Source organism: Enhydra lutris, unplaced genomic scaffold (genome assembly GCF_002288905.1).
Source record: "Enhydra lutris kenyoni isolate GAN:26980312 unplaced genomic scaffold, ASM228890v2 scaffoldscaffold145, whole genome shotgun sequence".
Lineage (NCBI taxonomy): Eukaryota > Metazoa > Chordata > Mammalia > Carnivora > Mustelidae > Enhydra > Enhydra lutris.
The window spans coordinates 127,068-271,246 of NW_019154229.1; the positions used below are offsets into that span (position 1 = coordinate 127,068).

General features: G+C 42.3%; 2 protein-coding genes, 5 pseudogenes and 8 gene segments (V, D, J or C); 4 read left to right on the top strand and 11 right to left on the bottom strand.

Annotated features, from left to right (window-relative positions):
• LOC111140019 overlaps positions 1 to 629 on the top strand; it is a 4,985-nt gene extending 4,356 nt beyond the window's left edge. Inside the window, exons 3-4 of the mRNA XM_022492409.1 lie at positions 38 to 193; positions 439 to 629. Coding sequence (XP_022348117.1) covers positions 38 to 193; positions 439 to 629 — 347 coding nt within the window. The remainder of the gene's footprint in view (positions 1 to 37; positions 194 to 438) is intronic.
• An 8,696-nt stretch (positions 630 to 9,325) lies between these two features.
• LOC111140020 lies at positions 9,326 to 10,081 on the bottom strand. The segment is given in 2 exon segments: positions 9,326 to 9,657; positions 10,024 to 10,081. Coding segments are annotated over 2 exon segments (381 nt in total).
• Positions 10,082 to 38,386: 28,305 nt separating this feature from the next.
• Positions 38,387 to 38,956, bottom strand: LOC111140021. The segment is given in 2 exon segments: positions 38,387 to 38,708; positions 38,907 to 38,956. Coding segments are annotated over 2 exon segments (372 nt in total).
• An 84-nt stretch (positions 38,957 to 39,040) lies between these two features.
• LOC111140022 lies at positions 39,041 to 47,206 on the bottom strand. The segment is given in 3 exon segments: positions 39,041 to 39,046; positions 46,450 to 46,775; positions 47,144 to 47,206. Coding segments are annotated over 3 exon segments (381 nt in total).
• Positions 47,207 to 47,585: 379 nt separating this feature from the next.
• LOC111140023 lies at positions 47,586 to 52,497 on the bottom strand. The segment is given in 3 exon segments: positions 47,586 to 47,663; positions 51,713 to 52,080; positions 52,449 to 52,497. Coding segments are annotated over 3 exon segments (495 nt in total).
• Positions 52,498 to 71,096: 18,599 nt separating this feature from the next.
• Positions 71,097 to 71,695, bottom strand: LOC111140035 (annotated as a pseudogene).
• A 683-nt stretch (positions 71,696 to 72,378) lies between these two features.
• On the top strand, positions 72,379 to 73,738 carry LOC111140033 (annotated as a pseudogene).
• Positions 73,739 to 78,507: 4,769 nt separating this feature from the next.
• LOC111140024 lies at positions 78,508 to 86,456 on the top strand. The gene is made up of 5 exons (XM_022492411.1): positions 78,508 to 78,571; positions 78,778 to 79,174; positions 84,004 to 84,134; positions 84,367 to 84,444; positions 86,002 to 86,456. The coding sequence occupies exons 1-5, from the start codon at positions 78,523 to 78,525 to the stop codon at positions 86,454 to 86,456; spliced, it is 1,110 nt and encodes a 369-aa protein (XP_022348119.1). The 5' UTR covers positions 78,508 to 78,522.
• Positions 86,457 to 90,569: 4,113 nt separating this feature from the next.
• On the bottom strand, positions 90,570 to 91,330 carry LOC111140025 (annotated as a pseudogene).
• A 10,672-nt stretch (positions 91,331 to 102,002) lies between these two features.
• Positions 102,003 to 106,942, bottom strand: LOC111140026 (annotated as a pseudogene).
• A 1,466-nt stretch (positions 106,943 to 108,408) lies between these two features.
• Positions 108,409 to 109,097, top strand: LOC111140027. The segment is given in 2 exon segments: positions 108,409 to 108,472; positions 108,679 to 109,097. Coding segments are annotated over 2 exon segments (468 nt in total).
• A 4,827-nt stretch (positions 109,098 to 113,924) lies between these two features.
• On the bottom strand, positions 113,925 to 114,771 carry LOC111140028. The segment is given in 2 exon segments: positions 113,925 to 114,331; positions 114,701 to 114,771. Coding segments are annotated over 2 exon segments (456 nt in total).
• Positions 114,772 to 119,148: 4,377 nt separating this feature from the next.
• LOC111140029 lies at positions 119,149 to 119,943 on the bottom strand (annotated as a pseudogene).
• Positions 119,944 to 132,627: 12,684 nt separating this feature from the next.
• On the bottom strand, positions 132,628 to 133,322 carry LOC111140013. The segment is given in 2 exon segments: positions 132,628 to 132,890; positions 133,260 to 133,322. Coding segments are annotated over 2 exon segments (312 nt in total).
• Positions 133,323 to 140,085: 6,763 nt separating this feature from the next.
• On the bottom strand, positions 140,086 to 140,394 carry LOC111140030. The segment is given in 1 exon segment: positions 140,086 to 140,394. A coding segment is annotated over 1 exon segment (309 nt).
• Positions 140,395 to 144,179: the final 3,785 nt, after the last annotated feature.

Below are 144,179 nucleotides of genomic sequence, written 5' to 3' on the forward strand. Positions count from 1 at the left end.
TCTGTGAGCAGCTGTCCCCTTTGCGCCCAACCTCAAGCTCTTCTGAGTAGTTTTGCATGTTGTGTCATGAGACAAAACCACAGGCTGCTCTCAGCATCCTTAAAGGCAGCTGGTCCGGGCCCTGGAGTAGCAGCCTCCGGTCCAGCTCTCCGAGATGGTGTCCGGGGCTCCCCTGCTGTGGATCCTGCTCCAGGTGAGAGGAGGGCACTCGGAGAAATGGTGGGTAAACTCACTGTGGCCACGATGATTTTGGTGTCTCTCAGTTCTTGGTGGCTGGAATTCAAGCATTTGGTGTGGCGTTCCATTGCCCAGTTACTTATTGTTTTCTGGTTCCTCATAGTGTTGTCCATGACTTTGACTACAAGGTCATCAGTGCTGTGGGCCTCCACTGGGATACTCTCAGTACGTCTGTCAAATTTGTTGCGTTTCTCATTCCAGGTTGCACTGGGGACATTGTGCTGACCCAGTCTCCAGCCTCTTTGACCGTGTCTCCAGGGCAGAAGGCCACCATCTCTTGCAAGACCAGTCAGAAAGTTGGTGACATTTTGGGCATTACACACTATATTACATGGTATCAACAAAAATCAGGACAGCATCCAAGAATCCTGACTTATAAAGCATCCAGTTGAGTGTCTTGGGTCCCGGCCCAGTTCAGTGGCAGTGGGTCTGGCCCTGAGATCAGTCTTATGATTGATCCCGTGGAGGATGGCGATGCTGCCAGTTATTACTGTCAGCCAGCAGAGCAAGGAGACTCCTCCCATGGTGTTCTGGGTGTAAACAAAACCCTCCCCAGGTGGCTGCTCAGTAAGTCTCCATCCCTCAGTTGTCCCTCCTCATGACCCAGGGTCTCTGGGTGGTTTGGGTAAGAGGGTCAGACTATGAGAGAGGAAGATTTCAGACTGACATGTATCTGTGTGTTTGTGTTTTCCACATAATCTGTTTTATAATTTAATGATCATATGACTATGGAGCTCACATAGTCACCCTCCATGTTGTTCAGAAACTAAGAACTGGATGTAGTTGTCTGTGCTCCTTTGATTCAGGTTTCTCCATCTCTGTGTCTTTCTCAAAAATGACTTCTTCTGTCCTAGATATATTTACTTGTCCTTTTCTCCTTGTCTGATTTTTATGTCCTTTTTCTATGATACCCATCATGTATCTAGCCAAGGTCTTTTCTTGTCTTCTTTTTCTGCTTTCTAGAACATTACAGGTAGAGTGAACTCCAGAAGCCTGAGTGTGCACAGTGACAAAGATTGAACGGTCAGTTTTCATATCTGTCTCCACCCCTACCTTGGCCTCCCTTGGGCTTCTGTATCTTCCCCAGGGGGAGCTGGGGAAACTGAAAAATAGTGCCCTATAACATGTCAGTGTCCTCAGATTCCCATTAGTTTCTAAGCTTGTAACAGTGTGTCACCACATAAAAATTTTACTGTCCTATTCCTTTTATATTGCCCCGCAAAAAGTTAGCACAAACTTAGTGGCTAAAACACACATTGATCATCACATAGTTTCTAGGAGTCAGGCTTCTGGGCAGGGTTTAGCTGGTTCTCTTCTTGGGGTCTTCCAGGATGAAACAATGTGTTGGCTAAACTTTCTTCTCATCCAGAGGCTTGAAGAATCTGTTTCCAAGGTCATTTCAAGGTGTGGGAAGGATTATTTTCTTTGTGACTATCTGACTAAAGGTCCTGAACTTTGGTGGCTGCAGGCCGGTGGTCACATCAATATCCTACAGGCCACTCAACATTCCTGACATGTGAGATCCTTACAAATCATAGCAGCAAGGGGAAATCCATTCTCAAGAGAGAGATCTTAGTTCCTCCCTTCAAGGCTTCATCTTGATTTAGTGAGGTTCACCCAGCATAATCTCCATTTTAATTAACTCAGAATCAACTGATTTGGGATGGTATTTACATCTGCCAATTCTCTTTCCCTCTGCAATATTGCATGGTCTAGGAGGAATTCACAGGCTCTGCCCACACTGAATGGGAGGGCATGTAGTTGTCATGCCCCTTCCTCCCCGGTCTGTCTGCTACAAATGTGGCACTTACATAAGGCTTTTTGTTTGTTTGTTTATTTCCAAATTCTTTTCTCCCAAGAGTCTCTGGTGCCTAGGACATCAAGTACAAAATCTCCCCAGGTAATGGATCATGAATAGCATCAGACCCACCCCTCAGAACCATGTTTCCCTTCTAGCTTCTCATATTTCTCCTGTTGCTTCCCAACTGAAGAAATAGCCAATGTTTCTCACGGCTTTGTGTTAAATTTGTAATAAATTGATAAAGAAATAATATTAGACAACTAATTTGAAAAATGCCTGAATTGGGAAAGAAAGAACCATCTCATAGAAATGGCCTAAGCTCCTTCCCTAGGAACCTAGAAAATAAAGAGCAAACAAAATCCAAGTAGGTAGAATGAAGGAAATATAAAGATTAGAGTGGAAATCAATGGAATATATATTCTAGCCCCTCAAAACTTAGGATCCTTTTAAAACCAGCATGGTGTAGAGACCTAAATGTCTTACTGTGCTAATGAGCCAAGGGCTGTGTATCATTCAGTTTCAGAGGGAAAGTTAAATATTTTGGCTCAGTTTTCTAGGTGGGTGAGGATGGGTTCTCTTCTCTAAAGGGAGACAGGGCCTGTCATTTCTGGAACATCCTTGTATATATCTAGGCTCCAGATCACACACTGGGGTTCTAGTTTCCCTACGCTTTGGAGGTTCAGAGGTCTTTACAAAGACCTTAATGTATGGACAAGGGCTTAGTTCAGCAGTGGCCAGGGAAAGAGGAGGTGCACCTGTGTGGACTGGGATTTGCTGATGGAAATTATGTACAGCAGATTCTTTTTTTTTTAAAATATTTTATTTATTTATTTGACAGAGGGAGACACAGTGAGAGAGGGAACACGAGCACAGGGAGTGGGAGTGTGGGAAGCAGGCTCCCCCATGAGCAGGGAGCCCGATGTGGGGCTTGATCTCAGGACCCTGGGATCATGACCTGAGCTGAAGGCAGAGACTTTAACCCACTGAGCCACCCAGGCACCCCTGTACAGCAGATTCTTACCGCAGAGGAAACTCACCTCCCACAGTGCCCCTTTCTTTGGTAATGGGGTTGAATTAAGCTGTCTGGACAGGGACGTGTAAGTGATGCCCTGGTCCAGAGGTCCACAAGCCTCCCAAAAGCCTTGAGAACCTTCCCTCTCCTCTACCTGCCTAGCTTCTCCAGGTGGAAGGACCACAGGGACTTCTAAGCCAGGACTCCCTCACCCACCCACTGCTGTTTTGCTTCTTCCTCTGCAACCACAAAACCCTGGGAATTGAATGTGGGTGGGAACTCGTAACTGTCTCACCATCAGAGGCTCTGGAGACTTAAGGTGCAGCCCATTACTATTGCCAGCAGGGGGCAACCACCCTCCCACATTGTTGGAGACAGCAACAAAAACTCCAGCTGTGGGCCCAGCATGCTTCCTGGGATACCCTGAAGGTCATGGTCTCTGCTTCTGAGTGTGAGAGACCTCACCGTGGCTGTCTGTAGTGCCTGGGCTTGGTGACTGTAGAAGACGCTTGACCTTCAGAGGGAAGAGGAGGAACAGGGTCTGGGGAATGAATCGGTTCTCAGTGGGCTCCGTTTTGGCAGCAGCTTGGGTAGTGAAGGGAAAGGTGCAGATGTGATGCCATTCCTCCAGAGCATTACTTTTGCTTTGTTTTTGCTTGTTTAAGATTTTTATTTATTTATCTGCCAGAGAGAGAGAGCACAAGTAGGCAGAGGGCAGGCAGAGGGAGAAGCAGGCTTTCTGCTGAGCAGAGAGACAGTCATGGGGCTCGATCCTAGGTCCCTGGGATCATGACCTGAGTTGAGAGTGAACACTTAACTGACTGAACCACCCAGGTGCCCACCCCCCACTTAGGTCATTCTTATAACAAAGTTACTTTTTGCACTGCCGTGTAAGGCTTTCTTTGCTAACGGGATTGAATTACACCTGTCTGGACAGGAACCCATAAATAATGCCCCGGACCAGATGTACACACACCTCACAAAAGCACTGAGAACCTTCCCTCTCCTATGCCCACCTACCTTACACAAATGGAAGGACTGCAGAGACTTATAAGCCAGGACTTCCTCACTCACACCCTGCTGATTTGTATCTTCCTCTGGAATAAATAATCCTAAAATTTAAATGGAACCAGAACAGACCCCCAATAGCCAAAGCAATGTTGTAAAAGAAAAGCAAAGCTGGCAGCATCACAATTCCAGACTTCAAGTTCTATTACAAAGCTGTCATCATCAAGACAGTATGGTATTGGCACAAAAACAGACACATAGACCCATGGAACAGAATAGAGAAAGCAGAAATGGGCCCTCAACTCTATGGTCAAGTAATCTTCGACAAAGCATGAAAGAATACCCAAAGGAAAAAGTGAAAATCTCCCCAACGAATGATGTTAGGAAAATTGGACATCTTCTTGCAGGAGAATGAAACTGGACCAGTTTCTTAGACTGTACACAAAAATAGACTCAAAATGGATGAAAGAACTCAATGTGAGACAGGAATCCACCAAAATCCTAGAGGAGAACACAGGCAGCAACCTCTGAGACCTGGGCCACAGCAACTTCTTGCTAGATGTGTCTCCAAAGGCCAGGGAAACAAAGGCAAAAAAATGAACTATTGGGACTTCATCAGGATTAAAAACCTTTTGGTAGAAATAAAGTGGTGGTATAAATAGAAAAAAGGGAACCATGACAAAACAGTGATAGCCTACATTGCACCATTATTGTGCTAGTCAGTGTTGGATAACCAGCTCTCCAGAAAAATGAAAGTTCAGAAAGAAGAATTATTTATTTATTTATTTATTTATTTATTTATTTATTTATTTCATATTTTCACAGCATAAGGAATCGAGTCAATGGTATTGTAATAGTAGTGTATGGTGACAGATGTGGCTATAGAATAATGTATAAACTTGTTGAATCACTATGTTGTAGAACTGAAAAAGGATAGCCCTATGTGTTAATGATGCTAAAACAAAATAGAGGAAATTTTTTATATCCTTGATCCAAACATATTCCATAAGAATCGAAGGAAAAAGAAGTTCTTGTTCAGCGTCAATGTTCCAGGAGGCTTCTGAATTCACCTCCTCCCATGGACATGTGGAACCTACAGCTACACATGGGACAACTCCCACTGTGAGACACCCAGAAACTAGCCAAGGGACTCCTACACATTGGGTTAAAGAGGTCATACCCACATTGAATCACGTGCACAAAGCTGGGACACATTCTTGCCATGAACTCCACCTCCAACAGAACCATATACCATTGGAAGGGATCTTGTAATTCCCAGCTTCTCCCTGAAGAGCAAAGGGTTTGGACCCAACTTCTTGAGTCCCAACTTGCAAAAATTCCACCTGAGGAACCAGCCCCAAAACGCATAGATCTGGAAGCCTTTGGGGCAGTGCGTGGGGACCCCCCAAGACAACAGTAAACAAAGAAACAGGGAGCAGTCAGAACCGCCCACCTCCCAGTCTTACCCTCAAAGAAGCATATTTTCAGATCTTAAAGGCTGACAGTTAGGCTTCCAATTTAGAACACATCTATGGGCTGACTGCATTCCTCTCTGGAATTCAGGTAAGCTTGTGTTTGTACTCTGCATTTTCTTTCTGCCCAGCTCCAGGTCCCTGGTGTCTCCCTGGAAAGAGCTTGTGCTCTGGTGCCCTGGCACCCCTTGACCACCTGGCTCTGTTGGCCAGCAGGGCTGAAGTTCTCAGACCCACAGGGCTAGAGCAAATAGAGACAAATAAATATTTACAGAAATAATACTTGTGTTAGAACTGGCAAAATTATACTGGCAATAAACTTGCAAATATTACCATAAACTTGCGATAAACTTCCAGACAGATGAACTTGCAAGAATAATATTTGTGTATTATCATTTTAAATAATACAATAAATATGTATAATATATGGTAAGACTTTATTAATTTGATATTTTGACTGAGTATAAGATTTTTCTGGATTGCTTTTCTGCAATTCCATTTATTATGGCATCAAAATTTGTACTTTTAGCAAACTCAGTTTCCATATATAATTGCAAATAACACTGTCTTTTGTCAAATACAAGACCTGAAATATTTTTCAATAATTTTTAATTTTGAAAAGGTTTTTTCTGATGCAAAAGAAAAAAGACCCTGAGTTGTTTGGAATCCTGGAGAAACTGAAGGAATAGAATTTGTACTTCTGTTAGATCTCAGGTATTTCAAATCCAAGGTGATACTGAATTGAAGAGTTACTGAATACAAGCAAGTCCAGGCAAGATTACACAACAAATCTTGGTCTGAATATCTTCTAGGAACTCCACCTAGAGTGCGATTTTGTACCATAGTTGGAAGAATTATTATGTAACAATGGTACTGAAAGTAAACCCTGAACTCTATGGAGGGACTTGGGTGCTGATGACAAGTTGTGATAGAACTAAGAACTAATAGCCCATGTCCTGTATGTTACTAGTTGTCATTTTATTTACTCTTTCATGTATTTTCTCCCTTGATCTTTTCTTAGAGTGCTAGCCAAGCAATCCTGAATCTTATTCTTGAAAATGCTGGCCCTCCTAATGAATCCTGATGGTGAATGATTCAGAAAGTTAAACCACTGGAAGTGAAAGAAATCAGGAAAAAAAAAAAACAAAAAGGAAAATATAAGATAATATTACAAATCTTGAGTTTGAAAACTATTCATTACACATATTAAATTAAGAATCACAATATCTAAAACTGTGTGTCAAATATACCAAAGAAAATCAGAATCACATTACCCATTATCATATGCAAAATCTCAATGTGTGGAAATCTTGTTGAAAATTATTCATCCATCATGTTTATTTACTGTGTATTAGTTTTGAAACTATATTTTATATAATATATACCTAAGAATGTTTGAACTTCAAAAATATTACTATTTCCTACAAAGCTTAACATGAAAACTTTAAAAGTCTCCTTCTGTGTTTGGTTGTTTATCTAATAATTTCTTGCCCTGAAATACCTAAAAAATACAAAACCTTCTAAAAGTTCTTTATTGACAGAGGAGGTTTTGAAATTTTCCTCTGCTGCCTGTAGACTGAAGAAAGACTGTTCCTAAATCCTAAGAGGAGTCTTTATCTCCTGTGTATGTAAGAACTTTGTTGTACCCTGGACTATAAAAGTGACTTCATCACTGTTGGTCACTGCACACCACACAAAAATCATAGGTATCTGTAAGTGGTGTAAGAAGAACCTGCATGAGATCCAGGCGGGGACCAAGACTCTAGGAGTCTCTAATCTTGACTACTGTAACCTCAATGAGCAAGGTCTTACGCAGGTGGGTTTTGTTGCATTTTTTTGTCTCTTTGCCAGGGGATGTCCCTTTGCAATCCATAAAACTGGAAGCCAGTGTGTGATTTGTGTCCCTTGGGGTGATTCTTTTGCTGCTTTGTTTATGTGAGTCCATTATTCTGGGGTCAGGGTGTGTATATGAGGAGTGTGATGCTGTTATACATTCTGTAGGACTTGATCTATACATTTTCTCAAGCCAAACAGCACAAACTTATAATGCTTTGGTGAAGTTGAGGGACAACAGACCTGTGTCCTGACTGAGCCCAAATGGAAGTTCTCTGTCACCCAGCAAAGGGAGCTTCCCCAACAGGAGTCTGTTGAGTAGATTTTTGGGACCTGTAACTGAAATGGGTCACCTTTTCTAAATAACTGCAAATATTTACCTCCAAGAGGATGAACTTAAGGGAATAATTTTGGCTCCCAGTGGCTCGCATATATCTGTAAGTGTGTTGATCTTCTGACTTTTAAGTTATTTCTGAACCATATGAAGCAGGTCATTATGAGATTCAAAGATCTAGATATTTCAAAACCCTGATCTCCATATACATAATCTGAATTCCTTCCCAATATTGTCATTTCTCTTCTTTGCAACTTTTGGAATAAGTAAATAAGTAAATAAATTTTCTAGAGCTGAGATTCATGTGAGTTCTTTGAAGAAGTGGGAGCAATGTCTTAAGTTGGCTGTGAAGGTTATTCCTGCATCGATGCTAATCCTTGGGCAGGGCCCCTAGTCACCCCAGTCTAGTTGAAGTGAGACAACAGTTCCCTTTATCCACAAGCCACCTCATATTCCCTCATTTTAATAAACTTTTAACTCTATGTAGCAATTTGCATCCCCAGACCCAAAGTGTCTCCTGTGACGGATGGAGGATGTCCTGAGGAGTTCTCATGAATTCCTACAGCTTTCTTGTCAGTAAAATATCCTTCCACTGCTTGAATGTGAGATAGCTTGATTGTTTATTTATGTGTTTCTTTTTTCTCTGTGGATGTTTGATACACATGAGAGATGGAGAGGATAGAAGACTAAAGGGGACAGGAATATTGTTGATCCTTATTGAAATGGTCTGTTCTGTACATAAGAGAGGTGTGAGTTGAGTGCACATTCGCACAACGTTAACTAATCATGTCAATGTTCTCTTTATTCATGGGTCAATTTGCGTTTGTGGCTTTTTTATTTTTGTTTGTAGATTCTACATATAAATGAACGCATATGGTATTTGTCTTTCTCAGTCTGAATTGTTTTCCTTAGCTTTATACTTTGTAGGTTCATCCATGTTGTTGCAAATAACAAGATATCATACCTTTGGCTGAGTGGTATTTCAATATATGTATGTATATGCCACCTACTTCTCAACAGGAGGAGGAGCTTATATTTGCTATGAATTTACAACAGTCTATTTGGGTGTTTGACCACCAAACAATTTTTCTAATTTTTCTCATGTGTATTTCCTGTCGGGATAGGGTGTATAGAATGATATCCAGACAACATTGTAACAGAGCCATTATTTAATTGGGAAAGCGGGTGTTCATAATTTGGGAAAACAAAAAGTAATAAATTCCAAATGATAACAAATAGTCTCTTAATGAAAATATAACAAACATGTTTAGCTCCAAGTGAATGTAATTGTGTTTTCATATAAATGGCTCAGGTTTCTGATGCTCAGGCTGAGTCACCATCCCTGACCCATACACAGACTAGGAGAGTCAGGGTGAAGTTCAGGGCGGTTGTCCCTGGCAGCTCACTGCTCAGCCCATAGGTGACCATGTGCCTTCTGGATCTGGCTGTGCCCCGCTGAGGCTGTTGGCACCCAGGGGCCCAGACTCGGTCCAGAGCACTCAGCTGCATGTTACTGCCCTGAGTTGCCCAGCACCTGCCTCTGACACCAGCTCAGAGCCTCTGCTGTGCCGGCTCCCTGCTCAGGCAACACATGTGCCCAGTGGGGACTGCCAAAAAGAGGTTTGTGTTTAGGCCTGAACCACTGTGAGAGGATACTGTATACCTTGCTGACAGTAATAAACTCCCACATCGTCAGCCTCCACCCTGCTGATTGTCAGGGTGAAATCTGTCCCTGACCCGCTGCCATTGAACCTGTCTGGGACCCCAGTGAAATGGCTGGAAACCTTATAGATGAGGAGCTGTGGCGACTGGCCTGGCTTCTGCAGGTACCAACTCAAATAGGTGTTTCCATTACTGTGTACGAGGCTCTGACTGGCCCTACAGGAGATGGAGGCCAGCTCTCCAGGGGTGATGGACAGCAAGGGTGGGGTTTGTGTCATCACGACCTCACCATTTGGTCCTAAAATAATGAGAGATAAGTACAGGTTGTGGAGAAACATTATAAGCCATTTTTATAATTTTAAATTTCATTGATAATAGGCTAAATCATATATTGTGAGTTGATTCCTCCTCTAAATATTTCCAATCTTCATGGATAATCCAAGAATTGCAGGGCACAGAGTGACCTCACTTTTTTTTCAGCATCTCACTGAAGCACTGTTCCTCATTCCCTATAGTTTCCTCATAATTTTCACTGATCTCAAAACCAAATTCCCCTATTTTAAGTCAATCTCACCCCTGGACAAAACACACATAGGGACTAACACACCCAGACAGCTCCCCCTTCTCACTGCAATCTCCTTCTTCATCCTCCCTCTGCTCTTACCTGGGACCCAGAGCATCAGCAGCCCCAGGATCTGAGAAGAGAACCTCATTTTGAGAAGCTGAACTGATGAGTTCTAGTAAGTAAACACAAGGTCAGAGCTGACCTTTATGTCAGACTTCCAAGGCAAGGTCCTTCCCAGGAAAAATATGCAAATCCCATGGTGGGTGTGGCAGAGTAGAAAGAGCCAAAGTCAGGGTACAGGTCCCTCTCCTGGGAGAGCAGTAACTTAAAATGCCTTCTGTGTTTGGAGGAAAACAAACAGAGACAAATTCCTTACTGCCTGTGTGGGAAGCAGGATGTCCCTGTGATAATCAGGATCTGTGGCAGGACACAGTGCTCATAGCCCTGCCTTCTGAGAAAGCTCCAGAGACCCTGAAGATACAGGCACATGTGTCCAGAGTCCATTTCTGGCAGGCGAATGGCCATCCTGCTTGGATTCCTGTCAGCTAATGTCCAGAAGGAAACAGCTTCCACTCCCACTCCCACTCCAGGTGATTGGCCGGCGATCTCCAGATCCCAGGATGAACTGGAGATGGTTCAGGGATCCCTGGGATCTGCTGTTTCCAAGTTAATGGTTTTAGACAATTTATTAATGATTTATTAATGAATTAAACTCACTCAGTGACCTCATGAATTATCTACTCTTGGAGAAGATGCATGTGAGAAGAACGTGACAGGTAGAAAGGAATCTCTCACTTACAGGAGGAGAGCTCATAGTCCTGTAGAAGAGAACAAGAGAGAAGACAGAATTTTATGCCTCAGGCAGTGAGTATGAAGTTTGTGGTAACCATCTGTTACAACCTGGTGTGTATCCTGTCATACTACTCTCTCTCTTCCCAGAGAGACAGATAGATGGATAGATAGACAAGACAGACAGATGGATAGACACATACACACCATATGATTTATATATTAGATAAGGTACGCATGCGTGCATATACACACACACACACACACACCCCAGAACAAAGAGATTTCTTAACTCAGCATTGCCTATGAGGATGGACAGAATGAATAATGTTTCCCATTTCCCAGAAAACAATATTTTCCCTTCCCACACAGAGGCTTCCTCTTCATGTGTAACCAGTTTCTGTCAGGGGTCTGGTTCCTTGTTAGTTCTGTGTGAGAAGTTGTGTCTCTCACTGGCTTTTATGTTCAGCATCCACAGCTCTGAGTCTGTAGTTCACAATGAGATTCTGCAGGTGAGAATGGCAAGGACAGGATAAAACTTCTAATAATTTGAGGTCACCTGTACCTATGACAGACATTTTCTGGTGTCTCGGGTAAATCACAGTCACTGTGGAAGAGGGTGTGGGGTCAGAGCTGCTTGGGGCATCAGTTTACCAACCATCCTTCATTAAAGTTGGGACATAACCTGATGCTTCTCTGTGTATCAGCCTGATGTAGTTGTTAGTCAGGTGTTGGTGAGTGTTGTGTCAACCTCAAATACCTCACAACTCAAGACACTGTCGGGCAAACAAAATCCTGGAGAAACTGAAGGAATAGAATTTGTAATTCTGTTAGATCTCAGGTAATTCAAATCCAAGGTCATACTGAATTGAAGAGTTACTGAACACATGCAAGTCTAGGCAAGGTTACACAACAAATCTCGGTCTGAATATCTTCTAGGAAATCCTCCTAGAGTGCAATTTTGTACCATAGTTGGAAGAATTATTATGTAACAATGGTACTGAAAGTAAACCCTGAACTCTATGGAGGGACTTGGGTGCTGATGATAGGTTGAGATAGAACTAGGACTAATAGCCCATGTCCCGTATGTTACTAGCTGTCATTTTATTTACTCTTTCATGTGTTTTCTTCCTTGATATTTTCTTAGAGTACTAGCCATGCAATCCTGAATCTTACTCTTGAAGATGCCGGCCCTTCTAATGAACCCTGCTGGTGAATGATTCAGAAAGTTAAACCACTGGAAATGAAAAAAATCAGGAAAAAAAACCAAAAAAATAAAATATATGATAATATTATAAATCTTAATATGAGTTTGAAAACTATTCATTGCACATGTTAAATTAAGAATTACATTACCTGGGTGGCTGGGTGGATCAGTCAGTTAGGTGGCTGCCTTTGGCTCAGGTCATGATCACAGGTTCCTGGGATCGAGCCCCACATCAGTCTCCCTAGTCCGGGAGAGCCCACTTCTCCCTCTCCCTCTGCCTACCGCTCCGCCTACTTGTGCTCTCTCTCTCTCTGTCAAATAAATAAATAAAATCTTTTTTAAAAAGTTTAAAAAAATAAAAAAGAATTACATCACCTAACACTGTGTGTCAAATATTCTAAAAAAATAAAAAAATCAGAATGACATTACCCATTATCCTATGTGAAACCTCAATGTGTGGAAATCTGGCTGAAAATTATTCATCTGTTATGTTTATTTACTGTGTATCAGTTTTGAAACTATTTTTTGTAAAACGTATTCCTACGAATCTTTGATTTCAAAAATACTAACATTTCATACAAAACTTAACATGAAAACTTTAAAAGTCTCCTTTTGTGTTTGGTTGTTTATCTCATAATTTCTTGCCCTGAAATACCTAAAAAATACAAAACCTACTAAAAGTTCTTTCTTGACAGAAAAGGCTTTGAAATTTTCCTCTAGTACCTGTAGACTGAAGACTGTTCCTAATTCCTCAGAGGAGTCTTTATCTCCTGTGTATGTAGGAACTTTGATGTACCCTGGACTATAAAAGTGACGTCGTCACCATTGGCCAGTGCACACCACACAGAAATCATCAGCATCTGTAAGGGGTGTAAGAAGAACCTCCATGAGGTCCAAGAGGGGAACAGGACTCTAGGAGTTTTTAATCTTGAGCACCGTCACCTCAATGAGCAAGGACTTACACAGGTGGGTTTCATTGCACTTTTGTCTCTTTGCCAGGGGATGTCCCTTTGGAATCCATAAAAGTGGAAGCCAGTGTGTGATTTGTGTCCCTTGGGTCAGTTCTCTTGCTGCTTTGTTTATGTGAATCCATTTATTCTGGGGTCAGGGTGTATGAGTGGGAATGTGATGCTGTCATACATTCTGTAGAACTTGATCTATACATTTCTCAAGCCAGACAGCACAAACTTACAATGCTTTGGTGAAGTTGAGGGACAACAGACCTGTGTCCTGACTGAGCCAAAATGCAAGTTCTCAGTACCACTTAGCAGAGGGAGGGTCTCCAACAGGAGATGTTGGGTAGATTTTTGGGACCTGTAACTGAAATGGGTCACCTTTTCTAAATAACTGCAAATATTCACCCACTAGAGGATGAACTTGCAGAGAATAGTTTTGGCTCCAGGAGGCTCCCATGTATATGTGAATGTGTTGATCTTCTGACTTTATAAGTTATTTGAAAGCCCTGATCTCTGTATACATAATCTGAATTCCTTCCCAATATTGTCATTTCTTTTCTTTGCACTTTTTGGAATAACTAATAGGGAAATAAATTTTCTAGAGCTGAGATTCATGTGAGTCCTGTGAGGAAATGGGAGCAATATCTGATGTCGGCTGTGAAGGTTATTCCTATATCGATGCTAATCCTTGGGCAGTGCCCAGTCACCACACTCTAATTGGGGAAAGTGAGAGAGAAGTTGCCTTTGACCACAGGCCACCTCATAATCCCTCATTTTAATAAACTCTTAACTCTGTGTAGCAGTTTGCATCCCCAACCCCGAAATATCTCCTGTGAGGGATGGAACTTCTGTCCCGAGGATTCTCAAGAAGTCCTACAGCTTTCTTGTCAGTTAAAAAATATTCTTCCACTGCTTTAATTTGAGATGGGTTGTTTCCATGTTTGTGTGTTTGCTTTTTCTCTGTGGATAGTTTGTTCCTTGTCTCCTCCACTAGAGCACTGCCTTCCCCCATGTGTCCTTCTAACAGAGAGCTTTCTCATTAGGGCAGAGAGGACACATTCAGAGCTCAAGCCTTAAGCCCTGAGTTCCTTAGGGAAAATAAGGAAGCAAGATTTTCTCCATACGTCTATGGCAAAACCTTAAGGTCTTTCCTTTGAGACCTGGCCTTCCCATGAGTCAATGTGCTTGAGATAGGAACTGACTTAGGTCTAGGAACTGAGTCAGAAGCTGTGACTTTAGGCTTCAGCAACCTGAACTAGAGTTTGCCAGTTAGAGAGACAAAATATCTGAGGGTCAGCACATTGGCTTAATTTCTCATAACATGTGCTCAACTGTCTACTGCCACATTCTCTCTTTCTGACATCATTCTGTCCCTGTGCATTTTTGAAAATGGACAGCTTCTGCCTATGTAGGTAATTCTGACCATGTGTTCTGTGCTACTCTCTGATGTTACTGTTCACAAGCATTGTTCCCTGGAAAGCAGACTTACATCGAGTATAGCATGTGCAACACTGGCTGGGGAATGTTCTTGACATCAACATCTGCGGAAGGAGAATGAGGGATTGTGCAGAATGTGAGTGGAGCTGGGATGCAGTAGAACAAAAGCCTAAGCCAGTCCCCCACGGGGTGAAGCCCTGTGGTCACCCTCCAGAGTGGACATGACTGGGGACACACGGGTCAGATCCTTACCTGGATGTCATCGTTTCCTCTCCTGCTGTACCTTCATGCAGGCGTGATGCACCTGCAGAGGTGCAGGCCTTTTCATAGCGGTTTCTCCTTTGTCCTCAGATTCCCTCAATTTCACTTTTATTTTTGTTCTTTAGGGAATGTATGGAGAGTCTATTTTTTTTAGAAGCCTCTTTTTGTTAGAAGAATTTTTTAAGTTTGTGACAGGAAACAAAAAGGACTTTAGCTTTGTTCAGGGAAGACCTCAAATCTGGATCTATATCCATCCCATGTGTATGTTTCTGGAGGAGATTGATGTCCCCGCACATTGTGGAGAAGGTGTTCCCACTGTTACAGACCCTGAGCACAAGGAACCACCTGGGGTTGGAGAAGCTCCAATGCACAGAAGCCAGGTGGCGGTCCCTGACCAGCTGTGTGGAGGACACCAAGCACTTTCAAGAGGGAGTTTCCTCAGGGGCACAGCATCTTGGCTCTGTGTCTTCTCAGTGGATTTATGCCCACACTTCATCCTCCAAAGCAGCTGCCCCGGGCTCTGTAGGGTGGCATGGAGACTCCCACTTGAGAAGGACTAGACCAAAAGGAGTGTCATCATCTAATGGGAGTGAAGAAGGGACCTCTGTCTCTGACCAGCAATAGACTCGGGGTTCCATGATTCCCTCCTCAGGTGTGATTAATTTGCTAGAGCAGCTCACATCACTTCGAGATACACCTACTTATGTTTCCCAGGTTATTAAAAAATATGATAAAGGTTCAGATGAAGAGCTAGATGGAGAGATACACAGTGGGGACTGGGAGGATCCTGAGTGTAGCAGCTTCTGTCCCCATGGCATTGGGATGTGTCACCCTCCATTTGTCAATGTGTTCACCAGCCTGGGAGCTCTCTAAACCCTGCTCTACTGAGATGTTATGGAGGCTGTGCCAAAGAAAGAAGTAGGCTTTGTTTATATTCAAATAATGACCTTCACACTCCTTCACCAGGCTTTACACTCTAATTTCTTTGTGATAAGGAATAACGGCAGGAGATTGAAATCTTATATTTTGGCACCTCTTTAAATACATTTCTGGTTTGCAGTATTCTAGTGTCTCTAGGATTTTCCAGCCTTGCTTCTAGGATGGCCCCAGCTTCATTTGCATCTGCTAGAATGGTGCAGAGAGGGACCACCCTGTCCGTGTCCCAGTCATATTGGCCGAGGTTTCCCTGTACAGGAAATGACTACATGTGTCTTCAAGCATATCCAATTCTGTGGCTTACATGGAAGAAGGAGGAAGAGCACATCTGTTTCCGGACCATGCAGTTTCTTCTCTAAAGTGAATCTGCTTTGGTCCTCACCTTGCTGAGTGGCTCTTCATGCATCCCAGCCAGAGCGGACTGGTGAGGTGGGACAGGTCAGGTCTCAGAGCAAGTTGGGATCTCTGTCTCTACTCTCTGCTTTCTGCTGCTCTGTGCTCCGCCTGAGACGAGGAAGGTGGAAGGGAAATGATTCTCCGAGTGTTCTTGCCATGGAAGCTGGGATTGGGAATCACAGAGGGTCTCATGATGTTAGACATGTGCCTGAGAGAATCTTTCTCCAAGAAACTGATCCTTCATCCCAAAGAACCTCCTCTGAAAATCCCAAATACATACACACATTTGCATGGATTATATTAAGTCCTGTATTTGTGTTGACTTTTGCATAGCTAATGAAATCACAGATTGTCCAAATGGGAAACTGAATTTTAGTAATGGAGACAGACATAAAGCAAACATTTTTTAAGGATAATTTATTGCTTTGGCAATTAATAAATATAAATAAAAAATAAAAATAATAAATGGTAAGCTGAACGTGTGTATGAGAGGACATGTTATTGTTACCTACCAGGGTCCACGCACCATACAGACCCAAAGATAATAACACTTTGCTAAGAGAAAGTAAAGGAGACCTGAATAAATGGAGAAATATTACACTTTCATGCATCTGAAGACTCAATATGTCGATCTCAACATACTGATCCTTAGTTTCACTGTACTTCCAAAAATAACCCAGTTACTTTATTTTGCACATTGTAAAATGTATGGAGAATTCTGAGCTGAAAAGATCCAAGATAATTTTGAAAAGTAACAATGTTGAGGGAATACTCCATTGTCCATTAAGACTTATTTAAATACACATGGGGCTTCTGGGTGGCTCAGTCAGTTAATCATCTGCCTTTTTGCTCATGTCATGATCTCAGGGTCTTGGGAAGGAGACCTGCGTCTGGCTCCCTGCTCAGTGGGGAGTCTGATTCTCCCTCTCCCTCTGCCCCTCCCCCCCACAGCTTGTATTCACTCTCTCTCAAATAAATAAATGAAATCTTTTTTTGAAAAGACTTATTTATAGTCACAGTAATTAGGGTACAATAGTATTGCCATAAAGACATAAGAGAGACCAGGGGAATGAAACATAGTCCGCAAATAGACATATATCTATGGGGATGCTTAATTTGTGACATGTGGCTCCTAAGACAATTAACAAAGGAACATTCTTTTTATTATAGTGGGATGGTTCAAGTGGACATTCCTACTGAAAGAAAAATGAAATCAGATCCCCTACTCTGTATCATGTCCAAGAACCCAATTCAGCTAGATTATAGAACTGAAGTCCAGTGATAAAGCTTACAAAAATAATAAGTAGTAATATATTTATCAATTTGAGGTATGAAATGACTTTTCAGATAAGACACGAAGAGTACTGCATATGAAAGATTGGTAATTTGGGCGACATAGAAATTGTCACTGGTTTCAAAACTATCACTCTAGATCAGTAACTGGTTGTTTCCAGTTTAGGGTTGTCATAAGCAATGTTGTCATGACATTCCTTGAGCATGTACACTCTCAATTCTGTTGGGTATATCAGAGTTAAAAAGTACTGAGTCCCAGGGTGTGCATATATTCCTCATTTGTAGATAATCACAAACAACTTTCCGACATGAATGTGCTAATACACATTTCAGCAGCAGCCCGTGAAATGTCCACTAGCTCTTCAGCCTCACCACAACTGTAGGGTGGCATGGAGACTCCCACTTGAGAAGGACTGAGGACATTGGCAGTTTGCTCAACATTAGCCCATCTGGTTGTGCCATAGCAACAACACAGTGAGATTTTCATGGGCAGTTTCTTCATTAGTGATCAAATTTACTGGCTTTGTATATTATTACTTAACATCTTTGCAGAAGTACATGCTTATTGTGACTCTTTTTTCCCCCCTTACTTGTACTAGTTATTTTTCTAGGCTTATTAGAAGCTATTTGATGATTATATGTGTTGCAGATATCTGGGGCTTCCCTGGTTCAATCTGTGTCCTCACTGAGGCAGATCTCCCCCCAGAGCACTGACCCAGGCATTAACATGGGCTCGGGACAGCAGGGTGGGCTGCAAAGGGCCTTTTGGGCTTCCAGCTCCCAAGACCATTTCCTTCCTCTTCTTTGCCCTTGAGCAACCCATCCCCAGGTGGTGATGGCAGAGGATGCTGAAGGCTCAGTCTGAGGGAAGAATATCTCTCCTGTGTCCTCCTGCCTTACCTATCACTTAAACTCCTCCAGATGGTGTTTGGCACAAGCCCATTGAGAAGAAAACAGAAGACATTCAACTCTCACATTCCCAATCTTTTTGTACATTTCAAGGAAGCAGTTTTATCAATGCTACTCCAACTTCCAAATGAATTGTCATCACAGCAGGAGTTAGAGCTTTCTGACAGTCAGACATTATCCATCCAAATGTCCTGATATTATCAGAGAAGTCCCTGAAGTCACCCCATTTGGTTGGGAACAAAGCCGCATTGCTTATGGAAGTGTGATATTGATCCTGTTCACTTAACTTCCCTTTGTCTCAGTTTCCCTGTCTTTGAAACTCGGATAGCAATGGTTCTGTTTGCAGTTTAAACAAAAGCAAGGTATTTGGCACTCTATCAAACACATAACATATTTTATTTTTTATTTTATTACTATCACTACTGTGTTCAGTGTTCCCAAAATCATGGTCATCATAAGTATACTGAGGAACCTCATAGAGAGACACATGGAAGACAAAAATTAGAACTAATCCAAGTATGTCTCATCCACAACCACATTAGGATCTAAGGCTGTTTTTCAGCAACCAACTCACAATTCCTAAACACAGAATTATTTTGTCTTGATCTATACTAATTGCTTAGGGTTTCAATCAAGCCTACCAGACCTGTTCATTGTGTTTCTTTTTACCACCCAGTATCAAAACCTCACCCAAAATAGGTTAAAACATCATGGGTTGTTCTTCTTTCTTACATAATCCTTATATTGTCTTTTTCTTTTTTTCTCTAGTTCTTTAATACTTGACCCATGACTCACAGGAAGGGAAAATTACCCCCATCACGTTGGGGGACCTGCTGTAGCATACTTTCAGGTTTCTGGGCATCAGGCCTCTATAAAATGTCACACTGAGAAATATCCCCCTGGGCAGTATGTGGAGGTCAAGAAAAACAAGGCTGTACCCACCTTGAGTCTAGCCCAATTTCCAGAGACAAATAACTCAGTTCCTTAAGCCCTAATGTCACCCTCCCCTCCATAAACAAAACTGAAGGAGGCTGAGGTAGAAGGAAATGTAAATAAAGTTAAATTTCTTCTAAACCCAAATCTCACTAACAAGGACGCTTGATAGCAAGAATGTGACATTCCACCAGGAAACTCCCAATTGTCTTCATGCTAGTGCCTCATTAAAGGGAAAAATGGCCTTGGCTTGATAGTAACCAGGCCTTCAATATCCTGACAGTCTTCTTTACCCTGATAGCCCTTCTGAACACCCCTTTTGTCCTCACCCACCGCTGAGTTCACTCCTACTCTGCTTTTAAAAACTTTGACTGTAATATGGCTAGGGGTCCAAGTCCCTACTCCACTGTGTCAGGTATACTTGGGCCCAGGCTTAAGCTTGTCAAGTAAATCCTCATGTGATTGCATTGGTGCTTGGCTCCTTGGTAGTCTCTCAGATGCAAAAACTCAGGCATAACAAGTATTTTATAAAATGAAGGATTTTATCTGTTCATGGGCTAAGAATGAGTGTCATGATCGTATGTTTTAATAATAAAAGCTTGATTAATAGATTAAATCAGAGTATAATATAATAAAATAGAAAACAAAAGTATGTTGTATGGATCTATGGTAAGAATAGCTGCATGGATATTTTCTCTATTAGACAGATGCTGTGTAATGTGTGCAAAGATCATCCAAAAATAAAAGGGACACTGTCTTAAGAAATGCCTGAAATACACGGAGGTCTGACCACTTTTCTAATTATGTCACAAGACTTCTGCACTATTCCTATGAATTAAATTGAGATATATATATATGTAGAGTGAACTATTCAGCAGGAAAAGAATGAATTATGGCCACACCAACAACAGAAACGAAGTTCAAAGAACACATTGATCCAAAGAAGCAAGACATCAGAACAGTATGTACTGTATAATTCCACTTATATGAAGTTCAAAACAGAGAGTATCTGCTTAATGTGGATAGAAAACAGAAGGGAGTGGCCTCTAGTAGTATGTGTGTGGGGGGTGGGCATGGAATTGACAGGGAAGGAGCCTGAGGGAGCTTTTGGGATGCTAGAGACAGTCTCTGCCTTGACCTGTTTTTAGTCATACTAATTTTTTTCTTAATGAATGTAGTTAAATAATGAGTAGAAATTATGGAGTCAAAATAACAGATTCTTTTTCCGTCTTCTTCCTTTACAACCACTGGCATGTTGAGTAATGTATACTCTGAGAATCCCTGACTTCTCAACTCTAGAGGATGATAATGAGATGAATTGTGCTAGATGAATGAGTCCTTTGTACAGTATTTGACACATAGTAAGTCCTCAAGATTTCATTCGATGGCAGTTGACAGTGTAGTTGTTGATGTTTATTAGTTTTATTAGTAGTAGTAGCATTCCAGTAGTGGTGCCAGAAGTATTATTACTAACGTTCGTAGTACTAGTATTTGCGATACTAGTATTAGTCATAGCAGTATTAGTAGTATTAGTAGTGTTTGCTTGGATGTGGATTCCCTTTTTTTGCCTACTTCACAGAGTGTTTATCAGAGATAGGATTCAAGGTCCATTCCATGGATGAATTCTGTCGCAGGCCTGCAAGAGAAATTTCATTTTAGAATTTCTGAGGTTTGGGATTTGTGTCATCAAGAAAGGAAGCTTTTGAAGGACAAAGTCCCTTGATCCTTGAGCCCTGCTAGTCCTTCCCCAAAGCAGCTCCTGCCCAGATGAATAGACCCAGATTAGAACGCAGCTGCTGGAACCACAGTGAGCACAGCCCACTGCTCCCCCTGCGGTCCCCACCCAGCCCATAGATGGTTATTGCTAGAGTCTGTAACACCATGGGAGGAAGGATATACTCCTGCTGGCAGTAATAATTGGCAGCATCCTCAGCCTCTACTGAGCTGATTTTGAGGATGAATTCTCTCTCTGACTAAATGGCAGAGAACTGGTCTGGAACACCAGACTTGAGGTTATCAGCATCATAGATGAGATGCTTAGGAGCCTGGCCTGGTTTCTGCTGATATCAGCTCAAGTAATCCTGACAATCTCCTTGGCCCTGCAGGTGATGGACTCTCCCTCTCTCAGGGACAGGGAGAGAAGGCTGGAGCCTGGGTCAGCCCCGTGTGCCTGCGGGAAGCTGGGTAGGAAGCAAAACACAAAGTCACCATTGTTTACCAAGTCCCACTCCACATTCCTTCCAGAAGATTCTTGCGGCCCTGGTCCCCTAATCTGAGAGCACCGTGGTTTCTGAGAGAAGGGGAGACTCCGGGTCAGGAATCCACAAGGAGGATCCCTGGGGAGATCCCCCAATCAGGAGGAGAGGACTCCCAACATCTCGGGGATGTCCCCTGCACTCCCCTCCTCACCTGGGAGGCAGGCCAGCAGAAGGCAGAGGAGTTGGGTCAGGACTTCCTTGTTCGATCCGAGGTCCAACCTGAGGCTCTTTTTTGCCCCTTGTCTGAGCAGCCTCTTCATGAAGATGCTGAAGAGCGGAAATGGGCTCTGGGGGAAACATGCAAATCACTGAGGGGTTGGGCAGGTCCAAGACATGTGCAGAACCAGTGCCTCTTGGGGGATCACACACATGCAGGGTTCGCATCCTGTCCCAGGGGAGCTTCACCCCGCTGTTTGTCAGGAAAAAAAGTCTCTATATTTTGTGCTCCTTGTTTGTCCTCAGAGTCTAAGAATATGTGATTAGAACAGGGGGTCTTCCTCCTAAGAGTGAGAAATGAAAAGAAGATGACTCTCTATGACCTAACTTTTCCTATGAATACACACTTTTGACTGTGGGTTTTCTGGGACATTATGCTCTAGAAAGGCCTGTAAGGCTCCATCTTCATACCTTACCTCAAATAGATGCCGTGAGCCCCAGCGGAGGAGAGGGAAGGAGCCAATGCCTGGGAAGCAAGCCCCCCAACCCACACGCAGATACAGTGTTATGATTAATACCATTATTTTTTTATTCTCATAAATGACCCTAAGTTTGGGTGAAATGTATTTGGTGCAAATTAGATGCTTACTTCATTCTTAGTCCGTTAACTGTTTTTACTTGAAAATTAGAAATATGTGTAAAAGTGTGTTACGTACCTTTATCTCATCAACCTTTGTGATTGAAAAGGTTTTATTCAGAACCCACTATATTATGATTACATCAGTAGATCATCTGGGCTCCCTGGGGCTCCCAGTATCATCACTCACTTGGTTCAACATAAAATGCCCCAGAGCTGCTCTTCCCAGAAGACTTCTACAGAGTTGCCCAGGTGGGAAGCGGGTTATTGTGAATCACCTTCAATCTTGAGTACCTTGTGATTTTTTTATTTGAGCTTTACATTGCAAGCCTGTGGGATTCTTTGGAGTGAAAGGGGTCTGTTTGTCCTATTTTTTCTTAGATCAAGATCCACAGCATCTCAGATGTCCCCTCTCCCACTGGCAGCCTGTCAGGACCCACAGTTGCTCCCATATTGTTGCTCAGAGGGTGGCTATAAATGTCCCTGTGTCCAGACACAGCCCTGAAGGTGAATTCCCATCATAGCACACAACCAGCACTTGGAGATGAACCTTTACACTCCTGACCTCAGAAGGTCTGGGAAATCTGTTCTCCCCCTCAGTGGCTCTGGGGCTGAGAGAACCAGTGCTCTGTGTTCTGTGGGTGCATTTTGCACATGAGTCAGAGGCTGTATCATGCTCAACCTTCCAAGAATTCCCTGTACAAATGCCAAGCTCTCTTAATTATTTCCACATGATTTAAAATCAGACAAAAAGAAAACCACCATTTTATTCATATAAGCTATCGAATGTTGAAACATTTTTATATTCTTGCTAATTCCTAATATTCTTGAAATTTATTATATCTTGTCACCATATTTTTATAATATAAGGGGAAGAAAATATTAAAATGTTATCTACATTTATGCATTTATGTTTATAGGTGATATTGATCTATTTATTCTTTTTCATGTTATCTTTTTATATCTTCATATCAACATTAACTTTTTATAAAAAATGTTGAAAGATTATTCTCCATATGATCTAATCTAAAAGAAATAGTTTGGGGGATTCAAACATATTTGTAAAGCCAATGTATACCATAACAGAATCATTTTTATTCATCCTGTGATGCACTTACGGGGAAAAAACTGTATCAAAGAATAGGTAATACTTCCAGTTCTAAAATAAATAAGTCATGGGGATGTAAGGTACAGCATAGAGAATATAGCCAATGATATTTAATAACTTTGTATGGTGACAGATGGTAACTCATATCGAGATGAGCATTGCATAAGGTATAGAAATGTTCAATCACTATGTTGTATACCTGAAACTAATGTTGTATGTTAACCATAAATAAATAATAAATATATAAAATAGGTAATAGATTTTTGCTCATTCTGTGGTCTTGTAGTTCTACAACTTTGTTTTTAAATGTTGGTTTTACTTTTATTTGTCCATTAAACTTCCATAAAAGTTTTAAAATCAACTTGTTCCTGATAGGTTAGGAAAATTTAAAAAAATGAATGACCAAATTATGTCTCCATCAAAGACAGTATTTTGTCTTTCTCTTTGTTTTCTATGACACTGAAAACCTATGGAATTGACAGGGCTCTAGGAACCAAGGAGCTAAACCAGGCCCCCTTCCTTAGAGATGTCCTACAATGGTAGCTTCATATTCCTGACCAGGGCCCTAGAGAGGTTGCTTTACTGACTTGTTGACATTAAAAATCAGCAGTGATGGCACACCTGGGTGGCTCGGTCTGTTCATCATCAGACTCTTGATTTCAGCTCAGGTCAAAATTTCAGGGACGTGACATTCAGCTCTGCATCAGGCTCTGCGTGGAGTGAGGAGACTGCTTAAGATTCTGTCTCCTCATCTCCCTCTGTCCTTCTCCCTGCCTCCTTACTAAGAATATTTAATTTTATCATAATTCTGAATTAATAATTCTACTAGTGCACTTGTCAACTTTAAACAAAAAATAGCCAGTTATTTTACGAACAAAATAAGCTTACTTGGGAAAAGGAGAAGAATTGCAATTCAGGACAAAGCAAACTATGGCAAAGCGCCACTGTGTCTGAAGAGGTAAAAGGAATGTCCACTTTTATTATGCATTAGGAGGAGATTGGGGAGGATTTTTTTTTTACGAATGCTCACTGGAGAAGGACAGTTTGAGGTTGTGGTGATTTCTCATTGGCTGCAAGCAGTGGTTGTTGCTTGCAGGGGGAGATCATCCCTCTTTTTCTTACAAGCAGGAAGTGAATTCCTACATGAAAAATGTCCTTCCTTGTCGAGAGAATTCTTACATTTCTTCTTCCTGTTGGTTATGCAGACTCTAACCATAGAATGGTATGTGTAGTAACTTCCCAGCTTAGATGAGGTTTCCTTTACTCTTTTTTATCCAAAAAAGTCAATATTGTTTGTCAAGGAGAATAAGGAGAGGGCAGGTGCATCTTTGAATACCAGTGGTAGCAGCCTCCTGTTAACAAGCATGTAATGGCTGTGTTCTTCTCAATGGCATCAGGGCATTACCGTTGTCATTGCCCTGTCCTTGTTGCCATGTCACCTCTTTACAGAGTCACTTGGAAAACCTGAGTATAGAATATCGTCTTTATCATGATTAGGAGATACCATATTTCTCCCTCCCTTTTTTTGTTTGAAGCTATTCTTCAATGGAGGTCATGAGCAGAGCTCCTATTTGAGGGCTCTGAGCAATAGGGATGAAATCAAGAGATATTTGTTAAGAAGCAGAGGCTGGGGATTCAGGAGTGCTCTGTAGAGTACCACTATTTGTGCACTGCATTAATGTGCCCAGCTATAGGGAATTAATAGGGCTGAAAGGTAGCTTTGCATATTTGTTTGCTGAACCTTGTGAATAGAATTTTGTTGGTAGGATGTGCATCCATATAGTTCATTAGTACATGGACAGTTCTTCTCTTGGTGAGCCTGTGGAATTGGACAGAGGTCATCCTCAAAGCACTGACTCATTCTCTTGTGATAACATATTCACTACAGCTTGGCACCATTCTCCCCTCAGGCTTGTACAACTCAAGACAAGATTTGAGAGGGACGACAGGACAGAAGGAAGTCCCTTAGCCTTCAAACTCAGTCTTTAAAACAGAAAGAACCACTTCATAGTGCTATCACAGCAGCAGGAAACTCAACATTTAGAAGCAGGGCATCTGAATTCTAGCTGGAGAATCATGGACAGCATATTAGATATGAAGCCAGTCCCAGTATTGTGCTTGTTCTGAATCTCTGATTGGCAGATGAAGTCATAATTCCTGCTTAACTCATAGTTGAGACTCTGAATTCAGTCTGTCTAGAAAAGCAAGAGCAGAAGTTGGCAAACTATGGTTCATGGACTCCATCAGGCCCACTGCCCGCTTTTGAGGGATTTGTATGCTAAAAATTGCTTTTTCATTTAATTGGTTGAGAAAAATAAAAAACATTAATTTTATGTGACAGAAGAGAAGTAGGTAAAATTCAAAGTCAGTACCTTATAGGTATATACAGTTATTCTCTTTCACATTAATATTGACTAAGACTACTTTTGTAATGCAAAGGTGCATTGACTTTCAGATACCAGGTTCTAAGGTGTGGAACATACCTTAAGGGGAGGATGGGGATGTAGGCATTGCCATCTAGCTGCTAGTCACATTTGCCAATTCGTCAAAAGTTAAAGCAAGAAGTGAGATCTTATTCTCCCATAAATTGGCAGAACTTGAGGCAAATGAGAACGAACTTGCCATTTTCCAAAAATCTGTGCAATTAAGGAGCTTCCACATAATATTCAACAGAAATGAATTAATTCTCAATGTAATAATAAGCTAAAAGAGTCTTCTTTCGGCTCAATCGTGAACCCAGGGTCCTGGGATAGAGCCCCACATCCGGCTTCCTGCTCAGTGGGGAGCCTACTTCTCCCTCTTTCCCCTGCCCGTGCTCTCCTTTGCTCTTTTTGTCTCTAATAAGTCAATAAAGTCTTTAAAAATATTGAGCTAAAATACACATCTCAACAAGACTTTCCCAAATTCTATATATGAGGCCGGGAGTGGCTTAGTTGGTTAAGCGTCTGCCTTCAGCTCAGATCCCAGGACCCTGGGATCAAGCCCTGCAACAAGCTTCCTGCTTGGTGGAGAGCCTGCTTCTCCTCTCCCTCTGTCTGCCGCTCTACCTGTTTGTGCTCTATTGCTGTCAAATAAATAAAATCTTTAAATAAGATTCTATACATGACTTCCAAGTGATGCATGTGCTCAATCTCTATCATGTGAACTGGTATCAGTATTTGGCAGTAGCAATCTGTGTGCAAGATATTTACAAAGATATTTGAAAGGCAGAGAGAGAGAGCAGAAAAAGAAAATTATTAGCAAAGAATGCATTTTTTTAGGGAAAGTTCCCCTCTGAAAAGGAATGAAAGTGTCAATCAGTGGATTGGCTACTAGTTCTGACAGGGAAATTCCAGTTTGGCTAGTTAAACATCACATTCCTGGAAGCGAAATTGCATTTAGTTGAGGTGTTAAGTCCTGGTTTGCTAACACAGAGCCTTAACATAAGTGACACCATTTTGGTCCTGTGATTTTTTTTCTTCTTCTTTTGTTTTTGTTTTGCTTAACAATTTTTTAAAAAAAGAAAGAGTAGAGAAAGGGAAATTATTCAACAGACATAAATGTATGCCTGACTTGTGTAGTTATTGTGAAAAATCTTACTTAATATTTCTGTCCTCAGGGTTCCCTCAGGTTTTTTTGTGTGGAAGGTTCTGGAAAGCCTAAACCATATTGCCTTGGCACTCTTCGCTGCAGGTGCCATTAAGACTCTGACTACCTGATGCTTTCCTGTGGAGTGTTTCTTGGCACAGAGAGAGGGGAAGAGAAACCTATAGCCAGAGGGGCTCACTTCTCTGGAGTGGGGTCTAGGCAGCACTGTCTGAAGCACATAGCTTTCTGATTTGCCAGATGGCCTTTGCCAGAGCAATAGCTATTCTGATCATAGAAAATACTAGGGTAATTGAGAGACTGAAACAGGGAGTTGCCTGAGCCTGCTCATCTGGTCTTTCTACACATTTTTGATTTACCCATTTCACGGTAATAAATACCTTTCTGCTTGAATTAGCCCTAATGTCTTCTTCTATCAAATGGCTCAATCACAGAACATGTGCTAGTAATCCCGCCACCTTCAGTTAGATGAATCCATATCCTTGAGCCTACACATGGACTTCCATCTCTGATGTCATGATGTTTGTTCTTTAGGCTTCCTGGGAAAGCTGGGAAGGGTGACTGTCCTAGTCTGACTGAGTTATTACACCAGAAAGAACCTTATCCTGGGCAGCTTATAAACAACAGAAATATATTTCTCACAGTTCTGGAGACTATGGAGTCCAAGATCAGGTTGCTGGCCAGTTTAGTATGTGGTGAGGACTCACATTCTGCTTCTGAGATGGTGCCTTCCTGCTGTGTCTGGACATGGTTGAAGAGACCAGGGAGCTCAGTGGGGTCTCTTTTTAAAGCACTAGTCCCATCCTGTGTGCTCCATCCTCACGACCTAATCACCTACCAAAGTCCCAACTGCATAATATGATCACCTTGGAGTTTAAGATTTCAACATATAAATCTGTGGGGAACAGATGATCAGATGATACCAGGAACCAACATCTACCTATAGGATCATGTAATTATTGACAGCCTTCTGTTTGATAATGGCCCTTCGGTCAGCATTCACTGGGAAGTTATTTTTTTTCAATCTTTGCCCATTTTTCAGCTCTTTCCAAAATGACTTTGACTCCAATCTTTTGATCTTATTTTTTTCAGGTCTGATAATTTGTCACAACCAGTAGTCTATGTTAGTGAATTGACTATCTCTGCTATCATCATATATAATCTTTGAATTTTATGTACGGTTGTGATTTCCTTTTCTCAAAATCATCCTTGGGAAGAGCAGCAAAGTGGCATCATACCAGCAAAATTCTCTGACAAAACTTGGGCGCAAATTTGTCCCCAATTCCAGAAATAATTCATAAAAATAAGGAAATATCTGGGTTCATCTGAAACTGAAAGCTCTTGTTTTTGTATCTCTAGGTAACTGACTAGTCACTATGTCACTCCTGGTAATAAATGTTTCATTCTGTTCCATGTTTCTTTCTTTACCTGGGAAAGCGGGAAATGAGGTAGTTCATATGTGCCCCAATGGTCTGTGCACTGGGGTTCCCTGTTAAAAGTTCTTAGGACTTAGGTTGATTGTTTCACCCTTGGTTACTTTAGGCTACAGTACAATGTGTTAAATTGTTCCAATTTCATCCAAGTTTCTTCAGTGTTAATTATGTATAAAATAAGGGGGGATAATTATTAAGGAACAGCCTAAAATATTTGACACATTGACTATGCATCTCTAAATTGTAATTTTATCCTCTAATTCACCAACAAGGCCAAAGAAATCTTTCAATGATATTTTAGAGACATGCCAACTGTTGATAAAACAAATATTAATATTTGTAGGACAGGATTGAGATGTTAGCACATATTGTTAAATGATCAAACTTGATAACTGCCTCTCCCCAAGATTCTTTTTTTCTTTTTTTTTTAATTTTATTTTTTCATTTTTTATAAACATATGATGTAATATTAGCCCCAGGGGTACAGGTCTGTGAATCACCAGGTTTACAAATTTCACAGCACTCACCATAGCACATACCCTCCCCAATGTCCATAACCACACCACCCTCTTCTGACCCCCACTCCCCCAGCAACCCTCAGTTTGTTTTGTGAGATTAAGAGTCTCTTATGGTTTGTCTCCCTCCCAGTCCCATCTTGTTTCATTTATTCTTTTCCTACCCCCAAAACCCCCCACGTTGCATCTCTACTTCCTTATATCAGGGAGATCATATGATAGTTGTCTTTCTCCAATTATTTTGCTAAGCATAATACCCTCTAGTTCCATCCACATCATTGCAAATGGCAAGATTTCATTTCTTTTGATGACTGCATAGTATCCCATTGTGTATATATACCACCTCTTCTTTATCCATTCATCTGTTGATGGACATCTAGGTTCTTTCCATAGTTTGGCTATTGTGGACATTGCTGCTGTAAACATTTAGGTGCACATGCCCCCTCTGATCACTAAGTTTGTATGTTTAGGGTAAATACCCAGTAGTGCAATTGCTGGGTCATATGGTAGCTCTATTTTCAACTTTTTGAGGAACCTCCATGCTGTTTTCCAGAGTGGTTGCACCAGCTTGCATTCCCACCAACAGTGTAGGAGGGTTCCCCTTTCTCTGCATCCTCGCCAGCATCTGTCATTTCCTCACTTGTTAATTTTAGCCATTCTGACTGGTGTGAGATGGTATCTCATTGTGGTTTTGATTTGTATTTCCCTGATGCCGAGTGATATGGAGCACTTTTTCATGTGTCTGTTGGCCTTCTGGATGTCTTCTTTGCAGAAATGTCTGTTATGTCCTTTGCCCATTTCTTGGTTGGATTATTTGTTCCTTGGGTGTTGAGTTTGCTAAGATCTTTATAGATTTTGGATACTAGCCCTTTATCTGATATGTCATTTGCAAATATCTTCTCCCATTCTGTCAGTTGTGTTTTGGTTTTGTTAACTGTTTCCTTTGCTGTGCAAAAGCTTTTGATCTTGATGAAATCCCAATAGGTCATTTTTGCCTTTGCTTCCCTTGCCTTTGGCGATGTTCCCAGGAAAAATTTGCTATGGCTGAGGTCAAAGAGGTTGCTGCCTGTGTTCTTCTCAAGGATTTTGATGGATTCCTTTCTCACATTGAGGTCCTTGATCCATTTTGAGTCTATTTTCATGTGTGGTGTATGGAAATGGTTCAATTTCATTTTTCTGCATGGGGCTGTCCAGTTTTCCCAACACCATTTGTTGAAGAGGCTCTCTTTTTCCCATTGGACATTCTTTCCTGCACTGTCAAAGACTAGTTGACTATAGAGTTGAGGGTCTATTTCTGGGCTCTCTATTCTGTTCCATTGATCTATGTGTCTGTTTTTGTGCCAGTACCATGCTGTCTTGATGATGACAGCTTTGTAATAGAGCTTGAAGTCCGGAATTGTGATGCCACCAACTTTGGCTTTCTTTTTCAATATTCTTTTGGCTATTGGAGGTCTTTTCTGGTTCCATATAAATTTTAGTATTATTTGTTCCATTTCTTTGAAAAAAATGGATGGGATTTTGGTAGGGATTGCATTAAATGTGTAGATTGCTTTAGGTAGTATAGACATTTTCACAATATGTGTTCTTCCAATCCAGGAGCACAGAACATTTTTCCATTTCCTTTTGTCTTCCTCAATTTTTTTCATGAGTACTTTATAGTTTTCTGAGTACAGATTCTTTGCCTCTTTGGTTAGGTTTATTCCTAGGTATCTTATGGTTTTGGGTGCAATTGTAAGTGGGATTGACTCCTTAATTTCTCTTTCTTCTCTCTTGTTGTTGATGGAAATAAATGCAGCTGATTTCTTTGCATTGATTTTATATCCTGAAACTTTACTGAATTCCTGTACAAGTTCTAGCAGTTTTGGAGTGGAGTCTTTTGGGTTTTCCACATGTAGTATCATATCATCTGCAAAGAGTGATAGTTTGACTTCTTCTTTGCCGATTTGGATACCTTTAATTTCTTTTTGTTTGATTGCTGAGGCTAGGACTTCTAGTACTATGTTGAAGAGCAGTGGTGTTAATGGGCATCTCTGCTGTGTTCCTGACCTTATCGGAAAAGCTTTCAGTTTTTCTCCATTGAGAATGATATTTGCGGTGGGTTTTTCATAGATGGCTTTGATAATATTGAGATATGTGCCCTCTATCCCTACACTTTGCAGAGTTTTGTTCAGGAAGGGATGCTGTACTTTGTCAAATGCTTTTTCAGCATCTATGGAGAGTATCATATGGTTCTTGTTCTTTCTTTTATTAATGTGTTGTATCACATTGATTGATTTGTGGATGTTGAACTAACCTTGCAGCCCTGGAATAAATCCCACTTGGTTGTGGTGAATAACCCTTTTAATGTACTATTGGATCCTATTGGCTAGTATTTTGGTGAGAATTTTTGCATCTGTGTTCCTCAAGAATATTGGTCTGTAATTCTATTTTTTGATGGGATCCTTGTCTGGTTTTGGGATCAAGGTGATGCTGGCCTCATAAAATGAGCTTGGAAGTTTTCCTTCCATTTCTATTTTTTGGAACAGTTTCAGGAGAATAGGAATTAATTCTTCTTTAAATGTTTGGTAGAATTACCCTGGGAAGCCATCTGGCCCTGGGCTTTTGTTTGTTTGGAGATTTTTGATGACTGTTTCAATCTCCTTACTGGTTATCGGTCTGTTCAGGTTTTCTATTTCTTCCTGGTTCAGTTGTGGTAGTTTATATGTCTCTAGGAATGCATCCATTTCTTCCAGATTGTCAAATTTGTTGGCATAGAATTGCTCATTGTATGTTCTTATAATTGTTTGTATTTCTTTGGTGTTGGTTGTGATCTCTCCTCTTTCATTCATGATTTTATTTATTTGGGTTCTTTCTCTTTTCTTTTTTGATAAGTCTGGCCAGGGGTTTATCAATCTTATTAATTCTTTCAAAGAACCAGCTCCTGGTTTTGTTGATTTGTTCTATTGTTTTTTTGGTTTCCACTTCATTGATTTCTGCTCTGATCTTCATTATTTCTCTTCTCCTGCTGGGTTTAGGCTTTCTTTGTTGTTCTTTCTCCAGCTCCCTTAGGTGTAGGGTGAGGTTGTGTATTTGAGACCTTTTTTGTTTCTTGAGAAAGGCTTATTTTGCTATATATTTTCCTCTCAGGACTTGCCTTTGCTGTGTCCCACAGATTTTGAACCATTGTGTTTTCATTACCATTTGTTTCCATGAATTTTTTCAATTCTTCTTCAATTTCCTGGATGACCCATTCATTCTTAGAAGGATGCTGTTTAGTCTCCATGTATTTGAGTTTTTTCCAAATTTCCTCTTGTGGTTGAGTTCTAGCTTCAGAGCATTGTGATCTCAAAATATGCAGGGAATGATCCCAATATTTTGATACCGGTTGAGACCTGATTTATGACTCAGGATGTGATGTATTCTGGATAATGTTCCATGTATACTAGAGAAGAATGTGTATTCTGTTGCTTTGGGATGGAATGTTCTGAATATATCTGTGATGTCCGTCTGCTCCAGTGTGTCATTTAAGGCCTTTATTTCCTTGTTGATCTTTTCCTTGGATGATCTGTCCATTTCAGTGAGGGGAGTGTTAAGTCCCCTACTATTATTGTATTGTTGTCGATGTGATTGATTTCGTTATTAATTGGTTTATATAGTTGGCTGCTCCCATGTTAGGGGCATAGATATTTAAAATTGTTAGGTCTTCTTGTTGGACAGACCCTTTGAGTATGATATAGTGTCCTCCCTCATGTCTTATTAGAGTCTTTGGCTTAAAATCTATTTGATCTGATATAAGGATTGCCACTCCTGCTTTCTTCTGATGTCTATTAGCATGGTAAATTGTTTTCCACCTCCTCACTTTAAATCTGGAGGTGTCTTTGGTTCTAAAATTAGTTTCTTGTAGGCAGCATATTGTTGGGTTTTGTTTTTTTATCCATTCTGATACCCTGTTTCTTTTGATTGGGGCATTTAGCCCATTTACATTCAGGGTAACTATTGAGAAATATGAATTTAGTGCCATTATATTGCCTGTAAGGTGACTGTTACTGTATATTGTCTCTGTTCCTTTCTGATCTACTACTTTTAGTGTCTTTCTTTGCTTAGAGGACCCTTTTCAATATTTCTTGTAGAGCTGGTTTGGTGTTTGCAAATTCTTTTAGTTTTTGTTTGTCCTGGAAGCTTTTTATCTCTCCTTCTATTTTCAATGATAGCCTAGCTGGATATAGTATTCTTGGCTGCATGTTTTTCTCATTTAGTGCTCTGAATATATCATACCAGTTCTTTCTGGCCTGCCAGGTCTCTGTGGATAAGTCTGCTGCCGATCTAATGTTTTACCATTGTATGTTACAGACTTCTTGTCCCGGGCTGCTTTCAGAATTTTATCTTTGTCGCTAAGACATGTAAATTTTACTCTTATGTGACCGGGTGTGGACCTATTCTTACTGATTTTGAGGGGGGGTTCTCTGCACCTCCTGGATTTTAATGTTTGTTCCCTTTGCCATATTAGGGAAATTCTCTACAATAATTCTCTCCAATATACCTTCTGCTCCTCTCTCTCTTTCTTCTTCTGGAATCCCAATTATTCTAATGTTGTTTCATCTTATGGTGTCACTTATCTCTCGAATTCTCCCCTCATGGTCCAGTATTTGTTTGTCTCTCTTTTGCTCAACTTCTTTATTCTCTGTCATTTGGTCTTCTATATCACTAATTCTTCCTTCTGCCTCATTTATCCTAGCAGTAAGAGCCTCCATTTTTGAATGCACTCCATTAATAGCTTTTTTAATTTCAACTGGGTTAGATATTAGTTCTTTTATTTCTCCAGAAAGGGCTATTATTTCTCCAGAGAGTGTTTCTCTAATATCTTCCATGCCTTTTTCAAGCCCAGCTAGAAACTTGAGAATCATCATTCTGAGCTCTAGATCTGACATGTTACTAATATCTGTATTGATTATGTCTCTAGCCTTCGGTACTGCCGTTTGTTCTTTTTTTTTTTTTTTTTTGGTGGTGAGTTTTTCCGCCTTGTCATTTCATCTGGATAAGAATATATGAAGGAGCAAATAAAATACTAAAAGTGTGGCAAAGACCCCAGGAAAATGTGCTTTAACCAAATCAGAAGCGACCCCCAAATTTTGGGGGGGAGAAAGGGGATAAAAAGAAGTTTAGAAAAAAAATTAAAAAAAGAAAACAAATAAATAAAAAATACAAAAAAGAAAAAATATATATCTATATTAGACTGGTGACTAGAACAGGGTCCCCCACTTAATTTTGGGAGTATTTTGGTCTCTTAGAAGAAACTACCTCCAAAAATTTTAAAGAATGAAAAACATATATCAGTGTAAACACAATGAAGGGATGGAATATGCCTATAAAGATGAAAAAAAATTTTTTTTATTTCTAAAAAAGGAGTTGATAAAGTAAATTTGTTGGGAGAATTTGTTTGGGCTGGAGACTAGAACAAGCCCGGAGATAGATTTAGGGTATATTTTGATCTATTAGAAGAAGTTGTACCTCAAATTTTTTAGAAGAAAAAACCCTATGTGTATACAAAAAATAAAGTTAGGACTCTGAAAAACAATCTGAGGGTTTTGAAGGGGTGGGGGTGGGAGGTTGGGGAAACCAGGTGGTGGGTATTGGAGAGGGCACAGATTGCATAGAGCACTGGGTGTGTTGAAAAAAAAAATGAATACTATACGCTGAATATAAATTAAAAAAAAAAGTTAGATACAATGAAGTATAAAATATGACTATAACAATGAAGGTTCAAAAAAGATTATTATTATTATTTTTTTATGAAAGTTACTGTTAAGATAAACTATTTAAAAAACATTAAAAGAGGAAAGGGTAAAAGTTAAAAAGAATTTAGCAGAAGAAAAAAAATAAAATTAAAAAAAAATAATTAACTGTAAGACTAAAGAATCATCAGGAGAAAGCCATGAATTCCATGCTTTGTTTTCTCCTCTGGAATTCCTCTGTTCTTCTTTGTAAGTGAACTTGGTCTTGGTTGGTTTTCCTGTTGATCTTTTGGGGAAGGGGCCTGTTGTAGTGATTCTCAAGTGTCTTTGCCTGAGGCAGAATTGCACCGCCCTTACCAGGGGCAAGGCTAAGTAATCTGCTCAGGTTCACTTTTGGGAGCTTATGTTCCCTGAACACTTTCCATAGAGTTCTGGAGGATGGGAATGAAAATGGCGCCCTCCTGTTCTCTGGCCCGGAGGAGCCGAGAGCTCAGGGCCCCACTCCTCAGTGTGCCCTCAGAAAAAAAAGCGCTCAATCACTCCCATCTCCCTGGCCTCCAGCCACGCTCTGAGCTCACTCAGCCTGTGACCAAGCATCTCTGTCTCTGGCACGCAGCTCCACCTGGAGTCTCTGAACCCCACAGATCCCTGAGCTCTTCCAGGGGGTGTCTCCCTTGATCTTGTGGGGACCCCACTCACAGAGCAGTGGCCCGTGCCACAGATTACAGTTCAAGGTAACCCCTAGTTGAGAGCTCACTCCTTGGCCCTGTCTCTGTAGCCAACTTCCCCACCCTAATACCTGCGAGCTCTGAGACACTTAGACACCTCCGATCCTTCTGTGACCCCGTGGGACCTGGGGCCATGCTGACCCCACGTGGGCTTCACCCCAGTTTAGCCTCTGGAGCAATGTCCCTCATTGGATCAGACTTCTAAAAGTCCTGATTTTGTGCTTCATTGTTCTGCCACTTGCCTGTAGCCAGCCCCTCCTCCTGCGGACTATCTTCCTGTCACTTTGGATTCACTTCTCCGCCAGTCCTACCTTTCAGAAAGTGATAGATTTTCTGTTTCTAGAATTGTTGCTCTTCTTCTCTTTGATCTCCTGTTGGGTTTGTAGGTGTTTGCAATGGTTTGACAAGCCATCTAGCTGATCTCCTGCTACCTGATGTTGTCTCAGCCTCCTACTTCTCTGCCATCTTGACTCCTCCCCCACTCCAAGATTCTGATAAACTTCCTCTCAGAAGGCTGAGTTCTGTCCCTTATGCCCCACTTGAGGACAAGTGATATTACCCATGAATTCATTTTTCATCAGACTGTTTAATGTATGTTGATTTGTAGTTTCATTTATTTGTTATTTTCTTGGTAAATTACAAGAGCTGTAACCTATGCTATGAGAGTACTAATAGATTTCACCATTAAATGAAAAAAAAAAGGTTGGGTAATATCTCATACCTGCATTCACCACATGAATGTGGACATAGAGATAATGGGGCTTTCATGGGCTGTAATGGTTTGTAGGAAGAAATAACTCCATTTAAACCGTTAGGACCTCCACTGAGTGATATTCAGATAAGTATACCAATTGGTGTATGATTTAGAAGCAAAGATTGTAAAGAAAATTCTTCAAGCCAGTTTAGTACTATATCTGGTCCTGGACACCAGTTATTTATGGGGAGTTACTGGACTCATATTAATCCATTTAATTCATAAGATAATTGTATAAACACATCAAAAATATGTATCTACATGTACATATATTATACATATATGTATATATGCATATGGACATACATGCACATATATATGAATGAATATATATGAACTTTAGATTTAATCACATTTAATAAGTCTGAATTATCGACAGAATTTGTCACCATTACTCTAAGTAATCATACTTAGATGTTTCTACAATGGGGTGAACTTAAACTTTTAATTCAAATATTTTTTAAAACATTTCTTTGTTTTGTATCTTCTTATGAATAGATTTCCAGGATCCCTTTTATGCCATCGTGTTTAATAAAACCTGTCAATTTCTATGCAAGGATGTGTAAAAACTATATTAGTCAGATTTTACACACTATTTTAACAAACCAGTCAAAAACTCAATGGCTTGGCATACTAAGCATTTGTTTCTATAGTCACAGATGTTCATGTTGACAATAATTTGGATAAGGCACACAGGGCTCAGCTGTGTGTTTATTCTGCAGGGAATTGAACGTTCTCCAGTCTACAGATTGTGGTTGATCTGGGACCAAGACAGAGTGTGGTGACTCCCCATGGCACATCATTCTCATGGCAAGCTGTAGGAGGGTACAGAAACCACAAAACAAGGAAATCTAAGTCCAGTTATTCTGACAGAATTGCATAAAATTTTGTTTTATTCTTACTGTGGTCTTAGTAATTCTTTAAATTTTTACAAAACATTATTCTATTTAATGTTTAAGATACATAGTCATGTTATTTCCAAATAATTATATTTTTCCATATTTACAGTCTAAAAAGAAGTTTGTAATTTAATTTTGTATGATGTAGAAAGTAAAACTAGAGGAGTTTTTGACCTGTGGCTTTAATTCAACAGGTGGCTTTCCATAGAAATGTCTTAAATGAAAATAGAAAAGTACAGAAATACTACTTTAGGATAAGTAAAAATGCTGTACAATAAAGAATCTTTTTTTTTTTTTAATTTTATTTATTTATTTGACAGCAGAGATCACAAGTAGGCAGAGAGGCAGGGAGATAGAGAGAGGTGGAAGCAGGCTCCCTGCTGAGCAGAGAGCCCAATGCGGGGCTAGATCCCAGGACCCTGGGATCATGACCTGAGCTGAAGGCAGAGGCCTTAACCCACTGAGCCACCCAGGTGCCCCTACAATAAAGAATCTTAAAACTTATACAGCTCTCCTGTCATCTTGTTAAAATGGAAAGCCATATGAGTAGGTATCAGGTGGAGATAGCTATTTCTCATTTGGCACAAGCTTTCAGGGTTGTTGATGATGCTCTGGTTTATACAGAATTTTAAGAAACAAGATATTTTTATATTAAGAAAAAAATGCTTCTTCCACATTTAGTTTTTTTTTTAATCATGAAAGTCCTTCTTTGTCTAGTTTTTTCTATATACATGACACAATTTTCTCATTCTTCTGTTCCTTCAGATGCTTAGCAAAATCTCCTTGTTATGATGTAATGATGATAGCTAGAAGCGTATTCAAACATGTTCTGGGGCCTTCTTCTAACTGGCCAACTTCTGGGAGATGGAAAAACAGTGACCATGCCAGGCTGTCTTCTGTCAACTCCCCATCACCACCGACATTTCTGGAAGCACATTTTCCAGAGCCCCCTTTCCTCTATGGTTTCATACAGTGTTGCTCATGAGGCACCTTACACTAGATCTGGATGTCAGAAGAGGAGGATTCAATGCCTTTCATCAGCACCTGCAGGCAGGTGAGTGATAAGTGGGGGACTGGAGAATCACCTGGGGAGGGACTTCAGTGGCTAGAGCATCAGCGCCTCCATCCATGGCCCTCCTAGACAGGCCTGAGGAAACGTGGTTAGGCAGCCTGTATCTCCAATGGTATAAATTCTCTGACTTATGGGGTTCACTGAGGAATCACTATTTCTAATGTCTGCTTTCCTTATTATATCCCCAGGCCTTTGAAAGAGTAATGTTTAAACATTACTTCCTCATAGGAAGCAATTCCTGCTTGGAATACCTAGAGTGGCTTCTCTTTTACTGTACAAACCCTTGTGGATGCCATCACCCACAGTCCTCAGGTGTAATGATCTGGGGGAAAGGGAGTCAGTCAGGGGGCCGAGGATCCTCCTTACCCTTCTCCCAAAGCCCCTGTGACCTCCAAATTGTGGCTGCCTCTGAGAAAATGTTTGAGCAGGTGCAGGCATCAGAGGAACAATGGGAGCAGCCCAGCGCCTCATGTCTGATTCCCTGGTGGTTTATGCTCTGACCTGTAACACTGAGGGCGGGTAGCTGTTAGACTGCAGGCAGTAGTAGGTCCCAGCATCTTCAGGCTCCAGGCTGCTGATGCTGAGTGTGATGTCTGTCCCAGACCCACTGCAGCTGAACTGCGATGGGACCCCAGTTTCCAACTTGGATGCTTCATAGATCAGGAGCTTGGGAGCTCTCTCTGGCTCCTGCTGATACCAGGCTAACCATTTGTTAATGTTCTGACTGGCCCAGCAGGTGATGGTGACTCCTTCTTTTGGAGCCATGGACAGGATGGCAGGAGACTGGGTCAGCACAATCTCACCATGGGAGGCTGAAACCACGCAGGAAACATTAGCAGTGTCTTAAGATACGTACATTGAAGTTACCAGTATAGTTAGGTAGGACGGAGAATATTACTTATTTTTAAAATAAGCCAAATTCATCTGTGGAAAGATTCCCAATGAAGAGAGAAAATCAGGTGTGGAAAATCATACCCCCACTTTAACCTACTTTGTCCAAGTATTCTCATCTGGAACCCAGAGGAGCAGAAGGCCAAGAATCTGTGATGGAGTCACCATCTTGCTGCTTTTTTTGATGGGTCCAGTGTGTTCATGCCACACACCCAGAAACTCTGTTATTAGATTCTGAGAGGCAGAAACACTTCAGATCTAAAAGGAAGAAGATATGCAAATTATGGGGCATTCCTATTGCTTAAGTACTCAAAAATTAAGTTTGTCAAATGACAGTACAGACAAAAGGTTGATATCCAGGATCTATAAAGAACTTCTCAAACTCAACACACACAAAACAGATAATCATATCAAAATATGGGCAGAAGATATGAACAGACACTTCTCCAATGAAGACATACAAATGGCTATCAGACACATGAAAAAATGTTCATCATCACTAGCCATCAGGGAGATTCAAATTAAAACCACATTGAGATACCACCTTACACCACTTAGAATGGCCAAAATTAGCAAGACAGGAAACAACATGTGTTGGAGGGGATGTGGAGAAAGGGGAACCCTCTTACACTGTTAGTGAGAATGCAAGTTGGTGCAGCCTCTTTGGAGAACAGTGTGGAGTTTCCTCAAGAAATTAAAAATAGAGCTTCCCTATGACCCTGCAATTGCACTACTGGGTATTTACCCCAAAGATACAGATGTAGTGAGAAGAAGGGCCATCTGTACCCCAATGTTTATAGCAGCAATGGTCACGGTCACCAAACTGTGGAAAGAACCAAGATGCCCTTCAACGGATGAATGGATAAGGAAGATGTGGTCCATATACAGTATGGAGTATTATGCCTCCATCAGAAAGGATGAATACCCAACTTTTATAGCAACATGGATGGGACTGGAAGATATTATGCTGAATGAAATAAGTCAAGCAGAGAGAGTCAATTATCATATGGTTTCACTTATTTGTGGAGCATAACAAATAGCATGGAGGACAAGGGGAGATGGAGAGGAGAAGGGAGTTGAGGGAAATTGGAAGGGGAGGTGAACCATGAGAGACTATGGACTCTGAAAAACAATCTGAGGGTTTTGAAGGGGTGGGGGGTGGGAGGTTGGGGGAACCAGGTGGTGGGTATTGGAGAGGGCACGGATTGCATAGAGCACTGGGTGTGGTGCAAAAGCAATGAATACTGTTACGCTGAAAATAAATTTTTATAAAAAGAAATTAAAATAAATTTTTAAAAATTTCAAAAAATTTTAAATAAACATTCCAAATAGGAAAAAAAAAAAAAAAATCTCCCCACCAGGATATTCTTCCCTGGGTGTGTTGCGTCTCCCTCTTCTGGCCATGTGGAGGTTTTGAAAGTGCTTACCCAATGCTTGGCCAAATACAAGGTCTACCAGCAGGGTGCATGGCATATGATCTACTGCAGTCCTCTGGTGGACATTGCTTTCACCTGCAGTGAAGAGCGGGTCACATCTTTAGTCTTGGCCGAGGATTATGCTGATTCCTTCCTACAGTGCATTGTATAAACATCTCCCAGAGCATCCTGCCAGGCCATACTCTATCAATTACATCTGTTAATTGACACAATGAGCAAGAAATGGTGAGGACTTCGCTAACTTGCAAAAACACATGTGCTCCAACAGTGGAATGCAAACCCTACAAAAATTCATGTGGCCCCCCCACCCTGGTGGCTATGTTGGGGGTGCAGATATCTGAGGAATGCAGCCACATTCTCTCCGAAGTAAAGGACAAGAATTTGTATCTTGTACCTCCTTGTACCTCCAACTACTGAGGTTGAAGCACAGTATCTTGTTGAGTGTGAGTGTTGAGTGTTGAGACAAAACATTCCACACTTGGATAAGCTACATCATTCAATTTATCAGCTAATTTTGAAGTCACTAGTGTAGAGTGGATGCAGATCCAGGAGGGACTCTGTGTCAGGTTTAGGTCTCCATGCGAGTGGCCCTATCATGTGGACCCTATGACCTCTCCTATCATTTGGTGGTACATGCATCGGTGTCCAGGAAGGGCGTTGTGGACACTCTGGCAAGTCCAGATGAAGACTCATAGCACAGACTTCCTGGTTCTTCAGCAAGACTTGGCCCTTCTCAAGAACAACCTATTCACTATTCAACGAGTAGTTCCCAGCATAGTACAGGCCCGGGTAGACCTGTCCACGGCACATCAATTAACTGTGTGACAGAGCTATTCGTCCTAAACCAGACATGTCAGACACACCAGACTGTAAGATTGGGTGGAGCCCACCAGCAGACAATATCAGAAAGGACATAGTATTATCATTAGTATTGGACCCACGCAGATTCAGCAGGCACACAATTTATGGGACAAGAGTTTCAGATCACCACAATACTTACCACTCTTTCCAAACACCCCTGCATGAGCTCCTATTTTTAGCCTCATGAGGCTTTATATTTAATGCATTTACTTATTTATGTATTCTTGCTGCTCCAGCCATGAAGGGACCGCCTCTGCCAAATTAATTAATTCCCAGAGACAGTAAAAGACTTGCCCAAGGGCATAGGTTTGATATGCAAGCCAGACGATCCTGAGTCCAAATCCTTACTGTCTTTCTGTCAATGAGACCAACTATCTGTGACATTTCCCTCTACCTAAATCCCCCCTGGATACCAGAGGACAAGGGGCACAGCTGTAGTCTGTAGCCTGCTGAAATTTTCAAACTCTCCAATCTTATGTCTAAGTAGCTTGTTGACTTCAATTCTCCATTACTTCTCATGAAATATGCAGTAAAAAATACAGGCCAGCAGTACTTCTCTCTGCCTGTGCTTCTCACCTCGAAACTGCCTGTGTCCCCGGGTGGCATGCTGTGTGTTCTGTTTCCAGGGGACTATGTGTATAGTAAAAACTTTTTACTGCATTGTAATAGCTTTCCTGTCTTTGTTTCTTACCACATCTGATTAAAGACACAGGGCCTCCCAACCAGCTTATAGCATAGAGAGGACTCCAGGGTCTGCCCAGTTTCACATCATATGTTGATGTAACTTAAACTGGACAGTTCCCATACCATTCCATATTGAAATAAGATGTTTTTTTTAGTAGACACTCAAAGAGCACAAATGGTCATTGACTCAATGTGGCTGGGAAAATGGTCTGAAGTAAGGATATGGATGCCCTATGGGGTGGCTGGCTAGGAAGGGACTGGAAGGAAGAGAGTGAAAGGATAAAGTAGGAAAGATCAGAAGCAAGAAATTGCCCAATCAATCTAAACCAAAATGATAAACTAAGCTAAAAACAAATCCAAGCAAAACAAAACCCCCAAACCAAAACCAAGAACAATAAAACCCCACAGTGTCTGGGATACATGGGACCAAACAAAAGATCTAACATTTGTGCCACTGGAATCCTAGAAAGAGTGGGGAGAGAAGATGGAGACAAAAAATATTTTGAACAATTAATTGCTCAAAAATTTACACATTTAACAGAACCCCAACAGCATAATCCTGAAGAAATATATGTCAAGACACATCGAATTAACATTTCTGAGCACTAAAGAAAAAGGAAGTATATCATAGGAAGAAAGAGAAAAATCACACCTACTCAGAGAGGAAAACACCTCGAATGACAGAGGATTTCTATTCAGAAACCATGGGGGTCAGAAGGAAATGATGTCAACATTTTTTTTTTCTAGATAGAATTGACATATAACATTGTGTAAGTTTAAGTTTTACCCAACGTGATAATTTGATCTATGTTTATATTGTGAAATAGTTACCAACATAAGGATAGTTAATGCAACCTTCACTTAACATAATTATCCTTTTTGTTTTACTTATTTACTTTTTTTGTGGTGAGAACATTGAAGGTCTAGTCTCTTAGTTACCTTCCAGTACAATATAATACTGTTAACTACAGTCACCTTGCAGTACAAGAGACCATTAGAAATTATTTTATATACAGAAATTTGTACCCTGTGATCAATATCTCCCCTATTTATCTCACCACCCAGCCCCTGGCAACCACCAATCTACTCTCTGTTTCCATGTATTTGGCACTTTTAGGTTCCACATGTAAGTGATATTATACATAATATCTTTCTCTGTCTTCCTTATTTCACTTAGCATATTACTTTCAAGTTTCATCCATGTTGTCCCAAATGGCAAGATTCCCTTCCCTTTCATGGCTGAGTAGTATTTCATTATGTGCATACACATGTATAACACATCTTTTCTTTTTTAATTTTTAATTTTTAAATTTCTTTTCAGTGTACCAGAATTCATTGTTTATGCACCACACTGAGTGCTCCATGTAATACGTGCCCTCCATATTACCCACCACCAATTGCACCCAACTTACCCACCCCACCCCTCCAAAGCCCTTAGATTGATTTTCAGAGTCCATAGTGTCTCATGGTTCATCTTCCCCTCCAATTTCCCCCAACTCCCTTCTCTTCTCCATCTCCCCATTTCCTCTGTGTTATTTCTTATGCTCCACAAAAAAAGTGAAACCATATGACAATTGACTCTGTCTGCTTGACTTATTTCACTCAGCATAATCTCTTCCAGTCCCGTCTATGTTGATACAAAAGTTGGGTATTCATCCTCTCTGATGGAGGCATAATACTCCATAGTGTATATGGACCACATCTTCCTTATCCATTCGTCTGTTGAAGGGTTCTTGGTTCTTTCCACAGTTTGGTGACCGTGGCCATTGCTGCTATAAACATTGAGGTACAGTAGGCCCTTTTTTTCCCACTACATCTGTATCTTTGGGATAAGTACCCAGTAGTGCAATTGCAGGGTCATAGAAAGCTCTATTTTTGATTTCTTAAGGAATCTCCACACTGTTTTCCAAAGTGGCTGCACCAACTTGCATTCCCTCTGGCAGAATAGGCCCTTACAGATGCTAAAACAAAAAAAGAGGAAATATTTAAAATCTATGGTCAAATATCTTCCATAGGAATCCAAAGAAAAAGAAGTTCTTGTTCGGGGCCGCTGTTCGAGGAGGCTTCTGAATTCACCTCCTCCCATGGACACGTGGAACCTACAGCTACACATGGGACAACTCCCACTGTGAGACATCCAGAAACTAGCTGAGGGACTCCTACACATTGGGTTAAAGAGGTCATACCCACATTGCAACACGTGCACAAAGCTGGAACAATTCTTGCCATAAAGTCTACCTCCAACAGAACAGTATACCATTGGAAGGGATCTTGTAACTTCTGGCTTCTTCCTGAAGAGCAAAGGGTTTGGACCCAACTTCAAGTTCCCAACTTGCAAAACTTCCACCTGAGGAACTTGCCCCAAAACACCTCGATCTGGAAGCCAGCAGGGCAGTGCATGGAGACTCCCCACGAGAACAGTAAACAAAGAAACAGGGAGCAGACAGAACCACCCACCTCCCAGTCTTACCCTCAAAGAAACCTATTTTCAGATCTTAAAGGCTGCTGCCTGAAGGCTTCCAATTCAGAACACATCTGTGGGCTGACTGCATTCCTCCCTGGAAATCGGGGAAGCCTGTGTTTGCTCTCTACATTCTCTCTCTGCCCAGCTCCAGGTCCCTGGTGTCTCCCTGGAAAGAGCTTGTGCACTTGTCTGGTGCCCCAGCTCCCCTTGACCACCTGGCTCTGTTGGCCAGCAGGGCTGAAATTCTCAGGCCCACAGGGCTAGAGCAAATAGAGACAAATAAGTATTTGCCGAAATAATACTTGTGTGTTAAAACTGGCAACGTAATACTGGCAATAAACTTACAAATATTACAATAAGCTCACAATAAATTTCTACACAGATGAACTTATAAGAATAATATTTGTGTATTATAATTTTAAATAATACAATAAATATGTATAATAGATGATAAGACTTTATTGGTTTGATATATTGACTGAATATAAGATTTTTCTGGATTGCTTTTCTGCAATTTCATTTATTATGGTATCAAAATTTGTACTTTTAGCAAACTCAATTTCCATACATAATTGAAAATAACAGTGTCTTTTGGCAAATACATGACCTCAAATATTTTTCCAAAATTTCTAATTTTGAAAATTTTTTTTCTGACTGAAAGGAAAATAAAACCTTGAGTTCGGAATATTTTATTTATAATGTCGATGTGATGACATTATGATGCCTTCTGATTAATTATTTTCAACTATAAATTTTGATATGTCTAGACATGATGAACCATTTCTAAAAAAAAGACAACTCTTCACACAAATTAGTTTTCTCTAAATCTGATTTAATGTTAGATACAAATGTATACAATATCTTAATATTTCTTCTGACATTTCTTGCAATATGTAGATATAAAACATGAAACTGACAATAGCTCCATAATTTGCATACACTTCAAAACACCTGTTTATTACCTCCTATCTCTGTTCCTTCAATTACAATTAATCTTAAAATTGTCTTATTAGATTGTTTCATATGAAGCTTCATATAAAATAATACTCTTCATCAAATGTGACAATATTTAAATTTACCATTTACTTCTAGGACTGTGGCTACTTAGTTTACATAACTGTAGCTATTTTCAAAACCGAGATCCTAAATTCCCTGAAGAATTCTCATAATTCTTTTTTTGACATATCTGTATGCTATGCTATGCTCATTGCAAGTGTAGCTATTGTCTCTCTCTGCACAACACTGTTGCACTATCATAGACTATACTCCCTTCCTTGTACCTTCATCCCTGTGACTTACTCATTCCATAACTGGAAGCCGGTTCCTCCCAACTCCTTCACACATTCTTCCCCTCCTGCCTGTTCCCTTCCCCTCAGGCAACCACCAGTTTGGTCTCTGTATTCAGGCATCTTTCTGCTTTTGTTTGTTTTGTTTTCTGTTTTAGATTCTACATATAAATGAAATCATATGATGTTTGCCTTTCTCTCAACTTCACCTCCCATAATACCCTACTGGTCCATCCATGTTGTCCCAAATGGCTAGATTTCATTCTTTTTATGGCTTTGTAAAATTTCATTGTATATATGGACATCATCTTTATAGGATTAGGAGCTTATATCTGCTATGGGTTTACAAGTCTGTTTGGGAGCTTGAAGAAAAAGGTTTACTAATCATTCTCAGCCATATTTCCTGTGGAGTTAGTGTGTATAGAATGTTACCTAGAGAAAATAGTACAAGAACAGTTAGTATAACTGGGAAAGAAGAAATTCAGAAAGTGGGAAAATATGCAATAATAAATTATGAAGGATATCAAATATTATCCCACTAAAAATATCACAAACTTTGTTAGCTCAAAAATGTATGTAATTTGTTGCCACAAAATATGCCTCAGGTTTCTGACATTCAGGCTGAGTAATTGTCCCTGACCCACGCACACAAGCCAGGAGGGTCAGGGTGAGTTTCAGGGCGGCTCTCCATGGAGTTCACCGCTAAGCCCTCAGGATGATCATCTCCCTCTGTAGCTGGTTGTGCCCCACTGAGGCTGTTGGTGCCCAGAGGTCAGGACTTGGTCCAGAGTACTCAGCTGCATGTTACTGCCCTGACTTCCCCAGCACCTGCCTCTGACATTAGCTCAGAGCCTTTGCTGAGCCTGCTCCCTGCTAAGGCAACACATGTGGCCAGAAGGGACTGCCAGACAGAGAGGTTTGTGTACGAACCTGAACCACTGTGGGAGGAGTGTGGGTACCTTGTTCACAGTAATAAACTCCCACATCATCAGCCTCCACCCTGCTGATTCTCAGGGTGAAATCTGTCCCTGACCCGCTGCCACTGAACCTGTCTGGGACTCCAGTGAAATGTTTGGAAACCTCATAGATGAGGAGCTGTGGGGACTGGCCTGACTTCTGCAGGTACCAATGCAAATAGGTGTTTCCATTACTGTGTACGAGGCTCTGACTGGCTTTGCAGGAGATGGAGGCTGGCTCTCCAGGGGTGACGGGCAGCAAGAGTGGGGTCTGTGTCATCACAACCTCCCCATTGGATCCTAAAATATGAGAGATAAGTAAAGGTTGTGAAGAAACATTATAAACCATTATTATGATTTTAAATTTCATGTATATTAGGCTAAATCATATTTTGTGAATGGATTCCTACTCTAAATATATCCGAATTCCATGGATAACCCAAGAATTTCAGGGCACAGAGTGGCCACAATTTTTTTTTCAGCATCTCATTAAAGAACTGTTCTTTGTTTTTAGCAGTTTCTTCATGGTTTTCACAGATCTTAAAATTAAATACCTCTTGCTGGAGGGCAATCTCACCCCTGGACAGAGCACCCATAGGGAGTAACAGCACCCAGACAGCTCACCCTCCCCATGCCAATCTCCTTCCTTATCCACCCTCTGCTCTTACCTGGGACACAGAGCATCAACAGCCCCAGAAGCTGAGAAGGGAACCTCATTTTGAGAAGCTGAACTGATGAGTCCTAGTAAGTAAACACAAACTCAGAGCTGACCTTTATGTTAGACTTCCAAGGCAAGGTCCTCCCCAGGAGATGATATGCAAATCCCGTGGTGGGTGTGGCAGAGTGGAAAGAGCCAAAGACAGGGTGCAAGTCCCTCTACTGGGAGAGCAGTAACTTAAAGTGACTTCTGTGTTTGGAGGAAAACTAACAGAGACAAATTCTTTTCTGCCTTGGTGGGAGCAAGATCTCCCTGCAATAATCAGGATCTGTGGCAGGACACAGCGCCCATAGCCCTGCCTTCTTAGAGAGCTCCAGAGACCCTGACAATAAAGACACACATGTCCATAATCCATTTCTGGCAGGTGAATGGCCATCCTGCCTAAATTCCTGTCAGCTAATGACCAGGAGGAAACAGGTCGCACTCGCACTCCAGCTGATTTTCCGGCTATCTCCAGATCTCAGGATGAACTGGAGATAGATCAGGAGTCTCTGGGATCTGCTGTTTCCAGGTTAATGGTCTTGGACTATTTAGTAATGATTTAATAAAGAATTAATCTCACCCTGGGGTTTCGTGAATTATACTCTATTAGAAGATGAATGTGAGGGACGCCTGGGTGGCTCAGTTGGTTGGGCAGCTGCCTTCGGCTCAGGTCGTGATCCCGGCGTCCTGGGATCGAGTCCCACATCGTGCTCCTTGCTCATCAGGGAGCCTGCTTCTCCCTCTGCCTCTGCCTGCCATTCTGTCTGCCTGTGCTTGCTCTCTCTCCCTCTCTCTCTCTGACAAATAAATAAATAAAATCTTAAAAAAAAAAAAAGAAGATGAATGTGAGAAGAACTTGAGAGGATCAAAAGAATCTCTCACAGGAGGAGAACTCATAGTCTGGCAGAAAAGAGTAGGAGAGAAGACAGAATTTTATGCTTCAGGCAGTGAGTAGGAATGTGGTAACCATTTGTTACAACCTGGTGTATATCCTGTACTGTTTCTCTCGAGAGAGAGATAGAGGTAGGCAGATAGGGACACACACACCAAATGGCATATGTTAGACCCTTCACTAAAATGGGGACATAAACTGATGGTTCTTCATGTGTCAGCTTGACCTTGTGTTATATTGAATCATTTGTGAGAATTGTATCAAGTTCAAATTACCTCAGAACTCAAGTCACCATTCTGCAAACAAAATCCTAGAGAAACTAAAGAATACAGTTTGTACTTCTATTAGATCAACCGTAATTTAAATCCGAAGTCATACCGAACTGAAAAATAACTGAATACATACAGTTTCAGGCTTGATTAACAATAAAGCTCAGTCTGAATATCTTCCAGGAAATCTCCCAAGAGTTAGATTTTGTGTAAAATCTAAACGAGCTATTGTGTAAAAATGGTATCTAAAGCAAAGCCTGATCTCAGCATGGAGACTTGGGTGTTGAAGACAAACCATGGAAGAAGTAGAAGTAGAAGAGCCCATGTCCCATACTTGACTAGCTAGCATTTTATTTGCCCTTTTGTGATTTCTGTGCTAGCCAGAACAATCCTGAATCTTACTCTTGAAAATGCCAGCCTTCCTAATGAATCCTGCTAGTGAATGAATTCAGAAAGATAAGCCAGTGAAAATGAAAAGAGCACGACAAAAGCAAATGGAAAATACAAGACAGTATTGTAAATCTTAACATGAATTTGGAAAAACCATTCATTACAGATGCTAATTAACAATTACATTATCTACCACTGTGTGTCAAGTACAGTAAAAAAAAGAATCAGAATAACATTACCCATTATGGTATGTGAAACCTCAATGTGTGGATATATGGCCAGAAATTTTTCATCTGTCATGTTTATTTTCTGTGTATCAGTTGAAAGTTTTTTTTTCTCCCACAAAGTATTCTTAAGAATGCTTGAATTTCAGGGCACCTGGGTGGCTCAGTGGGTTAAGCCTCTGCCTTCAGCTCAGGTCATGATCCCAGGGTGCTGGGACCGAGACCCGAGTCGGGAATCTCTGCTCAGCGGGGAGCCTGCTTCCCCCTCTTTCTCTGCCTGCATCTCTGTCTACTTGCGATTGCTCTCTCTCTCTGTCAAATGAATAAATAAAATCTTTAAAAAAAAGAATACTTGAATTTCAAACTTATAACTATTTCCTACAGAACATGACATGAAAATGCTACAAGTCTCCTTTTCTGTTTGGTTATGTATCTCATACTGTCTTACCCTAAAATATATAGAAAATGAAAGATCTTATAAAGAATTTTTTCTCATCTAAAGGCTTGGAAGTTTTCCTGTACTCCCTGTAGACTGAAGGAAGAGCATTCCTAGTTCTAACCAGGAGTGTTTGTGTCCTTCATGTTTACGAACTATGTTGTATCCTGGACAGTAAAATAGACCCCATCAAGCAGGTCAGGGTACAACACACAGAAATCACCGGCATCTGTAAGGGGTGTAAGAAGAACATCCATGAGGTCCAGGTGGGGAAAAGGACTCTAGAGTCTCTAATCTTGACCAAGGTGCCTGAATGAGCAAGGACTTATACTGGTGGGTTTTATTGCACTTATGTCTCTGTGCCAGGGGATGTCTCTTTGGAATCCATCAAAGTGGAAGCCAGGGTGTGAGTTGTGTCCCTTGGGGTGATGCTCTTGCTGCTTCAGTTATGTGAGTCCATTATTCTTGGGTCAGGGTGTGTGGGTGGGGAGTGTGACCCTTTTGTACATATTGTAGAAATTGATCTATAAATTTTCTCAAGCCAAACCACTCGAACTCATAGTGCTTTGGCCAAGTTGATGAACAACTGACCTGTATCCTGACTGAGCCCAAATGAGGTTCTTTCTGAGAAAAGGTGAGCTTATCTTTTGCTGAGAACTGAGATGAAACCATCCAGCAGAGGGAGCTTCCCCAACATGAGGTCTGTTAAGCAGCTTCTTGGGACCTGTGACTGAAATGGGTCCCCTTTTCCAAAGAACTGCAAATGATCACCCTCTAGAGGATGAACTCAAAAAGAATAATTTTGGTGCCAGGCGGCTCACGTATACATATGAATGTGTTGATCTTCTGACTTTAAAAGTTATTTCTCAACCATATGAAGCAGGTCATCTCTGAGCTTCAATGATCTAGGTCCTTCAAAGTCCTGATCTTCATATGTGTAATTTGAATTCCTTCCCAATATCATCATTTCTTTTCTTTGTTTTTCCTTGAATAAATGTATATGGAAATACATTTTGTAGAGCTGTCTGCAATTCTGCTGAGTCCTGTGGAGAAATGGGAGCAATGTCTTATGTTGACTGTGAAGGGTATTCTTGTAGCAGTTGTAATCCTTGGGAAGGACCCCTAATCACCCCAGTCTAATCATGGAAAGTGAGACAGAAGTTCCCTCTGACCACAGGCCACCTCATAATCCCTCCATTGTAATGAACTCTTTCCTTTGTGTAGCAATTTGCATCCCCAACCCCAAAGTGTCTCCTGTGAGAGATGGAACTTCTGTCCTGAGGATTTCTCATGAAGTCCTACAGCTTTCTCATCAGTTAAAATATCCTTCCACTGCTTAAATGTGAGATAGCTTGATTACTTATTTATGTGTTTGCTTTTTCTCTGTGGAACTTTGATGCACGTGAGAGATGGAGAGGAAAGAAGACTAAAGGGGACATGAAAATGTATGATCCTTTTGTCTGTTCTGTACATAAGAGAGGTATGAGTTAGGTGCACATTTGCACAATGTTAATATATCGTGTCCATGTTCTCTTTATTCATGGGCCAGTTCATGTTTGTGGGGTTTTTGTTTGTTTTGTTTGTAGATTCTACATAAAAATAAAGACATATAGTATTTGTCTTTCTCTGTCTGAATTGTTTTACTTAGCATTATAGTTTCTAGGTCCATCCATGTTTTTGCAAATAACAAGATATAATTTCCTTGGTTGAGTAGTATTTCAATATATATATATATGTATATGCCACCTATTCTTTAAAGAATCCGGAGCTTATATTTGCTATGAATTTACAACAACAGTTTATTTGGGTGCTTGACCACCAAACAATTTTACTAATTTTTCTCACGTGTTTTTCTTATGGGGAAAGCATGTATAGAATGATATCCAGATCACATTGTAACAGAGCCGTTAGTTTAACTGGGAAAGCAGATGTCAAAAAGTGGGAAAATAAAAAATAATAAATTCTGAATGATACCATATAGCCTCTTAATGAAAATATAGGAAACATGTTTTGCCGCAAATGTATGTAATTGTGTTTTCAAATAAATGGCTCAGGTTTCTGATGCTCAGGCTGAGTCACCATCCCTGAGCCATACACAGGGCAGGAGGGTCAGGGTGAGGTTCAGGGCGGTTGTCCCTGGCAGCTCACTGCTCAGTGATCATGTCCCTTCTGGAGCTGGTTGTGCCCCGTTGAGGCTGTTGCTGCCCAGGGTCGGGACTCGGTCCAGAGTACTCAGCTACATGTTACCGCCCTGACATCCCCAGCACCTGCCTTTGATGCCAGCTCAGAGCCTCTGCTGTGCTGGCTCCCTGCTCAGGCAACATACGTGCCCAGTGGGGACCACCAAACAGAGAGGTTTGTGTTCGGGCCTGAACCACTGTGGAGGAACATGTGTACCTTGCTCGCAGTAATAAACTCCCACATCATCATCCTCCACCCTGCTGATTCTCAGGATGAAATCTGTCCCTGAGCCACTGCCACTGAACTTGTCTGGGACCCCAGATTTATGGATGGAAACCTCATAGATGAGGAGCTGTGGGGAGTAGCCTGGTTTCTCTAGGTACCAATACAAATAGGTGTTTCCATCTCTGTGCAGGAGACTCTGACTGGCCCTGCAGGAGATGGAGGCCGACTCTCCAGGGGCAACAGACAGGGACAGTGGGGTCTGTGTCAGCACAATATCCCTGCTGGATCCTAAAATAATGAGAGATAAGTACAGGTTAATTTGACACATTATAAGCCATTTTTATGATTTTAAATGTCACTTACATTAGGCTAAATCATATTTTGTGATTTGATTCCTACTCTAAATATATCCAATCTCCATGGATAACCCAAGAACTGCAGAGCACAGAGTAGCCACATAATTTTTTAGCATCTCACTAAAACATTGCTCTTTGTTCCCTTTAGTTTCCTCATAATTTTCACAGATCTCAAAATTAAATTCCCCTCATGGAGGGCAATCTCTCCCCTGGACAGATCACACATAAGAAGGAAGAGCACCCAGATAGCTCAGCCTCCCCACACCAACCTCCCGTCTCCTCCCCCCTCTATGCTATTACCTGGGACCCAGAGCATCAGTAGCCCCAGGAGTTGAGAAGGGAACCTCATTTTGAGAACCTGACCTGATGAGTCCTAGTAAGTAAACACAAGCTCAGAGCTGACCTTTATCTCACATTCCAAGGTAAGGTCCTCTCCAGGGGACAATATGCAAATCCCTTGGTCGGTGTGGCAGAGTGGAAAGAGCCAAAGGCAGGGCTCAGGTCCCTCTCCTGGGAGTGCAGTAACTTAAAACGGCTTTTGAGTTTGGTGGAAAACTAACAGAGACAAATGCCCTACTGCCTGTGTGGGAAGCAGGATCTCCCTGTGGTTATTAGGATCTGTGGTAGGACACAGCGCTCATAGCCCTGCCTTCTGAGAAAGCTCCAGAGACCCTGAGGATACAGGCATGTGTGTCCAGAGCCCATTTCTGGCAGGTGAATCACCATCCTGTTTGGATTCCTGTCAGCTAATGTCCAGGAGGAAACAGGTCTCATTCTCACTCTAGCTGATTGGCTGGTGATCTCCAAATCCCAGGATGAACTAGAGTCTCTGGGATTTGCTGTTTCCAGGTTAATGGTTTTAGACAATTTAATAATGATTTAAAATGAATTAAACTCACCCTGGGACCTTGTGAGTTATCTACTCTTTGAGAAGTTGAAGCTGAGAAGAACAGGACAGGTAGAGAAGAATCTCAAACTTACAGGAGGAGAAATCCTAGTTCTGCAGCAGAGAATAGGAGAGAAGACAAAATGTTATGCTTCCGACAGTGAATATGAAGTTTGTGGTAACAGTTTGTTACAACCTGGTGTGTATCCTGCCATACTTCTCTCTCTCTTCCCAGAGAGACAGATAGATGGATAGATACATAGACAGATAAGACAGACAGATGATTGACACATACACACCATATGGTGCATATTAGATAAGGTAAACACACACACACACACACAACACCATATCAAAGAAAGAGATTTCTTAAGTCAACATGTTCTAAGAGGATGGACAGAATAGATAATGTTTCCCATATCCCAGAAAGCAATGTTTCCCCTTCCCATACAGAGGTTTTCTCATCATGTGAAAGCAGTTTCTGTCAGGGTTCCGGTTCCTTGTTAGTTCTGTGTGAGAAGTTGTGTCTCTCACTTGGATTTTATGTTCAGCATCTGCAGCTCTGAGTCTGTGGTTCACAATGAGATTCTGTAGGTGAGAATAGCAAGGACTGGGATAAAACTTCTAATAATTTGAGGTCACCTGTACCTATGACAGACATTTCCTGGGGTCTCGGGTGAACCACAGTCACCGTGGAAGGGAGTGTGGGGTCAGAGCTGGTTGGGGCATCAGTTTACCAAACATCCTTCATTAAAGTCGGGACATAACCTGATGATTCTGCCTGTGTCAGCCTGTTGTAGGTGTTAGTCAATTGTTGGTGAGATTTCTGTCAACCTCAAAGTAACTGACAACTCAAGTCACTGTTGTGCAAACAAAATCCTGGAGAAACTGAAGGAATAGAATTTGTAGTTCTGTTAGATCTCAGGTAAATCAAATCCAAGGTCACACTGAATTGAAGAGTTACTGAACACATGCAAGTCCAGGCAAGATTACACAACAAATCTCGGTCTGAATATCTTCTAGGAAATCCTCCTAGAGTGTGATTTTGTATCATAGTGGGAAGAATTATTATGTAACAATGGTACTGTAAGTAAACCCTGAACTCTGTGGAGTGACTTGGGTGCTGATGACAAGGTGGGATAGAAGTAAGACTAATAGTCCATGTCCCATATGTTACTAGTTGTCCTTTTATTTACTCTTTTGTGTGGTTTTCCCCTTGATCTTTTCATAGATTGCTAGCCAATGCAATCCTGACTCTTATTTTGAAGATGCTGGCCCTCCTAAAGAATCCTGCTGGTGAATGATTCAGAAAGTTAAACCACTGGAAATGAAAAAAATCAGGGAATAAACAAAAAGAAAAATATAAGATAATATTTTAAATCTTAAGATGAGTTTGAAAACTATTCATTTCACATGTTAAATTAAAAATCACAATATCTAACACTGTCAAATATAGTAAAGAAAATCAGAATCACTTTACCCATTATCATGTGTGATACCTGAATGTGTGGAAATTTGGCTGAAAATTATTCATCTGTTATGTTTATTTACTATGTATCAGTTTTGAAATCTTTGATTTCAAAAATACTAACATTTCATAGAAAACTTAACATGAAAACTTTAAAAGTCTTCTTTTGTCTTTGGTTGTTTATCTCATAATTTCTGGCCCTGAAATACCTAAAAAATGCAAAACCTTCTAAAAGTTCTTTCTTGACAGTAAAGGCTTTGAAATTTTCCTCTTCTACCTGTAGACTGAAGAAAGACTGTTCCTAATTCCTCAGAGGAGTCGTTATCTCCTGTGTATGTAGGAACTTTGTTGTACCCTGGACAATAAAAGTGAGTTCATCAAAGTTGGTCATTGTATACCACACAAAAATCATCAGCATCTGTAAGGGATGTAAGAAGAACCTCCATGAGGTCCAGGTGGGGAACAGGACTCTAGCAGTCTCTAATCTTGACCACCATCACTTCAACCAGCAAGGACTTACACAGGTGGTTTTCGTTGCACTTTTGTCTCTTTGCCAGGGAACATCCCTTTGAAATCCATAAAACTGGAAGCCAGTGTGTCATTTGTGTCCCTTGGGATGATTCTGTTGCTGCTTTGGTTATGTGAGTCCATTATTCTGGGGTCAGGGTGTGTGAGTGGGGAGTGTGATGCTGTTATATGTTCTGTAGGTCTTGATCTATACATTTTCTCAAGCCAAACAACACAAACTTTTAATGCTTTGGTGTAGTTGAGAGACAACAGACCTGTGTCCTGACTGAGCCCAAATGGAAGTTCTCTCTGCCTCCCAGCAGAGGCAGGGTCTCCAACAGGAGGTCTGTTGGGTAGATTCTTGGGACCTGTGACTGAAATGGGTCATCTTTTCTAAAGAACTGCAAATATTCACCCACTAGAGGATGAGCTCACAGAGAATAGTTTTGGCTCGAGGCAGCTCCCATATATATGTGAATCTGTTGATCTTCTGACTTTATAAGTTATATGAAAGCCCTGATCTCTGTATACATAATCTGAATTCCTTCCCAATATTGTCATTTCTTTTCTTTGCACTTTTTGGAATAAGTAAATAAGTAAATAAATTTTCTAGAGCTGAGATTCATGTGAGTCCTGTGAAGAAATGGGAGCATTGTCTTATGTCAAATGTGAAGGATATTCCTGTATCGATGGTAATTCTTGGGCAAGGCCCCCAGTCACCACCCTCTAATTGGGGAAAGTTAGACAGAAGTTCCCTCTGAACACAGGCCACCTCATAATCCCTCTATTTAATAAAAATTTAACTCTATGTAGCACTTTGCATCTCCAGTCCCGAAGTGTTTCCAGTAAGGGTGGACATCTGTCCTGAGGGGTCTCATGAACTCGTACAGCTTTCTTGTCAGTTGATAAATACTCTTCCACTGCTTTAATTTGAGATGGATTGTTTCTATTTTGTGTGTGTTGCTTTTTCTCTGTGAAGAGCTTGTTCCCTTGTCTCCTCCACCAGAGCACTGCCGTCCCCCATGTTTCCTTCTAACATAGAGCTTTCTCATCAGGGCAGAGAGGACACATTCTGAGCTCAAGCCCTAAGCCCCAAGTTCCGTAGGGAGAAGAAGGAAGCAAGATTTTCTCAATACATCTATGGCGAAACCTTAGGGTTTTTCCTTTGAGACCTGTCCTTCCCCTGAGTCAATGTGCTTGAGAGTAGGAACTGACTTATGTCTAGGAACTGAGTCAGAAGCTGTGACTGAGCTAGAGTTTTCCAGTGAGAGAGACAGAATACTCTAAAGGGTCAGCACTTTGAGTCAATTTCTCATAACATGTGCTCAATTTTCCACTGCCACATTCTCTCTTTCTGACATCATTCTGTCCCTGTCCATTTTGGAAGATGGAGAAAATGGACAGCTTCTACCTATGTGGGTTATTCTGACCATGTGGTCTGTGCTACTTTCTGATGCCACTGGTCACAGGCGTTGTTTCCCAGAAAGCAGATTCACATCAAGTATAGCATGTGGGACACTGGGTGGGGAATGTTCTTGACATTACCACCTCCGGAAAGAGAATGCAGGATTGGCAGAGGGGAGTGGAGCCGGGATGCAGTAGAACAAAAGTCTAAGCCAGCCCCCTGGAGCATGCAGCCCTGTGGTCACTCTCCAGAGTGGACCTGACTGGGGACACACAGGTCAGATCCTTACCCGGGATATCATCACTTCCTCTCCTGCTGTACCATCATGCACGTGTGATGCTCCTGCCAGAGAACCAGGCCTTTTCATAGTGGTTCCTCCTTTCTCCTCAGATTCCCTCACTTTCACTTTTATTTTTGTTCTTTATGGAATGTATGGAGAGTCTATCACATGATTTTTGTTATCACTTTTGGATTTTGTTTTTTTATTAGAGGAATTTTTAAGTTTGTGACAGGAAAGAAAAATGACTTTAGCTTTGTTCAGGTCTAGGTGAAATCTAGGTCTATATCCATCTCATGTGTAGGTTTAGGGAGGAGACTGGTGTTCCTGGAGAAGATGTCAGCGCTGTCACAGACCCTGTGCACAAGGAACCACCTGGGGCTGGAGAAGCTCCAGTGCACAGAACCCAGATGGCAGTCCCTGACCAGCTGTGTGGAGGACACCAAGCACTTTCAAGATGGAGTTTTCTCAGGGGCACAGCCTCCTGTCCCTGGGTCTGTTCTCAGTGGCTTCATGTCCACATGTCATCCTCCAGAGCAGCTCCCCGTGGTTCTGCAGGATGGCATGCAGACTCCCACTTGAAGGACTAGCCCATTGGGAGTGTCATCATCTAATAGGAGTGAAGAAGGGACCTCTGTCTCTGACCAACCATAGACATGGGGTTCCATGATTCCTTCCTCAGATGTGATTAGTTTGCTAGAGCAGCTCAAATCACTTCGAGATACACCTACTTATGATTCCCAGGTTATGAAAAAATATGGTAAAGGTCCAGAGGAAGAGCTAGATGGAGAGATACACAGCAGGGACTGGGAAGATCCTGAGTGCAGCAGCTTCTGTCCCCATGGCGCTAGGATGTGTCACCCACCTAGTGTGGATGTGTTCACCAAACTGCGAGCTCTCTGTACCCTGCTCTACTGAGATGTTATGGAGGCTGTGCCAAAGAAAGAAGTAGGCTTTGTTTGTATTCAAATAATGACCTTCACACTTCTTCATTCAGGCTTTACACTCTAATTTCTTTGTGATAAGGAATAATGGCAGGAGATTGAAATCTTATATTTTGGCACCTCTTTAAATACATTTCTGGTTTGCAGTAATCTCGTGCCTCTAGGATTTTCCCAGCCTTGCTTCTAGGAGGGCCCCAGCTTCATTTGTAGCTGCTAGAATGGTGCAGGGAGGGACCATCCTGTCCATGTCCCAGTCAGCTTGGCTGAGGTGTCACTGTGCAGGAAATGACTACATGTGTCTTCAAGCATATCCAATCCTATGGATGACATGGAAGAAGGAGGAAGAACATGTCTGTGTCCGGACTGTGCAGTTTCTGCTCTGCTTTGGTCCTCACCTTGCTGAGCGGCTCTTCATGTGTCCCAGACAGAGCGGACTGGTGAGGTGGGGCACGTCATGTCTCAGAGCAAGATGGGATCTCTGTCTCTACTGTTGTGCTTTCTGCTCCTCTGTGCCCCACCTGAGAAGAGGAAGGTGGAAGGAAATGATTCTCTGAGTGTCCTTGCCATGGAAGCTGGGATTGGGAGTCACAGAGGGTCTCATGATGTTAGACATGTGCCTGAGAGAATCTTTCTCCAAGAAACTGATCCTTCATCCCAAAGTACCTCCTCTGAACATCCAAATACATGTACACATTCGTGTGGATTAAATTAAGTCCTGTATTTGTATTGAGTTTTGCATGGCTAATGCAATCTCAGATTGCCCAAATGGAAAATTGAATTTTAGTAATGGAGACAGACATAGAGCAAACATTTTTCAAGGATAATTTATTGTCTTGGCAATTACAAATAAATTTTAAGCTGAACTTACATATGAGAGGACATGCATTATTACCTACCAGGGGCCACACACCATACAGTCCCAAGGATAATAAAACTTTGCTAAGAGAAACTAAAGAAGACCTGAATAAATGGAGAAATATTACATTTTCATGCATCCAAAGACTCAATATGTCTATCTCAACACATTGATCCTTAGTTTCAATGTACTTCCAATAAAAACCCAGTTACTTTTTTTGCACATTGTAAAATATATGGGAAATTCTGAGCTAAAAAGAATAAGACAATTCTGAAAAGCAACAATGTTGAGAGAATACCCTATTGACTATTAAGACTTATTAAATACACATAAGGCTCCTGGGTGGCTCAGTTGGTTAAGCATCTGCCTTTTTGCTCAGGTCCTGGGAAGGAGAATTGGGTCTGGCTCCCTGCTCAATGGGGAGTCTGCTTCTCCCTCTCCCTTTACTCCTCCCCTGCCAGCTCATGTTTACTCACTCTCAAATAAATAAATGAAATATCTTTTTGAAAAGGCTTATTTATAGTCACAGTGATTAGGGCACTGTAGTATGCCACAAAGATATAAGAGAGACCAGGGGAATGAAACATAGTCCACAAGTAGACATATATCTATGGGGATGCTTAATTTGTGACACATGATTCTTAGGACAATTAACAAAGGAATGTTCTTTCTAATATAGTGGGATGGTTCAAGTGGACCTTCATACTGAAAGAGAAATGAAATCTGATCCCCTACTCTGTATCATGTCCAAGAAACCAATGCAGCTAGATTATAAAACTAAAGTACAGTGACAAAGCTTAGAAAAATAGTAAGTAGTAATATATTCATCAATTTAAGGTATAAAATGGCTTTTCAGATAAGACATGAAGAGTACTCCATATGAAAGATTGGTAAGTTGGGCAGCATCGAAATTATCACAGGTTTCAAAACTACCACTCAGCTAAAGCACAGAGGGGATAAAGATGTTTGCAAATACCATAATTGAAGCAGCCATTCCATTCTAGATCAGTAACTTGTTTCCAGTTTACGGTTGTCATAAGCAACACTGTCATGACATTCCTTGAGCACGTACACTGTCAATTCTGTTGGGTGTATCACAGTAAAAAAGTACTGAGTACTGGTATGTGCATGGGGGGTGGGCATGGAATTGACAGGGAAGGAGACTGAGGGAGCTTTTGGGATGCTAGAGACAGTCTCTGTCTTGACCTGTTTTTAGTTGTACTAATTTTTTTCTTAATGAATGTAGTTAAATAATGAGTAGAAATTATGGAGTCAAAATAACAGATTCTTTTTCCGTCTACTTCCTTTACAACAACTGGCATGTTGAGTAAATGTAAACTCTGAGAACCCCTGACTTCTCATCTCTAGAGGATTATTGTGTGATGAATTGCGGTAGATGAATGAGTCCTTCGTACGGTATTCAATACACAGTAAGTCCTCAAGATTTCACTCAATAGCAGTTGAAAGTATAGTTGTTGATGTTTATTAGTTTTATTAGTGGTAGGATCATTACAGTAGTAGTGCCCAAAGTATTAGTACTAACATTAGTAGTACTAGATTTTGCAATACTAGTATTAGTCATAGCAGTATTAGTAGTATTAGTAGTGTTTGCTTGGATATGGTTTCCCTTTTTTTGCCTACTTCACAAAGTGTTTATCAGAGATAGGATTCAAGGTCCATTCCATGGATGAATTCCATTGCAGGCCTGCAAGTGAAATTTCATTTTTAGAATTCCTGAGGTTTGGGATTTGTGTCATCAGGAAAGGAAGCTTTCGAAGGACAAAGTCCCTTGAACTTTGAGCCCTGCTAGCCCTTCCCCAAAGCAGCTCCTGCTGGGATGATCAGACCCAGAGCAGAACGTAGCTGCTGGAACCTCAGTGAGCATAGCCCACTGCTCCCCTCACCATCACCACCCATGCTGGGGACAGTTTCTGTGAGGGGCTATGCCATTGTGGGAGGAAGGGTATAATCCTGCTGGCAGTAATAACTGGCAGCATCCTCAGCCTCTACTGTGCTGATTTTGAGGATGAATTCTCTGTCCAACTGAATCGCAGAGAACTGGTCTGACACTAGACTTGAGGTTATCAGCATCATAGATGAGAAGCTGTGGAGCCTGACCTGGATTCTGCTGATACCAGCTCAAGTAATGCTGATGCTCTCATTGGCCCTGCAGGTGATGGACATGCCATCCCTCAGGGACACAGAGAGGAAGGCCAGAGACTGGGCCAGCCCCACCTGCTGGCTGACAGCTGGGTAGGAAGCAAAACACAAAGTCAACATTGTTTACCAGGTCCCACACCATGTTCCTCCAGGAAGAGTCTGGCGGCCCTGGTCCCCTAATCTGAGAGCACCTGTGTTTCTGAGGGAAGGGGAGACCCTGAGTCAGGGATCCACAGGGAGGATCCCTGGGGAGATCCCACAGTCAGGGGGAGAGGACTCTGACCATCTCGGGGATGTCCCCTGCACTCCCCTCCTCACCTGGAAGGCAGGCCAGTAGAAGGCAGAGGAGTTGGGTCAGGACTCCCATGTTCGATCCGAGGCCCACCCTGAGGCTCTTTTTTGCCCCGAATGTCTGAGCAGCCTCTTCATGAAGATGCTGAAGAGCAGAAATGGGCTCTGGGGGAAATATACAAATCTCAGAGGAGTTGGGCAGGTCTGAGACAGGTGCAGAACCAGTGCCTCTTGGGAGATCACACAGACGCAGGGTTCGTGTCCTGACCCCAAGGAGCTTCTCTGAGCTGTTTGTCAGAAAAACACCATCTCTGTATTTTGTGCTCCTGTTTGTCCTCAGAGTCCAAGAATTTGTGATTAGAACAGGGGGTCTTCCTCCTAAGAATGAGGAGAGAAAAGTAGATGACTCTCTATGAGCTAAACTTTCCTATGAATACACATTTTTTAAAAAAAACTATTTATTTATTTATTTAACAGACAGAAATCACAAGTAGGCAGAGAGGCTGGCAGAGAGAGAGGAAGGGAAGCAGGCTCCCTGCTGAGCACAGAGCCTGATGAAGGCCTCGGTCCCAGGACCCTAAGATCATGACCTGAGCCAAAGGCAGAGGCTTTAACCCACTGAGCCTTCCAGGTGCCCCTGAATACACATTTTTGGCTGTGGGTTACCCAGGACATCATGCTCTAGAAAGGCCAGTGAGGCTTCATCTTTTTACCTTACCTTGGATCGATGCCATGAGCCCCGGGGGAGAAGAGGGGAAGAGCTGATGTTTGGGAAGCAAACCTCCCCACCCCCATACAGTTCCTTAATGCCATTCCTTTTTTATTCTCATAAATGACCCTACATTTGGCTGAAATGTATATGGTGGAAACTAGATTCTAACTCCATTCTTAGTCGATGAACTGTTCTTACTTGAAAATTAGAAATGTGTGTAAAAGTGTGTTACATATCTTTATTTCATCTGCCTTTGTGATTGAAAGGTTTTATTTGGAACCCCTTATATCACCATTACAATAGTGCATCATCTGGGCTAACTGGGGCTCCCAGGATCATCACCCGCTTGGTTCAACATAAAATGTCCCAGAGCTGCTCTTCCCAGAAGACTTCTACAGGGTTGCTCAGGTAGGAAGCTGGTTATTGTAAATCACCTTCAATCCCGAGTACCTTGTAATTTTTTATTTGAGCTGTACATTGTAAGCCTGTGGGATTCTTTGGAGTGAGAGGGGTCTGTTTGTCTAATTTTTTCTTAGGTCAAGATCCACAGCACCTCAGATGTCCCCTCTCCCACTGGCAGCCTCCCAGGAACCACAGTTGCTCCCATTCGGTTGCTCAAAGGGTGGCTGTCCATGTCCCTGTGTCCAGCCACAGCCCTGAAGGTGAATTTCCATCATAGCACACAACCAGCACTTGGGGATGAACCTTTACACTCCTGACCTCAGAAGGTCAGGGAAATCTGTCCTCCCTCTCAGCAGCTCTGGGGCCGAGAGGACCAATGCTCTGTGTTCTGCAGCTGCATTTCGCTCACGAATCAGAGGCTGTATTATGCTCAACCTTCCCAAGAATTCCCTGCACAAATACCAAGCTCTCTTAACTATGTCCATATGATTTAAAATCAGGCAAAAAGAAAACCACCATTTTATTCATATAAACTACCTAATGTTGAAGTTATTTTTACCTTCTTGCTAATTCCTAATATTCTTGAAATTTACTCTATATTGTCACCATATTTTTATAATATAAGGGGAAGAAAATATTAAAATGTTATCTACGTTTGTGCTTTTATGTTTATAGGTGACAATGATCTATTTATTTTTCATGTTATCTTTTTGTGTCTTCATATCAACATTAACTTTTTATAAAAAATGTTGAATTACTCTCCATATGATCTAATCTAAAAGAAATAGTTCATGGGGTTCAAACATATTTGTAAAGCAAATGTATACCACACAGAACATTTTATTCATAACTGTGATGCACTTAAGGGGAAAAAGCTGTATCAAAGAGTAGATAATACTTCCAGTTGTAAAATAAATAATTCATGGGGATGTAAGGTACAGCATAGAGAATATAGCCAATGATATTTAATAACTTTGTATGGTGACACATGGTGGTTATCGTGGTGATCATTTCATAAGGCATAGAAATGTTCAATCACTACGTTATATACATGAAACTAACAGTGTATGTTAACCATAAATAAATAATAAATAAATAATATAGGTAATAGAGTTTTGCTCATTCTGTGGCTGTTGTAGTTCTACAACTTTGTTCTTAAATATTGTCTTTACCATTATTTGTCCATTAAACTTCCAGAAAAGTTTTAAAATCAACTTGTTCCCAATAGGTTAAGAAAATTAAAAAAATGAGTGACCAAATTATGTCCCCATCAAAGACAGTATTTTGTCTTTCTCTTTGCTTTCTATGATACTGAAAACCTATGGAATTGTACAGAGCTTTAGGAACCAAGGAACTAAATCAGAGGCCCTTCCTTATAGATGTCATACAATGGTCGATTCATATCCCTGACCAGGGCTCTGGAGAGATTGCTTTACTTATGTGTTGACATTAAAAATCAGGAGTGATGGGGCGCCTGGGTGGCTCAGTCAGTTCAGCATCAGACTCTTGATTTCAGCTCAGGTCACGATCTCAGGGACGTGACATCAAGCTCTGCATTGGGCTCTGCATGGAGTGTGGAGACTGCTTAAGATTCTCTCTCCCCTTCTCCCTCTGCCATTCTCCCTGGCCCCCTACTAAGAATTTTTAATTTTATCATTATTCTGAATTAATAATTCTATTAGTGCACTTGTCAATCTTAAACAAAAAATAGCCAGTTATTTTACTAGCAAATAAACTTACTTGAAAAAAGAAGAATTGCAATTCGGGACAAAGCAAACTATGGCAAACCTCCACCTAGTCTGAAGAGGCAAAAGGAAGGTCCGCTTTTATTATGCATTAAGAGGAGATTGGGGAGGATTGTTTTGAAAAAATGCTTACTGGAGAAGGACAGTTTGAGGTTGTGGTGGTTTCTCCCTGGCTGCAAGTAGTGTTTATTGCTTGCAGGGAGAGATCATCCTTTTTTTTCTTAAAAGCGGGAAGTGAATTCCTACATGAAAAATGTCCTCCCTTGTCAAGAGAATTCTTACATTTCTTCTGCCCGTTGGTTATGCAGACTCTAACCATGGAATGGTATGTGTAGGAGAACTTTCCAGCTTAGATGAGGTTTCCTTTACTCTTTTTTAATCCAACAAAGTCAATATTGTTTGTCAAGGAGAATAACCACAGGGTAGGTATGTCTATGACTACTGTTAGTAGCACCTACCTGTTAACAAACACGTAATAGCTGTGTTCTTCTCAGTGGCTTCAGGGCTTTGCCGTTCTCATTGCCCTGTGCTTATTGCCATGTCACCTCTTTACAGAGTCACGTGGAAAACCTGAATATAGAATAACATCTTTGTTATGATTAGGATATATCATATTTATCCCTCCCTTTTTTTTGTTTGAAGCTATTCTTCAATGGAGGTCATGAGCAGAGCTCCTATTTGAGGGCTCTGAGCAATAGGGATAAAATCAAGAGATATTTGTTAAGAAGAAGAGGCTGGGGACTCAGGAGTGCTCTTGGAGTAGCTCGGTTTGTGCACTGCACAAATGAGCCCAACTAAAGGGAGTTAATAGGGCTGAAAGGTAGCTCTGCATATTTGTTTGCTGAACCTTGTGAATAGAATTTTGTTGGTATGATGTGCATCCATATGGTTCATTAGTACATGGACAGTTCTTCTCTTGGTGAACCTGTGCAATTGGATAGATGTCATTCTCAAAGCACTGAATTGTCCTCTTGTGATAGCATATTCACTATTGCTCAACACCATTCTCCCCTCAGCCTTGTACAATTCAAGATGAGATCTGAGGGGGACAATGGGACAGAAGGAAGCCTGCTAGTCTTCAAACTCTGTCTTTAAAACAGAAAGAAGCACTTCATGGTCCTATCACAGTGGCAGGAAACTCGACCTTTAGATGCAGGGCATCTGAATTCTAGCTGGAGAATCACGTACAGCATATCAGATAGGAAGCCAGTCCCAGTATTGTGCTAGTTCTGAATCTCTGATTGGTAGATGAAGTCATAATTCCTGGTAGACTCATAGCTGAGACTCTGAATTCAGCCTGGCTAGAAAAGCAAGATTAGAAGTTGGCAAACTATGGTTCAAGGGCTCCATCAGGCCCACTGACTGCTTTTGAGGGTCTTGTATGCTAAAAGTTGCTTTTTCATTCAAATGGTTGAGAAAAATCAAAAGCAGATTAATTTTATGTGCCACAAGAAAAGTAGGTGAAATTCAAAATCAGGGTCTTATAGGTATATACAGTTATACTTTTTCACATTAGTATCAACTAAGACTACTTTTGTAACACAAAGGTGTGTCTACTCTCAGACACCAGGTTCTAAAGTGTGGAAGTTCCTTAAGGGGAAGACGGGGATGTGGGCATTGCCATCTAGCGGCTAGTCACATTTGCCAATTCATCAAAAGTTAAAGCAAGAAGTGAGATCTTGTTTTACCATAAATTTGCAGGGAATATATAGTTTGTTGGAACTTGAGGCAAATGAGAACAAACTTGCCATTTTCCAAAATTCTGTACAATTGAGGAGCTTCCATGTAATATTCAATGGAAATGAATTAATTCTCAATGTAATAATAAGCTAAAAGAGTCTTCCTTCAGCTCACATTATGAACCTAGGATCTTGGGATCGAGCCCCACATCAGACCCCCTGCTCAGTGGGGAGCCTGCTTCTCTCTCTCTCTCCTGCTCATGCTCTCTTTTGCTCTTTTTGTCTCTAATAAACAAATAAAGCCTTAACAAAATAATAAGCAAAAATGCTCATCTCAACAAGACTTTCCCAAATTCTGTATATGAGGCACCAGAGTGGCTTAGTTGGTTAAGCATCTGCCTTCAGCTCAGGTCATGAACCCAGATCCTGGAATCAAGCCCTGCATCAATCTTCCTGATTGGTAGAGAGCCTACTTCTCCCTCTCCCTCTGCCTGCCACTCTACCTGCTTGTGCTCTCCCTCTGTCAAATAAATAAATCTTTAAAAAAGATTCCGTACATGACTTCCAAGCGATGCATGTTCTCAATTACTATCATGTGAACTGGTATCAGTATTTGGTAGTACCAAATACCATGTGTGTGCAAGATATTTACAAAGACATTACAAAGATATTTGAAAGGCAGAGAGAGAGCAGAAAAAAGAAAATTATTAGCAAAGAATGCATTGTTTTAGGGAAGGTTGCCCTCTGAAAAGGAATGAAAGGGGTCTATCAGTGGATTGGCTACTAGTTCAGATGGGGAAATTCCAGTTCGGCTGGTTAAAGATCGCATTCCTGGGGGTGATATTGCACTTATATGAGGTGTTAAGTCTTGGTTTGCTAACACAGAGGCTTAACATAAATGACACCATTTTGGTCCTGTGGGTTTTTTTTTTTCTTTTGTTTTTGTTTTGCTTAACAATTTTTTTTTAAAAAGAAAGAGTAGAGAAAGCAAAATTATTTAACAGACATAAATGTGTGCCTGACTCATGTAGTTATTGTGAAAAAGCTTCCTTAGTATCTTTGTCCTCAAGGTTCCCTCAAGGCTTTTTGTGTGGAAGATTCTGGAAAGGCTAAACCACATTGCCTTGGCATTCTTTGCTGCTGGTGCGATTAAGACTCTGACTATCCGATGAATTCCTATAGAGTGGTTCTCATCACAGAGAGAGGGGAGGAAAAACACACAGCCAGAAGGGCTCACTTCTCTGGAGTAGGGTCCAGGCAGCACTGTCTGAAGCACATAGCTTTCTGATTCACCAGATGGCCTTTGCCAGAGCAATAGCTTTCCTGATCATAGAAAATACTAGGGTATTTGAGGGACTGAAATAGGGAGTTGCCTGAGCCTGCTTATCTGGTCTTTCTACACATTTTTGATTTACCCAATTCATGATAATAAATACCTTTCTGTTTTCTGTTTGAATTAGCCCTAATGTCTCCTTATATCAAATGGCTCAATCACAGAACATATGTTAGTAATCCCGCCACCTTCAGTTAGATGAATCTGTATCCTTGAGCCTACACATGGACTTCTATCTCTGATGTCATGACGTTTGTTCATTAGGCTTCCCGGGAAAGCTGGGAGAGGTGACTGTCCTAGTCTATTTGGGTTGTTACACCAGAAAGAACCTTAGACTGGGCAGCTTATAAACAACAGAATTATATTTCTCACAGTTCTGGAGGCTGTGGAGTCCACGATCAGGTTGCTGGCCCATTTAGTATTTGGTGAGGACTCACATTCTGCTTCTGAGATGGTGCCTTCCTGCTGTGTCTTGACATGGTTGAAGGGACCAGGGAGCTCAGTGGGGTCTCTTTTTAAAGCACTAGTCCCATCCTGTGTGCTCCATCCTCACGACCTAATCACCTACCAAAGGCCCAACTGCATAATATGATCACCTTGGGGTTTAAGATTTCAACATATGAACAGATGATCAGACCATACCAGGAACCAACATCGACCTATAGGACCATGTAATTATTGACCACCTTCTCTTTGATGATGGCCTCTTTGATCAGCATCCACTGGGAAACTATTATTTTCAATCTTGGCTCATTTTTTTCTTTCCAAAATGACTTTGACTCCAATCTTTTGATCTTGTTTTTTTCCAGGTCTGATAATTTGTCAAAACCAGTAGTCTATGTCAGTGAATTGACTATTTCTCCTTTCATCGTATATAACCCTTGAATTTTATGCACTGTTGTGATTCCCTTTTCTCAAAATCATCCTTGAGAGGAGCAGCAAAGTGGCATCATATCAGTAAAATTCTCTGACAAACCTCAGGCATAAATTTGTCCCCAATTCAGAAAATAATTCATAAAAAAAGAGGAAGTATCTGGGTTCATCTGGAATTGAAAGCACTTGTTTTTGTATCTCTAGGTAACTGACTAGCCAACATTTTACTCCTGGTAATAAATGTTTCTTTCTAAGTCTCCACGTCTCTTTCCTTACCTGGGAAAGTGGGAAATGAGGTAGTTGATATTTACCCCAATGGTCCGTGCGCTGGGATTCTCTGTTGAAAGTTCTTAGGAAATAGGTTGACTTGTTTCCCCCTTGGTTTCTTTTGGCTACAGAACAACCTGTTAAATTTTTCCAATTTCATCCAAGTTTCTTCAGGGTTAATTATGTATAAAATATGGGGGAATGATTACCTAAGGAGCAGTCTAAGATATTTAACACATTGACTATGCATCTCTAAATTGTAATTTTATCCTCTAATTCACCAACAAGGCCAGAGAAATCATTCAATCGATATTTTAGAGACACGCCAATTGTTGATAAAACAAATGTTAATATTTGTAGGATGAAAATGAGATTGTAGCACATATTGTTAAATGATCAAATTTGATAACTGCCCATCCCCTAGATTCTGATATGCTTCCTCTCAGAAGGCTAAGTACTGTCCCTTATGACCCACTTGAAGACAAGTGGTTTTACCCATGAATTCATTTTTCAGTCAGTCTGTTTTATGTTTGTTGATTGGTAGTTTCATTTAGTTGTTATTTTCTCTGTAAATTACAAGAGCTGTGACCTATGTCATGAGAGTATTAATAGATGTCACCATAAAATGAAAAAAAAAAGATTGGATAATATCTCATACCTGGAATTCATCACATCAATGTGGACATAGAGATAATGGGGCTTTCATGGGCTGTAATGGTTTGTAGCAAAAGATAACACCATTCAAACCCTTAGGACCTCCACTGTGTGAGAAAGCGTAGATTCAGATAGGTATACCAATTGGTGTATGACTTAGAAACAAAGATTGTAAAGAAAACTTCTCAAGTCAGGTTAGTACTATATCTGGTCTGGGACACCAGTTATTTATGGGGAGTTACTGAACTCATATTAATCCACTTAACTCATAAGATAACTGTATAAACACATCAGAAATGTATCTACATGTATATATATTATTCATATATATGCATATGGATGTATATTCACATATATAATTTTATTTATGTACTTTAGATTTAATCACATTCAATAAGTCTGAATTATCTACAGAATGTGTCAGCATTACTCTAAATAATCTTAATTAGATTTTTCTACAATAAGCTGTATTTTACACTTTCTTTCAACTATTTTTAAAAACATCTCTTATTTTGTATCTTTTTATGAATGGATTTCCAACTATTCCTTTTTACGCCATCATGTTTAATAAAAACCTGTCAATTTCTATGCAGAGATGTGTAAAAAGTGTATTAGTCAGATTTTACACACTATTTTAACAAACCAGTCAAAAACTCAGTGGCTTGTCATACTAAGCATTTGTCTCTATAGTCATGGATGTTCATGTTGACAATAATTTGGATAATGCACACAGGGCTTAGCTGTGTACTTCTTCTGCAGGGAGATGAATGGTTCTCCAGCCGAAGGATTGTGGTTGATCTGGGACCAAGACAGAGTGTGGTGACTACCCATGGCACATCATTCTCATGGCAAGCTGTAGGAGGGTACAGAAGCCACAAAAATAACTCCAGTTATTCTGACAGAATCACATATAATTTTGATTTATTCTTACTGTGGTCTTTGTAATTCTTTAAATTTCAAGTCATTATTCTATTTAATTTTTAAGATACATGGTCATATAGTTTCCAAATAATTATATTTTTCAATCTTTCCAGTCTAAAAAGAAGTTTGTAATTTAATTTTGTATGAATGAGAAAGCAAAATTGGAGGCATTTTCAACATGTGGCTTTAATTCAACAGGTGGCTTCCATAGAAATTTCTTTTTTTTTTTTTAAGATTTTATTTATTTATTTGACAGACAGAGATCACAGGTAGGCAGAGAGAGGAAGGGAAGCAGTCTCCCTGCTGAGCAGAGAGCCTGATGCGGGGCTTGATCCCAGGACCCTGGGATCATGACCTGAGCCAAAGGCTGAGGCTTTAACCCACTGATCCACCCAGGCGCCCCCCATAGAAATTTCTTAAATGAAAATAGAAAATTAAAGAAAGACTACTTTAGTGGAAGTAAAAATGCTCTATAACAGAGCATCTTATCATATACAGCTCTCCTGCTATCTTGGTAAAATGGAGAGCCATGTGAGTAGGTATCAGGAGGAGACAACTATTTCAGATTTGTCACAAGCTTTCAGGGTTGTCATTGATGCTCTCGTTAATAGAGAATTTTAAGCAACAAGATATTTTTATACTAAGAAAAAACAATGCTTCATTCAAATTTAGTGTTTTTTAATCAGGAAAGTCCTTCATTGTCAAGTTATTTCTATATACATGACACAATTTCCTCATTCTTCTGTTCCCTCAGTTGCTTAACAAGATCTCCTTGCTGTGACCTAATGATGATAGCTAGAAGTATATTCAAACATATTCTGGGGCCTCCCCTAACTGGCCAACTTCTGAGAGATGTAAAAACAGTGACCATCCCAGGCTGTCTTCTGTCAGCTCCCAGTCACCACCATCACTTCTGGAAGCACATTTCCCAGAGTCCCCTTTCCTCTATGGTTCCCTATGGAGTTGCTCATGAGGCACCTTACCCTAGATCTGGAGGTCAGAAGAGGAGGATTCTATGCCTTCCATCAGCACCTGCCGGCAGGTGAGCCATCAGTGAGGGACCGGAGAATCACCTGGGGAGGGTCTGTAGAGGCTGGAGCATCAGCTCCTCCATCCCTGGCCTTCCTAGACAGGCCTGAGGACCACGTGGTTAGGCAGCTTGTATTTCCAATGGTATAAATTCTGTGACCTATGGGGAATCACCGAGGAATCACCTGTTTCTAGTGTCTGCTTCCCTTATTATTATATCCCCAGGCCTTTTAATGAGTGACATTTAGACATTACTTCCCTAGAGGAAGCAATTCCTGCTTGGAATACCTAGAGTGGCTTCTCTTTTGCTGTATAAACCCCAGTGGATGTCATCACCCCCAGTCTTCAGGTGTAATGATCTGGGGAAAAGGGAGTTAGTCAGGGGGCTGAGGAGCCTCCTTGCCCTTCTCCCTAAGCCCCCAGTGATGTCCAAAGTGGGGCTGCCTATGAGAAACCTTCTGAGCGGGTGCAGACATCAGAGGAGCAGTGGGGGCAGCCCAGCCCCTCACGTCTGCTTCCCTGGTAGTTTATGTTCTGACCTATAACACTGTGGGCAGGTAGCTACTATAAGTGCTGGCAGTAGTAAGTCCCAGCTTCTTCAGGTTCCAGGCTGCTGATGGTGAGGGTATAGTCTTTCCCAGACCCACTGCTGCAGTTCCATCACGGTTCAGCAGCTGAACCGTGATGGAACCGCAGTTCCCAACTTGCATGCTTCATAGATGAGGAGCTTAGGAGCTCTCCCTGGCTCCTGCTGATACCAGGCTAACCACTTGTTAATGCTCTGACTGGCCCGGCAGGTGATGGTGACTCTTTCTTTTGGAGTCATGGACAGGACAGCAGGAGACTGGGTCAGCATGTTCTCTCCATGGGAGGCTGAAACCACACAGGAAACATCAGCAGCATCTCAGGATATGTACATGGAAGTCACCAGTATCTAGTTAGGTAGGACAGAGAATACTACTTATTTTTAAAATTTCACACTTAATCAGTAAGCCAAATTCATCTGTGGAAGTATTCCCAATGAAGAAAGAAAATCAGGGATGGAAAATCGTACCCCCACTTTAACCTCCTTTGTCCAAATATTCTCACCTGGAACCCAGAGGAGCAGAAGGCCAAAAAGCTGTGATGGAGTCACCATCTTGCTGCTTTCAATGGGTCCAGTGTGTTCATACCACACACTCAGAAACTCTAAGACTCTGAGAGGCAGAAACACTTCAGAGCTAAGAGGAAGCATATATGCAAGTTATGGGGCATTCCTATTGCTTAAGTACTCAAAAGTTAAGTTTGTCAGAAGAATCCCCCACCAGGCGCCATTCTTCTCTGGGTGTGTTAAGTCTCCCTCTTCTGGCCATGTGGAGGTTTTGAAAGTGTTTACCCCATGCTTGGCCAAATACAAGGTCTACCAGCAGGGGGCATGGCATGTGATGTAATGCAGTCCTCAGGTGGAATTTGCTTTTACTAGCAGTGAAGATTGTGTCACATCCTCAGTCCTGGCCCAGAGCTACCTTAACTCCCTGCTCTCTGCTACAGTGCGCTGTATAAACATCCCCCAGAGCATCCCGCCAGACCATACTCTATCAATTACACATCTCTTAATTGCACACCATGAGTGAGAAACGGTGAGGACTTTGCTATCTTGCAAAAACACATGCTGTGTGAGCCTTCCCTCTTTCGCCCTCCCCTCTCTTTTCTCTCTCTCAGAACCTTCCTGTGGCTGCGTTCGGACCTCGCTGCTCCAGCCTCCAGGACACGTCCCATCCTTCCAGCCTGAGACTAGCAGTATAGAAAAAAAAATTCCATATCATTTCTTGCCCTGTACACACCTTGAGGCGAGCAAAAAAATTAAAATAAATTTTAACAATGAGGGAAATCGTGCACATCCAGGCCGGTCAGTGTGGCAACCAGATCGGTGCCAAGTTCTGGGAGGTAATCAGTGATGAACACGGCATCGACCCCACTGGAACCTACCATGGTGACAGCGACCTGCAGCTGGATCGCATCTCCGTGTACTACAATGAAGTTACAGGTGGCAAATATGTTCCTCGTGCTATCTTGGTGGATCTAGAACCCAGGACCATGGACTCTGTTCGCTCAGGTCCTTTTGGGCAGATATTCAGACCAGACAACTTTGTTTTTGGTCAGTCTGGGGCAGGCAACAACTGGGCCAAAGGCCACTACACAGAGGGGGCTGAGCTGGTTGACTCAGTCCTGGATGTGGTGAGGAAGGAGGCAGAGAGCTGTGACTGCCTACAGGGCTTCCAGCTGACCACTCACTGGGTGGGGGCACAGGCTCTGGAATGGGCACCTTGCTCATCAGCAAGATCCGAGAAGAGTATCCTGACCGCATCATGAACACCTTCAGTGTGGTACCCTCACCCAAAGTGTCTGACACTGTGGTCAAGCCCTACAATGCCACCTTCTCCGTCCATCAGTTGGTAGAAAACACAGATGAGACCTAGTGCATTGACTACGAGGCCCTTTATGACATCTGCTTCCACACTCTCAAGCTGATGGAGACCTGAACCACCTCGTCTCAGCCACCATGAGTGGTGTCACCACCTGCCTCTGCTTCCTTGGTCAGCTCAATGCTGACCTCCGGAAGCTAGCCGTCAACATGGTGCCCTTCCCATGGCTCCACTTCTTCATGCCTGGCTTTGCACCTCTGACCAGCCGTGGAAGCCAGCAGTATCAGGCCCTCATTGTGCCTGAACTCACCCAGCAGGTCTTTGATGCCAAGAACATGATGGCTGCCTGTGACCTCCGCCATGGCCGTTACCTCACTGTGGCTGCTGTCTTCCGTGGGCGGATGTCCATGAAGGAGGTAGATGAGCAGATGCTCAACGTGCAGAACAAGAATAGCAGCTACTTCGTGGAGTGGATCCCCAACAATGTCAAGACAACAGTCTGCGATATCCCACCTCGTGGCCTCAAGATGGCAGTCACCTTCATTGGAAATAATACAGCCATCCAGGAGCTCTTCAAGCGCATCTCAGAGCAGTTCACGGCCATGTTCCGGCGCAAGGCCTTCCACCACTGGTACACACGTGAGGGCATGGACGAGATGGAATTCACTGAAGCTGAGAGCAACATGAATGACCTTGTCTCCGAGTACCAGCAGTACCAGGATGCCACCGGAGAAGAAGAGGAGGATTTCGGTGAGGAGGCTGAAGAGGAGGCCTAAAACAGCGCACCATCACCTCAGGCTTCTCCATTCCCTCAGCCTTCTTCCTCAGTTGGCCCTGTCCTCTCCCTCAGAATTACATTTTCTGCCTCTGTCTCTTTTTTTTTTTCCTTTTTTGGAGGGGAATGGTCCTAGAACACAGTGCCTGGCACATAATAGGTGCTCAATAAATACTTGTTGTTTGTTGAATGTCTCCTCTCTTCCACTCTGGGAAACCTAGATTTCTGCCATTCTCAGTAACCCTGTATTTCCTTTCGGTGTCCCCTTCTCCCATCTGTCCAGTTGGTATTTCCCTTTGTTTTATAAGATAATTCTCCAAGAAGCTGGGTCTCATCAGATCCCATCTAAAACCAAGTGCTTAAAACCCAGTAGATGGCCACCATCCTAAGCCCATGTGGTAGCCCCGGGGAAAGGAAACAAAGCTACCTCATAGCAGTAGAGGTACCTATAAGGAAGGGGTAGGGTTTTCTATTCTAGAGCAGTTTTGGAGAGGGATGTCCAGGCTCTTGAGTCCTAATTTCCAGGAATTTCCCCGCTCCTCTCAGCTTCAGGAGAGGTGTTGACAGTATTATCTCTTTTTCCGTCTTCCAAGCTGTGTCCTGAACTGTTTCTTTTGCAGGGGTCTGCCCCACCCTGTTAAAGCAGGATCCTTCCCTTTTCCTACATAACCACCTTCATATGTTGGATTCCTTCCTTTTCCCCTGGTTGGAGAAGGGGGCCAAGAAGGGGAAGAGGGACTAGCCTCCAGAAAGACCCTCCCCATCCCCACCCTTTCTTAGCAAACACCCAGCTCTGCTGTATATATACAGAAAGGTTTATACTGCGACCTAAATCTTTTGAATCATTCTTCCAGAGAGGGGACAAGGAGACCTTCCCATCTTTGGCAACATCTCATTTTTTCCTTTTGCTATTCCCTCCCCTGCCCTTGGCTTCATCCTGTCCTACACTTCAAATTTCTATTTTGTGTTGAACTTGCTTTTTTTCATATTGAAAATATAACATTGCCCCAAGAGCCAAAAATAAATGACAACTGAAAAAAAAAAAACAAAACAAAACACATGCTGTGTGTTCTGTTTCCAGGGGACTATGCGTATAATAAAAACTTCTTACTGCATTGTAATAGCTTTCTGTCTTTGTGTCTTAGCACATTTGATTTAAGTCACAGGGCCTGCCAACCAGCTAACAGCAGAAAAGGACTGTAGGTTCTGCCCCGTTTCCATCATATGTTGATATAAGTTAAACTGGACAGCTCCCATACCATACTGTAATGAAATAAGATGTTTGGTAAGTAGATGCTCAAAGAGCACAAATGGTCATTGACTTAATGTGGCTGGGGAAGTGGCCTGTAGTATAGACATGGATGCCCTATGGGGTGGCTGGCTAGGAAAGGTCTGGAAGGAGGAGAGTGGAAGGATAAAGGAGGAAAGATCAGAGGCAAGAAATTACCCAGTCTAAACCAAAAAGAGAAAGTAAGCTAAAAACAAAACAAAACAAAACCCCCAAATTGAAACAACAACAACAAAACCCCACAGTATCTGGGATACATGGGACAAAACAAAAGATCTAACATTTGTGCCACTGGAATCCTAGAAAGAGTGGGGAGAAAGGATGGAGACGAAAAATAGTTTGAACAAGTGATTGCTGAAAAATTTTCACATTTATCAGACAACCAACAACATAAACCTGAAGAAATACATGTCAAGACACAGCGTATTAAAATTTCTGGGCACTAAAGAAAAAGGAAAAAAAAACATCAAAAGATGAAAGAGAAAAATCATACTTACCCAGAGAGGAAAACATCTTGAACAACAGAGGATTTCTATTCAGAAACCATGGGGGCCAAAAGGAAATGATGTCAACACTTTTTTTTCTAGATATAATTGACATATCACATTGTGTAAGGTTAAGTTTTACACAATGTGAATATTTGATCTACATATATATTGTGAAATGCTTACCAACATAAGGATAGTTAATGCAACCTTCACTGCACATAATTATCCTTTTTTTTTTACTTATTTACTTTTTTGTGCTGAGAACATTGAAGGTCTAATCTCTTAGTAACCTTCAAGTACAATATAATACTGTTAATTACAGTCTCCATGCTGTACATGAGACCATCAGAAATTATTTTATATACAGAAGTTTGTACCCTGTGATCAATATTTCCCCTATTTATCTCACCACACAGTCCCTGGCAACCACCAGTTTACTCTCTGTTTCCATGTATTTGGCTTTTTCAGATTCCACATGGAAGTGATATTATACATAATATCTTTCTCTGTCTTCCTTATTTCACTTAGCATATTACTTTCACGTTTCATCCATATTGTCCCAAATGGCAAGATTACCTTCCCTTTCATGGCTGAGTAGTATTTCATTGTGTACATACACATGTATAACACATCTTCTTTATCTATTTATCCATCAGTGAACATTAGGTTGTTTCCATATCATGGCTGTTTTAAATAATGCTGCAATGACGCAGTGGTGCATATATATTTTCAAATACCCAGAAGTGGAATAGCTGGATTATAGGGTAGTTCTATTGGTAAGTTTTTGGGGAAACTCCATATTGTTATCCATAGTGGCTGTACCAATTTATATCCCCAACAACAACAACTGAGGGCGTTTCTTCTTATCCTATCCATGTCCCCTTTCTCCATATCCTCTATAATCTTTGGTATTTCTTGGGTTTTTATTTATTTATTTATTTATTTGGGATAATTAGACACTGAGTTTTATCAAATACTTTTTCTGCATCTGTTGAGACAATCTTATGATTTTTACCCTTAATTTTGTTAATGTGACATATTATGTTGATTGATTTAAGGATACTGAACCATCCTTGCATTTCTGGAATAAACCTTACTTGATCATGGTATCTGGTCCTTTTAATGTATTGTTGAATTTGGTTTGCTAATATTTTGTGGAGGATTTTTGCATCTATGTTCATTAGGGATATCGGCCTTCAGGTACAGCCCTTCTGATCTGGACGCCAAGAGCTACACCCTTGTCTCCCATTCCCTCCTGCTCCAGGCAGGGCTGGCCCCCCAGAATGGGATCTGGGAGGGGAGGCAGATGCACATAGCTTGGGTTCCCTGAAAATACAGAAACATGATAATGTGGACATGCAGCTTGCTCCAAAGTGCACGTAGTGAACAAATGTTTCATTTCAAACCCTGTTATTTGCCCTATAAATATGGCCCTTGTGGGGATGGTCCATTAAAAGTGTCCCCTGAGGGGAGGACACTCCACCCTGGCCTCTCAGTTGGGACTCCAGCCTGGCTGTCCCTACAGGGCTTCCCCAGCTGCTGAGGGGTGTTGTAAGTACCTGCTACAAGGTAAAGTGGCCTTATGCTCATTTCTTGCCTACTATTCCCTTCCTGTATGTGCATATTCCTTTCCTCTTCTGTTTCTATTAGTTTTCCTATAAAAATAATAAAGTTTTCTTTCCTTTTTGAAATCAAAACAGGGCTGTGGTGAATCTTTTGTGCAGCACGGGAGATGAGGGCTACTGATGTAGATGTTCATCACACTTAATAATACCTCGGCAGCAACATCTCAACTGGCATTGACCACTCCACTGGGCATCCTAGCCTACTTCCCTTGACACATAAAATTAACCATCAAAGGGGGAAATTGAGGGGCAGAGTGATGGTACAATCGACCCTTTGTGAGGGTGAGGTGTGGATCCCCAGGCAGGGTCTATTGATACAGGCTCCGTCTGGGTTTAGGAAATGGCTCATGTCATGAAGCAGTGCAGCGGCCAGGGGCACCCAAGGATACCCAGGGTGACCCCTGACAGACGAAGCCGTAGGCATCTGTCCCACTCACAGGAAAGATGGCAGAAGTGTTGTAGCTGTACTTGCAGTGCGCCTCCACAGCCTCTACCCTCCACACCAGGCCTGCATGCTCAGGGTCTTAAGGGAACCCCACCCCTGCCCCCTTCCCTCTGTTTAAGAAGGAACAGCAGGACAAGAACAGGTGCAGGGAAGTTTATATGGTACCCAAGCAACCCTGCGCTGACTTCTCAAACCCCTGGTGGGTAATGAATTTTCTTGAAGGCACCTAGATATCATTTCTTGCTTAAATCAACACAAAACAGAAATATTGAACTGAAAAGATGGAATAACTGAAAATCAGGATTCAGACTTCCCCTAGGTCCAAGGAGGGTCCCATGTGTTTCCCTGAGTGAGGAAATTCTGGGCCTGTCTTCCATCTCTTCCATCTCTCTGGCCCTTGCACAGCTCTGGGACCCAAGCTCAAGTTTTTACCTCACCCTTACCCACCGGCAGGAGAAAATGGCTTCAGAATTCGATGTTCCCCATTCTCCACTTTCTTTTTGTGCCTTCCAATTCTTTTGCCCCTCCCTGCCTCCCATTATTTGTTTCCCAGCATATATTGGGATTTTACCACTGTTACTGGTATGAAGAGCCACGCTCATCATTTCTGGAAACTGAACCCACTTAAAGTTATTTTTAAATTGAAAATGGAAGCTCTTCATTCGATCTTGTAGCAGTTTGTCATTTTAGAACTAAGTTGTTCTCAGAGCATCTGAGTTGACTTTTGGGTGTTCCTGTCATACAACTCTATTTTGGAGTTATTTTTGGCTCCTTACATTTCCACTGGATACTTTCACAACCCACTGCTTATGAGATTTGCTTCTGTTCTCCCTGACTGCTTTGCATAAGCTCCTCCAGGCTTAGACCAGCGGCTCAGGCTGTATTAAAGGGGCCTTTGCTACGTGAGCTGAGCTGCGTCGGGCAGGCAGGGGCAGCAAGATGGGATCACAGAGGCGGGTCCTCCTATCCTTGTTGCTGTGGGTCTCAGGTGAGAAGTTGAAAAGTGCCATATTCCCTCTGGAGTAGTGTCATTTTAAACAACTTTTTAAGATACATAATGAGAAACATTGGTTATTTCCAAAATAGACCCAATGATGTACTGCCATGTGGTACCATTAGGAAGCACGTTTGCAATGACATATTTCAGCATGACTGGGATAAAGTGTGTCTGTATCACCATTTTTCTGATTGCAGGTGCCCATGGGGACATCACGATGACTCAGTCTCCAGGCTCCCTGGCTGTGTCTCCAGGTCAACAGGTCACCATGAACTGCAGAGCCAGTCAGAGTGTTTACAGCAATGTAGCCTGGTACCAGCAGAAATGTGGGCAGGCTCCCAGGCTCCTCATCTATGGTGCATCCAGGAGGGCCACGGGCATCCCAGACCGGTTCAGTGGCAGTGGGTCTGGTACAGACTTCACCCTCACCATCAGCAACCTCCAGGCCGAAGATGTGGGAAACTACTACTGCCAGCAGGATAATAACTATCCGCCCACAGTGCTTCAGCCTCGAACAGAAACCTGCTCCTCGGGGCCACGGGTCATGGAGGATTTCCTGCACCAGCTGCTTCCTCTTCGCTCAGCCCTGAACATGTGCATTCCCCTATCTGCCTGAGAAGTCACATCTCCTGACTTACTTCTTGAAGGTCTTGTAAGGCCCAGCAGAAAATGAAGAGACCGGACTTTCTCTGCATCCCCCATCCCTTTTTTTTTTTTTTTTTTTTAATTTGACAGAGAGATCACAAGTAGGCAGAGAGGCAGGCAGAGAGAGAGAGAGGGAAGCAGGCTCCCTGCCAAGCAGAGAGCCCAATGTGGGGCTCGATCCCAGGATCCTGGGATCATGACCCAAGCCGAAGGCAGAGGCTTTAACCCACTGAGCCACCCAGGTGCCCCGCCCCATCCCTTTTTTAAAAAAGACTTTATTTATTCATTTGCCAGAGAGAGAGAGAGAGCACAAGCAGGGGAAGCAGGAGGCAGAGGGAGAAGCAGGCTCCCTTCTGAGCAGGGAGACCAATGCTGGACTCCATCCCAGGATGCTTGGATCATGACCTGAGCTGAGGGCAGCCACTTAACCAACTGAGCCACCCAAGCATCCCACCTGCATCCATTTTTGTGGGAGGTTAGTGAAGACGAATGCTGTGAAGATGTCTTAGGGATGCCGCCGGGAGTTTTTGTGCCCCAGGAAGCTTCGTGTTTTCCAGGGTCACACGGCAGAAATGAGTCAGGAAGATCTGTCGTTAGCCTCTGACAAAGGGCTGTGAACTTTACACCCTGCGGGTCAGTTCTCCCTTCCTGTTCCTCTTGGACTCTGGGACATTTCTCTTTTATTTTCTTATTCCCTTTTCTTCACCCTCTATCACCCTCCTACTCTGAAACTTCCCAGGATGAAACCTTTGAGCTCTCCTATTCAGAATCTCCCACGTGGAAGATAGTGTCCCTCTTGCTTTTTCCTACCATGAGCCCTGTTTCCCAGCCTTCCTGGGCAGTATCCTGCACATTCATTTCTGCTCCAGCTCCTTTCCTACCTCCCTTTTCTCTCTTCTCCATTTCTCCCAGACGTACTCATTCTCACAAAGGTAATTCTCTATTTTTTAAAAAGATTTTATCTCTCTATTTATTGCTGGTGAGGAGGGGCTGAGGGAGATGGTGAGACTCTCAGGCAGACACCCTGTTGAGTGGGGACCTGACACCCGCTCCGTCTCACACTCCTGAGATCATGACCTGAGCCGAAACCAAGAGTTGGATGCTCAAGAGACTGAGCCACCCAGGCACTCTGATTCCCTCACTCTTCAACCCTATCACTTTAGGAACACGGGACACTGTGCCTCAGCACCCTTTTTCACAACTTGTCACGTTTTTCTTTAAAGTCATCCCTTGGGCATTCAGGTCCAGGACCCCAGGACCATGGCCTGAGCTGAAGGCAGAGGCTCAAACAACAGAACCACCCAGGTGCCGCTGAGATTCTCAGCATTGTAATGGTGGAGAACTTGTCATGATTTTCTGATGGTGCACCTAAGGCATGGCCATAAGAGTGACTCTTCAAGATTGGGTGGGTAAGAGACGATTGGAGGAGGATCAGCCAAAGAACTGAGAGAGCAGATAATAGAAGGTCATATACTGAGTACACTGAAACCACCAGGAATTGTGACAGGCTGTGAGAAGCTCTAGGAGGCGGGAACTAAAATATTCCAGAAACTAGGAGAGACCTTGGGGCTGGTGTTTGTCTGCAATAAGGAGTGATATTAGAGTGGTGTAGTCTACCTATCTTGATTTCAAACATTGTTCTTCCACTTTCTAGGCAGGCCTAGAAGTCTAGAAGTGGCTGAAGGGGTGACAGAAGCTCGGTGAGCAGGCTGTTGGGGAAACACAAAAGCTCAGGGCGCTTTTAGAAGAGACATGGGCTACTGCGCATCTCAGTGGTTTGGTGGGTAAGCATCAGGGCAGAAGGTGTCCAGGTGGTGAGTCCTTTATCTCTCCCGTCTTCCATATTTTTTCTTTGCCACCCTCGTATAATCTGCCTTTGCTGTTCTTTCCAAATTTAAAACGTTTTCTAGTGACAACAGTAGCCTGCTCTTTGCTCCTGGTTTTGCACTAGACGACTTTTTTTTTTAAATGTTAAAATTATGTTGGGAAAAGAATAATGTGCATTGGTTCCAGCACAAGGATAGACTGAGATCTAGTGTTTTCTCCTTCCTAAGATGTTTTTTGATGGATTAAAATTTGAATGACAAAGCCAGGAAATAGGAGTGCTCAGCAGAAGGAGACTACAAACATCTGGTAGAGAGGAGGTTCTGCATGGGGACCGCTGTTGGAGGCAATGGGAAGGGAGGAAGGGATGTGAGTGGAGAGGGCCAGACTGGGGCTGTTGTGACTAGCAGGAGACCCAGAGAGAGGGCTGAAGTCTGATGTGGGGTCTTGTCATTGTGGCAGTACTTCCTTATGTTGTAAGAACGAAGTCAGCCATATTGTCTTTAGCTTACAGGCTGTGGATGTTATGAGTCAAGTCTCTCCTAGAGCCGCTGCCTCTGAATGGGCGGGCACCCCATTAACTCAGGTGGAAAGGAGGTAAATAAGGGCCTTCGGCCCGTGCTGGTGCAGGCTAAGCAGTGCTTCCTGGCCATGTGGAGGGTGCTCTCAGTGGCCCTGCAGCTGATGGAGACTCTCTCCTGGGGAATGGCCAGGGACCTGGCAGCTTGGGAGAGTGTCATGTGCCTACTGGAAGCTGCCATCAGAGGCATACTGGGCTGATGCGGAGATGCTGTGATTCTAGTAGGGCCAGAGTGGGCCTCCCAAGCTGAGGCCAGGCCCTAAGCAAGCCTGTACGGTTGGTGGCATTCATTTCCTGTCCCCTCCCAATACCACTCTTCTCAGGAAGCACGAGGGTCTCCCCTGAGAGAACTCTTAACTTGGGGACATTCTCTCACCTGGACCATAAGAGCAGGAGCCTGAGGGTCTGGCACCATTAGGCTGCCTCTCATCCTCCCAAGGCTGCTCATACCTTCTCCATGGAAAAGACCCAGTGAGCAGCATCAGGCCTGTGGTGGAGGCAATAAGGGTGGGGGGTTGATGCAAATCCCCATGGAGGACAAATGCAGAGCTTGCAGAGTCCAGTGTCGTGGTGATACCTGGTGGTGCTGCCTGCCGGGCACTAGCCTGAGCACCCTGCCATTGCCTGGGCCTTTCCCTGACAGATGACAAACAACTAGAATGATCAGTTAGGCGATGGTAAGTCCCATATGGCTCAGTCTGCTCCTGTCTGGGAAAAGTCACTGGGAGCCACTTGGGAGGGCATTTTGTAGAAGATGAAGAATTAGTTCATGATAAAGTTGTTGAGGTGATAGAGGATGTGCTCTTGTCCTGGGAGCTGGGATTCACATGGGTTTGTCTTCTGGGCTTTGTCACGGTACCTGCACACAACACATCAATGCTAGAAGCAGGGTGAATGTGAAGTTGGGCACAGGGGGTTCTCCACTCTGAGCAGGAGTGACTGCTCTGCCTGGGAGGGCTTCAGGAAGACAGGACATTGGTTTCTAGGACTGAGCAGATAGAGCCCCATGCTTATCCACACTGAGGCAAGTTCCTTGATTAGTGTCTGTTCCCAGCCTTCACCAAGGTTCCATGCTCAGCCCTCTAACCCTGTCCAGGTCCTGAGGACATGTCAGGACTTCATTTGAAGGTATTTTACTCAGGGGGGCCAACTTCCTCTCCCCATCGGAACCAGGCCACCCTAGTTCACTCTTTTATAATCCCACAGCTTTCTCTTCATGACAATAATCACAACTTGAAATACATTACTGTGGTAATTCTAGTGATTAAAAGTGTTCCTGGGGGCACCTGGGTGGCTCAGTGGGTTAAGCCGCTGCCTTCGGCTCAGGTCATGATCTCAGGGTCCTGGGATCGAGTCCCGCATCGGGCTCTCTGCTTGGCGGGGAGCCTGCTTCCCTCTCTCTCTCTCTCTCTGCCTGCCTCTCCATCTACTTGTGATCTCTCTCTGTCAAATAAATAAATAAAAAATAAAATCTTTAAAAAAAAAAAAGTGTTCCTGAAATAACCTATATCCTTGAAGTAGGAAAGCCCAGGGCACACCCCCAAGTGGCATCTCAGACTAGGAGGCAAAGTTTGTTTGTCTTTTTTTTAATCTTTATTTATTTATTTATTTTCAGCATAACAGTATTCATTGTTTTTGAATGAGCACACACCCAGTGCTCCATGAAAACCGTGCCCTCTCTAATACCCACCACCTGGTTCCCCCAACCTCCCACCCCCCCACCTCTTCAAACCCTTCAGATTGTTTTTCAGAGTCCATAGTCTCTCATTGTTCACCTCCCCTTCCAATTTCCCCCAACTCCCTTCTCCTAACTCCCCATGTCCTCCATGCTATTTGTTGTGCTCCACAAATAAGTGAAACCATATGATAATTGACTCTCTCTGCTTGACTTATTTCACTCAGCATAATCTCTTTCAGTCCCTTCCATGTTGCTACAAAAGTTGGGTATTCATCCTTTCTGATGGAGGCATAATACTCCATAGTGTATATGGACCACATCTTCCTTACCCATTCGTCCGTTGAAGGGCATCTTGGTTCTTACCACAGTTTGGCAACCGTGGCCATTGCTGCTATAAACATTGGGGTACAGATGGCCCTTCTTTTCACTACATCTGTATCTTTGGGGTAAATACCCAGTAGTGCAATGGCAGGGTCATAGGGAAGTTCTATTTTTAATTTCTTGAGGAATCTCCACACTGTTCTCCAAAGAGGCTGCAAAGTTTTAAGAAACTGGTCCCCCAATCCCTTGGGCCATGCTTGAGCTACACATGGAAATTTCTTGCGACCTCAATTCCCACAGGGTGTTCTTAGAGCACATGGCTCTTTGGGCACAACCTGAACTTCTTCTGAGCTGATTTGCATGTTGTGTCATTAGACAAAACCCCAGGCTGCTCTCAACATCCTTAAAGGCAGCTATCAGGGCCCCCGAGGAGCAGCCTCTAGTCCAGCTCTCCAAGATGGGGTCTGTGGCTCCCCTGCTATGGATCATGCTGCTCTGGGCTTCAGGTGAGAGGGGGACACACAGAGAAATGGTGGGCAAACTCGATGCTTTCCGTGTCCCTGAGTTCTTGGTGGCTGGAATTCAAGCAATTGGTGTGGGGTTCCAGTTGCCCAGTTACATTTCATTTTCTGGTTCCTCAGAGTGTTGTCCATGACCCTAACTACAAGGTCATCAGTGCTTGGGCCTCCACTGAGATTCTCTCAGTACCTCTGTCAAATTTTGTGTTTCTCATTCCAGGCTGCACTGGAGACATTGTGCTGATTCAGTGTCCAGCCTCTTTGACCGTGTCGCCAGGGCAGAGGGCCATCATCTCCTGTAAGACCAGTCAGAAAGTTGGTGATATTTTGGGCATTACCCACTTTGTTATATAGTATCAACAAAAATCAGGACAGCGTCCGAGAATCCTCATTTATAAAGCATCCAGTTGAGTGTCTGGGGTCCCGGCCTGGTCCCTTCTCATCCAGAGGCTTGAAGAATCTGTTTCCAAGGTCATTTCAGGTCGTGGGAAGAATTCTTTTGTTTGTGACTATCTGACTAAGGGTCCTGACCTTTGGTGGCTGCAGGACGGAGGTCACCTCAATGTCCTAGAGGCCACTCAAAGTTCCTGACATGTGAGATCCTTACTAATCATAGCAGCAAGGGGAAATCCATCCTCAAGAGAGAGATCTTAGTTCCTCCCTTAAGGTCTTTGTCCTGATTTTAGTGAGGTCCACCCACATAATCTCCATTTTAATTAACTCAGAATCAACTGATTTGGGGTGGTAGTTACATCTGCCAAATCCCTTCCCCTCTGCAAGATTGCATGGGCTCAAAGGAAGTCACAGGCTCTGCCCACACTGAATGGGAGACCATGGAGTTGTCATGCTGCCATCCCCGCTCCCTCACCCCCCCTCCACCATGGTCTGTCTGCTACAACTGTTGAACTTACATAAGGCATTTTTGTTTGCTTATTTCCATTTCCTTTCTCAAAAGAGTCTCCAATGCTGAGGACATCAAATACAAAATCTCCCCAGGTAATGGATCATGAATAGCATCAGATCCACCCCTCAGGGCCATGTTTCCCTTCTAGCTTCTCATATTTCTCCTGTTGCTTCCCAACTGAAGAAATAGCCAATGTTTCTCTCAACTTTGTGTTAAATTTTTAATAAATTGTTAAAGAGATAATATTAGACATCTAATTTGAAAAATGCCTGAATTAGGAAAGAAGGAACCATCTCATATGAATGATCCAAGCTCCTACCCTAAGAACCTAGAAAATAAAGAGGAAACAAAATCCAAGCAGGTAGAATGAAGGAAATACAAAAATTAGAGTGGAAATCAATGGAAAATATATTCTAGCCCCTCAAAACTTAGGATCCTTTTAAAACCAGCATGGGGTAGAGACCTAAATGTATTGTCATGCTAATGAGCCAAGGGCTATGTATCATTCAGTTTCAGAGGGAAAGGTAAATGTTTTGGCTCAGTTTTCTAGGTGGGAGGGGGCAGGTTCTCTTCTGTAGAGTAAGCCAGTGCCTGTCATTCATGGAACATCCTTGCATATATCTAGGCTCCAGATCACACACTGAGGTTCTAGTTTCCCTATGCTTTGGGGGTTCAGAGGTCTTTACAGAGACCTTAATATATGGACAAGGGCTCAGTTCAGCAGCGTCCAGGGAAAGAGGAGGCGTACCTGTGGGGAATGGAATTTGCTGATGGAAATTATGTACAGCAAATTCTTACCACAGAGGAAATTCACCTCCCACACTGCCCCTTTCTTTGGTAATGGGGTTGAATTAAGCTGTCTGGACAGGTACGTGGAAGTGATGCCATTGTCCAGAGGTCCACACACCTCCCAAAAGCCCTGAAAACCTTCCCTCTCCTCTGCCTGCCTAGCTTCTACAGGTGGAAGGACCCCAGGGACTTCTAAGCCAGGACTCCCTCACCCACGAGCTGCTGATTTGCTTCTTCCTCTGCAACCACAAAACCCTTGGAATTGGATGTGGGTGGGAACTCAACTGTCTCACCCTCAGAGGCTCTGGAGACCTAAGGTGCAGCCCATTACTGTTGCCAGCAGGGGGCAACCACCTACCCACAGTGTTGGAAACAGCAACAAAAACTCCAGCTGTGGGCCCAGCTGTGCTCCCTCTGATACCCTGAAGGTCATGGTCTCTGCTTCTGAGTCTGGGAGACCTCACCATGGCTATCTGTGGTGCCTGGGCTTGGCTGACTGTAGAAGACGCTTGGATTTCAGAGGGAAGAGGAGGAGCAGGGTCTGGGTAATGGGTTGGTTCTCAAAGGGCTCCGTTTTGGCGGCAGCCTGGGTTGTGAAGGGAAAGGTGCAGGTGTGATGCCATTCCTCCAGAACATTACTCTTTTTTTGTTTTTGTTTGTTTAAGATTTTTATTTATTTACCTGCCAGAGAGAGAGCACAAGTAGGCAGAGGGGCAGGCAGAGGGAGAAGCAGGCTCCCCACTGAGCAGAGAGCCTGACATGGTGCTTGATCCTAGGACCCTGGGATCATGACCTGAGTTGAAAGTGGACACTTAGCTGACTGAACCACCCAGGTGCCTGCCCCCTACTTAGGCCATTCTTATAACAAAGTTACTTTCTGCACTGCCCCATAAGGCTTTCTTTGTTAATGGGATTGGATTAAAACTGTCTGGACAGGAACCCATAAATAATGCCCTGGACCAGATGTACACACACGTTACAAAAGCACTGAGAACCTTCCCTCTCCTATGCCCGCCTAATGTACACAAATGGAAAGACCACAGAGACTTATAAGCCAGGATCTCCTTACTCACACCCTGCTGATTTGTATCTTCCTCTGGAACAAATAATCCAAAAATTTATATGGAACCAGAAAGGACCCCTAATAGCCAAAGGAATGCTGTAAAAGAAAAGCAAAGCTGGCGGCATCACAATTCCAGACTTCAAGCTCTATTACAAAGCTGTCATCATCAAGACAGTATGGTACTGGCACAAAATCAGACACAGACCCATGGAACAGAATAGAGAAACCAGAAATGGACCCTCAACTCTATGGTCAAGTAATCATCGATAAAGCATGAAAGAATACCCAGTGGAAAAAATGAAAATCTCTTCATTGAAAGATGTTGGGAAAATTGGACAGCCACATACAGAAGAATGAAACTGGACCAGTTTCTTAGACTGCACACAAAAATAGACTCAAAACGGATGAAAGACCTTAGTGTGAGACAGAAATCCATCAAAATCCTAGAGGAGAACACAGGCAGCAACCTCTGTGACCTCGGCCACAGCAACTTCTTGCTGAATGTTTCTCCAAAGGCCAGGGAAACAAAGGCAAAAAATGAACTATTGGGACATGATTAGGATTAAAAATTAGGATTAAAAATCTTTTTGGTAGAAATAAAGTAGTGGTAGAAACAGAAAAAAAGGAACAATGACAAAACAGTGATAGCCTACATTGCACCATTATTGTGCTAGTCAATGTGGGACAACCAGCTCTCCAGAAAAATAAAAGTTCAGAAAGAAGATATACTTATTTATTTATTTATTTATTTATTTATTTATTTATTTACAGCATAAGGAATCAAGTCAATGGTATTGTAATAGTACTATATAGTAACAGATATGGCTATAGAATAATGTACAAACTTGTTGAATCACTATGTTGTACAGCTGAAATAGGATAGCTCTATGTGTTAATGATGCTAAAACAAAAAAGGAGGAAATATTTTAAATCCTTGATCCAAACATCTTCCATAGGAATCCAAATAAAAAGAAGTTCTTGTTTGGCGTCGGTGTTCCAGGAGGCTTCTGAATTCCCCTCCTCCCATGGATATGTGGAACCTACAGCTACACATGGGACATTCCCACTGTGAGACATCCAGAAACTAGCAGAGGGACTCCTACATATTGGGTTAAAGAGGTCATACCCACATTGAAACACGTGCACAAAGCTGGGACACATTCTTGCCATGAACTCCACTTCCAACAGAACCATATACCATTGGAAGGGATCTTGTAACTCCCGGCTTCTCCCTGAAGAGCAAAGGGTTTGGACCCAACTTCTAGTGCCCTAACTTACAAAACTTCCACCTGAGGATTGGCCCCAAAACACCTCGATCTGGAAGCCAGGGGGACGGTGCATGGAGACCCCCCAAGACAACAGTAAACAAAGAAACAGGGAGCAGACGGAACTGCCCACCTCCCAGTCTTAAGCTCAAAGAAGCCTATTTTCAGATCTTAAAGGCTGCTGCCTGACAGTTAGGCTTCCAATTCAGAACACATCTATGGACTGACTGCATTCCTCCCTGGAAATTGGGGAAGCCTGTGTTTGCACTCTGCATTCTCTGTCTGCCCAGCTCCAGGTCCCTGGTGTCTTCCTGGAAAGAGCTGGTGCACTTGTCTGGTGCCCCGGAACCCCCTGACCACCTGGTTTTGTTGGCCAGCAGGGCTGAAATTCTTGGACCCCAGGGCTAGAACAAATAGAGACAAATAAGTATTTGCAGAAATAATACTTGTGTGTTAGAACTGCAAAATAATACTGGCAATAAACTTGCAAATATTACCATAAGCTTGTGATAAACTTCCAGGCAGATGAACTTGCAAGAATAATATTTGTGTATTATAATTTAAAATAATACAATAAATATGTATAATAGATGATAAGACTTTATTGATCTGATATATTGAGTGAGTATAAGATTTTTCTGGATTGCTTTACTGCAATTTCACTTATTATGGCATCAAAATTTGTACTTTTAGCAAACTCAGTTTCCATATATAATTGCAAATAACACTGTCTTTTGTCAAATACAAGACCTGAAATATTTTTCGATAATTTTTAATTTTGAAAAGGTTTTTTTCTGATGTAAAAGAAAAATCCTGGAGTGGTTCGGAATATTTTATAGTCTACGATGACATTACAATGCCTTTCTGAATAATTATTTGAACTATAAATTTTAATATGTCTAGACATGATGAACCATTTCTAAAAAAACAACTTAGCTCTTCACACAAATTAGTTTTGTGTAAATCTGATTTAATATTAAATACAAATGTATACAATGATATCTTAATGTTTCTTCTGACATTTCTTGCAATATGTAGATATAAAACATGAAACTGAAAGTAGCTCCATAATTTGCATGCACTTCAAAACACCTGTTTATTACATTCCACCTCTATCCCTTCAATTATAACTAATCCTAAAATTGTCCTATTAAAGATTGTTCAGTATGAAACTTCATATAAAATAGTGCTCTTCATCAAATGTGACAATATTTAAATTTAACATTTACTTCTAGGACTGTGGCTATTTAGTTTACATTGCCGTAGCAATTTTGAAAACCGAGATCCTAAATTCCCTGAAGCATTCTCATAATTCTTTTTTGACATATCTGTATGCTATGCTCTACTCATTGCAAGTGTAGCTACCGTCTCTCTTCATACAACACTCTTGCAATATCATAGACTATATTCCCTTCCTTGTAACTTCCATCCCTGTGACCTACTCATTCCATAACTGGGAGCCAGTTCCTCCCAATCTCCTTCACACATTGTTCTCCTCCTACCTGTTCCCTTCTCCTCATGTAATCACCAGTTTAGTCTCTGTATTCACGGGTCTTTCTGCTTTTTTTGTTTGTTTGTTTTGCTTTCCGTTTTAGATTCTACATATAAATGAAATCATATGATGTTTGCCTTTCTCTGGACTTATTTCACCTCACATAATATCCTACTGGTCCATTCCTGTTGCCACAAATGGCTAGATTTCATTCTTCTTATGGCTGAGTAAAATTTCATTGTATATATGGACATCATCTTTACAGGATTAGGAGCTTCTATCTGCCATGGGTTTTCAAGTCTTTTTGGGAGCTTGAATAAAAAGGTTCACTAATCATTCTCAGACATATTTCCTGTGTGATTAGTGTGTATAGAATGTTATCTAGAGAATATAGCACAAAAACAGTTAGTGTAACTGGGAAAGAAGAAATTCAGAGAGTGGGAAAATAAGCAATAATAAATTCTGAAGGATATTAAATATTATCCTACTGAAAATATCACAGAATTTCTTAGCTCAGAAATGTATGGAATTGTGTTGCCACAAATATGCTTCATGTTTCTGACGCTTAGGCTGAGTAATTGTCCCTGACCCAGACACACATGCCAGGAGGGTCAGGGTGAGGTTCAGGGTGCCTTTCCCGGGCAGTTCACTGCTCTGCACTCAGGATGATCATCTCCATCTGGACCTTGTTGTGCCCTGCTGAGGCTTTTGGTGCCCAGAGGTCAGGACTCAGTCCAGAGCACTCAGCTGCATGTTACTCTCCTGAGTTCCCCAGCACCTACCTCTGACGCCAGCTCAGACCTTCTGCTGTGCCTGCTCCCTGCTCAGGCAACACATGTGCCCAGTGGGGACCGCCAAACCGAGAGGTTTATGTTTGGGCCTGAACCACTGTGGGAGGATCATGTGTAAATCACCCGCAGTAATAAACCCCCACATCGTCAGCCTCCACCCGCTGATTGTCAGGGTGAAATCTGTCCCTGACCCACTGCCACTGAACCTGTCTGGGACCGCAGTGAAATGTTTGGAAACCTCATAGATGAGGAGCTGTGGGGACTGGCCTGGCTTCTGCAGGTACCAGTGCCAATAGGTGTTTCCATTATGGTGTCTGAGGCTCTGACTGGCCCTGCAGGAGATGGAGGCTGGCTCTCCAGGGGTGACAGGCAGCAAGAGTGGGGTCTGTGTCATCACAACCTCCCCCCTGGATCCTAAATTAATGAGAGATAAGTACAGGTTGTGGAGAAACATTATAAGCCATTTTTATTATTTTAAATTTCAATTATATAGGCTAAATCATATTTTGTGATTGAATTCCTACTCTAAATATATCCAATTTCCATGGATAATCCAAGAATTGCAGGACAAAGAGTGGTCTCATTTCTTTCTTTCTTTTTTTTTTTTCTTCAGCATCTCACTAAAGCACTGTTCTTCATTCCCTTTAGTTTATTCATAGCTTTCACTATCTCAAAACTAAATTCACCTATAGGAGGGCAATCTCACCCCCAGACAGAACACACATAGGGACTAAAAACACCCAGACTGCTTACCATCCCCACCACAATCTCCTACCTCCTCCCCCCCAACCCCGCCTCTGCTTTTACCTGGGACCCAGAGCATCAGCAGCCCCAGGAGCTGAGAAGGGAACCTCATTTTGAGAAGCTGAACTGATGAGTCCTAGTAAGTAAACATGAGCTCAGAGCTGACCTTTATCTCAGACTTCTAAGAAAGGGTGCTCCCCAGGGGACAATATGCAAATCCCTTGGTGGGCGTGGCAGAGAGGAAAGCACCAAAGGCAGGGTGCAGGTCCCTCTCCTGGGAGAGCAGTAGCTTAAAATGTCTGCTGTGTTTGGAGGGAAACTAACAGAGACAAATTCCCTATTGCCTTTGTAGGAAGCAGGATCTCCCTGCGATAATCAGGATCTGTGGCAGGACAGAGTGCTCATAGCCCTGCCTTCTGAGAAAGCTCCAGAGACCTTGATGTTACAGATACATATGTCCAGAGCCCATTTCTGGCAGGTGAATGGTCATCCTGCCTGGATTCCTATCAGCTTATGTCCAGAAGGAAACAGGTCCTACTCCCACTCCAGCTGATTAGCCAGTGATCTCCAGATCCCAGGATGAACTGGAGATGGTTCAGGAGTCTCTGGGATCTGCTGTTTCCAGGTTAATGGCTTTAGACAATTTAATAATGATTTATTAATGAATTAAACTCACCCTGGGACCTCATGAATTATCTAGTTTTTGAGAATATGATTGTAAGAAGAATGTGACAGGTAGAGAAGAATCTCTCACTTGCAGCAGGAGAACTCATAGTCCTGCAGAATAGAACAGGAGAGAAGACAGAATTTTATGCCTCGGGCAGTGAATATGATGTTTGGGGTAACCGTTGGTTACAGTCCGGTGTGTAACCTGTCATACATACTTTTCTCTCTCTCCCCAGAGAGATTAATGGATGGATAGATATATAGAGAGACAAGACAGACAGATGATAGACATGTAAACACACTATATGGTGCCTATTAGATATGGCACACACAAACACACACACACACACACACACACACACACACACACACACACACACCAGATCAAAGAGATTTCGTAAATCAACATGGTCTAAGAGGATGAGACAGAATGAACAATGTTTCCCATATCCCCTGAAAACAATGTTTCCCCTTCCCATCATCATGTGTAACCAGTTTCTGTCAGAGGTTCTGGTTCCTTGTTAGCTCTGTGTGAGAAGTTTTTGTCTCTCTTGGCTTTTATGTTCACTGTCTGCAGCTTTGAGTCTGTAGTTCAAAATGAGATTTTGTAGATGAGAATGACAAGGATGGAATAAAACTTCTAACAACTTGAGGTCACCTGTACCTATGACGGACAATTTCTGAGGTCTTCGGTGAAGCACAGTCACTGTGGAACACCATATGGGGTCAGAGTGGCTTGGGGCATCAGTTTATCAACCATCCTTCATTAAAGTTGGGACATAACCTGATGTTTCTGCCTGTGTCAGCCTGATGTAGGGGTTAGTCAGGTGTTGGTGAGTGTTGTGTCAACCTCAAATTACCTCACAACTCAAGTTAGTGTCAGGCAGACAAAATCCTGGAGAAACTGAAGGAATAGAATTTGTAGTTCTGTTAGATCTCAGGTAAATCAAATCCAAGGTCATACTGAATTGAAGAGTTACTGAATACAAGCAAGTCCAGGCAAGATTACACAACAAATCTCTGTCTGAATATCTTCTAGGACATCCTCCTAGAGTGCGATTTTATACCATAGTTGGAAGACAACTATGTGTAAAAATGGCACTGAAAGTAAACCCTGAACTCTATGGAGGGACTTGGGTGCTGATGACAAGTTGTGATAGAACTAGGACTAATAGCCCATGTCCTGTATGTTACTAGTTGTCATTTTATTTACTCTTTCATGTGTTTTCTCCCTTGATCTTTTCATAGATTGCTAGCCAATGCAATCCTGAGTTTTACTCTTGAAGATGCCGGCCCTCCTAATGAATCCTGCTGGTGAATGATTTAGAAAGTTAAACCACTGAAAATGAATGAAATCAGGAACAAAACAAAAAGGAAAATATAAGATAATATTATAAATCTTGAGTTTGAAAACTATTCATTACACATGTTAAATTAAGAATCACAATATCATACACTGTGTGTCAAATATACCAAAGAAAATCAGAATCACATTACCCATTATCATATGCAAAACCTCAATGTGTGGAAATTTGGCTGAAAATTATTCATCCATCATGTTTATTTACTGTGTATCAGTCTGAAACTATGTTTTCTACAACGTATTCCTACGAATGCTTGAATTTCAAAAATATTACTATTTCCTACAAAACTTAACATGAAAATTTTAAAAGTCTCCTTCTGTGTTTGGTTGTTTATTTCATAATTTCTTGCCCTGAAATACCTAAAAAATGCAAAACCTTCTAAAAGTTCTTTGTTGACAAAAAAGACTTGGAAATTTTCCTCTGCTACCTGTAGACTGAAGGAAGACTGTTCCTAATTGCTAAAAGGAGTCTTTATCTCCTGTGTATGTAGGAACTTTGTTGTAGCCTGGACAATAAAAGTGACTTCATCAGCGTTGGTCACTTCACACCACACAGAAATCAACGGCATCTGTAAGGGATGTATGAAGAACCCCCATTGAGGTCCAGGTGGGGAACAGGACTCTAGGAGTCTCTAATCTTGACTACCTTAACCTCAATGAGCAAGGTCTTATGCAGGTGGGTTTTGTTGCATTTTGTTTCTTTGCCAGGGGACGTCCCTTTGGAATCCATAAAACTGGAAGCCAGTGTGTCATTTGTGACCCTTGGGGCAATCTCTTGCTGCTTTGGTTATGTGAGTCCATTATTCTGGGGTCAGGGTGTGTACATGAGAAGTGTGATGCTGTTATACATTCTGTAGAAATTGATCTATACATTTTCTCATGCCAAACAGCACAAACGTACAATGCTTTGGTGAAGCTGAGAGACAACAGACCTGTGTCCTGACTGAGCCAAAATGGAAGTTCTCTCTGCCACCCAGCAGAGGCAGGGTCTCCAACTGGAGGTCCGTTGGGTAGATTCTTGGGACCTGTGGCTGAAATGGGTCACCTTTTCTAAATAACTGCAAATATTCACCCACTAGAGGATGAATTCACAGAGAATAATTTTGGCTCCAGGCGGCTCCCAAATATGTGAATCTGTTGATCTTCTGACTTTATAAGTTATTTGAAAGCCCTGATCTCTGTATACTTAATCTGAATTCCTTCCCAATATTGTCATTCCTTTTCTTCGCACTTTTTGAAATAACTAAGTAGGAAAATAAATTTTCTGGAGCTGAAATTCACATGAGTCCTGCGAAGAAATGGGAGGATTGTCTTATGTCAGATGTGAAGGTTATTCCTGCATTGATGCTAATCATTGGGCAGGGCCACCAGTCACCACACTCTAATCAGGAAAGTGAGACAGAAGTTCCCTTTAACCACAGGCCACCTCATAGTCCCTCATTTTAAAAAAATCTTAACTCTGTGTAGCAGTTTGCATCCCCAACCCCAAAGTGTCCCCTGCGAGGGATGGAACTTCTGTCCTGAGGAGTTCTCATGAACGCCTACAGCTTTCTTGTCAGTTAACAAATATTCTTCCACTGATTTAATTTGAGATGGATTGTTTCCTTGTTTGTGTGTTTGTTTTTTCTCTTTGGATAGCTTGTTCCCTTGTCTCATCCACCAGAGCACTGCCTTTGCCCATGTGTCCTTCTAACAGAGAGCTTTCTCATCAGGGTAGAGAGGACACATTCTGAGCTCAAACCCTAAGCCCCAAGTTCCGTAGGGAGAAGAAGGAAGCAAGGTTTATCAATACATCTATGGCAAAACCTTAAGGTCTTTTCTTTGAGACCTGGGCTTCCCCTGAATTAATGTGCTTGAGAGTAGGAACTCACTTAGGTCCAGGAACTGAGTCAGAAGCTGTGACTTTGTGCTTCAGGAACCCTGAACTAGAGTTTTCCAGTTAGAGAGACAACATACTCTTAGGGTCAGCACATTGACTTAATTTCTCATAACATGTACTCAATTATCTACTGCCACATTCTCTCTTTCTGACATCATTCTGTCCCTGTGCATTTTGGAAAATGGAGTGCTTCTGCCTATGCAGGTTATTCTGACCATGTGGTCTGTGCTACTCTCCAACATCACTGGTCACAGGTGTTGTTCCCTGGAAAGCAGACTCACATGGAGTATAGCATGTGTGACACTGGCTGGGGAATGTTTTTTACATCACCATCTGGAAAGAGAATGCAGGATTGGGCAGAGGGGGGGTGGAGCTGGGATGCAGTAGAACAAAAACCTAAGCCAGCCCCCTGGGGTCCAACCCTGTGTTTTTGCTCTCCAGAGTGGACCTGACTGGGGGCACAAGGGTCAGATCCTTACCCAGGATATCATCGCTTCCTCTCCTGCTGTACCATCATGCACCTATGATGCACCTGCCAGAGACGCCAGTCTTTTCATAGTGGTTCCTCCTTTCTCCTCAGATTCCTTCACTTTCCCTTTAATTTAATTTAATTTTTATTTATTAATTTTTAAAGATTTTATTTATTTATTTGACACAGATAGAGAGAGATCACAAGCAGGCACAGAGGTCAGCAGAGAGAGAGAGAGAGGAGGAAGCAGGCTCCCCACTGAGCAGAGAGCCCAATGAGGGGCTGGATCCCAGGACCCTGAGATCATGACCTGAGCCGAAGGCAGTGGCTTTAACCCACTGAGCTACCCAGGCGCCCCTTTTTATTTTATTTTTATTTTCACATGCATTCATTATGGAATGTATAAAGAGTCTATCACATTATTTTTGTTATCACTCTGGACTTTGGATTTTTATTGAAGGAATTTTTAAAGTTTGTGACAGGAAAGAAAAATGACTTTAGCTTTCTTAAGGGAAGACCTCCAATCTGGGTCTATATCCATCCCATGTGTATGTTTAGGGAGGAGACTGCTGTCCTTGCACATTGTGGAGGAGGTATCCCCACTGTCCCAGACACTGGGCACAAGGAACCACCCGGGGGTGGAGAAGCTCCAGTGCACAGACGTCAGGTGGTGGTCCCTGACCAGCTGTGTGGAGGACACAAAGCACTTTCATGATGGAGTTTCCTCAGGGGCACAGCCTCCTGGCTCTGGGTCTGCTCTCAGTGGCTTCGTGTCCACATTTCATCCTCCAGAGCCACTACCTGTGGCTCTACAGGGTGGCATGGAGACCTTAACTTGAGAAGGACTAGCCCATCAGGAGTGTCATCATCTAATGGGAGTGAAGGGCGAGAAGGATCCCCTTTCCTCGACCAGCTGCAGACATGGGGTTCCATGATTCCCTCCTCAGGTGTGATTGGGTTCCTAAAGCAGCTCACAGAACTCAGAGAATCACCTGCTTGTGTTTACCAGTTTACTAAGGGATATGAGAAAGGATCCAGTTGAAGAGGTAGATGAAGGGATACACAGGGTGAGTACTGGGAGGATCCTGAGAAATGGTGAGAATGAATTTGGTAGTTTTTAGGATCCCTTTGAACCTCCTTGGAAAGAATTTCCATGGACAGCAACTTTAAGTAACTGAAGTACTGTAGTTAAGTACTGTTTCCCAAACTGCAAATTCCCCTCCATTTTTTATGGAATTATCTGTGGTTGAGATTTATTTCCTTCTTACCCCCTCCCACCCCAAGGCCACAGAATATCTTGTCATATTGCTTTGAACGCTACAATTTTTGTACAGTTGACCTACCTTAAAGGACAAAGAGAGGTTATTAGGAGCATCAAGCCCCTCCATGTGTTGAGACAAGAATGCTGGGGTCAGCCTTGAGAGGCCAAGGTGCTGGCAGTTGGGATGGCATGCACCCAGTGCTGCTGAACCTCCTTCCCCGGGGTTACTCTAGTAAGGTACTAGTAAGGTACTAGTAAGGTTAGGGACAGATTTACTAGGACTAGTAAGGTCCTAGTGTGGGGGCCTCAAGACTGTGGGTTTTGGTTTCGTTTTATGGTGCCCGAATAACTCTATAATTGATGCCATTGGAAGTTACTGCTTTCAGGACCCTTTCCTTGATCAGAAGAATTAGGAATGGAAACCAGATATGCTTTCCTGGATCTGATCTTCCTACCCTATACTGCTATGTCAATATATTCTGCTATGTATTTTCTTGTATAGGGTTAAAGATTTAGGGTTTTATGTTTAAAAGTAGAGCCTATTCGAATGATGTTTTTTATGTATGTTGTATGAAAATGGATATCCTTTTTGCATAGAAAACATTGTACATGAGCAGTTAGTGTAACTGGGAAAGGAAAAAGGTGAGACAGTAGAAATAGAAAACATACCAACTTCTGAATGATACCAGATATTATTCTGTTGAAAATATCACAAAATTTGTTAGCTCAAAAACGTATGAAACATGTCCCATGAATGGCTCAGGTTTCTGATGCTCAGGTTGAGTAACTGTCCCTGAGCCTTGCACACAGGCCAGGAGGGTCAGGGTGAGGTTTAGGGCAGCTCTCCCTGGCAGCTCACCACTCAGCCCACAGGATGATCACATCCCTTCCAGAGCTGGTTATACCCCATTGAGGCTGTTGCCTCCCAGGGCCCAGGACTCGGTCCAGAGCACTCAGCTGCATGTTACTGCCTGAGTTCCCCAGCACCTGCCTCTGAGGCCAGCTCAGAGCCTCTGCTGTGCCCGATCCCCATTCAGGCAACACACGTGCCCAAAGGGGACCGCCAAACAGAGAAGTTTGTGTTGGAGCCTGAACCACTGTGGGAGGATCATGTGTAAACTGCCCTCAGTAATAAATTCCCACATCGTCAGCCTCCACCCTGCTGATTCTCAGAGTGAAATCTGTCCTTAACCTGCTGCCACTGAACCTGTCTGGGATCCCAGTGAAATGGTTGGAAACCAAGTATATTAGGCCCTGTGGGGACTGGCCTGGCTTCTGCCGGAACCAGCTCAAATATGTGTTTCCATTACTGTGTATGAGGCTCTGACTGGCCCTGCAGGAGATGGAGGCCGGCTATCTGGGGATGACGGACAGCGAGAGTGGGGTCTGTGTCAGCACGACCTCCCTGCTGGATCCTAAAATAATGAGATATAAGTACAGGTTATGGAGAAATATTATGGGCCATTATTAAGAATTTAAATTTCATTTATGATAGGCTAAATCATATTTTGTGATTTGATTCTTGCTCTAAATATATCCAAATTCCATGGATAACCCAAGAATTGCAGGGCACAGAGTGGCCACATTTTTTTCTTTCAGCATCTCACTAAAGCACTGTTCTTCATTTCCTTTAGTTTCCTCATAGCTTTCACTATCTCAAAACTAAATTCCCCTATTTGAGGGCAATCGCACCCCTGAACAGAGCACACATACAGACTAACAGCACCCAGACAGCTCACCCTCCACACCCCAATCTCCTTCCTCATCCTCCTTCTGCTCTTACCTGGGACCCAGGAGCTGAGAAGGGAACCTCATTTTGAGAAGCTGAACTGATGAGTCCTAGTAAGTAAACACAAGCTCAGAGCTGACCTTTATGTCAGAATTCCAAGGCAAGATCCTCCCCAGGGGACAATATGCAAATCCCGTGGTGGCTGTGGCAGAGAGGAAAGAGCCAAAGGCTGGGCTCAGGTCCCTCTCCTGGGAGTGCAGTAACTTCTGTGTTTGGAGGGAAACTAACAGAGACAAATTCTCTACTGCCTTTGTGGGAAGCAGGATCTCCCTGCAATAATCAGGATCTGTGGCAGGACACAGTGCTCATAGCCCTGCCTTCTGAGAAAGCTCCAGAGACCCTGATGATACAGGCACACATGTTCAGAGTCCATTCTTGGAGGTGAATGGCCATCCTGCCTGGATTCCTGTCAGCTAATGTCTGGGAGGAAACAGGTCCCAGTCCCTCTCCAGCTGATTGACCGGCAATCTCCAGATCCCAGGATGAACTGGAGATGGTTCAGGATTCTCTGGGATTTGGTGCTTTCAGGTTAAGGGTTTAAAACAATTCAGTACTGATTTAAAATGAATCAAACTCATCCTGGGACCTCCTGTATTATACTCTATGTGAAGATGAATGTAAAAAGCCTACAGGGGTAGGAACGAATCTCTCACTCGCAAGCAGAGAACTCATAGTCCTGGGGAAGAGAATAGGGACAAGGACAGAATTTATGCTTCTGGCAGTGAGAATGCCCTTTGTGGTAACCATTTGTTACAATCTGGTGAGTATCAGTCATATTTCTCTCTTTCTCCCCACAAAGACACCCAGACAGACATTCAGACGAATAGATACACACACATACTCCATAACAATAAAGAAATTCCTTAGAGAAGCACTTCCTAAGAGGATGGGACAGAAGAATAATGTTTCATTTTGTAATGTTTCCTCTCAATTATCTTTTTCCTATGATGCTCAGAAGACCCCTTCCCATATAGAGGTTTCCTCATGATGTGTAAACAGTTGCTATCAGGGGTTCTGGCTCCTTGTTAGCTCTGTGAGAAGTTGTGTCTCTCCCTTGGCTTTTATGCTTGGCATCCACAGCCATGACTCTGCAGTTCAAGAAGAGATTCTGTAGGTGAGAATAGCAAGAGCTGGGTAACCGTTTGAATGTCTAACGGTCACCTATACTTATGATACTTATGACAGACATTTTCTGGGGTCTTCAGTGAACCACAGTCCTATGGAAGAGGGTGTGGGGTCAGAGCTGCTTGGGGCATCAGTTTATCAACCATCCTTCATTACAGCTGAGACATAACCTGACGATTCTACATGTGTCGGCCTGATGGAGGGGTTAGTTGTGAGAATTTTATCTACATGTATGTATATCATACATATATATGCATATAGACATACTTTCACATATATATGAATGAACATTATATTTAATCACATTTAATAAGTCTGAATGATCTACACAATTTTTCACTATTACTCAAAGTAATCCCAGTTAGATGTTTCTACAGTGGGGTGAATTTTACACTTTTTTTTTTTTTAGATTTTTTATTTATTTATTTGACAGAAATCACAAGTAGGCAGGGAGGCAAGCAGAGAGAGAGGAGGAAGCAGTCTCCCCGCTGAGCGGAGAGTATGATGCGGGGCTCGATCCCAGGACCCTGGGATCATGACCTGAGCCGAAGGCAGAGGCTTTAACCCACTGAGCCACCCAGGTGCCCCTGAATTTTACACTTTTAATTCAAATATTTTTAAAACGATTTCTTTGTTTTGCATCTTGTTGTAATGGATTTCCAAGTACTCCTTTTTATGCCATTGGATTTAATAAAAGCTGTCAATTTCTATGTGAAGATGTGTAAAAATTGCACTAGTCAGATTTTACACATTATTTTAACAAACCAGTCAAATACTCAGTGACTTGTCATACTAAGCATTTGTTTCTATAGTCATGGATGTTCATGTTGACAATAATTTGGATAATGCACACAGGGCTCAGCTGCGTGGTTCTTGTTCAGGGAGATGAACGGTTCTCCAGCCTATGGATTGTGGTTGATCTGGGGCCAACACAGAGTGTGGTGACTACCCATGGCACATCATTCTCATGGCAAGCTGTAGGAGGGTACAGAAGCTACAAAACAAGCAAATCTAAGTCCAGTTATTCTGACAGAATTGCATGTAATTTTCATTTATTCTTACTGTGCTCTTTGTAATTCTTTAAATTTCTACAAATCATTATTCTATTTAATTTTTAAGACAGGTGGTCTTGTTTTTTCCAAATAATTATATTTTTCAATATTTTCAGTCTACAAAGAAGTTTGTAATTAATTTTGTATGAGGTAGAAAGTTAAATTGGAGGGGTTTTCCACCTGTGGCTTTAATTCAATGGGTGGCTTTCAATAGAAATATCTTAAATAAAAATAGAAAATTAAAGAGAGCCTACTTGAGGATAAGTAAAAATGCTGTACAACAGAGCATCTTAAAGCTTACACAGCTCTCCTGACATCTTGTGAAAATGGAGAGCCATGTGAGTAGGTATCAGGTGGAGACAGCTATTTTGCATGTGTCACAAGGTTTCAGGGTTGTCGATGATGCTCTGACTTATAGAGAATTTTAAGCAAAAAGGTATTCTTATATTAAGAAAAAACACTGCTTCACCCACATTTAGTTTCTTTTAATCTCGGAAGTCCGTCACTGTCACGTTATTTCTATATATATGGCACAATTTCCTCATTCTTCTGTTTCCTTAGTCACTTAACAAAATCTCCTTGTTATGAATTCAGAACTAATGATGGGAGCTGGAAGCATATTCAAACATATGCTGTGGCCTTCCCCTAACTGGCCAACTTCTGAGAGATGTAAAAACAGTGACCATCCCAGGCTGTTTTCTGTCAGCTCCCCGTCACCACCGTCACTTCTGGAAGCATATTTCCCAGAGCTCCCTTTCCTCTATGGTTCCCTATGTAGTTGCTCACAAGGCACCTTACCCTAGATCTGGAGGTCAGAAGAGGAGGATTCAATGCCTTCCATCAGCACCTAGAGGCAGATGAGTGATAATTGAGGGACCAGAGAATCACCTGGGGATGGTCTGCGGTGGCTAGAGCATCAGCCCTTCCATCTCTGGCCCTCCTAGACAGGCCTGAGGACCATGTGGTTAGGCAGCTTGTATCTCCAATGGTATAAATTCTCTGACTTACAGGGACTCACCAAGGAATCAATGTTTTTAGTGTCTATCTCCCTTATTGTATCCCCAGGCCTTTGAAAGAGACATTACTTCCTTATAGGAAGCAATTCCTGCTTGGAATACCTAGAGTGGCTTCTCTTTTGCTGTACAAACCCTGGCAGATGCCATAACCCACACTCCTCAGGTGTAATGATCTGGGGGAAAGGGAGTCAGTCAGGGGGCTGAAGAGCCTCCTTGCTCTTCTCCCAAAGCCCCCAGTGATGACCAAAGTGGGGCTGCCTCTGAGAAACTGTCTGAGCGGGTACAGGCATCAGAGGAGCAGCAGGGGCAGCCCAGCCCCTCAGACCCGCTTCCCTGGTGGTTTATGTTCTGATCTGTAACACTGTGGGCAGGTAGCTTTTAGAGTGCAGGCAGTAGTAGGTCCCAGCATCTTCAGGCTCCAGGCTGCTGGTGGTGATGGTGAAGTTTGTCCCAGACCCACTGCCACTGAACCACGACGGGACCCCAGTTTCCAACTTGGATGCTGCACAAATCAGGAGCTTAAGAGCTCTCCCTGGCTCCTGCTGATACCAGGCTAACCGCTTGTTAAAGTTCTCACTGGCCCGGCAGGTGATGGTGACTCCTTCTTTTGGAGCCATGGACAGGATGGCAGGAGACTGGGTCAGCACATTCTCTCCATGGGAGGCTGAAACCACACAGGAAACATTAGCAGAGTCTCAGGATATATGTACATGGAAGTCACCAGCATCTAGTTAGGTAGGAGAAAATACTACTTATTTTTTTTTTAAAGATTTTATTTATTTATTTGACAGACAGAGATCACCAAGTAGGCAGAGAGGCAGGCAGAGAGAGAGAGGGAAGCAGGCTTCCTGCTGAGCAGAAAGCCCAATGTGTGGCTTGATCCCAGGACCCTGGGATCATGACCTGAGCTGAAGGCAGAGGCTTTAACCCACTAAGCCACCCAGGTGCCCCAATACTACTTATTTTACTTATTTTTAAAATAAGCCACATTCATCTGTGGAAGGATTCCCAATAAAGAAAGAAAATCAGGGATGGGACATCATACCCCACTTTAACTGCTTTGTCCAAGTATTCTCACCTGGAACCCAGAAGAGCAGAAGGCCAAGAACTGTGATGGAGTCACCATCTTGCTGCTTTCAATGGGTCCAGTGTATTCATGCCACACACCCAGAGACTCTGGTATAAGACTTTGAATGGCAGAAACACTTCAGATCTAAGAGGAAGACGATATGCAAATTATGGGACATTCGTATTGCTTACGCACTCAAAAATTAAGTTTGTCAAAAAAATTCCCCCACGGAGCCCCATTCTTTGCTAGCTGTGTTAAGTCTCCCTCTTCTGGCCATGTGGAGGTTTTGAAAGCACTTACCCCATGCTGAGCCAACTACAAAGTCTACCAGCAAGGGGCATGGCATATGATCTAATGCATCCTCTGGCAGAATTCCCTTTTGCTGCAGTGAAGAGGGGGTCACATCCTGAGACTCGGCCCAGGGCTATATTAACTCCCTGCTCTTTGCTACAGTGCATTGTATAAACATCCTCCAGAGCATCCCACCAGGCCATACTCTATCAATTGCATTCTGTTAATTGCACACCATGAGTGAGATAGTGAGGACTTTCCTAACTTGCAAAAACACATGTGTTCCAACAGTGGAATGCAAATTCATGTGGCCTCCTTCCCTGGTGGCTATGTCGGGGGTCTAGATATCTGAGGAATGCAGGCACATCCTCTCCAAGGTAAAGGACAAGTACTTGCATCTTGTACCTCTGACCACTGAGGTTGAAACACAGCACCCTGTTAAGTGTTGAGTATTGAGACAACATAATCCACACTTAGAAAAGCTACATCATTCTGTTTTTAGCCACTTTTGAAGTCACTAGTATAGACTGGGTGCAGAGCCAGGAGGGACTCTGTATCAGGTTTAGATCACGATGCAAGTGGCCCTATCACGTGGGCCCTAAGACCTCTCCTATTGCTGGTTTTATGTCCATCTTTGTCTGGGAAGGATGGTGTGGACACTCTGGCAAGCCCAGATGAAAACTCCTAGCATAGACTTCCAGGTTCTTTGGCAAGACTTGGCCCTTCTCAAAAACAACCTATTCACTATTCAACAAGTAGTTCCCAGCATAGCACAGGCCCTGGTAGACCTGTCCACGGCACATCAATTAACTGTGTGACAGAACTGTTCCTTTTAAACCAGAAATGTCACACCAGATTGTAAGATTGGGTGGAGCCCAGCAGCAGTCAACCTCAGAAAGGAGAAAGTATTTTCTTTTGTATTGGACCCAAGCAGATATAGCAGGCACACTTAATTTATGGGACAAGAGTTTCAGATCACCACAATACTCACCACTCTCGCCCAAACACCCCTGCGCGAGCTCCTATTTTCAGCCTCATGAGACTTTATATTTAATGCATTTTCTTATTTCTTATCTTCTTATTTCTGCATTCTTGTTGCTCCAGCCAGGAAGGCACTGCCTCTTCCAAAATTAGTTAATTCCCAGAGGCAGTAAAAGACTTGCCCAAGGGCATACATTTGATATGCAAGACAGACAATCCTGAGCCCCAATCCTTACTCTCTTCCTTTCAATGAGACCAGCAATTTGTGACATTTCCCTCTACCCAAATCTTCCCTGGGTACCAGAGAACAAGGGACACGCCTATAATCTGCAGCCTGCTGAAATTTTCAAACTCTCCAAACTTACGTCTAAGTAACTTGTTGACTTTCCTTCTCCATTACTTCTCATGAAAAACGCAGTAAAAAATACAGGCCAGCAGTACTTCTCTGTATGCTCTTTTCACCTCGGTACTACCTGTGTTGCTGGGTGGTATGCTGTGTATTCTGTTTCCATAGGGCTATGTGTATGATAAAAACTTGTTACTGCATTGTAATAGCTTTCCTGTCTTTGTTTCTTACAACATCTGATTAAAGACACAGGGCCTGCCAACCAGCTAATAGCAGAGAAAGGACTCCAGGTTCTGCCCAGGTTCGCATTATATGTTGATGTAAGTTAAACCGGACAGCTCCCATATTATCCTGTAATGAAATAAGATGTTTGGTTAGTAGTTGCTCAAAGAGCCCAAATGGTCATTGACTTAATGAGGCTGGGGAGGTGGCCTGAAGTAAGGACAAGGATGTCCTACAGGGTGCCTGGCTAGGAAGGGTCTGGATGGAGGGGAGTGGAAGGATAAAGGAGGAAAGATAGGAGGCAAGAAATTACCCAGTCTAAGCCAAAAAGAGAAAGTAAGCTAAAAACAAAACAAAACAAACAAAACCTGCAATTCAAACCAACAAAAACAAAACCCCACAGTATCTCGGATACATGGGACCAAACAAAAGATCTAACATTTGTGCCACTGGAATCCTAGAAAGTGTAGGGAGAGAGGATGGAGATGAAAAACATTTTGAACAAGTAATTGCTGAAAATTTTTCACATTTTGCAGACCCCCAACAGCATAAACCTGAAGAAATATATGTCAAGACACATCGTACTAAAATTTCTGAGCACTAAAGGAAAAGGACAAAAAATATCATAGGTTGAAAGAGAAAAATCATACTTAACCCAGAGAGGAAAACACCTCGAATGACAGAGGATTTCTATTCAGAAACCATGGGGGCCAGAAGGAAATGATGTCAACATTTTTTTTTCTAGATAGAATTGATGTATAACATTGTGTAAGTTTAAGTTTTATACAATGTGATAATTTGATCTATGTTTATATTGTGAAATGGTTACCAACATAAGGATAGTTAATGCAACCTTCACTTTCACATAATTATTCTTCTTGTTTTACTTATTTACTTTTTAGTGGTGAGAACACTGAATGCCTAGTCTCTTAGTAACCTTCAAGTACAATATAATACTGTTAACTATAGTCACCATGCTGTACATGAGACCATCAGAAATTATTTTATATGCAGAGTTTGTACCCTGTGATCAACATCTCCCCTATTTATCTCACCACCCAGCCCCTGGCAACCACCCAATCTATTCTCTGTTTCTATGTATTTGGCTTTTTTAGATTCCACATGGAAGTGATATTATACAAAGTATCTTTCTCTGTCTTCATTATTTCACTTAGCATATTACATTCAAGTTTCATCCATGTCGTCCCAAATGGCAAGATTCCCTTCCCTTTCATGGCTGAGTAGTATTTCATTGTGTGGGACACATGTATAACACATCTTCTTTATCTATTTATCTATCAGTGAACATTTAGTTTGTTTCCATATCATGACTATTTTAATAATGCTGCAATGGACTCAGTAGTGCATATATATTTTCAAATACCCAGAAGTGGAATAGCTGGATCATAGGGTAGTTCTATTGTTAAGTTTCTGAGGAAACTCCATACTGTTTTCCATAGTGACTGCACCAATTTTCATCCCCAACAACAATACCTGAGGGTATTTCTCCTTATCCTCTCCATATCCTCTTTCTCTTATCCTCTATAATACTTTGTATTTCTTGGGTTTTTTTTTTTTTTTTTTTTTTTTGGTCAATACATACTGAATTTTATCAAATAGTTTTTCTGCATCTGTTAAGAAAATCTTGTGATTTTTACCGTTAATTTTGTTAATGTGATATATCATGCTGATTGATTTATGGATATTGAACAATCCTTGCATCTCTGGAATAAATCCTACTTGATCATGGTATCTGATCCTTTTAACGTATTGTTGAATTTGGTTTGCCAATATTTTGTGGAGGATTTTTGCATCTATGTTCATCAGGAATATGGCCCTTCTGTTCTGGACGCCAAGAGCTACAGCCTTGTCTCCCATCCCCTCCTTCTCCAGGCAGGGATGGCCCCCTGGAATGGGATCCAGAAGGGGAGGCAGGCGCACATAGCTCGGGTCCTTGAAAATACGGAAAATGCCAATGTGGACATGTGGCTTGCTCCAAACTGCACGTAGGTGAACAATGTTTAATTTCAAACCCTATTATTTGCCCTATAAATATGGCCCTTGTGGGGATGGTCCACTGGAAGTGTCCCCTGAGGGGAGGATGCTCTACCCAGGTCTCTCACTCGGGACTCCAGCCTGGCTGTCTTCACATGGCTTCCTAGCTGCTGAGGTGAGGTGTTGTAAGTACCCGTTATGAGGTAAAGTGGCCTTAGTCTCATTGCTTGCCTAGTATTCCCTTCCTGTATGTGTAGATTCCTTTCCTCTTCTGTTTCTATTGGTTTTTCTATAATAATAATAAAGTTTTCTTTCCTTTTTGAAGCCAAAATAGGGCTGTGGTGAATTTTTTTGTGCAGCATGGGAGGGGACTCTGTGTTGTGATAAGGGCTACTGATGTAGATGCTCATCACACTAAAAAAATACCTTGGTGTCAACATCTAAATGGGCATTGACCACTCCACTGGGCGCCCTAGCCTACTTAAGTTGACACATAAAAATTAACCATCATCAGAGGCAAATTGAGGGGCAGAACGATGGGTGAATCGACACTTTCTGAGAGTGAGGTGTGGATCCCCAGGTAGGGTCTGCTTGATGCAGGCTCTATCTGGGTTTAGGAAATGGCTCATGTCACAAAACGGTGAAGCGGCCATGGCGAGCCATGGAACAGCCAGAGTGCCACCTGCCAGAAGAAGACTCAGGCATCTACCCCACTCAGAGGAAAGATGGCAGAAGTGTTGTGGTTGGACTTGCAGTGCTCCGGAAGCCTCCACAACCTCTGTCCTCCTCACTGGGACTGTGTGCTTGGTGTCTTAAGGGAATCCCACCCCTGCCCCCTTCCCTCTGTTTAAGAAGGAACAGCAGGATGAGGAACAGGTGCAGGGATGTTTATATGGTGCCCAAGCAACACTGTGCTGACTTCTCAAACCAATGGAGGGAACTGAATTTTCTTGAAAGCACCTAGATTTCATTCATTGGTTAATTCAACACAAAACAGAAATATTGAGCTGTAAAGATGGAGTAAGGAAAATTCAAGATTCAGTCTTCCCTTAGGTCCAATAAGGTCCCACATATCTCCCCAAGTGAGGAAATTCTGTGCCTGTCTTCCATCTCTCATCTCTCTGGTCCTTGCACAGGCCCGGGACCTGAGGTCAAGTGTTTGCCTCATCCTTACCCATATGTAGGAAAAAAATGGCTTCAGAGCTTAATGTTTTCCAGTCAAAGGTTTTATAAAAAGTTGGGCCCAAAGTTCTCCACTTTATTTTTGTGCCTTCCAATTCTTTTGCCCTTCCCTGCCTCCCTTTTATTTGTTTCCCAGCATATTTTGTTATTTTACCAGGGTTATTGGTATGAACAGTGAACCTCATCATTTCTGGAAACTAAACCCATTTAAAGACATTTTTAAATTGAAAATAAACCTCTTCATTTGATCTTGTAGCAGTTTGTCATTTTAGAACTTCTTAGTTGTTTTCAGAGCTTCTAAGTAGACTTTTGTGTGTTCCTTCATACAATTCTATTTTGGAGTTATTTTTGGCTCCTTACATTTCCACTGGGTACTTTCACAACCCACTGCTTATGAGATTTGCTTCTGTTCCCCCTGACTGCTTTGCATAAGCCCCTCCAGGCTCAGACCCATGGCTCAGGCTGTATAAAAGGGGCCTTTGCTACTTGAGCTGAGCTGCGTCGGGCAGGCAGGGGCAGCAAGATGGTGTCACAGAGGCGGGTCCTCATATCCTTGTTGCTGTGGGTCTCAGGTGAGAAGCTGAAAAGTGCCATAATCCTTCTGGAGTAGTGTCATTTTAAACAACTTTTTAAGATATATAATGAGAAACACTGGTTATTTCCAAAATTGACACAATGATGTACTGCCATGTGGTACCATTAGGAAGCACGTTTACAATGACATATTTCAGTGTGACTGGGATAAAGTGTGTCTGTATCACCATTTTTCTGATTGCAGGTGCCCATGGAGATGTCACGATGACTCAGTCTCCAGGCTCCCTGGCTGTGTCTCCAGGTCAACGGGTCACCGTCAACTGCAGAGCCAGTCAGGGTGTTTACAACAACGTAGCCTGGTACCAGCAGAAACCTGGGCAGGCTCCCAGGCTCCTCATCTATGGTGCATCCAACAGGGCCACGGGTATCCCAGAGCGGTTCAGCGGCAGTGGGTCTGGGACAGACTTCACCCTCACCATCAGCAACCTCCAGGCCGAAGATGTGGGAAACTATTACTGTCAGCAGCTTTATAGCTCTCCACCCACAGTGCTTCAGCCTCGAACACAAACCTGCTCCCCGGGGCTGAGGGTCAGGGAGGCTTTGCTGTACCAGCTGCTTCCTCTTCGCTCAGCCATGAACATGTGTGTTCCCCTATCTGCCTGAGAAGTCACTTCTCCTGATTTACTCCTTGAAGGGCTTGTAAGGCACAGCAGACAATGAAGGGGTCAGACTTTTCCTGCATCCCCCATCCCTTTTTTAAAAAAGATTTTATTTATTCACTTGCCAGAGAGAGAGAGAGAGAGCACAGCGGGGGTAGCAGGAGGCAGAGGGAGAAGCAGGCTCCCTTCTGAGCAGGGAGACCAATGCGGGACTCCATCCCAGGATGTTGGGATCATGACCTGAGCTGAAGGCAGCCACTTAACTGACTGAGCCACCCAAGCATCCCACCTGCATCCTTATTGTAGGAGGTTAATGAAGACAAATTCTGTGAAGATGTCTTAGGGATGCTCTTGGGAGTTTTTGTGCCCCAGGAAGCTGCGTGATTCCCAGGGTCCCATGACAGGAGTGAGCCAGGAAGGTCTGTCTTTAGCCTATGACAAAGGGCTGTGAACTTTACACCCTGCGGGTCAGTTCTCCCTTCCTGCTCCTCTTGGACTCTGGGACATTTCTCTTTTATTTCCTTATTCTCTTTTCTTCACCCTCCATCACCCTGCCACTCTGAACCTTCCTAGGATGAAACCTTTGAGCTCTCCTATTCAGAATCTCCCACGTGGAAGGTAGTGTCCCTCTCGCTTTTTCCTTCCACGGGCCCTGTTTCCCAGCCTTCCTGGGCAGTGTCCTGCACATTCATTTCTGCTCCAGCTCCTTTCCTTCCACCCTTCTCTCTACTCTCCATTTCTCTGAGGCATACTCATTCTCACAAAGGCAATTCTCTCATTTTTTAAAAAGATTTTATCTATCTATTTATTGCTGGGGGTAGTGGCCGAGGGAGATGGCGAGACTCTCAGGCAGACACCCTGTTGAGTGGGGACCTATGGGTGGGAACTCTTAACTGTCTCACCATCAGTGGCCTGGAGGCCAAAGGTGCAGCCCACTACTGTTGCCAGCAGGGGGCAGCCACCCACCTACAGTGTTAGAGACAGCTTCAAAAATTCCAGCTGTGGCCCCAGCTGTGCTCCCTTGGATACCCTGAAGGTCATGGTCTCTGCTTCTGAGTCTGGGAGACCTCATCATTGCCCTCTGTGGTACCTGGGCTTGGCTGACTCTTGAAGACACTTGGCTTTCAGAGGGGAGAGGAGAACAGGGTCTGGAGAATGAGTTGGTTCTCAGTGGGCTCCATTTTGGCAGCAGCCTGGGTCGTGAAGGGAAAGGTGCACATGTGATGCCATTCTTTCAGAACATTACTCTTGTTTTTGTTTTTGTTTGTTTGTTTAATATTTTTATTTATTTATCTGTCAGAGATAAAAAAAAAAAGTTCTCGGACCCACAGGGCTGAGCAAATAGAGACAAATAACTATTTGCAGAAATAATATTTGTGTGTTAGAACTGGCAAAGTAATACTGGCAATAAACTTGCAAATATTACAATAAGCTTGCGATAAGCTTACAAACAGATGAACTTGCAAGAATAGTATTTGTGTATTATAATTTTAAATAATACAATAAATATATATAATAGATGGTAAGACTTTATTAATTTGATATTTTGACTGAATATAAGATTTTTCTGGATTGCTTTTTGGCAATTTCATTTCTTATGGCATCAAAATTTGTACTTTTAGCAAACTCAATTTCCATATGTATTTGAAAATAACACTGTCTTTTGGCAAATACAAGATCTTCAATATTTTTCTATAATTTTTAATTTTGAAAACGTTTTTTCTGATGGAAAAGAAAAAAAAAACCTTGAATTGTTTGGAATATTTTATAGTCTGTGACAACATTATAATGCCTTTCTGATTAAGTAATTAAACTATAAATTTTAAAGTATCTAAACATGATGGACCATTTCTAAAAAAAATGACTTAACTCTTCGCAAAAGTAGTTTTGTGTAAATCTGATTTAATGTTAGATACAAATGTATATAATGATATCTTTTTTAAAATTTTATTTAACTTCTTTTCAGTGTAACAGAACTCATTGTTTATGCACGACACTCAGTGCTCCATGCAATACATGCCCTCCATAATACCCACCACCTGGCTCCCCCAAACTCCCACCCCCTGCCCCTTCAAAACCCTCAGATTGTTTTTCAGAGTCCATAGTCTTTCATGGTTCATCTCCCCCTCCAATTTCCCTCAACACCCTTCTCCTCTCCATCTCCCATGTCCTCCCTGTTATTTCTTATGCTCCACAAAAAAGTGAAACCATATGATAATTGACTCTCTCTGCTTGACTTCAGCATAATCTCTTCCAGTCCTGTCCATGTTGCTACAAAAGTTGGGTATTCATCCTTTCTGATGGAGGCATAATACTCCATAGTGTATATGGACCACAACTTCCTTATGCATTTGTCCGTTGAAGGGCATTTTGGTTCCTTCTACAGTTTGGCGACCGTGGCCATTGCTGCTATGAACATTGAGGTACAGATGGCCCTTCTTCTCACTACATCTGTATCTTTGGGGTAAATACCCAGTAGTGCAATTGCAGGGTCATAGGGAAGCTCTATTTTTAATTTCTTAAGGAATCTCCACACTGTTCTCCAAAGAGGCTGCACCAACTTGCATTCCCACCAACAGTGTAAGAGGGTTCCCCTTTCTCCACATCCTCTCTAACACGTGTTGTTTCCTGTCTTGCTAATTTTTGCCATTCTAACTGGTGTTAGGCTGTATCTCAATGTGGTTTTAATTTGAATTTCCCTGATGGCTAGTGACGATGAACATTTTTTCATGTGTCTAGTAGCCATTTGTATGTCTTCATTGGGGAAGTGTCTGTTCATGTCTTCTGCCCATTTTTTTGACATGATTATCTGTTTTGTGTGTGTTGAGTTTGAGAAGTTCTTTATAGATCCTGGATATCAGCCTTTTGTCTGCACTGTCATTTGCAAATATCTTCTCCCATTCCGTAGGTTGCCTCTTTGTTTTGTTGACTGTTTCCTTTGCTGTGCAGAAGCTTTTGATCTTGATGAAGTCCCAAAAGTTCATTTTTGCTTTTGTTTCCTTTGCCTTTGGAGACATATCTTGAAAGAAGTTGCTGTGACTGATATCAAAGAGGTTACTGCCTATGTTCTCCTCTAGGATTCTGATGGATTCTTGTCTCACGTTGAGGTCTTTTATCCATTTCAAGTTTATCTTTGTGTACTTTGTAAGAGAATGGTCAAGTTTCATTCTTCTACATATAGCTGTCCAATTTTCCCAGCACCATTTATTAAAGAGACTGTCTTTTTTCCACTGTATATTTTTTCCTGCTTCGTCGAAGGTTATTTGACCATAGAGTTGAGGGTCCATATCTTCGCAAATGAATCAATGTGATAGAACAAACCAATAAGAGAAGAGAGAAGAACCACATGGTCCTCTCAATTGATGCAGAAAAAGCATTTGAAAAAATCCAGCATCCGTTCCTGATTAAAACGCTTCAAAGTATAGGGATAGAGGGAACATTCCTGGACTTCATAAAATCTATACAATGATATCTTAATATTTCTTCTGACATTTCTCACAGTATGTAGATAAAAAACACAAAACTGACAGTAGCTCCATAATTTCATACACTTCAAAACACCTGTTTATTACATTCTACCTGTCCCTTCAATTACAACTAATCTTAAAATTGTCTTATTAAAGATTGTTTAGTACAAAGCTTCATATAAAATAGTGCTCTTCATCAAATGTGACAATATTTAAATTTAACATTTACTGCTAGGACTGTGGCTACTTAGCTTACATAGCTGTAGCAGTTTTCAAAACCGAGATCCTAAATTCCCTGAAGAATTCTCCTAATTCTTTTTTGACACATCGGTATGCTATGCTCTGCTCATTTCAAGTGTAGCTACCGTCTCTCTCCACACAACACTGTAGCAATCTCATAGACTATATTCCCTTGCTTGTACTTTTCATCCCTGTGACTTACTCATTCCATAACTGGAAACCCATTCTTCCCAATCTCCTTCATACATTCTTCCCCTCCTGCCTGTTCCCTTCCCCTCAGGCAACCACAAGTTTGGTCTCTGTATTCATGGGTCTTTATGCTTTTTTGTTTGTTTGTTTGTTTGTTTTGCTTTCTGTATTAGATTCCATATATAAATGAAATCATATGATGTTTGCCTTTCTCTGGACTTACTTCACCTCACATAATACCCTACTGGTCCGTCCATGTTGTCCCAAATGGCTAGATTTCATTCTTTTTATGGCTGAGTAAAATTTAATTGTATATATGGACATCATCTTTACAGGATTAGGAGCTTATATGTACTATGGGTTTACAAGTCTGTTTGGGAGCTTGAAGAAAAAGGTATACTAATGGTTCTCAGCCATATTTCCTGTGGGATTAGTGTGTATAGAATGTTATCTAAAGAATATAGCACAAAAACAGTGTAACGGGGAAAGAAGAAATTCAGAGAGTGGGAAAATAAGCAATAATAAATTTTGAATGATATCAAATGTTATCCTACTGAAAATATCACAGAATTTCTTAGCTCAAAGATGGAGCACTGGGTGTGGTGCAAAAAACAATGAATACTGTTACGCTGAAAATAAATTAAAAAAAATTTTAAAAATGTATGTAATTGTGTTGCCACAAATATGACTCCGGTTTCTGACCCTCAGGCTGAGTAATTGTCCCTGACCCATGCACACAAACCAGGAGGGTCAGGGTAAGGTTTCCGGTGGCTGTCGCTCGCAGCTCACCGCTCAGTGGACGGGCTGATCATGTCCCTTCTGGAGCTGGTTGTGCCCCACTGAGGCAGTTTTCTCCCAGGGGTCCGGACTCAGTGCAGAGCACTCAGCTGCACGTTACTGCCCTGAGTTCCCCAGCACCTGCATCTGATGCCAGCTCAGAGCCTCTGCTGGGCTCCCAGCTCAGGCAACACACATGCCCAGTGGGGACCGCCAAACTGAGAGGTTTGTGTTTGGGCCTGAACCACTGTGAGAGGATACTGTATACTTTGCTGACAGTAATAAACTCCCACATCGTCAGCTCCCACCCTGCTGATTGTCAGGGTGAAATCTGTCCCTGACCCGCTGCCACTGAACCTGTCTGGGACCCCAGTGAAATGGTTGGAAACCTTATAGATGAGGAGCTGTGGGGACTGGCCTGGCTTCTGCCGGAACCAATGCAAATAGGTGTTTCCATTATCGTGTACAAGGCTCTGACTGTCCCTGCAGGAGATGGAGGCCAGCTCTCCGGGGGTGACGGACAGGGACAATGGGGTCTGTGTCAGCACGATAACCCCGCTGGATCCTAAAATATTGAGAGATAAGTATAGGTTGTGGAGAAACTTTATAAGCCCTTTTTATGATTTTAAATTTCATTGATGATAGGCTAAATAACATTCTGTGAGTTGATTCCTACTCTAAATATTTCCAATCTCCATGGATAACCCAATATTTGCTGGACACAGAGTGACCTCATTTTTTTTTTTCAGTTTCTCACTAAAGCACAGTTCTTCATTCCCTTTAGTTTCCTCATAATTTTCACTGATCTCAAAACCAAATTCCCCTATTGGAGGTCAACCTCACTCCTGGACAGAGCACACATAGGGACTAACAGCACCCAGACAGCTCACCCTCCCCACTACAATCTCCTTCCTCATCTTCCTTCTGCTCTTACCTGGGACCCAGAGCATCAGCAGCCCCAGGAGCTGAGAAGGGAACCTCATTTTGAGAAGCTGACCTGATGAGTCCTAGTAAGTAAACACAAGCTCAGAACTGACCTTTATATCAGACTTCCAAGGCAAGGTCCTCCCCAGGGGACAATATGCAAATCCCTTGGTGGGTGTGGCAGAGTGGAAAGGGCCAAAGGCAGGGTGCAGGTCCCTCTTCTGGGAGTGCAGTAACTTAAAATGTCTTCTGTGTTTGGAGGGAAACTAACAGAGACAAATTCCTTACTGCATGCATGGGAAGCAGGATCTCCCTGTGATAATCAGGATCTGTGGCAGGACACAGTGCTCCTAGGCCTACCTTCTGAGAAAGCTCCAGAGACCCTGAAGATACAGGCACACGTTTCCAGAGTCCATTTTTGGCAGGTGAAAGGCCATCCTGCCTGGATTCCTGTCAGCTAATGTCCAGGAGGAAACAGGTCCCACTCCCTCTCCAGCTGATTGTCCAGCGATTTCCAGATCCCAGGATGAACTAAAGTCTCTGGGATCTGCTGTTTCCAGGTTAATGGTTTTAGACAATTTAATAATGATTTAAAATGAATTAAACTCATGCTAGAACCTTGTGAATTATTCTACTCTTTGGAAAGATGAAAGTGAGAGGAACTTGGCAAATAGAAAAGAATCTCTTACACAAAGAGAACTCATAATCCTGGAGAAGAGAATAGGAGAGAAGACAGAATTGTATGCTTCAGACAGTGAGTACGATGTGTGTGGCAACTGATTGTTACAATGTGGTGTGTATCCTGTCATACATCTGTCTCTCTCCCCAGAGAGACTGTTAGATGGATAGGTGGATAGTAGGCAAGACAGACTGATGATAGACACATACATACCATATAGTGCATATTAGATAAGGTACACACTCACACACACACCATATCAAACAAAGAGATTTCTCAAGTCAACATTGTCTAAGAGGATGGACAGAGTGAATAATGTTTCCCATTTTCCAGAAAACAATGTTTTCCCTTCCCACACAGAGGCTTCCTCATCATGAGTAACCAATTTCTGTTAGGGGGACTGGTTCCTTGTTAGCTCTATGTGAGAAGCTGTGTCTTTCACTTGGCTTTTATGTTCAGCATCCATATATCTGAGTCTATAGTTGAAAATGAGATTCTGTAGGTGAGAATAGCAAGGACTGGGATAAAACTTTTAATAATTTGGTGTCACCTGTACCTATGACGGACAATTTCAGAGGTCTTCGGTGAACCACAGTCACCATGGAAGGGGGTGTGGGATCAGAGCTGCTTGGGGCATCAGTTTACCAACCATCCTGCATTAAAGTAGGGACATAACCTGATGCTTTTGCATGTGTCAGCCTGATGTAGGTGTTAGTTGTTGGTGAGAATTATGTCAACCTCAAATTACCTCACAACTCAAGTCACTGTCAGGCAATCAAAACCCTGGAGAAACTGAATGAATAGAGTTTGTAGTTCTGTTAGATCTTAGGTAATTTAAATCAGATCACACATAATTTTTAAAAAAACCTGAATATATGCAATTTTAGGCATGATTCACAAAATGCTTGATCTGAATATCTTTTGCAGGTGGCGGTCCCTGACCAGCTGTGGGGAGGACACCAAGCACTTTCATGATGGAGTTTCCTTAGGGCCACAGTCTCCTGGCTCTGAGTCTGCTCTCAGTGGTTTCATGTCCACACTTCATCTTCCACAGCAGCTGCCCATGGCTCTACAGGGCAGTGTGGAGGCCCCACCTGAGAAGGACTAGCCCATCAGGAGTCTCATCATCTAATGGGAGTGAAGGGTGCAGAGAAGGAGCCCCTGCCCTTGACCAGTGGTGGGTCGGGGTTCCCATGAATGAGTTCTCAGGTGTGATACATTTTCCAGAGCAGCTCACAGAACTCAGAGAATCACCTACTTGTGTTTACTAGTTTACTAAGGGATATGAGAAAGGATCAGATGAAGAGCTAGATGGAGAGAGTCACAGGGCCAAGACTGGGAAGATCAATGGTTTCTGTCCCTATGGCGTTGGGCTGTGTCACCCCCCAGCTGGATGTGCTCACCAATATGGGAGCTGTCTGAATCCTGCTCTGTGGGGTTATAATGGAGTCTTCCTCACATAGACATGATCAATTATTAACTCCGGTTTAGACCCTCTTCTTTCTCTAGAGGATGAGTGATGTGGCTGCAAGCTCCAACCTTGTAATCACAGCTTGGTCTTTCTGGTGCCCAGTGTCCACTCAGGAGCCCACTCAGGGTCCTCATCACAGAATGAAAGAAGCTCCTAGTGCTTTTATGTCCTAGGAGATGACAAGGTTTTTGGGAGCCGTGGGCCAGGAACTTTGGACAGAGACGAATATATATATTTTCTATTATCTCTCAGGCATAAATCAGGAATTCTGGGAACCAGCATCCTTATACAGGCTGGAGGGCCTGGTGTTCCTGCTGGAAGGGAGCCCGTCCTCTACCACAGACTCTAGGGCTCCAAGCAGTGCCTGGTTTTTTTTTTTTTTAATTAATTAATTAATTAGTTTGTTTCTTTGATCTTAAGAATTTATTTATTTGAGAGAAGGATAGAGGGTGGGTGAGCATGAGTGTGCACATGAAGGGGAAGGGGCAGAAGGAGAGACAGAGATGTAGACTCTGACTGAGCAGGAAGCCTGAACCCAGGACCCAAGATCATGTCCTCAGCCAAAGGCAGAGGCTTAGCCAACTGAGCCACCAGGCACTACCCTCCACAAAATGTGCATTTTGTAAAGGACACTCAGCTGAGTGGAAGAGGGAGCTGTTAGGGAAGTTTTTAGAGAAGAGAACTGGACTTTGGCATCTGTAGCCATCCTTCCTTTCTGACTGCCTAGGAGGAACAAGGCTGTCCTAGGCCCCTTCCTCACTCTGAGGACTCTGTGGTAGTATTAACATATTTGCCTACTTAAGAAAAATAAAACAGGGAATATGACCATTATATCTAAATTAAAGAATATTAAGTGAACTCTATAGGTTCTTCTGGAAAATGAGTGAGTTCTGCTTGGAAGCGAACCGAGCTATGTCCCCTTTTCTCTCAAAATAAACTTCTGCTTATAAAGTTCAATTAAGATAAAAAATGATCAAACTCACTTGTATGTTGTCTTCTGGGAGAAAGTAGAGAAACTTTACATGAAGGTTTTAATTTTATAGGAATCAAGTGCAAAGTGGAATCGTTTAGATTTTTTCTCTTGAACTACAATTCTCATTGCTTTACTGAATGACCCCTGGTAAGGCACTTTCTGAACACTGGAGATCTTTTTCCCTTGAGAAATGGTGAGAAGGAATTTGCTAGTTTCTAGGATCCCTTTGAGGCCCCAATGGGAAAACATGAATTTCCATGGACAGCAACTTTATGTAACTGAAGTACTGTAGTTAGGTACTGTATCCCGATCCCCAAATTCCCCTCCATTTTCTCTTTTCTATGGTTGAGATTTATGTCCTTCTTACCCACTCATACCCTAAGACCACAGAATATCTTGTCGCATTGCTTTGATAACTATAATTTTTGTACAGTTGACCTACCTTAAAGGACAAGGAGAAGTTATTATGAGCATCAAGCCCCTCCTTGTGTTGAGACAAGAACACTGGGGTCAGCCTTGAGAGACCAAGGTGCTGTGTATGGTGTAGGAATGTGCCTGGTGCTGCTGAGCCTCCTTCCCTGGGCTTACTCTCTGGTCATTATAAGGTTCGAGTGTGGGGTCTCAAGACTGTGAGTTTTGGTTCCGTTTTCTGGTGCCTGAATAACTCTATAATTGATGAGATTGGAAGTTACTGCTTTCAGGACCCTTTCCTTGACCAGAAGAAATGGGAATGAGAACCAGACATACTTTCCTGGATCTGATCTTCCTACCCTGTACTCCTATCTCAATATATTCTGCTATGTATTTTCTTGCATAGGGTTAAAGATTTGGGGTTTTATGTTTAAAAGTGGAACCTATTTGAACAATGGTTTTTATGTCTGTTGTAAGAAAAAGGATATCCTTTTTTCCATAGAGAACATCGTACATGAGCAGTTAGTGTAACTGGGAAAGAAGAAGGTGAGAGAGTGGAAATAGAAAACATATAATTTCTGTATGATACTAAATATTGTCCTATTAAAAATATAGCAAAATCTGTTAGCTCCAAAATGTATGGAACTTGTAGTTGTCCCATAAGTGGCTCAGGTTTCTGACGCTCAGGCCGAGTCAGTTCCTGACCCCTACACACATGCCAGGAGAGTCAGGGTGAGGTTCAGGGCAGTTGTCTCTGGCAGCTCACCGATCATCCCACAAGGTGATCATATCACTTATGGAGCTGGTTGTGCCCCACTGAGTCTGTTTGCACCCAGGGGCCAGGCCTTGGTCCAGAGCACTCAGCTGTGCATTATTGCCCTGAGTTCCCAAGCACCTGCCTCTGATGCCAGCTCAGAGCTTCTACTATGCCCGCTCCCTGCTCAGGCAACATGCATGCCCAGTGGAGACCACCAGAGAGGTTTGTGCTCGGCGTTGAAACACTGTGGGAGGATCATGTGTATCTTGCTGACAGTAATAACTCCCACATCGTCATCCTCGACCCTGCTGATAGGGTGAAATCTGTCCCTGACCCACTGCCACTGAACGTGTCTGGGACTCCAGAGACACGGGTGGACACCTTATAGATCAGGATCTGTGGTGACTGACCTGGCTTCTGCAGGTAACAATTTAAATAGGTGTTTCCATTGCTGTGTACGAGGCTCTGACTGGCCCTGCAGGAGATGGAGGCCAACTCTCCGGGGGTTGACAGACAGGGTGAGTGGGGACTGTGTCAGCATGGCCTCCCCACTGGATCCTAAAATAATAAGAAATAAGTACAGGTTAATTAGAAATATTATGAGGGATTTTTATCATTTTAAGCTTTTATAGTATTATTCTTGATTTGATTCATACTCCAAAAATATCTAATATTCACAAATAACCCAACACTGGAGGGCATAGAGTGGCCTTTTTTTGTTTGTTTCTTTTTTTAGGATCTCACTAGATCACTGTTCTCAGTTTCTTTCAGTTTCTTATTAGGTCTAAAAATTAAATTCCCCTAGATGAGGGACATTCCAACCCCTGGACAGAATACACATGGGAAGCATTAGCACCTGGCGAGCTTACCCACCCTACCCCAATCTCTTATATCATCCCCCCTCTACACTTACCTGGGACCCAGAGCATCAGCAGCCTCAGGAGCTGAGAAGGGAACCTCATTTTGAGAAGCTGACCTGATGAGTCCTAGTAAGTAAACACAAGCTCAGAGCTGACCTTTATGTCAGACTTCCAAGGCAGGTCCTCCCCAGGGGACAATATGCAAATCCCATGGTGTTTGTGGCAGAGTGGAAATAGCCAAAAGCAGGGTGCAGGTACTTCTCCTGGGAGTGCAGTAACTTAAAATGTCTTCTGTGTTTGGAGGAAACCTAACAGAGACAAATTCTTTACTGCCTGCATGGGAAGCAGGATCTCCCTGTGGTAATCAGGATCTGTGGCAGGAAGCAGTGCTCATAGACCTGCTTTCTGAGAAAGCTCCAGAGACCCCGACAATACAGACATGAGTGTCCAGAGTCCATATCTGTCAGGTGAAAGGCCATCCTGCTTGGATTCCTGCCAGCTAATGTCCAGGAGGAAACAGGTCCCATTCCCACTCCAGCTGATTGCCCAGCAATGTCCAGATCCCAGGATGAACTGGAGATGGTTCAGGAGTCTCTGGGATCTGCTATTTCCAGGTTAATAGTTTTAGATAATTTAATAATAATTTAATAATGGATTAAATTCAAGCTGGGACCTCATGTATTATACTCTATGTGAAGATGAATGTAAAACACCTACAGGGGTAGGAAAGAATCTCTCACTCACAAGTAGAGAACTCATAGTCCTGGGGAAGAGAATAAGGACAAAGACAGAATTTATGCTTCAGGAAGTGAGGATGCCATTTGTGGTAACGATTTGTTACAACCTGGTGAGTGCAGGTCATACTTCTCTCTCTCTTCCCCAGATAGATAGACACACACACAGACAGACAGATAGATATACACCCACCCCATAACAGTAAAGAAATCTCTTAAGAGAAGTACTTCCTATGAGGATGGGGCAGAAGAATACTGTTTCATTTTGTAATGTTTCCTTCTACATTATCTTTTTCTTAGGATGCTCAGAAGACTCTTTCCCATATGGAGGCTTCCTCATGATGTGTAAACAGTTGCTATCAGGGGTTCTGGTTCCTTGTTAGCTCTGTGTGAGAAGTTGTGTCTCCCATGGGTTTATGCTTGGCATCCACAGCCATGACTCTGCAGTTCAAGAAGAGATTCTGTAGGTGAGAATAGCAAGAACTGGGTAACCATTTGAATGTGTAGTGACCACTTGTACCTATGACAGACATTTTCCTGGGTCTTCAGTGACCCATAGTCACTGTGGAACAGGGTGTGGGGTCAGAGCTGCTCAGAGCATGAGTTTACCAATCATCATGCATTAAAGTATGGACATAACCTGATGATTCTGCATGTGTCAGCCTGATGTAGGTGTTAGTCAGGTGTTGGTGTGAATTGTGTCAACCTCATATTACCTCACAACTCAAGTCACTGTCAGGCAATGAAATGTTGGAGAAACTAAAACAATAGAGTTTGTAGCTTTATTACATCTCGGGTAATTTAAACCTGATATTGCATGGAATTGAAAAAAAAATCCCTGAATATATGCAATTCTAGTCATGATCACACAAAATGCTTGATCTGAATATTTTTGGCAGGTGGCAGACCCTGACCAGCTTTGTGGAGGACACCAAGCACTTTCAAGATGGAGTTTCCTTAGGGGCACAGCCTCCTGGCTCTGGGTCTGCTCTCAGTGGCTTCAGGCCCACACTTCATCCTCCAGATCAGCTGGCCATGGCTCTAAGGGTGACGTCGAGGCCCCAGCCAGAGAAGGACTAGCCCATCAAGAGTCACATCATCTAATGGGAGTGAAGGGCTCAAGAAGGATCCCCTGCCCTTGAGCAGTTGTGGTGGTGGGGACTACCCATGAGCCTGTCCTCAGGTGTGAAAAATTTTCCAGAGTAGCTCACAGAACTCAGAGAATCACCTACTTGTGTTTACTAGTTTACCAAGGGATAGAAAGGATCAGATGAAGAGCTAGATGGAGAGATTCACAGGGCCAAGACTGGGAGGATCAGTGGTTTCTGTCCCCATGGTGTTGGGCTGTGTCATTCCCAGCTGGATGTGCTCACCAATATGGGAGCTGTCTGAACCCTGCTCTGTAGGGATATAATGGAGACTTCGTCACGTAGACATGATCAATTATTACCTCTGTTTTAGCCCCTTTCCTTTCTCTAGAAAATAGGTGATGTGGCTGCAAGTTCCAACCTTGTAATCATGGCTTTGTCTTTCTGGGACCCAGTGGCCATCCAAGAACCCACTTGGGGTCCTCTTCACAGAATAAAAGATGCTCCTAGTGCTTTTATGTCCTAGGAGATGACAAGGGTTTTGGCCCTGGGCCAGGAACTTTGGACAGAGATGAATATATATATTTTCTATTATCTCACAGGCATAAATCAGGAATTTTGGCAACCAGCATCCTTATAGAGGCGGGGGTTCTGGTGTTCATGCTGGGAGGGAGCCCGTCCTCTACCCACAGACTCCAGAGCTCCAAGCAGTGCCTGTTTTAAAGGACACTCAGCTGAGCTGATGTGCAAGCTATTGCGGGAAGTTTTTAGAACAGAGAGCAGGACTTTGGCATCTGTAGCCCTCCTTCCTTTCGGGCTGCCTGGGAGGGACAGGGCTGTCCTAGGCCCCTCCTCACTCTTAGTGCTTTTTGGCCATATAATGAATTTACTTACTAAGAGAAGATAAAGTAGAGAATATGAAGATTACATCTAAGTGAAGATTATTAATTGGATTATATAGGGTTTTGTAGGAAATAAGGAAGTTTTTCTTGGATGAGAAACCTGCTCAAATCCCTTTTTCCTTTGAAATAGACTTCTGCTTCCAAAGTGCAGTAAAGAAAAAGAAAAGGGATGATCAATATCATTTATATGTCATCTTCTGTGAGAAAGCAGAGAAACTTTACATGGAGTTTTCATTTTATAGGCACCAGGTGAAAACAGCAAGAATCGTTTAGAAAATTTTGTCTCTTGTAGTACAATTTCTGTTGCTTTCCCAAGTTACCCATGACAGTCTACTTTCTGAACCCTAGATATATTTTTCCCTGCTTAAGTAAGGACAATGATGTTGGAAGTTTCTAGGGTCGCTTTGAGCCCCCCAGGGGGAGACCATGAATTTCAAGGGACAGCACTTTAGGTACCTTAATACTGTACTAAAGTCCTATATCCCAGCCCAAAATTTTTCTCCAATTTCTCGATCAGTGTGTGATGGCTATGTCCTCCTTCTTTCCCACTCCCACCATAGGACCACAGAATGTCTTGTCACCTTGTTTTGACATCTTCAAATTGTCTACCTTTGACCTACCTTTAAGGACAAGGAGGGGTTGTTGTGAGTCTCAAGGCTCTACCTTGTGCTGAGACAAGGACACTAGGAGTAGCCTCAGCAGGGAGATGTGCTGTGTGTGTGCAGGAATGCACCCTTCCCTGCACTGCTGACACAGAAAAGGGAGGTGAGTGTCATAGATTCATGCCTGGAGCTCAGAAAACTGTGAATCCAGTTTGTGAAAGAGGGACCCCAGCAGTTATATTTGTAAATTTATGGCTGGTTGATTTTGTGTTGTTTTTTGTTTGTTTATTGTTTGTGTTTTTGCTCGTCATGAGAAAATCTAGCTACCCCTGTAGTGACTTAGCTTCTTTATGAGAAATGCCTAGATCCACGTTTTCCTGATGTTCCAGTATTTCATGCAGTATTTCTAACTGAGGGCAGATTAGAAGAATTTCCTAATAACTCTCGGTATTAAGCATGTCCACAGTATCAAAAGGTCAATGTGAATTTCCTTTTATTAATGAGGGAGCTGTAATCCAACAGAGTTGAAAAGGATCCCAGTGTCCTGTTTTCAATTTGGAATCAGACGTGGTCAGTGTGTGACTCCCTTTCGTGATACAAGCGTAGGTCATTTATTGACAAAATCAGAAAGGAGGGAATGAGAGAGAATTCTGAATGCAAAATCATTAGACAGAAGTCTCATAACTGAGATAACCTTGGATGGTGAAAGAATTTGAGACCACAAACCGGCTCTAGTGTGCCTCAGAGAAATATAGCCTCCCCCCATCCCCTCAGCGCCCTCCAAGACATGTAGCAAAGAAAGAACCCAGCAGTGTGAGACTCACACTCTTTCACTCATGCTTTACACTCTAGTTTCATGAAAATGAGAAACGGGGCACCAGACTGCTGCTTGCATCCTCAATTCTGACACCTCTTTTCATACATTTCTGGTATATCGTGTTCTCATGTCTCCAGGATTATTCCAGTCTCCCCCCTGGGACAGCCCTGGCTTCATTTGCAGCAGCTAGAATGGTGTGGGGAGGGGCCATCCTGTCCATGTCCTGGTCAACATGGCCAAGGTTGTCACCGTGCAGGAAATGACTACACATGTCTTTAACCATATCCAATGCTATGGCTGATATGGAAGAAGCAGAAAGAACACATCTGCCCACTGACTGTGCAGTTTCTGCTCTAAGTGAATCTGCTTTCCACAGAGTTCTCATCTTGCTGAGTGGCTATTAATGCATCCCTATGGGAGGAGACAGCTCTAAGAATTCAAGCTGGTTCTAAAGAAAAAAGATTTCAGAGGAGCAGACAGGCCAGGGGAAAAGTGCTGGTACATTCCCACCTGAAGCTCTAGTTCTTTGTGGTCAAGACCAGGCTGGAAGAGTACCTAAGCTTTGCTCTGTTCTCCAAGGCTGGATGCGGGAGGCAAATAAGCAGAGATGGGAGGCAGAGGGTAGGTAACTGGGGGAAAGAATTTGCTCTTTATTAGGCAATCTAGGTGACTGATCCTTGGGTGGATTCTAGTAAAGAACATGGAGACAAATTTGAACATCTTAGACTGTTCACAGTCCAAGCTCTCTCTTCCATTCTTATCTCAGCAACTAAGTTCTCAGAGATCCATCGATCACATGCTCTGAGCTACTCAGGCTTGACTGTGGGGTGGTCCTAAGGGAGGATAATGATAAAATGTACCAAGAAAGGATGGGAGAAATGATGAGGAAGTCAACTATACAATGTTTTTGCAAATAAAAGACTTAGTTTATCAAACACATAAAAAACGAAAGATCAAATGCCCCTGATTTTCCATGTCTCCCCACCATTTTGGCAGATAGTCTCCTGTGCAGGCTTTAGAGTTAATATGGTGTAAGATCTCACTGTGTAAACTGACAGCAGAACCCTCCATGTGCCCCCACAACCTGAACCCCAAACCTGGAAGGAAAGGGACTGGTTGGATCTCCCTCTGTCAGACAGACAGAAAGAATTTATATCACAAATGACATCTTTCAGGGTCGGTGGGGTAGGGAAATGGGAGGTGGAGGTGTGGTGGGGAAGTTTCCCAGGTCCTTACTCCAACTAAGGGTTTCTAATCTCTTTATGCTCAGACCTCTGGGTGGTCCAATGAAATCTATGGTGCCTTTTCACAAAAAGGTTTTTAAAAACAAAAAATGAAGAAACATAAGCATAATAAGGAACTTAATTATATTTATATACATATATCAATGTATTTTAAAAATTAGTGATACAGTAATATACTCTTTATTAATATATGAAATAACAAGATGCAGTGGCAAAAAAATAAAAGTACTCTGTGGCAGACATTATCCGGTGTACAAGGAGACAAATCACAGACCAGGAGAAAATATTTGCAAAAACAAGTCTAACAAAGAACATTTCAAACTCAACAACAGGAAACGATGCAATTAAAAAATGGGCAAACAATCTGAACCGACACCTCATCAACAAAGATAAGACAAGTATCAAACAGGCATCGGAAAGATGTTCAACATTATAGTTCATTAAGGAAATGCAAATCAGAAATGACACTACATACCCATTGTTGTGGCCAAAATCCAGAACACAGACAGTGCCAAAGGCTGGTGAGGACGTGGAGGAACAGAACTAGCATTCACTGCAGGTAGAGATGCAAAAAGGGAGTAGCCGTTTTGGGAAACATTTTTGGCAGTTTTGTATGGAACTAAGCTTACTCTTACCATCTCATTCAGTGATCATACTTTTTGGTATTTGCTCAAAGGAGTTGAAAATTTATGTCCACAGGAAAACCTACGCAGCAATGTATGTAGGAGATTGACTCATACATTGCAAAACTTGTATTTAACCGATGCCCTTCCCAAGGTAAATGGCTAAATAAACTGTGGTGCATCCAGACTATGATATATTATTTAGCTCAAAAAGGCATAATCCACTGTCCATGGAGATGGTAAAAAGTTGAATGGTTGCCAGGGGTTAGAGAGGAGGGAGGGGTGAATAGGCAGAGCACTGCAGTGTTTTGGACAGTGGGTATTCTGTATGATACTCTCATGGTTGCACTTGGTAGGTTTGTCCAAACCCACAGATGTATCCACAGCAGGAGTGAACTGTCCTGTAAACTGTACATTTGGGGTGGTGATGATGGGCCAGTGTGGGTTCACTAATTGGGACAAATGTATCACTCTGGAAAGGGATGTTGATGATGGCGGGGGCTGTGCATATGAGGAGGTGGGGGTATATGGAATTATCTGAATTTTGATAACATATACCATGGAATCCATTATCTTGGACTAGGCACATATAGGCTATAAATAAACTTATTTACTCAGCCAGAAACAGGATCACATTGTTGTGTGGATTCAATCACTCTTTTACTTCTTTCACACCGTGCTATGACAGGTAATTGACATGACCCCAATTAGGCCATCTGTAATTTGGGGTCACTATTTGAATTGAGATGTCCTCAAAGCCTATAATTTCTATGCATTTCAATGGAATGTACAATTTGGCTTCCTTTTCAGGCAAGATCATGTTCTGTAACAATAACGAATTTGTCTATTGAACCTTGAAAGCTTTTTGGCAATGTAATACCAGAATTGTCATCTCCCAAATATATTTAGGCCAAATGGTATAAGAGGTTACCTTTGTGAAGAAGTTCATACCATCGGTGTCTAGCTGTGGTGTGTGAAGAGCATACTATGCTCTACAGCTTTCAGATTGTGTTGTCTTCTCAGAACCCACTTCGACATTCCAAGAACTGCCTTCCTCTTGTAGAAAAAGGTAATGGGGGCAAACATAAAACTTTTAGGATTACCTTCTTTCATGTGTCTCTCTGTGTGTGTTGTTGCTGTTGCTTTTTTGAAGTATAGTTAGTAGGTAATGTAACATTGGCTTCAAGTGTGCAACCTGGAAATTTGCCATGTGTATATATTATGCCTGCTCTCACCAAGTGTAGCTACATCTGTGCTCATGTAACTATTACAATACCATTGACAATCTTCCCTCCACTGGACATTTCAACCCTGTGATTTATTCATTCTATACCTGAAACCCTATACTTCCCACTCTCTTCCCCCATTTTCCCATTCTTCCCTGCCCCCTTCCCCTTCAGCCATCACCTGTGTATTTTCTGTATTCATGGATCTCTTTGTTTCTGTTTTCTTTTGTGATTGTTTGTTTTGTTTGTAGATTCCACATATACATGATATCACTGCATATTTGTCTTGCTCTGTGTGATTTATTTCACTTAGCATTATAGTTTCTAGGTCCATCCACATTTTTGTAAAAAATAAGATATCCTCATTTCTTTGTCAGTATAATAATTCAGTATGTGTGTATATCTATGTATACTGAATGTACACTATTTTATTTCTTTATGGAATTAGGAGTTTATATGTTCTATGAATTTGCAAAGGTCTGTTTGGGTGTTTGACCACCAAACAATTTTATTAATCATTCTCAGCCATATCTCCTGTGGTGAGAGGAAATATAGAATGCTATCCAAGGAACATGATAACAGAACAATTAGTCTAACTTGGAAAGGCGGTTCAGAAAGTGGGACAATAGCAAATAATAAATTCTGAATGATACCAAATATTCTCTTATTGAAAATACAGCAAAATTTGTTTGTTCCAAATTGCATTTCATTTGCATTTTCACCAGTATGCCTCAGGGTTCTGACTCTCAGGCTGAGTAACTGTCCCTGATCCCCACACACAGGCCAGGAGGGGCAGGGTGAGGTTCAGGGCTGCTCTCCCTGGCAGCTCACTGCTGAGCCCACAGGCTGATTATGTCCCTTTTGGTTGGTTGTGCCCTACTGAGGCTGTTGGTGCCCAGGGGCCTGGACTCGGTCCAGAGCACTCAGCTGCATGTTATTGCCCTGAGTTCCCCAGCACCTCCCTCTGACACCAGCTCAGAGCCTCTGCTGGGCCAGCTCCCCACTCAGGCAACACACATGCCCAGTGGGGACCACCAAACAGAGAGGTTTGTGTTCAGGGATGAACCACTATGGGAGAATTTTGTGTAGTACCTTGCCCACAGTAATAAACTCCCATATCATCAGCCTCCACCCTTCTGATTCTCAGGGTGAAATCTGTCCCTGATTAGCTGCCAGTGAACCTGTCTGGGACCCCAATGAAATGGTTGGAAACCCTGTAGATCAGGCCCTGTGGGGACTGGCCTGGCTTCTGCAGGTACCAATGCAGATAGGTGTTTCCATTACTGTGTATGAGGCTCTGACTGGCCCTGCAGGAGATGGAGGCCGAGTCTCTGGGGGAGACAGACAGGGTGAGTGGGTATTATGTCAGCACGGCCTCCCCACTGGATCCTAAAATAATGAGAAATAAGTACAGGTTATAGAGCAACAGAATAAGCCATTTTTATGATTTCATATTTCAATTGTATTAGGCTAAATCATATTTCATGTTTGGATTCCTACTCTAAATATACCCAATTTCCATGGATAACCTATGAATTGCAGAGTGACCTCATTTTTTTTTTCAGCATCTCACTAAAGCACAGTTCTTTGTTCCTAGCAGTTTCTTCATGGTTTTCACAGATCTCAAAATTAAATACTTCTTGCTGGAGGGGAATCTCACCCCTGGACAGAGCACACATAGGGGGTAACAGCATCCAGACAGCTCACCCTCCCCACCCCAATCTCTCATCTCCACCTCCCTCTGCTCTTACCTGGGACCCAGAGCATCAGCAGCCCCAGGAGCTGAGAAGGGAACCTCATTTTGAGAAGCTGAACTGATGAGTCCTCGTAAGTAAACACAAGCTCAGAGCTGACCTTTATGTCAGACTTCCAAGGCAAGGTCCTCCCCAGGGGACAATATGCAAATCCTGTGGTGGGTGTGGCAGAGAGGAAAAAGCCAAAGGCAGGGTGCAGGTCCCTCTCCTGGGAGAGCAGTAACTTAAAATGTCTTCTGTGTTTGGAGGGATACTAACAGAGACAAATTCCTTTCTGCCTGTGTGGGAAGCAGGATCTCCCTGTGGTAATCAGGATCTATGGCAGGACACAGTGTTCAGAGCCCTGCCTTCTGAGAAACGTCCAGAGACCCTGACGATAAAGACATGCATGTCCAGAATCCATTACTGGCAGGTGAATGGCCATCCTGCCTGGATTCCTGTCAGCTAATGTCCAGAAGGAAACAGCTTCCACTTCCACTCCAGATGATTGACTGGCGATCTCCAGATCTTAGGATGAACTTGAAATAGATCAGGAGTCTCTGGGATCAGCTGTTTCCAGGTTTTGGTTTTACACAATTTAGTAATGATTTAATAAAGAATTAATCTCACCCTGGGGCTTTGTGAATTATACTCTATTAGAAGATGAATGTGAGAAGAACTTGAGAGGATCAAAAGAATCTCTCACAGGAGAACTCATAGTCCAGCAGAAAAGAGTAGGAGAGCAGACAAAATTTTATGCTTCAGGCAGTGAGTAGGAGTGTGGTAACCATTTGTTACAACCTGGTGTGTATCCTTTCATGTTTCTCTCTCTCCCTACAGAGAGAGAGAGATAGATATAGAGGTAGGCAGATAGTTAGGGACACACACACCATATGGCATATGTGAGACCCTTCACTAAAATAGGGGCATAAACTGATGGATTTTTTGGTGACAGCTTGACGTTATGTCATATTGAATCATTTGTGAGAATCGCATCAAGTTCAAATTACCTCAGACTCAAGTCACTGTTCTGCAAACAAAATCCTGGAGAAACTAAAGAAAACAGTTTGTACTTCTATTAGATCAACCGTAATTTAAATCTGAAGTCATACTGAACTGAAAAATAACTGAATACATACAGTTTCAGGCTTGATTAACAATAAAGCTCAGTCTGAATATTTTCTAGGAAATCCTCCAAGAGTTAGATTTTGTGTCAAATCTAAACGAGCTGTTGTGTAAAAATGGTATCGAAAGCAAAGCCTGATCTCAGCAAGGATACTTGGGTGTTGAAGACAAACCATGGAAGAAGTAGAAGTAGAAGAGCCCATGTCTCATAGTTGACTAGCTAGCATTTTATTTGCCTTTTTTGTGATTTCTGTGCTAGCCAGTGCAATCCTGAATCTTACTCTTGAAAATGCCAGCCTTCCTAATGAATCCTGCTAGTGAATGAATTCAGAAAGATAAGCCAGTGAAAATGAAAAAAGCACGACAAAAGCAAATGGAGAATACAAGACAGTACTGTAAATCTTAAGGTGAGTTTGGAAAACTATTCATTACAGATGTTAAGTTAAGAATTACATTATTGGGGTGCCTGGGTGGCTCAGTGGGTTAAAGCCTCTGCCTTCGGCTCAGGTCATGATCCCAGGACCCTGGGATCGAGCCCCACATCAGGCTCTCTGCTCAGCAGGGAGCCTGCTTCCTCCTCTCTCTCTCTCTGCCTGCCTCTCTGCCTACTTGTGATCTCTATCTGTCAAATAAATAAATAAAACTTTAAAAAAAATAATTAAATTATCTACCACTGTGTATCAAGTACACTAAAAAAAGAATCAGAATCACATTACCCATTATGGTATGTGAAACCTCAATATGTGGATATATGGCCAGAAATTATTCATCTGTAGAACTTGATCTATAAATTTTCTCAAGCCAAACCACTCAAACTCATAGTGCTTTGGCCAAGTTGATGGCCCACTGACCTGTATCCTGACTGAGCCCAAATGAGGTTCTTTCTGAGAAAAGATGAGCTTATCCTTGCCTGAGAATTGAGATGAAGCCATCCAGCAGAGGGAGCTTCCCCAACATGAGGTCTGTTGAGTAGCTTCTTGGGACCTGTGACTGAAATGGGTCCCCTTTTCTAAAGAACTGCAAATGATCACCCTCTAGAGGATGATCTCACAGAGAATAATTTTGGTGCCAGGCGGCTCACGTATACATATGAATGTGTTGATCTTCTGACTTTAAAAGTTATTTCTCAACCATATGAAGCAGGTCATCTCTGAGCTTCAATGATCTAGGTCCTTCAAAGTCCTGATCTTCATATGTGTAATTTGAATTCCTTCCCAATATCATCATTTCTTTTCTTTGTTTTTCCTTGAATAAATGTATATGGAAATACATTTTGTAGAGCTGTCTGCAATTCTGCTGAGTCCTGTGGAGAAATGGGAGCAATGTCTTATGTTGACTGTGAAGGGTATTCTTGTAGCAGTTGTAATCCTTGGGAAGGACCCCTAATCACCCCAGTCTAATCATGGAAAGTGAGACAGAAGTTCCCTCTGACCACAGGCCACCTCATAATCCCTCCATTGTAATGAACTCTTTCCTTTGTGTAGCAATTTGCATCCCCAACCCCAAAGTGTCTCCTGTGAGAGATGGAACTTCTGTCCTGAGGATTTCTCATGAAGTCCTACAACTTTCTCATCAGTTAAAATATCCTTCCACTGCTTAAATGTGAGATAGCTTGATTACTTATTTATGTGTTTGCTTTTTCTCTGTGGAACTTTGATGCACGTGAGAGATGGAGAGGAAAGAAGACTAAAGGGGACATGAAAATGTATGATCCTTTTGTCTGTTCTGTACATAAGAGAGGTATGAGTTGGGTGCACATTTGCACAATGTTAATATATCGTGTCCATGTTCTCTTTATTCATGGGTCAGTTCATGTTTGTGGGTTTTTTATTTGTTTGTTTTGTTTGTAGATTCCACATAAAAATGAAGACATATAGTATTTGTCTTTGTCTGAATTGTTTTGCTTAGCATTATAGTTTCTAGGTCCATCCATGTTGTTGCAAATAAAATGATATCATTTCCTTGGTTGAGTAGTATTTCAATATATATATATATGTATATGCCACCTATTCTTTAAAGAATTCGGAGCTTATATTTGCTATGAATTTACAAGTTTATTTGGGTGCTTGACCACCAAACAATTTTACTAATTTTTCTCACGTGTTTTTCTTACAGGGAAAGCATGTATAGAATGACATCCAGACCACATTTTAACAGAGCCTTTAGTTTAACTGGGAAAGCAGATGTCAAAGTGGGAAAATAAAAAATATAAATTCTGAATGATACGAGATAGCCTCTTAATGAAAATATAGGAAACATATTTAGTTCCAAATGTATGTAATTGTGTTTTCACATAAATGGCTCAGGTTTCTGATGCTCAGGCTGAGTCACCATCCCTGAGCCATACACAGGGCAGGAGGGTCAGGGTGAGGTTCAGGGCGGTTGTCCCTGGCAGCTCACTGCTCAGCCCATAGGTGATCATGTCCCTTCTGGAGCTGGTTGTGCCTCGTTGAGGCTGTTGCTGCCCAGGGTCAGGACTTGGTCCAGAGCACTCAGCTGCATGTTACTGCCCTGACATCCCCAGCACCTGCCTTTGATGCCAGCTCAGAGCCTCTGCTGTGCTGGCTCCCTGCTCAGGCAACACACGTGCCCAGTGGGGACCACCAAACAGAGAGGTTTGTGTCCGGGCCTGAACCACTGGGGGAGGACAATGTGTACCTTGCTGGCAGTAATAAACTCCCACATCATCAGCCTACACCCTGCTGATTCTCAAGGTGAAATCTGTCCCTGACCCACTGCCACTGAACCTGTTCGGGACCCCAGATTTACGGATGGAAACCTCATAGATGAGGCGCTGTGGGGACTGGCCTTGTTTCTGCAGGTACCAATACAAATAGGTGTTTCCATCTCTGTATAGGAGGCTTTCACTGGCCCTACAGGAGATGGAGGCCGGCTCTCTGGGGGCAATGGACAGGGACAGTGGGGTCTGTGTCAGCACAATATCCGCACTGGATCCTAAAATAATGAGAGATAAGTACAGTTTACTTTGACACATTATAAGCCATTTTTATGATTTTAAGTTTCATTTACATTAGGCTAAATCATATTTTGTGATTGGATTCCTACTCTAAATATATCCAATTTCCATGGATAACCCAAGAACTGCAGAGCACAGAGTAGCCACATTTTTTTTTCAGCATGTCACTAAAACACTGTTTTTTGTTCTTTTTAATTTCCTCATAATTTTCACAGATCTCAAAATTAAATTCCCCTCATGGAGGGCAATCTCACTGCTAGCCAGATCACACATAGGAAGGAAGAGCACCCAGATAGCTCACCCTCCCCACCCCAATATCCCATCTCCTCTCCCCTCTATGCTATTACCTGGGATCCAGAGCATCAGCAGCCCCAGGAGCTGAGAAGGGAACCTCATTTTGAGAAGCTGAACTGCTGAATCCTAGTAAGTAAACACAGGCTCAGAGCTGACCTTTATGTCAGACTTCTAAGGCAAGGTCCTCCCCAGGGGACAATATGCAAATCCCATGGTGCCTGTGGCAGAGTGGAAAGAGCCAAAGGCAGGGTGCAGGTACATCTCTTGGAAGTGCGGTAACTTAAAATGGCTTCTGTGTTTAGAGGAAAACTAACAGAGACAAATTCCCTACTGCCTGTGTGGGAAGCAAGATCTTCCTGTGGTAATCATGATCTGTGACAGGACACAGTGCTCATAGCCCTGCCTTCTGAGAAAGCTCCAGAGACCCTGATGATAGAGGCATGTGTGTCCAGAGTCCATTTCTGGTAGGTGAATGGCCATCTTGTTTGGATTCCTGTCAGCTAATGTCCAGGAGGAAACTGGTCCCATTCAAACTCCAGCTGATTGGCCAGCAATCTCCAAATTCCAGGATGAACTAGAGTCTCTGGGATCTGCTGTTTCCAGGTTAATGGTTTAATACAATTTAATAATGATTTAAAATGAAATAAACTCACCCTGGGACCTTGTGACTTATCTACTCTTTGAGAAGCTGAAGCTGAGAAGAACGCTACAGGTAGAGAATAATCTCAAACTTACAGGAGGAGAACTCCTAGTCCTGCAGCAGAGCATAGGAGAGAAGACAAAATGTTATGCTTCAGGCAATAAGTATGAAGTTTGTGGTAACAGTTTGTTACAACCTGGTGTGTATCCTGCCATACTTCTCTCTCTCTTCCCAGAGAGACAGATAGATGGATAGATAGATAAACAAGACTGACAGATGATAGACACATACCTACCATTTGGTGCATATTAGATAAGGTAAACACACACACACACACCCCATATCAAAAAAGAGATTTCTTAAGTCAACATGTTCTAAGAGGAAGGACAGAATAAATAATGTTTCCATATCCCAGAAAGCAATGTTTCCCCTTCCCATTCAGAGGCTTCCTCATCATGTGTAAGCGGTTTCTGTTAGGGGTCTGGTTCCTTGTTAGTTCTATGTGAGAAGTTGTTGCCTCTCACTTGGCTTTTATGTTCAGCATGCGCAGCTCTGAGTCTGTAGTTCACAATGAGATTCTGTAGGTGAGAATAGCAAGGACTGGGATAAAACTTCTAATAATTTGAGGTCACCTGTACCTATGACGGACATTTTCTGATGTCTCGGGTGAACCACAGTCACTGTGGAAGGGGGTCCGGGGTCAAAGTTGCTTGGGGCATCAGTTTACCAAACATCCTTCTTTAAGGTTGGGACATAACCTGATGATTCTGCCTGTGTCAGTCTGATGTAGGATTTAGTCAATGGTTGGTGAGAATTTGTGTCAAAACCTCAAAGTACATGACAACTCAAGTCACTGTCGGGCAAACAAAATCCTGGAGAAACTGAAGGAATAGAATTTGTAGTTCTGTTAGATCTCAGGTAATTCAAGTCTAAGTTCATACTGAATTGAAGAATTACTGAATACATGCAAGGCCAGGCAAGATTACACAACAAATCTCGGTCTGAATATCTTCCAGGATATCCTCCTAGAGTGCAATTTTGTACCATAGTTGGAAGAATGATTATGTAACAATGGTAGCGTTAGTAAACCCTGAACTCTATGGAGGGACTTGGGTGCTGATGACAAGTTGTGATAGAACTAGGACTAATAGCCCATGTCCTATATGGTACTAGTTGTCATTTTATTTAATCTTTCATGTGTTTTATCTCTCTCTTTTTTAAAAGATTTTATTTATTTATTTGACAGACAGACATCACAAGTAGGCAGAAAGGTAGGCAGAGAGAGAGGAGGAAGCAGGCTTCCAGCTGAGCAGAGAGCCTGATGTGGGGCTCGATCCCAGGGTCCTGGGATCATGACCTGAGCCAAAGGCAGAGGCTTTAACCCGCTGAGCCACCCAGGTGCCCCCATGTGTTTTATCTCTTTATCTTTTCTTAGAGTACTAGCCAAGAAATCCTGAATCTTACTCTTGAAAATGCTGGAGTGATTCAGAAAGTTAAACCATTGGAAATGAAAAAAAAAAAAAAAATCAGGAAAAAAAGGAAAAATATAAGATAATATTATAAATCTTAAAATGAGTTTGAAAACTATTCATTACACATTTAAATTAAGAATCACAATATCTAACACTGTGTGTCAAATATACTAAAGAAAATCAGAATCACATTACCCAATATCATATGCGAAACCTCAATGTGTGGAAATTTGGCTGAAATTTATTCATCCATCATGTTTATTTACTGTGCATCAGTTTTGAAACTATGTTTTTTATAATGTATTTCTAAGAATGCTTGAACTTCAAAAATATTACTATTTCTTACAAAGCATAACATGAAAATTTTAAAAGTCTCCTTTTGTGTTTGGTTGTTTATCTCATAATTTCTTGCCCTGAAATACCTAAAAAATGTAAAACTTTTTGAAAGTTCTTTCTTGACAAAAAAGGCTTTGAAATTTTTCTCTGCTACCTGTAGACTGAAGAAAGACTGTTCCTAATTCCTCAGAGGAGTCGTTATCTCCTGTGTCTGTAGGAACTTTGTTGTACCCTGGACAATAAAAGTGACTTCATCAGCGTTGGTCGCTGCACACCACACAGAAATCACCAGCATCTGTAAGGGATATAAGAAGAACCTTCATGAGGTCCAGGTAGGGAACAGGACTCTAGGAATCTCTAATCTTGACCACCATCACCTCAAGGAGCAAGGACTTACAGAGGTGGGTTTCGTTGCGTTTTTGTCTCTTTGCCGGGGACGTTGCTTTGGAATCCATAAAACGGGAAGCCACTGTGTCAATTGTGTCCCTTGGGAGGATTCTGTTGCTGCTTTGGTTATGTGAGTCCATTATTCTGGGGTCAGGGTGTGTGGGTGGGGAGTGTGATGCTGTTATACATTCTTCAGAACTCGATCTATACATTTTCTCAAGGCAAGCAGCTCAAACTTAAAATGCTTTGGTGAAGTTGAGAGACAACAGACCTGTGTTCTTACTGAGCCCAAATGGAAGTTCTCTCTGCCACCCAGCAGAGGGAGTGCCCCCCAAGAGTTTGCTGAATAGATTTTTGGGACCTGTGACTTAAATGGGTCACCTTTTCTAAATAACTGCAAATATTCACCCACGAGAGGATGAACTCACAGAGAATAATTTTGGCTCCAGGTGGTTCCCATATATATGCGAATGTGTTAATCTTCTGACTTTATTAGTTATTTGAAAACCCTGATCTCCATATACGTAATCTGAATTCCTTACCAATATTGCCATTTCTTTTCTTTGCACTTTTTGGAATAAGTAAATAAGTAAATAAATTTTCTAGAACTGAGATTCATGTGAGTCCTTTGAAGAAATGGGAGCAATGTCTTATGTTGGATGTGAAGGTTATTCCTGCATCAATGCTAATCCTTGGGCAGGGCTCCCAGTCACCACACTCTAATAAAGGAAAGTGACACAGAAGTTCCCTTTCACCACAGGCCACCTCATAAGCCCTCATTTTAATAAACTCTTAACTCTGTGTAGCTGTTTGCATCCCCAACCCCAAAGTGTCTCCTATGAGGAATGGAACTTCTGTCCTGAGGAGTTCTCATGAAGTCCTACAGCTTTCTTGTCAGTTAAAAAAATATTCTTCCACTGCTTTAATTTGAGATGGATTGTTTCTTTGTCTGTGTGTTTGCTTTTTCTCTGTGGAAAGATTGTATAATTGTCTCCTCCACCAGAGCACTGCCTTCCCCCCATGTGTCCTTCTAACAGAGAGCTTTCTCATCAGGGCAGAGAGAACACATTCTGAGCTCAAGCCTTAAGCCCTGAGTTCCTTAGGGAAAATAAGGAAGCAAGATTTTCTCAACACATCTATGGCAAAACCTGAGTCCTGGGGTGTGCGTATATTCCTCATTTGTAGATAATCACAAACAACTTTCCGACAAGAATATGCCAATATACATTTCAGCAGCAACACGTGAAATGTCCACTAGCTCTTCAACCTCACCACAACTTAATCTTGGCAGTTTGCTCAACATTAGCCTATCTGGTTATGACGTAGCAACAACACAGTGAGATTTTCATGGGCAGTTCCTGCATTACTGATCAAATTTGCCCCCTTTGTATGTAATTACTTAGCATCTTTGCACAAATAATTGCTTATTGTGGCTCTTTTTTCCCCCTTACTTGTACTAGTTATTTTTCTAGGCTTATTAGAAGCTATTTGATGATTGTATGTGTTGCAGATATCTGGGGCTTCCCTGGTTTGATCTGTGTCCTAACTGAGGCAGATCTCCCACCAGAGCACTGACCCAGGCATTGACATGGGCTCAGGACAGCAGGGTGGGCTGCAAAGGGCCATCTGGGCTTCCAGCTCCCAAGACGATTCACTTCCCCATCTCTGCCCTTCAGCAACCCATCTCATGGCAGAGGATGCCGAGGGCTCAGCCTGAGGGAAGGGTTTCTCTCCTGTGTCCTCTTGCCTTACCTATCACTTAAACTCCTCCAGATGGTGTTTGGCACAAGCCCATTGAGAAGAGAACGGAAGCCATTCAACTCTCGCTTTCCCAACCTTTATGTACATTTCAAGGAAGCAGTTTTATCAATGCTACTCCAACTTCCACATAAATGGTCATCACAGCAGGAGTTAAAGCTTACTGACAGTCAGACATTATCCACCCAAAGGCCCTGATATTATCAGAGAAGTCCCTGAAGTTACCCAATTTGGGCTGGGGACAAAGCCGCATTGCTTATGGAAGTGTGATATTGGCCTCATTCACTTAACTTCTCTCTGTCTCAGTTTCCATGTCTTTGAAACTGTGACAACAATGGTTCTGTTTGCAGTTTAAATGAAGTAAGGTATTTGGCACTCTATCAAACACATATTTTATTTTTTATTTTATTATTATCACTACTGTGTTGTGTTCCCATAATCATGGTCATCATAGGTATATTGAGGAACCTCATAGAGAGACACATGGAAGATAAACTTAGAACTAATCCAAGTATGTCTCATTCACAGTCACCTTAAGATCTAGGGATGTTTTTCAGCAACCAACTCACAATTCCTAAACATAGAATTATTTTGTCTTGATCTATACTAATTGCTCATGGGTTCCATCAAGCCTACCAGACCTGTGCATTGTGTTTTTTTACCATCCAGTATCAAAACCTCACCCAAAAGAGGTTAAAACATCATGGGTTGTTCTTCTTTCTTTCATAATCCTTATATGATCTTTTTCTTCTTTTTTGTAATTCTTTAATACTTGACCCATGACTCACAGGAAAGAAAAATTACCCCCCTCACGTTGGGGGACCTGCTGTAGGATACTTTCAAGTTTCTGGGCCTCAGGCCTCTATAAAATGTCACACTGAAATATATCCCAGGGTAGTATTTTATAAAATGAAGAATTTTATCTGTTCATGGGCTAAGGAATTAGTATCATGATTATATGTTTTAATAATAAAAGCTAAATTAATCGATTAAAACAGAGTATAATATAATAAAATAGAAAACAAAAGTATGTTGTATGCATTGATGATAAGAATAGCTTCATGGATATTTTCTCTATTAGACACATATTGTGTAATGTGTGCAAAGATGATCCAAAAATAAAAGGGACACTGTCTTAAGCAATGCCTGAAATACACTGAGGCTTGCCCACTTTTCCTATTATGTCACAAGACTTCTGTACTATTCCTATGAGTGAAAAAATTAGTTGTGATGTATTTATGTAATAGTGAACTATTCATCAGGAAAAGAATGAATTATGGCCACACCAACAACAGAGATGAAGTTCAAACAACACATTGATCCTAAGAAGCAGGCAGCAGGCATCAAAACAGTACGTACTGTATAATTCCACTTATATGAAGTTCAAAAACAGAGAATATCTGCTCAATGTGGATAGAAAACAGAAGAGGGGTGGCCTCTCGTGGTATGTGTGTGGGGGGTGGGCATGGAATTGACAGGGAAGGAGACTGAGGGAGCTTTTGGGATGCTAGAGACAGTCTCTGTCTTGATCTGTTTTTAGTTGTACTAATTTTTTTTAAATGAATGTAGTTAAATAATGAGTAGAAATTATGGAGACAAAACAACAGATTCTTTTTCCGTCTTCTTCCTTTACAAGCACCGGCATGTTCTTCCTTTACAAGCACTCTGAGAACCCCTGATTTCTCCTCTCTAGAGGTTAATTGTGAGATGAATTGCGCTAGATGAATGAGTCCTTCGTACAGTATTCAATACATAGTAAGTCCTCAAGATTTCACTCGATGGCAGTTGACAGTGTAGTTGTTGATGTTTATTATTTTATTCGTGGTAGTCGCATTACAGTAGTAGTGTCTAAAGTATTAGTACTAACGTTCGTAGTACTAGTATTTGCAATACGAGTATTAGTCATAGCAGTATTAGTAGTATTAGTAGTGTTTGCTTGGATGTGGGTTCCCATTTTTTGCCTACTTCACAGAGTGTTTATCAGAGATATGATTCAAGGTCCATCCCGTGGATGCATTCTGTCGCAGGCCTGCAAGAGAAATTTCATTTTAGAATTCCTGCTGTTTGGGATTTCTGTCATCAAAAAGGGATCTTTCAAAGGATAAAATCCCTTGATCCTTGAGCCCTGCTAGCCCTTCCCCAAAGCAGCTCCTGCTCCAATGAAGAGACCACAGAGAAAATTCAGCTGCTGGAACCATCCTGAGCACAGCCCACTGCTCCCTCAGCCGTCCCCACCTAGCCCGCGGGTTGGGGCTATAGCACCGTGGGAGGAAGGATATAATCCTGCTAGCAGTAATAACTGGCAGCATCCTCATACTCTACTGCACTGATTTTGAGGATGAATTCTCTGTACAAGTGAATTGCAGAGAACCGGTCTGGGAAACCAGACTTGAGGTTATCAGCATCATAGATGAGAAGCTGAGGAGCCTGACCTGGATTCTGGTGATAACACCTCAGATAATCCCTGGCGCTATTGTTGGTCCTGCAGGTGATGGACACGCCCTCTCTCAGGGACGCCAAGAGGAAGGCCAGAGACTGGGTCAGCCCCGCATGCCCGTGGACAACTGGGTTGGAAGCAAAACACAAAGTCACCATTGTTTGCCGGGTCCCACTCCACATTCCTCCCAGAAGATTCTCGTGGCCCTGGTCCCCTAATCTGAGATATTGGAGTTCCGAGGGGAGGGGGGACCACGGGTCAGGGATCCACAGGGAGGATCCCTGGGGAGATCCCACAGTCAGGAGGACAGGACTCCCACCATCTCGGGGATGTCCCCTGCACTCCCCTCCTCACCTGGGAGGCAGGCCAGCAGAAGGCAGAGGAGTTGGGTCTGGACTCCCATGTTCTATCCGTGGCCCAACCTGATTCTCTTTTGTGCCCCGAATGTCTGAGCAGCCTCTTCACGAAGATGCTGAAGAGCAGAAAAGGGCTCTGGGAGAAATATGCAAATCACTGAGGGGTTGGGCAGGTCTGCGGCAGGTACAGAACCAGTGCCTCTTGGGGGATCACATAGACGCACGGTTCGCGTCCCATCCCGGAGGAGCTTCTCTGAGCTGTTCGTCAGAAAAAACTGCCTCTGTATTTCGTGATCCTTGTTTGTCCTCAGAGTCTAAGAGTTTTTGATTAGAACAAGGGTTCTTCCTCCTAATAATGAGAAATGAAAAGAAGATGACTCCCTAAGACCTCACTTTCCTATGAATACACACTTTTGACTGTGGGTTTTCCCGGACATTATGCTAGAAAGGCCTGTGAGGCTCCATCTTCATACCTTACCTCGAATAGATGCCATGAGCCCCAGGGGAGAAGACGGAAGGACCTGATGCCTGGGAAGTAACCCCCTCACCCTCATACAGATTCAGTGTTTTCCTTGATACCATTTTTTTTTTTTTTAATTCTCATAAATGACTCTAAGTTTGGGTGAAATGTATTGGTGAAACCTAGATGCTGACTCCATTCTTAGTCTATTAACTGTTCTTACTTGAAAATTAGAAATGTGTGTAAAAGTGTGTTACGTACCTTTATCTCATATACCTTTGGGATTGAAAAGGTTTTATTCGGAACCCATTATATTACGATTACATCAGTAGATCATCGGGGCTCAGTGGGGCTCCCAGGATCAACACCTGCTTGGTTCAACATAACATGCCCCAGAGCTGCTCTTCCCAGAAGACTTCTACAGGGTTGCCCAGGTGGGAAGCGAGTTATTTTGAATCACCTTCAATCCCGAGTACCTTGTGATTTTTTATTTGAACTTTACATTGTAAGCCTGTGGGATTCTTTGGAGTGAGAGGGGTTTGTTTGTCCTATATGTGAAGTTCCACAGCATCTCAGATGTCCCCACTCCCACTGGCAGCCTCTCAGGAACCACAGGTGCTCCCATATGGTTGCTCAGAGGGTGGCTGTCCATATCCCTGTGTCCAGACAGAGCCCTGAAGGTGAATTCCCATCATAGCACACAACCTTGGAGATGAAACTTTACACTCCTGACCTCAAAACATCAGGGAAATCTGTCCTCCCTCTCAGCAGCTCTGGGGCCGGGAGGACCAGTGCTGTGTGTTCTGTGGGTGACTTTCACACATGAGTCAGAGGCTATATCGTGCTCAACCTTCCCAAGAATTCCCTGCATAATTGCCAATCTCTCTTAACTATTTCCACATGATTTAAAATCAGACAAAAAGAAAACCATCATTTTATTCATATAAACTACCTAATGTTGAATATTTTTACCTTCTTGCTAATTCCTAATATTCTTGAAATTTACTATATCCTGCCACCATATTCTTATAATATAAGGGGAAGAATATATTAAAATTTTCTCTACATTTATGCAGTAATGTTTATAGGTGACTTTGATCTATTTATTATTTTTCATGTTATCTTTTCATATTTTTATATCAACATTAACTTTTTATAAAAAATTTTGAAAAATTATTCTCCATATGATCTAATCTAAAGAAATAGTTTTTGGGATTCAAACATATTTGTAAAGCCAAGGTACAGCATACAGAAACATTTTTATTCATACTGTGGTGCACTTAAGGGGAAAAAACTATATCAAACAATAGGTAATACTTCCAGTTCTAAAATAAATAATTTGTGGGGATGTAAGGTACAGCATAGGGAATATAGCCAATGATATTTAATAACTTTATATGGTGACAAATGGTAACTCTTAAGTGGTGAGCATTGCATAAGGTATAGAAATGTTCAGTAACTGTGTTGTATACCTGAAACTAATGTTGTATGTTAACCATAAATAAATAATAAATAAATAAAGTAGGTAATAGATTTTTGCTTATTCTGTGACTGCTGTAGTTCTACAACTTTGTTCTTAAGTGTTGCCTTTACTTTTATTTGTCCATTAAACTTCCATAAAAGTTTTAAAATCAACTTGTTCCTAATAGGTTAAGAAAATTAAAAAAATGAATGACGAAAATATGTCTCCATCAAAGACAGTATTTTGTCTTTCTCTTTGTTTCCTGTGATACTGAATGTAAGGGCCTGGTTGGCCAGAGGGAGCCATTTTGTTGTATTAAACTTAGATTGACCCTATGCAGTGAACTTAGATTGACCCTGTCCCTCCAAGAGGAACTTACTTGCAAAGCCTAGATACAAGGGTGGGTCAGGCCAGGTGAAGACATCCAATCAGTGGGGCGCGCATATAGCTACTAGGGTAAATTGAAATTCAATTGGCCAACCGTGTGTTACTTAGCATGACTGTGCAGTTTTCTCTGTATATTGCAGTCTCATTGGCCACCTGTGTATAGCCCGGCTAAACTACCTCTATAAAAGTTAGTCTGTGATGCTGGGAGGGGTCACCTCTTTGCAAGAGATGGCCCTGACCGGTCAGTTTGATTCTTGATGCTTGGCGTGAAATAAAGCTTTGCTTGATCTTCGCTTTGTATCAGTCTCGCTCCTTTGATTACGGACCCTAACACTGAATACCTATGAAATTGTACAGGGCTTTAGGAACCAAGGAGCTAAACCAGGCCCCCTTCCTTATAGATGTCATACAATGGTAGATTCATATCCCTAAATATTGCTTTACTGATGTGTTGACATTAAAAATCAGCAGTGATGAAGCACCTGGGTGGCTCAGTCAATTTTGATGCTGAACTGAGCTGATTTCAGCTTGATTTCAGCTCAGGTCAGGATCTCAAGGACGTGATTTCAAACTCTGCATTGGGCTCTGCGTGGAGTTCAGAGACTGCTTAAGATTCTCTCTCCCCCTCTCCCTCTGCCCTTCTCCTTGACCCCCCACCAAGAATTTTTAATTTTATCATTATTCTGAATTAATAATTCTACTAGTGCACTCGTCAACCTTAAACAAAAATTAGCCAGTTATTTTACTAGCAAAATGAGCTTATTTGAGAAAAGCAGAAGATTTGCCATTTGGGACAAAGCAAATTATGGCAAACCACTGCTGAGTCTGAAGAGGCAAAAGGAAGGTCCGCTTTTATTATGCATTAGGAGGAGATTGGGGAGGATTGTTTTGAACAAATTCTCACTGGAGAAAGAGAGTTTGAGGTTGTAGTGGTTTCTCATTGGCTGCAAGCGGTGGTTGTTGCTTGCAGGGAGAGTTCATCTTTCTTTTTTCTTAAAACCGGGAAGAGAATTCCTATGTGAAAAATGTCCTCCCTTGATAATTCTTACATTTCTTCTTCCCGTTGGTTATGCAGACTCTAACCATGGTATGGTATGTGTAGGAAAACTTCCCAGCTTAGATAAGATTTCCTTTACTCTTTTTTATCCAACAAAGTCAGTATTGTTTGTCAAGGAGAGTAACGAAAGGGCAGGTGCATCTATGACTACCGTTGGTAGCACCCTCCTGCTAACAAACACGTAATAGCTCTGTTCTTCTCAATGGCATCAAGGCATTACC

Coding starts and splice junctions, on each gene's coding strand:
- LOC111140024 (XM_022492411.1), top strand. CDS start 78,523: ATGGGATCACAGAGGCGGGTCCTCCTATCCTTGTTGCTGTGGGTCTCA. Junction 84,135..84,366: donor CATGCTGCTCTGGGCTTCAG/GTGAGAGGGGGA, acceptor TTCTCATTCCAG/GCTGCACTGGAGACATTGTG. Junction 84,445..86,001: donor GCAGAGGGCCATCATCTCCT/GTAAGACCAGTC, acceptor CTGCCTGCCTAG/CTTCTACAGGTGGAAGGACC.